Source organism: Bos javanicus, chromosome 2, assembly GCF_032452875.1.
Source record: "Bos javanicus breed banteng chromosome 2, ARS-OSU_banteng_1.0, whole genome shotgun sequence".
Taxonomy (NCBI): domain Eukaryota; kingdom Metazoa; phylum Chordata; class Mammalia; order Artiodactyla; family Bovidae; genus Bos; species Bos javanicus.
In genome coordinates this window covers 133,690,188-133,830,927 of record NC_083869.1, presented here as the reverse complement: position 1 = coordinate 133,830,927, position 140,740 = coordinate 133,690,188, and the positions used below count along the sequence as shown (strand labels likewise).

The window sequence follows — 140,740 nt, the reverse complement described above, 5'->3', positions numbered from 1 at the left end:
AGCAAGGTGTGGCCAGATGGCTACATTCTGGCCAACTTCATGTAGGAGAAAATTACGTTTGCCCCCTTCAGGTTGTTCCTGAAAAAGAGTGAGCATATAATCTTCCCACTTACCTTTTCACTGCTGGGTTGCAGATGTGATGATGGGAGCTGGAGCAGCCACTTTGGGCCCTGCGTTGGAGCCGCATGTAGAGTGTGGCAGAGTAGCCCACTACTTCTCAACTGCACACCCCCAGATTGTTACCTGGCAGAGGAACAGCTTCTGCCGTGCGTAAGCATCTGGGTGTCTCTGTTGTCGCCTGCTCTCGTTGACTGTAGCTGAGGAGCCGTCACTTACATCACTATCCTGACAACAGTGTGACCGCTGTGTTCATCACCAGCAACGCCAAGTGCGGCTCCAGCTTCAGCCCCGGGTCCGCTGCCCACTGGCTCTAAGACCCTGGACAAGTCACTACCCCTTTCTGAAAATACATAGTTTCCTCTTCAGAAAATGCATAGTTTGTAATAGATAATTTTTTGTGCGTTGCAAGGGTGTCATAAGGATGAAACGTATGCTGTACGTGGCAGGAGCCACGTGTGTTTATATGGAAGGTTTGCCCGCTTCCACATCTCCCCACCAGCTCTGAATCTAGAGCTGACTCCTCGGTGGCAACTATTGTTTGTACTGCACAGCATTAGTACAAAGGTCACACGATGTTATCCCTACCCTAACCACCAGAAGCACCACTTCCACTTTTGTTTTAGAGTCAGAAGACCGGGATTCGAATACCAACTCCATGTATTACCAGATGAGTGACTCAAGACTCCCCTGAGCCTCAATCCTCCCATCTGTAAAACGGGAATAATAACAACCCCCATGCAGAGACTATGAGAGTGAAACAGGAAGATGAGTGTAAAATGCTACACACAGCACCTGGGTCCCAGGTGACACTCATGAATGGCGCCTGTTGTCACTGTCACGGCTGCTGCTTACCTCCATCAAACACCTCCAGCTCACCAACACAAGAAAGCCATGAAGCAGATCCTCCCTGGGTCTGGAAATGTGCTGGGTGGGATGGGAGACCCCTCCCCTTGTGGGGGCTCATGATTCGTGTTCAAGGAAACGGCCCTGGCACTACAGCGGGCCACAACTCCAGGGCTGGGGGCAGGGACCAGGCAGAGCTCGCACAATCCAGAGTCCACAGGTGCGCAAGGCTGCCCGCCCTGAGACTGCAGGTCACAGGCAGAGGCGCTCCTGAACGCACAGGCACATTTCAGAGATCCCGACCAAAGGGAGGTCTTGCGGTCTCTGATCAAGACAGTCCGGGTAATGGTTCAAAGCAAAATCGTGGGCATTAACCTTCCACCAGGCCTCACCCTCGCTGACGGCTCAGCTCTGCGCTAAGGCACCAGGTGTGACCAAGCCCCACTGATCCTCTGCAGACCTGGGGGCTTCCCTGGCACTCAAGTGGCTGAGACTCCGAGCTCCCAATGCAGAGGGCCTGGGTTCGATCCCTGACCAGGGAACTAGATCCTGCGTGTTCCAACTAGGGTTCACATGCTGCAACTAAAATCCCGCACACCACAACTTTAAAAAACCAAAAACCCCACGAGCCATGGGGAGACCCCACGTGCCACAACTGAGACCCAGCGCAGCCAAATAAATAAAGAAGTATTTTTTAAAAAAATCAATCCTCTTCAGGAAGTACAGACCTGTACTTCCACCCACGTGCTAGGAAGCCTCCTTGGCAAAACTACCTTCTCATTTCAGTTCAGTTCACTCGCTCAGTTGTGTCCGACTCTTTGCGACCCCATGAATCGCAGCACGCCAGGCCTCCCTGTCCATCACCAACTCCCGGAGTTCACTCAGACTCACGTCCATCGAGTCGGTGATGCCATCCAGCCATCTCATCCTCTGTTGTCCCCTTCTCCTTCTGCCCCCAATCCCTCCCAGCATCAGGGTCTTTTCCAAAGAGTCAACTCTTCACATGAGGTGGCCAAAGTACTGGAGTTTCAGCTTTAGCATCATTCCTTCCAAAGAACACCCAGGACTGATCTCCTTTAGAATGGACTGGTTGGATCTCCTTGCAGTCCAAGAGACTCTCAAGAGTCTTCTCCAACACCACACTTCAAAAGCATCAATTCTTCAGGGCTCAGCTTTCTTCACAGTCCAACTCTCACATCCATACATGACCACTGGAAAAACCATAGCCTTGACTAGACGGACCTTAGCTGGCAAAGTAATGTCTTTGCTTTTCAATATGCTATCTAGGTTGGTCATAACTTTTCTTCCAAGGAGTAATATCTTTTAATTTCATGGCTACAATCACCATCTTGAGTGATTTTGGAGCCCCCAAAAATAAAGTCTGACACTGTTTCCACTGTTTCCGCATCTATTTGCCATGAAGTGATGGGACCAGATGCCATGATCTTCGTTTTCTGAATGTTGAGCTTTAAGCCAACTTTTTCACTCTCCTCTTTCACTTTCATCAAGAGACTTTTTAGTTCCTCTTCACTTTCTGCCATAAGGGTGGTGTTATCTGCATATCTGAGGTTATTGATATTTCTCCTGGCAATCTTGATTCCAGCTTGTGCTTCCTGTAGCCCAGCATTTCACATGATGTACTCTGCATGTAAGTTAAATAAGCAGGGTGACAATATACAGCCTTGACGTACTCCTTTCCCGATTTGGAACCAGTCTGTTGTTCCATGTCCAGTTCTAATTGTTGCCTCCTGACCTGCATATAGGTTTCTCAAGAGGCAGGTCAGATGGTCTGGTATTCCCATCTCTTGGAGAATTTTCCACAGTTGATTGTGATCCACACAGTCAAAGGCTTTGGCATAGTCAACAAAGCAGAAATAGATGTTTTTCTGGAACTCTCTTGCTTTTTCCATGATCCAGTGGATGTTGGCAATTTGATCTCTGATTCCTCTGCCTTTTCTAAAACCAGCTTGGACATCTGGAAGTTCACAGTTCACATATTGGTGAAGCCTGGCTTGGAGAATTTTGAGCATTACTTTACTAGCATGTGAGATGAGTGCAATTGTGCGGTAGTTTGAGCATTCTTTGGCATTGCCTTTCTTTGGGATTGGAATGAAAACTGACCTTTTCCAGACCTGTGGCCACTGCTGAGTTTTCCAAATTTGCTGGCATATTGAATGCAGCACTTTCACAGCATCATCTTTCAGGATTTGAAATAGCTCAACTGGAATTCCATCCCCTCCACTAGCTTTGTTCGTAGTGATGCTTTCTAAGGCCCACTGGACTTCACATTCCAGGATGTCTGGCTCTAGGTGAGTGATCACACCATCGTGATTATCTGGGATGTGAAGATCTTTTTTATACAGTTCTTCTGTGTATTCTTGGCACCTCTTCTTAATATCTTCTGCTTCTGTTAGGTCCATACCATTTCTGTCCTTTATCGAGCCCATCTTTGCATGAAATGTTCCCTTAGTATCTCTAATTTTCTTGAAGAGATCTCTAGTCTTTCCCATTCTGTTGTTTTCCTCTATTTCTTTGCACTGAAAACTGAGGAAGGCTTTCTTATCTCTTCTTGCTATTCTTTGGAACTCTGCATTCAGATGCTTATATCTTTCCTTTTCTCCTTTGCTTTTCACTTCTCTTCTTTTCACAGCTATTTGTAAGGCCTCCCCAGACAGCCATTTTTCTTTTTGCATTTCTTTTCCATGGGGATGGTCTTGATCCCTGTCTCCTGTACAATGTCATGAACCTCCGTCCATAGTTCATCAGGCACTTTGTCTATCAGATCTAGTCCCTTAAATCTATTTCTCAATTTCACTGTACAATCATAAGGGATTTGATTTAGGTCATACCTGAATGGTCTAGTGGTTTTCCCTACTTTCTTCAATTTAAGTCTGAATTTGGCAATAAGGAGCTCATGATCTGAGCCACAGTCAGCTCCTGGTCTTGTTTTTGCTGACTGTATAGAGCTTCTCCATCTTTGGCTGCAAAGAATATAATCAATCTGATTTCTGGCTGGCACCTAATTCCACCAGGTGCAGTGTGCCACCCATTACCCTCAGTGCTCCTTTCAGACAAAGAGTGACTTTTGCCTCTTATGAATTTATTCTGTGAGGTTTTCCCTACAGCAGGGTGGGTCAGGAGGGATCTGACAGATGATGAGGGTACCAAAAGGGGAAGGGAGCATACTAATGACAGTTTGAAAAGCTCACCGTTTTGCCACAATCTGAAAACAAACTGAGACAAGACATCTGGGTAATGACCAACCTAGACAGCATATTAGAAAGCAGAGACATTACTTTGCCAAGAAAGGTCCATCTAGTCAAGGCTATGGTTTTTCCAGTAGTAATGTATGGATGTGAGAGTTGGACTACAAAGAAAGCTAAACGCCGAAGAATTTATGCTTATGAACTGTGGTGTTGGAGAAGACTCTTGAGAGCCCCTTGGACTGCAAGGAGATCCAACGAGTCCATCGTAAAGGAAATCAGTCCTGAATATTCATTGGAAGGACTGATGCTGAAGCTCCAAAGCTTTGGCAACCTGATGCAAAGAGCTGACTCATCTGAAAAGACCCTGATGCTGGAAAAGATTGAAGGCGGGAGGAGAAGGGGAAGACAGAGGATGAGATGGTTGGACGGCATCACCGACTCAATGGACATGAGTTTGAGCAAACTCTGGGAGTTGGTGATGGATAGGGAGGCCTGGCGTGCTGCAGTCCGTGGGGTCATAAAGAGTCGGACGCGACTGAGTGACTGATGAACTGAACGACAGTTTCCGCCTCCACATCTCCTTGCCCGTCCATTGGCCATAATCATGGCCGTTATGTGATCCGTCAGTGTCAGGCCGGGTCATGTGACTTCCTCTGGCCAATGAAATGTGGCCACTGCAAACAGAGGCAGGCTGTGCCTTCTGCCTCCGCTGCTCCCTCTGCCGTGAGAGTTGCCTTTTTCAAAGCAGGCTTGCTCCTTCAGCCTGGATCCTGAAAATAAGATACCCGGAGAAGAGCTGAGACCAGCCCGCAGCTCCCTCGTAATGCGAGAAGGAAAGAAATCTTTGCTTTTGTAAACCATTTTGTAAATCTTTACAAATCACTTTGTAAATCTTGGCTTCTGTAAATCCAGAGAATGCTTGTCACGTAGCATAATCCAGCAAACACTGACTAATACAACAGCTAGCCTTTCTACAGCAATTACCATGGGTGAGGCACGGTCTGCATACATAAACTGTGTTATCTCATTTGACGCCCACAGCAACCTTGATAAGATGGTTCCTATTATTGTGTTGGCCAAAAAGTTCATTCATGTGGCTTTTTCCATCATGTCTTACAGAAAACCCAAATGAATGTTGTGGCCAACCCAGTGTATTAGCCTTGTCTCACAGATGAGGGTGGTAAAGCTCTGACACATTAAGTGTCACATCCAGGTTCGTAATGGGCAAAGCTGGGATCCAAACGGAATCCATCCACCTTGAATGACACAGGATGGCTTTTCTCCCATTTTACAGATGGTGAAGCTGAGGCTCTGAGGGGAGACCACACCTGCCCAAAGTCACATGACTGGAGCCAGTCCCTTTACATCATGGGGCCCACTGCAGCTCAGGCAGGGGGTGAGGACCAAGGTCTCCCCTCTTTGAGTCCGTAGCCTCCCACCGGGTGCCTTGCCAGGGCAGGACCGCTGGCTCTCGGATACCCCCAGTCACAGTGATGCTGGGATGCCACCCTCCATGAGCCCTTCCCTCCCCGTGAAGCCCACGCTGACGTTTCAGGAGCCCAGGCGCCCCTCCTGCGCACAGCGGCTGCGAACAGCGCATCTGCCCAGGCTCTTCAAAGCCTTTTGACACTTGCTAATATCCTGCCGCTTCTGTGCACCGCAGGTCTGGTTTGCATTAGCACCTCAGGCCCCGCGGTGGTCAACACAGGCCCTGGGCTCCATCCAGAAAGTGTCAGACCCTGCTGGGGCTCTTCTGACTACTTATCTGACGTGGAACATCGAATGGTTTGATCTGCCAATTAGGCACCCCCGGAGCTGCTAACTGGAAGCAGATGGGCCCGTGTATTACCATGTGGAAAACTCCGCACGCCTGTCTTCCCGGCAGAAGGGGCGTGTGGGGCCCGGCACTCCTCTCTGGCCCACCCCACAGCCCTCGACGGCGGCAGGCTGTGTGGCCTCCTGGGGGAGTCCCAGGGTGTGTGCCGGGAGTGTGAGCTTCAGGGAGAGTCAGTCTCATCCCCCGCTCCCAGAGAACCGGAGAGAGTCCGCTTCTGGTTACATGTGGAGCCAAGGGGTGGCCCACCCCAGTGCTCTCAACCCCAGAGCATCACAAGCCTCTGCCAGTGCCCTCCAGCAGTGCCCAGGAGACCTGCATGCAGCGGGTCAGCGCCGGGCACCGGGCTGGGCCCCGAGCCTGCCCAGAGCAAGCAGGGATATGAATGCCTTCTGGGGCCCCTTCTGACCCTTAGGTGGCCTGGACCCACCCACCCACAGCTTTCCCAGCCTGTGGCCGCCTGAACCAGGAGCCCCTCATGCCCCCGGGGCCAGGCCAGCCCCTAAAACCGGGAGCCCCTCATCCCCCCGGGCCAGGCCGGCCCCCAGGAGCCCTCGGACGGCCCCACGTCCCCGGCCGCCTCGGGCTCAGCCGCGTCTACGCTCACCAGGACACGCTTCTCGAAGGGCCTCCCTGCCTCCTCTCTCAGAGCATGGGGCCCGCTCCCTCCCTTCAGAAGCCCAGCAAGCCCCGCTCTTCGGTCCAAGCCCAGGTACCCTACACCCACTGGGCTCTGCCAGGCGTCCTGCTGAGAGCTCCATAGCACAGCACGCGTCACCCTCATGCGGCTCCAGGACCGGCCCCCCAGTCACAGGAGAGGACTGACCTGGGGCTCACTGCGGGGCAGGCTGCCTGCTCTGCCTCTCTAGGCCTGAGTCTCTGTCTCTCTCCCACCCCCTCCCCCTCCTCCCTCCTGTCTTCTGTCTTCTCAGTCTCTCTCTTCTCTCCCTGCCCTCAGCCCCTTCCCCCCCACCCCACAGCTCACCTCCCACTCTCAAGCCCGGCTCATCTCCCCTATCCCCATTTCGGGCCTGCCCGCCCTCCAAGCCTGCCTTGCCTGGCCGGCCGCAGAGAAAACTTGGCCCCTGGAGATGAAATTGGACAGGTGAGCAGGGTCCGGACTTTGAGGGGTCTGATTGGCACACAAAGCGGGTGGAGCATGACTGTACGTCACTCAGTCGGCCAGAGTGTGGATTTAGGGGAGGATTACAGGGGCCTCGGGCTTCCCTTGTAGCTCAATCAGTAAAGGATCTGCCTGCAGTGCAGGAGACCTGGGTTTGATCGCTGGGTTGGGAAGATCCCTGGAGAAGGAAATGGCAACCCACTCCAGTATCCTTGCCTGGAAAATCTCCTCCTGGGACAGAGGAGCCTGGTGGGCTGCAGTCCATGGGGTCGCAAAGAGTTGGACACGACTGAGTGACTAACACTGCAGGGGCCTCGGAGAGGGAAGTTGAAGAGGTCCTCACAGAGAGAGGGTCATGGGTCAGAGAGTAAGGAGGGGACCCAAGGAGAGGTCCGCTCGGTGGTCACAAGCAGGTCCTACGAGCCATCGGGAACCTTTGCCTATTTATCTGTTTCTCTTCATTCATTCGTTCATTCTTGGCTGTGACGGGTCTTCGTTGCCGCGTGCGGGCTCGCTCTGGTTGCAGCAAGCACGGACTCCTCTCCTTTGAGGTGTGTGTGCTTCTCACAGTGGGGCTTCTCTAGTCGGCGAGCACAGGCTCTAGGGTACTTGGGCTTCAGCGGTCACAGTGCATGGACTTAGCTACCCTGTGGCACGTGAGGTCTTCCTGGACCAGGGATTGAACCCATGTTCACAGCATCGGCAGGCAGATTCTTAACCACTGGACCCAGGGAAGTTCTAGTTAAGAAATTTTAGACCAAAAAAAAAAGAAAAAGAGACAATCCAGGGAGGACACAAGAGTTGTACCCCCTCAATTACTCCTTGAACCCAAACCCTAGCTCCCACACTTACGAGCTGGTGACCCTGAGCAATTTAAAACTCAACATCTCTGAGCTTCAGTTTCCTCTTCAGGAGGGTAAGGATGCTTTGGGTTACAAGGGGCAGAAACCCAACTCAGACCATCTTGAACAATAATGGACTTAAATGGACTCGTGAAATGGGAGATCTCAGAGGCAAGGCTGCCTGTAGGCAAGATCCACCATCTCAACAGTTTCCAAGGACCCAGTTTTTGCATCCTTCCACTTGGCCTCTAAGGCTGACTTGCCTTGCAGTCCTGCAAGAAATTCCCCCAGCTCCCAGGTCGACAGCCTTGCTGGCTCCTAAAGAAAGACTCTGTCCCAGCAAATGTCCTGAGGGTCATTCTGATTGGACCAACCCAGGTCACGCGTCCACCCCAGAGCCAATCCCTGCAGCCAAGGGAAGGGTGTGTGTGGATTGGTTGGCCTGAGTCACCCGCTCCGTCCTCCAGAGCCAGGACACAGAGTCAGCTTCCCTAGAACCACACAGAGCTCCCTTGGGAGTCCAGGGGCTGCCAGGGAGGGAGAGGGGGAGGGATGCTGGGAGGTATCCGAGGTGGCCAGTGAGGGTCACTGGTACCCATCAGGCAGGGTCATCATGGGGATTAGAGATAACACGTATGAAGCACATAACGCCCAGGAGGTGCTCCTTCAGAGGCCATTCTTTTTGCTATTATATACGAAAGACCTTCATGAGAAAAAAGAATGAGTCTAATGTGTGGTCCCAAAGGATAAAACTAGCAACCATTGATGTTTTGAAATCCCAGAGAGCTGGGTTTTCATTCACTCTAAGAAGAATTTTCTAACAACTAGCGTTGTCCTCAATGGGCCTCCCATCACTGGAGGGGAACAAGCAGGGATTAAGATCTCAGCTTGGGGTAGCTACAGAAGGCGGTGAGCAGCAGATGCCTCTGAGGTTGGGGTGATTCCAGGATTCTCTCTCTAATGGTGGTCTAGAAGGCAGAACCAGGAAAAATGAGGTCATTATCTCTTAGAAGAAGTGTTTAAAGCAAAGCGTCAGAAGCTTGTGAGAAAAGAGAATTAAGAGCTTAAAACTCCCTGAGCCCCTGACAAGCTGGTCCCCAGGGCGAGGAGGCCAAGACTTAGACACATCCGTGAACAGACTGTGCAGAGCTGCTCCCTGGAAGCTCAGGGCCCTAAGTGGGCTCAGCCGAGATGCTGGGCTCCCACTGGAGGCAAGTGGAGGGGACAGAGAAGGGATGGTCACGCTGACGGTCCATCCCTGGGTCTTCTCCCCACAGTCTCCAGCCCTCAAGCTGAGCCCCAGGAATGTGGGCAGAGAAGGCCGGTCACAGAGGTGAGGGGCAGCCCCAGGCAGCCTGAGGAGAGGGGAAGCCAGCCCACGCAGGGGACACAGCAGTGGCCAGCGGGGAAGACGAGGTCAGGGTCCCCCACACCTAGCCCCTTCCACACCTGGTCCTGACAACCAGCCACCTGTTCCCTTCACCCATCCTTCGCTCTGCAGCCTGCCCACCTCCCCCCCGATTCCTCCCCACCCCAACTCAAACTTCCTGCCTTCCCAAGCTTCTCTGTCCTTCAAAGCTCTTTTCAAATGTCAGCTTCCCCCAAGGTCTTCCCTGGTAACTACATTCACAAGCCATCTCCCTAAACTTTGAAGCCCCCACCCTCCAGCACACCAATGTGCCCCCCGACCCCAGCCTACATGATAAGGTTCCCCTCCACCAGCGTTCCAGGCAGGGCGCCCTGGGTCTCACTGCACAGAAGGTCACATTCCAGGGGTGAGCTGTGTGGGGTTGGGGACATTTCATAGTCTCTTTGAGTCTCCTTTTTTCCCATCTGGGACCCATCCCAACCCGCGGATCAAACTCCAGTCTCTTACATCCCTGCACTGGTAGTTGGGTTCTTTACCACTCGTGCCCCCTGGGAAGCCCGTACACCATGGGCACCAGGGTATAAAAAGGGAGCACAGCTTTATTTTGTCCCTGACGGTTCTGGTGACGTGGATTTGCAATGCTTGGCATTTACTGTGTGCCTAATATATGCATTGGGGCTTCCCAGGTGGCTTAGTGGTTAAGAATCTGCCTGCCAATGCAGAAGCCGCAGGAGATGCAGGTTCAATCTCTGGGTCGGGAAGATTCCCTGGAGGAGGGCATGGCAACCCACTCCAGTATTCTTGCCTGGAGAACCCCCATGGACAGAGGGGCCTGGTGGGCTAGCGACCATGGGGTCACAAAGAGTCAAACGAGACTGAAGCGACTTAGCACACACGCACACACCCACAGTAGCAACGCTGGGACTGAAACCAAGATCTCCGATTCCACGTCTCTGTTCTCAGGGGACCTCTGGAAAACAAGGAGGAAACTCATTTGTTTCACCCAAGTAAGGTTTATTCACAAGCATTTATGTGCTCAGCTGTACTCAGAGATAACAGAAAGGCTGGGCACTCAAGCTCCGGGAGAATCTGGGGGATGAGACTCGGACACACGGACAGCAAGTGAGCGAGGCCGGGTGGCATTTTCTGAGCTCCCATCCGCCCCTCGCTAACCCCAGCCCAGCCCACCAGCAGGCATCCCCTTCACCAGGAGTCAGCAGCCGGAACCTGCAGGAGCCCACCGTGACCACCAGATGGCGGCTGCAGGCTGCCAAGCTGGACTCCGTCCTTGGAAGCTGGTAGGTCACCTTGGGTGGTTTTCTAGGATGGAGTACAGCACCTGGCAAGCTAAACAGCTCGAGGGAAAGCAACAAAGGGTAATTGTATCCGGGCATCCATCACTGGGTGGGCAAAGATGGCCAGGACACACAGAAGCCTGGAGGGACGGCCCATCAGAGACCAGGCCCAGGCAGCAACAGGCGAGGGTGGCTCCCCTGCCACCACCTGGCTCCATCTGGAGTTGAGTGAGCCCCCTGGCCTCCGCCTCCTGACGCTGAGCCCCACGTCCCAGAGGGCAGACAGTGGAGCCCTAGTCCTTCCGCATGGTGTAACCCTGAATCACGCTGTTGAAGTAAGCCGGCGTGTTGCGCTCCGGGTAGAAGAGAATCATGTAACACTTGGGGCCGAAGTAGCCCAGGCTGATGCCCAGGAGGTTCAGCACGGTGACCAGGAGGTCTAGGATGGTGACCAGCACGCCATTGTAGACGGCCATGAAGGTGCAGAGGAAGACGGAGGAGGAGAAGTAGAAGGTCATGCAGAAGGTGATGAACTTGGCCTCGTTGTAGTTGGTGGGCAGCTCCTTGCCGGTGTAGGCGAAGCCGAAGCCCAGCACGGACAGGAGCAGGTCCAGGCTGGTGTTGACCAGCAGCCCCCGGTGGTAGTTGGGGTTGCAGGACAAGATCATGATCCTGGGGTCATCAGGGTCCACGCGAGTGGTGGGCATGGTGGTCGTGGCCAGGACGCTGCTGGCCACGATGACCAACTTGAGCATCACGACGCACGCCACGAAGACATAGGGCCCGTGGTAGCGGCCCCAGCAGCCGTAGGCGCGCGGGAGGCGCCGGGCCATCTTGAAGACGCAGACGATCTGGAAGGAGCGCACGGTGATGCAGGAGATGCAGATCGTGAAGCAGAGCGTGAAGAAGGCCTGGCGGAAGATGCAGGACCACACCGTGGGCGGCCCCACGTACACGGGCACCGCCATGTACGCCATCAGCAGCGGCGCCAGCATCAGGAAGCACATGGGCCCGCCCGCCGAGCGGACCACGGGCGTCCGAACGTGCCTCCAGAAGATGATCACGATGGCCAGGGTGCTGAGGAAGCCCAGGGCGGCCAGCATGACCACGACGATGGTGGGGGCCTCGTCCCATTCGAGGAAGGCCAGCTGCCGCTTGAAGCAGGAGGTGTCTTTCCTGTGGGACCACTCGGAGCTTGGGCAGGGCTGGCAATCAAATTCATCTGCAAGAGCCCAGGGCAGCTCCTGTCAGCTAAACACGCCTTCTCAGCGTGCACCTTCCCCAGGGCTGCACCAGGCCTGGTCCCCATCGGAGGGAGACAGAGCTACGGGCCACCAATGCTCACTGAGTCCCTGACACCCCCTGGCTCATCAACCCCTCACAGCAACCCCATTTCACAGATGAGGAAACTGAGGGTCAGCCAGTTAAAGTCACAAAGCCAGGAGAGTTACAGAGGCAGGATTTGAACTAAGGTCTCCTTGACTCACTCAGTTGGTAAAGAATCTGCCTGCAGTGCAGGAGACCCCAGTTCAATTTCTGGGTCGGGAAGATCTGCTGAAGAAGGGATAGGCTACCCACTCCAGTATTCTTGGGCTTCCCTGTTGGCTCAGCTGGTAAAGAATCTGCCGGCAATGCGGGAGACCCGGGTTCAATCCCTGGGTTGGGAAGATCCCCTGGAGAAGGGACAGGCCACCCACTCCAGTATTCTGGCCTGGAGAGTTCCATGGACTGTACAGTCCATGGGGTCGCAAGGAGTCGAACACGACTAGCGACTTTCACTGACTCCTGGACTCAGCCTAACAACTGTAATCTTTCTTTCCAAGATCTCATCCTCTGGTGGGAGATATACAGTCCTCAGTCCTTGGACACCTGTGTCCCCGGGGAGACTGCCAAGACTCTGCAAAGGGGAAAGGCCTGAGGGAGACCCCCTCAGGGCAGGGCAGGTGCAGGGCCCGTGTGTGGACCCTGGAGTCATACCTAAGGTTTGGTTGAGGAAGGTGCCCGGGAGGCAGTCAATACACTCGAAGCAGCAGGGGTGCAGGCCCACCGGCTTTTTCTTCTGCCCAGGTTGGCAGCTTCTGGAGCACATAGACACAGGGATCTGGGGGGCGGAGGGCAGAAGACCCTGAGTCCTCCTTCCCGCTCTCTGGGGGCCCCTCCTCTCCCATCTCATCCCCAGAAGGATGCTCCCAGGAGGGAAACTGGGCCCTGTTGAGGAGGGGCAGGTGCCAGGACTGCGGCTGGAACTGGACCATCATAGAGATGCTCTTAGCTTTGCCCAGCAAAGACCTAATCTACCTTCTTCAGGACACAGCACTCAGCTGCTGAGATGGAGACCTTCTGAGGTTGCTGAGTAAACAGTGTGTGACTCTGGAGCTCCTAGAAGTCCTCTTATTTCTGGGAGGGTGGTGGGGGGAGGTGGAGAACTTGCCTGAGGAAGGATCTGGGAGATGGAGAGAATGAGACCCTGGATCCAGCCTTGCCTGAAGCCTCACGGTCAACCCTGGAGTCTTCCATGATGCAAGGCAATAAGTTAACTTTTTATTTATATCACTTTCTGTCACTTGCCACCAGGAGTCCTACTTAATGCAGCTTTATGGAGGGGCAGGGTTGTCTGGAGAACAAGAGCCAGCAGGCAGTGGCCACGTCTATAGGTTTTACTGCTGTATTCCTTAGAACAGAGGAGGCCGCCAATGACTGTTCGTTAAGTGAATGAATTACAAGTAGAGGAAACAGTAAGAGCAAGGGGGTGGACGAGAGGCAGGGGTTGGCATTTTCAGAAAGAGGGTGTGTCTAAGCCTGGCTGAAGCCAGGATGCTCTGGGAGAGGGTGGGGAGAGTGGGAGGTTGGACTAAGACACTAAAAATGTAGGGTCAAGGGGCCTCAGCCATGCATGCTTCTTGAGTGGGGAGTGGCCTGATTAGATTCGGGTTGTATAAAAATTATCCTGGCTGCGCGGCACTGGAGCGGCAAGCGGCCAAGAGGAGCTACCCCATGTCCAAGGTCAGTTGCAGTGGCTGCGCTTTGCTGGAGCAGCCGTGGAGAGATACCCCACCTCCAAGGTAAGACAAACTCCAGTAAGACAGTAGGCACTGAGAGAGGGCATCAGAGGGGCAGACAGACTGAAACCACAATCACAGAAAACTAGCCAATCTGACCACATGGACCACAGCCTTGTCTAACTCAATGAAACTCAGCCAGGCCATGTGGGGCCACCCAAGATGGACGGGTCATGGTGGAGAGGTCAGACAGAATGTGGTCCACTGGAGAAGAGAATGGCAAACCACTTCAGTATTCTTGCCTTGAGAACCCCATGAACAGTATGAAAAGGCAAAATGATAGGACACTGAAAGAGGAACTCCCCAGGTCAGTAGGTGCCCAATATGCTACTGGAGATCAGTGGAGAAATAACTCCAGAAAGAATGAAGGGATGGAGCCAAAGCAAAAACAATACCCAGTTGTGGATGGGACTGGTGATAGAAGCAAGGTCCGATGCTGTAAAGAGCAATATTGCATAGGAACCTGGAATGTTAGGTCCATGAATCAAGGCAAACTGGAAGTGGTCAAACAGGAGATGGCAAGAGTGAACGTCAACATTCTAGGAATCAGCGAACTAAAATGGACTGGAATGGGTGAATTTAACTCAGATGACCATTATATCTACTATTGTGGGCAGGAGCCCTTAGAAGAAATGGAGTAGCCATCATAGACTACAAAAGAGTCCAAAATGCAGTACTTGGATGCAATCTCAAAAACGACAGAATGATCTCTGTTTGTTTCCAAGGCAAACCATTCAATATCACAGTAATCCAAGTCTATGCGCCAATCAGTAACGCTGAAGAAGTTGAAGCTGAATGGTTCTATGAAGACCTACAAGACCTTTTAGAACTAACACCCAAAAAAGACATCTTTTTCATTATAGGGGACTGGAATGCAAAAGTAGGAAGTCAAGAAATACCTGGAGTAACAGGCAATGGCCTTGGAGTACAGAATGAAGCAGGGCAAAGGCTAATAGAGTTTTGCCAAGAGAATGCACTGGTCACAGCAAACACCCTCTTCCAACAACACAAGAGAAGACTCTACACATGGACATCACCAGGTGGCCAACACTGAAATCAGATTGATTATATTCTTTGCAGCCAAAGATGGAGAAGCTCTATACAGTCAGCAAAAACAAGACCGGGAGCTGACTGTGGCTCAGATCATGAACTCCTTATTGCCAAATTCAGACTTAAATTGAAGAAAGTAGGGTAGACCACTAGACTATTCAGGTATGACCTAAATCAAATCCCTTATGATTATACAGTGGAAGTGAGAAATAGATTTAAGGGACTAGATCTGATAGACAGAGTGCCTGATGAACTATGGAATGAGGTTCGTGACATTGTACAGGAGACAGGGAGCAAGACCATCCCCAAGAAAAAGAAATGCATAAAAGCAAAATGGCTGTCTGAGGAGGCCTTACAAATAGCTGTGAAAAGAAGAGAAGCAAAAAGCAAAGGAGAAAAGGAAAGATATGAGCATCTGAATGCAGAGTTCCAAAGAATAGCAAGAAGAGATAAGAAAGCCTTCCTCAGTTTTCAGTGCAAAGAAATAGAGGAAAATAATAGAATAGGAAAGACTGGATATCTCTTCAAGAAAATTAGAGATACCAAGGGAACATTTCATGCAAAGATGGGCAGAATAAAAGACAGAAATTGTATGGACCTAACAGAAGCAGAAGATATTAAGAAGAGGTGGCAAGAATACACAGAAGAACTATACAGAAAAGATCATGATCCAGATAATCATGATGGTGTGATCACTGACCTAGAGCCAGACATCCGGGAATGTGAAGTCAAGTGGGCCTTAGAAAGCATCACTACAAACAAAGCTAGTGGAGGTGATTGAATTTCAACTGAGCTATTTCAAATCCTAAACGATGATGCTGTGAAAGTACTTCACTCAATATGTCAGCAAATTTGGAAAACTCAGCAGTAGCCACAGGACTGGAAAAGGTCCGTTTTCATTCCAATCCCAAAGAAAGGCAATGCCAAAGAATGCTCAAACTACCGCACAATTGCACTCATCTAACATGCTAGCAAAGTAATGCTCAAAATTCTCCAAGCTAGGCTTCAACAGTACGTGAACCGTGAACTTCCAGATGTTCAAGCCAGATTTAGAAAAGGCAGAGGAACCAGAGATCAAATTGCCAACATCCACTGGATCATCGAAAAAGCAAGAAAGTTCCAGAAAAACATCTATTTCTACTTTGTTGACTATGCACTAACCCTTTGACTGTGTGGATCACAATAAACTGTGGAAAATTCTCCAACAGATGGGAATACCAGACCACCTGACCTGCCTCTTGAGAAATCTGTATGCAGGTCTGGAAGCAACAGTTAGAACTGGACATGGAACAACAGACTGGTTCCAAATAGGAAAAGGAGTACGTCAAGGCTGTATATTGTCACCCTGCTTATTTAACTTATATGCAGAGTACATCATGAGAAACGCTGGGGCTGGAAGAAGCACAAGCTGGAATCAAGATTGCCATGAGAAATATCAATAACCTCATATGCAGATGACATCACTCTTATGGCAGAAAGTGAAGAAGAACTAAAGCATCTCTTGATGAAAGTGAAAGAGGAGAGTGAAAAAGTTGGCTTAAAGCTCAACATTCAGAAACCTAAGGTCATGGCATCTGGTCCCATCACCTCATGGCAAATAGATGGGGAAATAGTGGCTGACTTTATTTTGGGGGGCTCCAAAATCACTGCAGATAGTGATTGCAGCCATGAAATTAAAAGACGCTTACTCATTGGAAGGAAATTTATGACCAACCTAGACAGTATATTAAAAAGCAGAGACATTACTTTGCCAACAAAGGTCCATCTAGTCAAAGCAATGGTTTTTCTAGTAGTCGTGGATGTGAGAGTTGGACTATAAAGAAAGCTGAGTGCCGAAGAACTGATGCTTTTGAACTGTGGTGTCGGAGAAGACTCTTGAGAGTCCCTTGGACTGCAAGGAGATCCAACCAGTCCATCCTAAAGGAGATCAGTCCTGGGTGTTCATTGGAAGGACTGATGTTGAAGCTGAAACTCCAATACTTTGGCCACCTGATGCGAAGAGCTGACTCATTTGAAAAGACCCTGATGCTGGGAAAGATTGAGGGCAGGAGGAGAAGGGGACAGCAGAGGATGAGATGTTTGGATGGCATCACTGACGCAACTGACGTGAGTTTGAGTAAACTCCGGGAGTTGGTGATGGACAGGGAGGCCTGGCGTGCTGCAGTCCATGGGGTCACGAAGAGTCGGGCATGACTGAGCGATTAAGCAACAACAGCATCTATTTTCCAGGATTAGCATGAGAGTTGAAGTCTTCAATCCACGCATGTCCTGAGCCCCTTGGCCCTGAGGAGCCAGAAAGCCCTGAACGTGGGCAGTTCTCCGTCAGGGAAGAAGGCCAGGACCCCAGACGATACACCCACTCATAGAGACGCCCCCACTTATCAATAATGAACCCGGGTCAAAGGGCCCTCCCACCCCAGCTCCAGCCCTGGGGCCCCGCCCCAGGCCCCGCCCCCAGGCCCCAGGCCCCTCACACCCCAGCTCCAGCCCTGGGGCCCCGCCCCAGGCCCCCTGAGGCTGACCGTGTTGTTGGGGGTGTTCCAGGAGATGTCATGGATGTGCTTCAGCTGCCGCTTGGATGGCTGGTAGGAGGCGACGCTCTGAAAAGGGTTCTGGCTCAGGTCCCATTGCCACTGGATGATCTCCAGGTGCAGGGACAGGTCCCCTTTCTTGTTGAAGAAGATTTGGTGGCCCAGGAGGGTGAAGTTGACCTTCCTGATCTCCAGAAGCAGCTAGAGGGGCCCGAGGGAAGGGAAGTAGAGCTGGCATCAGAGGTCAGGCCAGACCCCGGAAAAACTCTACCAGCCCATGGGCCTTGATTTCCATGTCTATAAAACGGGGCTGATAAAACTGCAAAAACGTGGCGGTCTGGAGGCAGTGGCTGAGAGATCTGACTTAGAGCCAGATACGCCGGGGTTTTCGCAGCCCATCTACCTCCTGCTGTGAGGCCCTGGACCTGTCACTTAACCTCTATAAACCCGATTCCTCTTCGGCAAAGCGGGAGTCAAAAAAGCCTGATCTTCTGGGCTCTGAAGCAATCAGTGAGTGAATCTCCACTAGAGGCTCAGAACAGTGCCTGGAAAATAGTCAGCACTCACCTCCTAGGAGACGCCAATATGATTCCTTTTCCCTGCAAGTCATTTTGGTCATCCCTCTGTGACCCAATACCTGGGGTTTAGAGTCCATTGCCTCTTCCACCTGCCTCGATCTTCCCTGCCCCCCTGGGTCCTGCCTGCCACCCCACACTTTGGAGCTAACTCTCGTTAGGAGAGGATAAAGATGGGGGTGGGAGGTGGCTGAGCAACAGAGTGGGCAGAGTTTCCAAACTGTGAGAAAGCCAGTGAACTGTTTAAGCAGAGATGTCTGACAGTGGGCAGAAAGTGTACATCTCTGGTCTGCATCTCCTCTGCCCGGCTAGGTCCTCAGTGAACCCTTCTCTGCTTTCCGAAGGCGCATGGCAGAATGCGCCTATGCACACGCGTAAACCAGGAACGCACAGCTTTCAATTCCAGGTCTGAATCAAGGCGAGGTAGAACTGGAACAAGACGATCAATAAACCTGAGAGCTGACGGGACGCTACAAGCCCAGCCTCAGCGCCTTCACCCTGGTGAGGCTGTGTGGGGAACTGGGGCTCCCACTGCCTGCGGAGATTCCTGCTAGAGAATGTCACCCAAATCTTGGTCCCAGAACAGATTCTCGTGGATGGGGATGATTAATTTTTAACAAAGGTATTCTGTTTTGTCACCACGAAGGACTCCTACGTGCCTGGAGGCAGGGCGTGCGCCCTGGTCTCTTCCACTCACTTGCCCAGAACCTCACCAGAAGGTGAGGCCGGAGCTGAGCGCTCGGTGGTCTCCATGACAACCACGGACTCTGCGCCTGCTCCCTGAGGCCCCTGGTACCCAGCGGCGGACCTCACCTGCCAAGGGTAGACCACATCCCTGCGGCAGCCGCTCTGGTTGCAGCCCAGGAGACTGTGCAGCGCGTGCGCCACGGCGTAGACGGAGGAGTACACGCTGTAGACCACGCGCTCGCCGGAGAGCGTGAGGATGCTGTTGAAGGACTCGGTGGTGTTCAGACAGGTGTCGCACTCCTGGTTGCAGTTGGCACTGCTCCTGTTGAGCGCGGGCCGGCCCACCTGGGAGCGGCGCACGCGGAACTCGCTGAAGCCCGGGATGGGCACGCTTTGGGTGGTGATACCCAGGAAGGTGCCGGCGCGCTGCAGCTCGGTGAGGTTGTGCAGCACCGGGTCGATGGCCCAGGACTCGGAGGCGATCCACACGGCGCCCGTTAAGTTCTGGCGCAGCACCTCGCGGAAGAAGTTGTGCAGGGCAAGCTCTGGCGAAAACACCACCACGACGCGCGCCGTGCTCTGCTGCAGCTTGCCCACAATGGCCTCCAGACGCTCCTGGTCCTGCGGCGTCATGGTCTGGTTGGGCTGCGGCGTAGGCAGCGTCTCCTGGAAGGCGATGCAGATGTCACCGTGCGCCAGGCGCTGGCTGAGCAGGTGGCTGTTCTCGCGGCCGTAGTCGTCGCCGCTGGCCAGCACGACAATCCAATTCCAGCGGAAGTGCAGCAGCATCTGCACTATGGCCTCCGTCTGGTGATCCGCGCCCGGCACGGTGCGTAGCACCGCGGGGAACCTGCCCTTGTTGCCCAGCTCGTCGTTGATGGCGCTGTACGTGATCTGCAGAGCGGAGGGTCCTCGGGCATTAGCAGGGGCTTCCTCCTTCACCTCCCTTAAGCCTCCATCCAGGTTCCCCCTCCCCCCGCTTCACCTGCCACCCCCACCCCCGCCCCCGCAACGTGGCCCACCTCCCTTAACTTTGACTTGACTTTCCCTGAAGTCCCTGGTGGCTCAGATAGTAAAGCGTCTCCCTACAATGCGGGAGACCCGGGTATCTCTGGGTCGGGAAGATCCCCTGGAGAAGGAAATGCAACCCACTCCAGGACTCTTGCCTGGAGAATCCCATGGGATGGAGGAGCCTGGTAGGCTACATACAGTCCATGGTTTGCAAAGAGCCGGACTCGACTGAGCGACTTCACTTTCCTTTTCCTTTTTCCCTTTCCTCCACTGCTCACTTCCTGTCACCCTGTATCACATCCTGATTTGCACTGGTCCCTCCGTCTGTCCCCCCAGAAGGTCAGCTCTATGAGGACAGACTTCTGTGCCTCCACAGCTCATCACCAACACCTGCAATGGTGCCTGGCTCGGCACGTGCTCAATACACACTCATTACATGAATGAAAGAGTGAGTTCAGTCCTGACTGGATGTTTCAGGTAAGACTGTCAACATTTATTGAGCACCTACAATGAGTCAGAACCTTGGTGCTTGATGTCATAAAAACAACAGTAACAATTACAGTATTTGTAACTGCCCACTGTTGGCCGAGTCCTGTGCTAGTGGCTCTTTAACAAGCAGATATTTTATGCCATTTATGCCTTTCTGATCATGATGAGGAAACTAGAATAGCAGCAGTAGTTGTGGCCACCAACTCCGCTCCTCTTGCTTGGAAAAGCTCATGGACAGAGGAGCCTGGTGAGCTACAGTCCATGGGGTCGCAAAGAGTCGGACACGACTGAGCGACTAACACACACACACACAGTAATTCTACAGCATTTTTGTGAGGACCTGCCATGGGCAGACTCCATGCTAGGAAGCTATGCAGAGTGGTACAGGACGCTTTCTGAGCTTTCATTCTCGTGCAAGATGCTTTACATAACAAGGGCAACATTACTGACTACCTACTGTGTGCTAGAAATTCTTAGCTAGGGTGAATGCTTTAATCTGCAGACAGTCCAAAGATAGGACTCTTATCTCTCCACTTTAGAGATGCAGAAACTGAGGCTTGGGAGAGTTGAGAGATTGGCTCGAGGTCTCACAACGGCCAAGATTCAGAGGCAAGGTGCACACCAGGTCTGTCTGCCTCCAGAGCCTGAACTCTCAACCAACAGGCTGGCTGCCTGCCAGGGCTGGGGGGGATGTCCTGACCTTGCTTCTGCTCCCCCAGGCATCCCCTGTAGGTACTGGTCAGGGTGGTAAGCCCTCTGGACAAGCCCTCCTCCGCAGCCCCAGGGCCTCACCTGTGGAAGGAGGAAGAGGGAGAGGAAGTTGGCCACAGTCTTGGTGGACTCGGAGTTGTCGGGACCTATGATGGCCACCACGCGGGGCACATAGTGGCTGTAGTCCTCCTGGATGGGCAGGAAGTAGTCATCCTGTGACAGGAAGTAGAGCGCGGGCTGGACGTTGTTGGACATGTAGCAGGAGTCCACCATCTCGTAGCCCAGCAGCACGTCGGGCAGCAGGCTGCTGTCATTGTTGATCTCCTCCACCGCGAAGCGCATGGCCTGCATGAGGTTGTAGCCCAGCACCTTCATCTCATACCTGGAAGGGCCGCCGTGGGCGGGGTGGGCAACAGGTCCAGGGTGGGAAGGGGAGGGGAGGGGGGGCGGGTGAGCCAGCCTGTCCCTCATGCCTGCAGTAGAAAAACCAAGGCATCGCCCAAGAGGGAACCACTCCAAAGGGTGCTGGCGTCATTATATCATTTTCACCACCCCACAGCTCTGGGACCACCATCGTCCCTGTGACCACCTCTGACACCAGGACCTCTGTGGCCATCAGTCACTTACCACTTCTACCAGCACCAACATCCCTATGGCCTATATCATCACTCAATCAACGTCCATCAATGTGACCATCATCCTACCATGGCCTCCACCATCACCATCACCACCATGACCATCATCACCTGTTATTTCTATTGTGGATATCATCACCATTGCCATCATGGGCACCATGTCTGAAACCATGATTATCAATACCACTATCATCACCACCACCATCATCACCATCATGACCACCACCATCACCACCACCACCATCACCACCACTACCACCACCATCACCACCACCACCATTATCACCATCATGACCACCACCTTCACCACCACCACCATCACCACCGCCACCATCACCACCACCATCATCACCATCATGACCACCACCACCACCACCACCAATACCATCATCACCATCACCACCACCATCACCATCACCACCATGACCATCATCACCTGCTATTTCTGTTGTGGATATCATCACCATTGCCATCATGGGCACCATGTCCGAAACCATCATTATCAATACCACCATCATCACCACCACCATCACCACCACCACCACCACCACCATCACCACCACCATCCCCACCACCACCATCACCACCACCACCACCACCATCCCCACCACCACCACCATCACCACCACCATCCCCACCACCACCACCATCACCACCACCACCACCACCATCCCCACCACCATCCCCACCACCATCACCACCACCACCACCACCACCACCATCACCACCATCACCATCACCACCACCATCCCCACCACCACCATCCCCATCACCACCATAATAATCACCACCATCACCATCACCACCACCATCACCATCACCACCACCACCACCACCACCACCAACACCATCATCACCTGCTATTTCTATTGTGGATATCATCACCATTGCCATCATGGGCACCATGTCCAAAACCATCATTATCAATACCACCATCATCACCACCACCATCACCACCACCACCACCACCACCACCATCACCACCACCATCCCCACCACCACCACCACCACCATCCCCACCACCACCACCATCACCACCACCATCCCCACCACCCCCACCACCACCATCCCCACCACCATCCCCACCACCACCACCATCACCACCACCATCACCACCATCACCACCACCACCATCCCCACCACCATCCCCACCACCACCACCATCCCCATCACCACCATAATAATCACCACCATCACCATCACCACCACCACCACCATCACCACCACCACCACCACCAACACCATCATCACCTGCTATTTCTATTGTGGATATCATCACCATTGCCATCATGGGCACCATGTCCGAAACCATCATTATCAATACCACTATCATCACCACCACCATCACCACCACCACCACCTCCATCATCACCATCATGATCACCACCAGGACCACCACCACCACCATCACAACCATCACCATCGTCACTACTACCACCACCTCTACAATCACCATCACCACCACCACCACCACCACCACCATCCCCACCACCACCATCACCACCACCATAACCACCACCACCACCACCACATCATCACCATCACCACCACCACCACATCATCACCATCACCACCACCACCATCACCACCACCATCCCCACCACCACATCATCACCATCACCACCACCATCATCACCACCACCACCATCACCACCACCATCCCCACCACCACCACCATCACCACCATCACCACCACCACCACCACCATCCCCACCACCATCACCACCACCACCATCACCACCACCACCATCACCACCACCACCACCACCACCACATCATCACCATCACCATCACCACCATGACCATCATCACCTGTTATTTCTATTGTGGATATCATCACCATTGCCATCATGGGCACCATGTCCGAAACCATCATTATCAATACCACCATCATCACCACCACCACCACCACCCTCACCACCACCACCATTGTCACTACCACCACCACCTCTACAATCACCATCACCACCATCACCACCACTTCCATCATCACCATCATGATCACCACCAGGACCACCACCACCACCATCACAACCATCACATCATCACCACCACCACCATCACTATCATCACCATCAGCACCATCACCACCTCTATAATCACCATCAGCACCTCCTCCTCCATTACCACCACCACATCACCACCGCCCACCATCACCACCCTGCCACCACCGCTTCCGGCCTTATCCTGGAGACTCACTCCTTGCACTTGGGCACCTTCAGGTAGTTGAGGTGGACAATGCCCTTCACATTGGCATGGAGGGTGAAGAGGCCACCGAGGAGGTAATCACCAGGCAGGAAGAACTCTGAATTCTCCGCTGGCTCAGCCAGGGTTTGCAGCAGGAAGAGCAGGGAGCAGGCTGCCCTGCCCTGGGGTCCCATGGCTGGGAAATGGAGGTCTCAGAGGTGGCTCTGCCTCCTGGAGAGCTGACAGCCTGACCCAGGGGATTTGCACAGACATTTACATACTGCTCCTGTTGCTGTCCACGGGGCAGGAAAGCACCTGGGACAGGTAGAGAGGTTAGTGGGCTCTGGGGAAAGAGGAGGCTGGGATTAGGATGAGCCTTCTGTCACTTGGATGAGATCACATCTTCCTAATGTTTCAAACATTTGGGAGCAAAGGACAATCAGTTCAGTTCATTCGCTCAGTCATGCCCGACTCTTTGTGACCCCATGGACTGCAGCACGCCAGGCCTCCCTGTCCATCACCAACTCCCGGAGTCTACCCAAACTCATGTCCATTGAGTCGGTGATGCCATCCAGCCATCTCATCCTCTGTCATCCCCTTCTCCTCCCCGCTTCAATCTTTCCCAGCATCAGGGTCTTTTCTAATGAGTCAGCCCTTCGCATTGGGTGGCCAAAGTATTGGAGTTTCAGCTTAAGCATCAGTTCTTCCAATGAATATTCAAGACTGATTTCCTTTAGGATGGACTGGTCGGATCTTGCAAGTTGCAAGGGACTCTGAAGAGTCTTCTCCAACACCACAGTTCCACAGCTGTGAAGGACATAGATGCTCCCGTTAGGAGACAGAGTAGGGGACAAATGGAGCCCGCACTTGAGCCTGGCCCAGCTGGGGCTGGCACGCGGTCCTGTGTCCCACGCCTGGCCCATCGTAGTTGTTCTAAAACAGCAGCCCCAATACTAAGAGTCAGGCATCAGCCTGAGAGCTTGTCATCCACCTCTCGTTCACTGCTCACAATAACTGGGACTGTTGCCAACCCCATTTCACAGATGAGGAGACTGAGGCAGAGAAGCTAAGAAACTCACTGTCAGTTGTACAACCAAGAGAGCTGGGGTTCAAAACCTCAAGGCCTGGCTCTTAACCTCCATGCCATGTTACATCGAAAGGGCCTTGCTTTAAATATATATATATGTATATATATTCATTTATTTGGTTGCGTTGGGTCTTGGTTGCAGCAGGCAGGACCGTCACTGAGCCAGGTGGGAGCTTTGGATCTTTCCTTGCAGCGCCAGACTCTCTGGTTGCGGTGCGGGGGCCCAGTTATGGCACTCCAGATTAGCTGCTCTGTGGCATGTGGGATCTGAGATCTGCAACTAGGAATCAAACCCACATCCCCTGCACTGCAAGGTGGATTCTTAACCACTGACCACCAGGGAAGTCCTGAGGGCCTGGCTTTTGATAAAAGCAGCACAACAGCAGGCAAGAGATTGGGAGGTTGGGGGCAGGGACCGAGGGGCGGGCCTCTGTCATCCCGACAGTCCATCGGTCAGCTCTGCAGAGGGACGCTGCTGGGTGTCCCGTCGATCCAGCACCCAGGGGCAGGCGTTGTGGCAGAAAGGAAAGTTAAAAATTCCTAACGTTGATGGTGATTCCCCCCAAGGAATAAGATGGAGGGAGACGGCTCCAGCAAACCAGGAACCTGCCTGGATCAGAGATCCTTGTCCACAGAGTGCTGCTTTGGTCCTTTCTGGTCCCAACAACACACACGTTCCTTAAGGGCCTGCTCTGTAATGCCCAGACGGGACGGGTCTGTCACAGGCCCGAGCCCTGCTCGTGGGGCCCAGGGTCGTGGGGGGAGGAGGCTCTAAGGGACACAGAGGGGATTGGAAACCCAGCACTGTCCCCCTGCGCACCCTGCCGAGTCCTGCCGCTCCTTCCACAGTCCGCTGGAGCCTCGCCTCCTCCTAGAAGCCTCGTGTGGCCCCAGTTCACAGACACTGCTTCGGCTCTGCCCTGCAGTGCCCCTCCTGTCCGGACCAGCGCTGGGCCCCCGGGAGCAGACCTATGTCCTTGACCGGCTCCTGCTGAAGCATGAGTCTACACTCCGGGAACCTCGGGGTAATCTGACTCCAGCCGGCCTGGACGGGACATCTGCTCTGTGCGCTGTGCGACTGTGGGCAGGTTACTCAACCTCTCTGAGCCTCTTTTTCCTACCGAAACAGGCCTGATAACTCCAGCCTCATGAGATCAGTGTGGGAATCAGGTAAAACAGCGTATGTGACCTGCAGGGCGCACAGCAAACCCTGGGGAAAGGTGAACTGGCCAGAAGTGCGAGATTGTCCTTTCTTGTGATGAAGTGAGTGGGCACTGAGCCCAGCTGAAGGAGCCCGAAGCGTCCCGAAGTTACCCTGAAAGGTGCTGGCTGTGCCTGTAGCAGTTCCAGAGGGACCACCCCCTCCTGCACCCCTGAACACCCCTGGGCTAGAGTCAACCACAGACACTGAAAACAAAAGGAAGAGGCCCCTGGTGCTGTGGAAAGATGCGGGATTTGCTGTGTGACTCAGGAGGCTGTCCGTCACCCTCTCCGGTAAACCAGTGGGCGGAGGGGGAGACCTGACCCACAGGATGAAAGGAAGAGTCTGGAGGCGTGGGCTCTGGGCCTGGCGCTGCCCCCCTTCTGGCCTCAGTGTCCTCATCTGTACAATGTGGAGGCCCTCTTTGGAGAGCCCACACCCACCCTGCGTGTCAGCAGTCAAAGCCCAGCACTCACGCACCTGTATCCTGCTGGCTCTCTCCAGGCCCCTCCCCTTTTGCCTCATCCCAAACTCACAGCCTCACCACCTCCTGTCCGGACCTCTCCGTCTGCCTCACCCTGACACTTTCAGCCCCTGCAGGACAGCTCTGAGTCTCTCCTTCCTCGGCTCCAGCAGCCCCGGGACTCCGTCCTGATGCAGGACTATGGCTGAGCCCCTGGCCTTGGCGTCCAGGGCCTCCCCAGCCCGGCCCCAGCTCAGCTGCTCTTCCCCCTGCTCGCCTCTGTTCCACGCACCTCAAACCACACTGGCCTCCTTGGAATAGGGTCCGTGGTGGCCTTCTAGGAGCCACCGAGACCACGGCCCCTTGCCCTGCCAGACTCTTGGGAAATCAGGAGGATTATAACTAAATAGCACCCTTCCCGGGGTGTGTACGCCAGGCATGGTGCCAAGCACTTCATAGGTTCGGTATCATTTAGTTTGTGCAACTCCCAGCCAAGTAGTCATTTCACTCCCATTTTTTAAATGAGGAAACTGAGCTGAACAGTTAAGCACTTGCCAAAAATCACACATCTAATAAGTGCTGACGCTAGAAGTCATTCGCTGTGCTGCACAACTTGTGGGATCTTGGTTCCCCAACCGGGGACTCAACCCAGATCCACAGCAGTGAAAGCGCAGAGTCGTAACCACCGGCCGCTAGAAATCAGTCCCAGGCTGCCAAGCCTTCAGCTCTCTTGCTACCTGGTTTTTTGTGCTCTGCCCACAGGAGCTGTCACTGCCATGCCCACCATGAGGCTGGGGGGAGCTGGTGCCAACCTCCCCCAGTGCAGGTCGCACCTCAAGGCCGAGGTGTTGGGAAGGACACGTCCAGGCACAGCGAGTGTGTGCGTCAGTTTGAAGAGGGGAAGTAAACGAGCTGGTTGCTGGGTGGCCCTCGAATGTTCCAGAGTCTCCCAACCAAGTCAGGTTATTTAGCAAAGCTTGGGGGTAAGGGGATGGTAGGGTAAGAGAGTATCAAAGTTAACTGGAGCCCTCCAGATGTGGGGTTGTGGCAGACAAGAGTGGCTGAGAAAGCCGTTCGTCCAGAGGTCACTAGCTGAGCCCCCTACGTGGCAGGGCTGGGTAGGGTACAAGGGCCATAGTTGGGACACACAGAGGACATGACTCCTGGTCTGCAGACAGAAATCAGGCCCCTTGTGAGGGCAGCACTCATTGGTAGGTGCCAGGGGTACCAGGGCCACCCATAGCGTGGCGTATGGTGTCAGAGCTAAGAGGGCTTGCAGAGCTCCAAAACCTACCCATTATACAGATGCAGAAACTGAGGCCTGGAGCGGGCCAGTTGCCAAAGGGCCAGAAAAGCAAGTTGATTTCCCCTGGACTCCAATCAAGTCAAAAGCATGTCAGGACAGCTCTGCAATGCCTTACGCTGTGCCGGCCACCAAGATGGGGAAAGGAGAAGGGGCGGTGTGGGCCGGCCAAGCGCTCCGTGGGGGCAGCAGCCAGGGAGCCTGGGAGGAGGATGGCAAAACGAACCCAGGTTATTTCTGTGGTAAACACGCTTGGAGGGCTCGCCCCACCCCAGGGACAGTGTGGGCACCGCCATGCTGGAGGGCTCACCCCACCCCAGGGACAGTGTGGGCACCCACCACGCTGGAGGGCTCGCCCCACCCCAGGGACAGTGTGGGCACCCGCCATGCTGGAGGGCTCGCCCCACCCCAGGGACAGTGTGGGCACCGCCATGCTGCCGTTCTGTTTTACTCTCACCACCGTTCGAGGGGCTGCTGTGAGCTCTCCAGTTTTCAGAGGTGTCTGAGGTTTGGAGAGGAACAGTGACTGATTCAAAGCCACATGGCAACCATGCGGACTGGAGGAATCCAGGACCCTGACAGGGGCTCCCGGGAGGAAGGAGCAATGGGGTCCCCTTGCTTAGTGTGGTCAGTGCTGTGGTCCGTGCTGTCAGTCTGCACGGACGATCCTCTCTGAAGAGCGAAACCTGCAGAAGGAAGGAGCTCCGGACGGAGAGTCAGAAGTCCTGGCTCCGGGTTAGCTCTGCCCCCATCGGAAGGCTACCCTTGGACCGGTGGCTTCCACTCTCTGGACCTCAGCCTCCCCATCTGTAAAATGGACTCAGTGCGTCTTACAATTTCAGAGGCAAGGATCCTTTTGAGATCCTGACAGAGTCCTGGACACTAATGCATATACCCACAAATGCAGCCATGCACCCAGGTCCAGAATGTCACGTGGCTCAGGCCGTGACTCATGAGATGCCCTGGGCTAGATGATCTCCAAGGTCCCCTCTGATCTTGATGTCACCTAAGAGGGGCGAGTGGGTGAGGCTTGGGCACTGGCTGTCCCAAGGACAAATGCCAGGGGAACCCTGAGGCTGCGGCTCTCCTTCAGGACTGCACATACCGCCCATGCACACTGCGTGGGGACCCAGGCGACCCTCATGGGCCGGTCCGGGGCCTGAGTTCCCCATGCTCACACCTGTGTGGGCGCTGGTTGCCTAAGTGATGGAGAACCGTGACCGACTTATGCCAAGTCCATGGGGCAGGGGCCGGCCGTGGAAATGGGGGCCCAGAGAGGATGCCCATTTGCCTTGCATCTGCTTCCCAGGATGCTTGCGGAAAGGAACTGGCTGTGCTCGCTCTGGGCTGGAGGGGGCTTCCCTGAACCTCCCTCCTCCCCCATCATGGGGGTTGGAGAGGGGCTGGAGCATGGGGGGCCCACGAGGGGCCTGACCCCAGGGGCCTGGGGGGCCGCACCGGCTGCTCTCCCCGACCCCATTCTTGCATACCCTCTGCTGGCTTCCCTGCCCACCTCCCCTCCCTTTCCCTCTGTCTCTCTCCTATCAGTTCTACCTCCTCCAGGACCCAGTGGGGCAGCTGGAAGCCTGGCTCCAGTTCAGCTGCCCAGGCAGGGGTTGGCAGGCAGGGATTTCCCAAGGAGCCCCTGAGCATCTGTTTGGTTCAGAAACACCCTGGAACAGGGCACAGGGGGGCCTCAGAGCTGGTTCTCAAAGCAGCCAGCCTCGCCAGTCACGCCTCCGAGAGTTCAGATGTCGAAAGTGGAGTGGGCACGATGATCCCTAGAAGCTGGGCGCCAAGGAGTCAGCGAAGGCCTGAGGAAGGACTCTGCTTGGTGGGGACACCTTCTCGAGTACAGAGATCCACTCAAGCCCCCTTTCCGAACTTTGTTGGGTGACCTCAAGCAGGCTCGGTCTCATCCAGAAAACGATCTGAAGATCCCAAATGACCACAAGTCCAATGAGAGCCAGAAAGGTGATCGTCACTAAAGAGAGCGTGAAGGGCTGGGGTGGAAAAGAGCGCTGGTCTTGCTCTGTGGGCTCCGGAGTGCCCGGCCTGCGGCAGTGGCCAGTAACCACCCAGCAGGCTCTGACTCCACTCAGCTTCACCTGTGAAGTGGGCACAGCCGCCCTCATGGAGGCTGATTAAATGAGATGAATATGTGAAGCCCCTGCTTGATAAATGATAGTGAATATTACACTTGCAGCATCGATGGCTTTGCTCCTAGCATGGAACTGGCATTCTAGACATTCTCGATTCTAGGCCCGATGAAGGCCTGGGGTCTGTGACTCTGTAGGACTCTCCTTCCTGAGACTCAGATCTCACCGACCTGGGTTTCAGTCCTGGCTCTGCCACTCACTGGCAGTGTAACCTCTTCTGAGCATTTATCTCCCCACGACTCTCCTTCTGACGACGTCTGCCCGGGTGCATGTGAACCCCAGCAGAACATCAGCTCCCTCGCTTCACCCCAGCCTCTGTGCCCCAATGCTTGCGAGGCTGAGGGGTGCCTGCCGGCCACCTGGGGCCTGGAGAGAGGGCATAGCAGAGCTCCGGGAGAGAATGCTGAGGTGCCCCGGGCACCTGAGGGTCGTGTGGCATCTGCTCCACCACCCAGGGTGGCCGTCATCAACCTCGGAGAAGGGGCACAAGGCTGGCTGCCTGTCTCTGGAGCCACTGTCTGCCATGCCTCCTCCTACTCCCTGGCTGGATGGCTCCTGCCCAGAAGCCACTGGATTCCTGTGAGAGGCCAGGACAAGCAGGTGCTGGTATAGCCGGTGGGAACAAGTTCTGCTCTAGCCTCTGCCCCTGCCCCTTACTGAGCAGGTCTCCCTGAGCCTCAGTTTCCTCATCTGTGAAATGGGGCCAAAATAACACCTCCTTCCTCCCAGGCTGGTGTGGTCCAAGGTAATTAGCAGGAGCACCAGCCCATGGGATAAGGAAGCCCAGCTTCAACTTCTTTCTGACCGCAGGCACCCAGGCCGATGGTGTTGAGAGAGTGAGTGAGGGTACGTTCTCCTTCACTGAGCATCTCATCCTGCGCAGGTCATGGGGCCCGGCGTGCACGCAGGCTCAGTCGCTTCAGGCTGGTCTGACGCTGCGACCCCATGGACTGTAGCCCCCCAGGCGCCTCTGTCCATGGAATTCTCCAGGCAAGAATACTGGAGCAGGTTGCCATGCCTGCCTCCAGGGGATCTTCCCGACCCAGGGGTTGAACCCTCATCTCCTGTGTTTTCTGCATTACAGGCAGGTTCTTTACCTGCTGAGCCGTCGGGGAAGGCCATGGGACCTGGCACTTGGTTCTAAACTTGTCATTTGATCCTCAGGTCCTGGAGAAGCGTCAGATCTGCAGCTGGAGGGGCCACGGCACAGGCAGGGGGGCTGAGGTGGGCATTCGCACTGTGCTCGGTGGCCAGGCAGGCAGAGGTAGGGACAGAAACGCAGACGGCCGCCTCCTCCGGTGTGTTAGCTACCTCACCCATCCGTTCCTCAGTCCCCCATCTGTAAAACAGGCCCAACGGAACACACCTTCGGGGTCCCAGTGAGGATCTGAGGGTCTGACGTCTAGAGCACAACACCTGCGTTCAGTGATGGCGGCTCTCACTATTTCCTGCGCTGCCTCTAGACAGAGAACATACAGGAGCTGTGATGATGGGTGCGAGGGCGGGTGAACTGATAAAAATGAAGACGTGGCTCTGTGGAGAGGGTGGGTCTGCAGCCTGCTGCTTCCCCCCAGAGCCCCGCTCCCCGCAGGAGCTTCAGGTCTGCCCGGCAACTGGGGCACAGGTGGCCCCTAATTTCCTTAGCGTGCACGCCCCACTGGTAGCCCGTGGGCAGTGGTGTTTGGGACATCCGGCCTCAGTCAAATGGTTCACGCTCCAGCCCAGACCTGCGGCTGGGCTCCGGCCGCAGCAGGGAAATGAAGAGGCTCTTTGGGCCACTGTGGACACGGGGACTTAACTGTGGTGAGCATGCAAAGAGGCCTCGGGCACGTGGGTGGGCACTGGGCCCCAAGCCTGGGAGACAAGGAGAGTAGAGAAAATGGAGTGAGCAACGAGCCACCCCCTGCCCTCATCCGGTGGAGTCAGAGGCACTGGGCTGGGAGGAGACAGCACAAAACATCCTTACAGGCACAGCTGGGAGTCAGGGAGGGTGACGAGGGGATGGGTGTGGCATCCATAGCCTGGGTTCACACTCAGCCCTTGACCAACCCGCTGTGTGACCTCATTCAACGTGAGTGCCACGGGCCTTCCGTAAAATGTCGTTAACAGTTCCCTGGTGAGGTCAACATCAACGTCAAGGCTCTACTGAGGCTAGAGGGGGAAGCACATGGCCAGCGGTCAGCCAGCTGTCTCAGTGCGCCCGTGAATAAGTCACTCCATTCGTTCAGAAACGATAACAGGGCCTCAGTATCCCTTTCTACAAAATACAGTTGCCTCCTTTCCCTGAGCTCCCACTATGTCCCTGACTGAAGTCTCCCCACTCTCTCCTGACCCCATCCCCCACTCTCTCCTAACCCCATCCCCCACTCTCTCCTGACCCCATCCTCCACTCTCTCCTGACCCCATCCCCCCAGTCCCTCCCTGACCCATCCCCCACTCTCCTGACCACATCCCCCCACTCCTGACCCCATCCCCCACTCTCTCCTGACTCCATCCCCCACTCTCTCCTGACCCCATCCTCCACTCTCTCCTGACTCCATCCCCCAACTCTCTCCCTGACCCCATCCCCCTCTCCTGACTCCATCCCCCACTCTCCTGACTCCATCCCCCACTCTCCTGACTCCATCCCCCACACTCTCCTGACTCCATCCCCCACACTCTCCTGACTCCATCCCCCACTCTCTCCTGACTCCATCCTCCACTCTCTCCTGACTCCATCCCCCAACTCTCTCCCTGACCCCATCCCCCTCTCTCCTGACACCATCCCCAACTCTATCCCAGACTCCATCCCCCTAGTCTCTCCTGACCCCATCCCCCAACTCTATCCCTGACTCCATCCTACTTTCCCTGACCCGATCCACCCCCCACCACGTCTCTCCCTGACTCCATCCCCCCATTCTCTCTCTGATCCAGCTCCCCTGGCACACGTCAGTGGCAGCCCTGAGTGAGCCCGGGTGGGGGCTTTGCCCAGGGTAGAGTCCCTTCCCCTCCCTCCAGGTCTAAGATCCTCACCTCGGACAGGGGTGGGAGATGTCTATGAGGTTCAGGAATACCTCCTTTTACACTACTAGGGGTGAAGGCAGGCCAGGACGCACCTGTCCTCCCCTGCAAGTCAGCTGGCTCAGGTGGAGTTTGGACCTGTGGATTCTGGGCTCAAGCTAACTGACCATGGTCGCACCCCGTCACATCACCTGGCCAGCAGGCAGATTCTTTACCTGCTGAGCCATCCGGGAAGCCCATGGGACCTGGCACTTGGTTCTAAAACTTGTCCTTTGATCCTCAGCTCCTGCAGAAGCCTCAGACCTGAGGCTGGAGAGGCCACGGCACAGGTAGGGGGTCGAAGTGGGACGTTAGCGCCGTGCTCGGGGCGCCTGCAGCCTTGTGTGGACATCTGGGTGGAGGAGAGAGGGTGGGTTTTGGAATCAGACAGAGCTGGGTTTCCAGCCTGGCAATGCCACACCTTGCCAAGTCCCTTCACTCAGCACCTGTGTTCTCATCTGCAAAATGCGGGCAAGGCAACACTCCTCCATAAGACGGCTGTGCATTAAAGAAAATAGATGCAAAGTCTTCGGCACATGTATGAGTCAGGGTTCTGAAGAAAAGCAGAACCTCTAGGAAGGCACTAGAGACAGACGCGGAGAAAGCTTGATCCTAAGGAAGGAGCCCGTATGATCATGGAGGCTGCAAAGTCCACAGCGCAGAGTGCTGAAATGCGGGCCAGAAATGCAGGGAGGAGCCGCTGAGTCCAAGGCAGCCACTGGCAGAGGTCCTTCCTGCTCAGGGGAACACATGCCCGGGAGGGGGCGGCGGGGCGGGGCGGGGGGGGCGGTGGTCAGTCTTTGTTCTCTTCAGGCCTTCAACTAATTGGATACGGCCCACTCACTTACGGACAGTAATCTGCTTTCCTCAAAGTCCACAGATTTAAATGTTGTGTGTGTGTGCTGAGTTGCCTCAGTCGTGTCTGACTGTGTGACCCCGTGGACTGTAGCCCGCCAGGCTCTTCTGTCCATGGTATTCTCCAGGCAAGAATACTGGAGTGGGTTACCATGCTCTCCTCCAGAGGATCTTCCTGACCCAGGGATAGAACCCATGCCTCTTATGTCTCCTGCTGCTGCTGCTAAGTCGCTTCAGTTGTGTCTGACTGTGTGACCCCATGGACTGTAGCCCGCCAGGCTCTTCTGTCCATGGGATTATCCAGGCAAGAATACTGGAGTGGGTCACCATGCTCTCCTCCAGGGGATCTTCCTGACCCAGGGATAAAACCCATGCCTCTTATGTCTCCAGCTGCTGCTGCTAAGTCGCTTCAGTCATGTCTGACTCTGTGCGACCCCATAGACAGCAGCCCACCAGGCTCCCCCGTCCCTGGGATTCTCCAGGCAAGAACACTGGAGCGGGTTGCCATTTCCTTCTCCAATGCATGAAAGTAAGAAGTGAAAGTGTCCGACTCCTAGCAACCTCATGGACTGCAGCCCACCAGGCTCCTCTGTCCGTGGGGTTTTCCAGGCAAGAGCACTGGAGTGGGGTGCCATCACCATCTCCAATGTCTCCTGCTAATCTCATCCAAAAAACACCTCCATGGAAACATCCAGAATAATGCTTAAGTAGACCCCTGGGCATCATAACCCAGCCAAGCTGACCCACGAACTTAACTATCACAGCACTTAATGGTGGTTGTTTTAACAATGGGTAAACAGGTTAACATTGTTGAATCATTAATTCCATATCTGGCATTGCTCTGAGCACTTATGTGAATTAACTCATTGAATTCTCAAGACTCTGTGTGTGTGTGTGTGTGTGTACCCAGGCCCTCAGGCTCTAGAGTTCCTGCCACTCACATAGGACTTTCTGCCATCAGGGCTCACCCTTCCTTCCATCACATCACGGGCACTGTGCCCCTGACACCCGTGACATGTTGGCAATCTCACCGGACTTAGAAGGTGACCAGCCCCCACCGCTCCCACCAGAAAGACCACCAGTTTGGTTAAGGAAGAGGCATTTTATTAGGTGGCATCAGGGCAAATCCCACGGCCGCCTCACAGTGCAGAACTAGCAGAGCCAGGACCGCCTCCGGCCTGCCCGCCGCCCATCCTGGCCCCCATGAGAAACAAGCCTGTTGGCACCAGGCCCGGCCCAGACTGCGGGCCACGGCGTGACCGTGCACTGGGGGAACAGCCACTCCAGCCCCACGGGGGCCCCACGCCAGCCCTCGGAGGTGCCTGGAGGGCCCCCTAAAAACTCTCCTCAGAGTCGCCTCTTACCTGACCACCCAGAACCCACCCAGGATGCATCTGAGTGTCCCCCGATCAGCTGCATCGAGGAACAGGCCTCCGAGGGGCCAGTCCACACACAGAGCCACGAACATGCCAAGGAGGAACGATTCTACAGGTGAGCCTCAGCCAGGCCAGATGGGGACCCGAGGTGAGGTCTTGGGGCACTGGGGAAGGTAGGGGCAACATCTACCTGGGCCAGTGGGCACTGAGCTCCTGCAGGAAGCCCCAGGCCACAGGAGGCTCTCGAGGCAGAACCCAAGAGCTAAGGAAGTGGCAGGAAGGGCCCCCAAGGTCTGCCAACCTCACAGGCCCAACAGGAAGGACTGGCACCTTGGCAGGTGGACTGCAGAAGCCCCCCAGCCCCATCGCCTGGAGACCGCCAGCAATCTGAGGGCCTCCGAGAGCTCCGGCACTCGGGAGCAAGGCACACTCGGTCTAAGGCGTTTGGTTGGGCGCAGGTACCTGCTGGCACAGGCGGGTACCTGCTGGCACAGGTGCGTCTGGGCAAAGAGCTAGTGAGCAGCACGAACCAAACAGGGCAAGGCCAGCTGGTGCCCCCACGACCTGTGACCACAACGTGGCAGCCTGCAGGCCTCCCTGGTCACCCCTAACCCTGGAGACCCGGAGAAGCCAGGGGCCTCGGTGGGTGCGGCGTGCCAGGGCGCCCAGAGCTGCCTCCTCCTCCTGCAGATCCACGCGCTTCTCCACTGCCACGCCCCAGGCCCCTGAGACCCTGGACACAGCAGAGAGGAGCAAGAAGGGGACTGATGGAGAACCAGTTAGGCGCCAAGGTCACACTCACCAGGCGGAATTTCTAGGATACTCTTTGGGGGCAGGGGTGGCAGCCCTACACCTCCCCACAGCGTGATCTCAACCCAGAGCCCACAGCTGACTCTAAGGGGTGGTACAGGCCAGGACGCAGGCCGATGCGGGGCAGGGGGCAGGACTTGGGCCTAGAAAGTCGCCCCATGGGGGCAGGGTGGAAGCACGGGGCGTGGTCAGTGCACTGAGGTCAGTCGTCTGGACGGACGGACGGCGGAGGCGCCAAGCGGGCTCACTGCATGTACGGGTAGCGCCAGTCCCCCAGAGGCCCGTGCGTCTCCTTGATGACCTGGGGCGACGTCCACCGCAGGACATAGTGGGGGCCGCCTGGCTTGTCATTGGTTCCTGTGGAAAGACAGCTCTGTTTGTCCCCCGACAGATACAGCAGCTCTGGGGAGAAGGGAGAAGGGGCGGGGACGAGCAGACAGAAGGAACGGGCAGCAGACAACTAAGCCAACCCTGACACGGTGGCCAGGGCTCCTCGAGTGCCTCTGGGCAGAGGGCACGCAGCCGGCGGTCGGGGGGCAGGCGCCGGCGAGCAGACAGGACGCCCAGGCTCCCCAGGTCCCCGCACCCCACCTGCACAGCGTGTCCGAGAGGCAGGAAAGCACAGTGGAGGGCGCTGGACAGGGAGCGGGGAGGCCCAGGTTCTGGCCCCGGCTCTGCCACCAGGCACCGTGACCTCTGGCAAGTCCCTGCCCCTCGCCAAGCCTCAGTTTCCCCATTTGTAGACAGGAGGGGGTTGGACTGCAATGGCCTGGAAGACGGTAAGTTGTGTTTACTTGCTAAGTCGTGTCCGACTCTTTCTGACCCCATGGACTAGGAGCCAGGCTCCTCTGTCTATGGGATTTCCCAGGCAAGAACACTGAAGAGTTGCCGTTTCCGCCTCCAGGGGACCTTCCTGGCCCAGGGATCAAACCCGCATCTCCTGCGCTGGCAGGTGGGTTCTTTACCACTGAGCCACCTGGGAAGCCGAGATGCGGGTGCTGGACCCAAATCCTGGCTCCACCACTTCTTAGCCACGCGCCCCCCTGGCCTCAGTTCTCCCCTCTGTAAAATGGGAAGAGCACGGGCAGCACAACAGGGGGCTGTCGGGAGGACTCAGTTCGCACAGGGCCTGGCCCTCCGTGCTCAGCCGCCGGAGCTCCTCCTGTGCCTCTTAACACCCTCGAGATGAAGCAGCAAGGGTCTCCCCCAGGACCTCACCCCCTGCTAGAAAGGAGGACCCGCTCACCCGAGGCTCGGGCGCCCCCAAAGGGCTGCTGGCCCACCACTGAGCCGGTGGACTTGTCGTTGATGTAGAAGTTGCCCGCGGCGTTCCTCAGCAGCTCTGTGGCCTCCCGGAGAACGTCCCTACAAGGCAGGGCGGCGCTAAGAGGGCGGTTGCCAGCGCTGGGCCCCTGCCCTCGGCAGCTCGGGAACCCCCCAAGCCCCAGCCTGCCCCCACAGGTTCCAACCCCGCCTTCCCCTCTTAGAGGCAGACGCAGGGAGGCAACCAGTGCCACGGAGAGAAGACGGGGCGAAGCCTCAGCCCAGCATCACGGTGCCCAGGGGGCCCTCCACCAGGACCTCCACCAGACGAGGGCAACGCCTGGGCCCAAGCCCCGCCTTCCGCCCTGAGCCCCGCCAGACCGGGCGGCGCGCCACAGGCACTGACTGCCCGGCCCCGGCCCTAGAGGGGCCCTAGAGGGCAGCAGCCAACAGTGCGGCCCCAGCACCAACGCTTTACCAAGGAGCCTGCGGCCTCTGTCTACCTGCCGGCCGGGGCGGAGTGAGGGGCATGGAGAGCAGCAAGGGCACGTTGCTGCTGGGATCTGCGTCCGGGGTGGGCTGTCTCCGGGGACAGGAGGACGTCAGGACTGGCGCCGAGGGGCCGCGGCCACTCACTTATCCTGGGCGAACACTGCCCCCGTGAGGCCGTAGCTGGTGGTGCTGTCGACCAGCCGCAGCGTCTCCTTGTATTCCTCGTCCGGGTAGACGTACACGGCCAGCACGGGACCGAAGATCTCCTGGAGAGAAGCCCCAGGGTCGGGCCCCGCCTGGACCCGTCCCCGAGGCTTCCGCCGCATCCCCCTGCCCCCGATCCCCTTCTCAGCCCAGCAGCCTGGGCCAGGCCTTGCCTCCTGGAGGGTTCTCTCCAGGACGGCTCCTACCCTGCCCACCCCACCCAGCCTGGCAGAAGATCCAGAGACCCTCTGTCCTCCCTGCCAGCCAGACCCACCCCCAGAGCCAAGAGTCCAGGCCCTTGGGAGGGGGACACTTCTGGCAACAGGCGGCCAGGGGACTGCCCTGTGATGTCACCTGGGGGCTGGGGACACTGTCATCCTGAGCAACTGCCTAACTTCTCAGAAGCTCAGTTTCTCATCTGTAAAATGGGAACAACACACCAATTTCCTGGCCCACACTGACGACTCCACAGATGTTAGAAGCTGAGACAGCTGTAGGGGCCTCTGGGGCAGCAGGCAGTCGGTGCTGTGACCTCAGCCCGGCCAGCAGCGTCAGGGATCTGGGGTCAGGAGGCCTGAGCCCAGGGCCTGGCTCTGCTCTCCCCGGGGGTGAGGCAGGCCCCTGGCAGGGCCGTGCCACGCTCAGCTGTGAGACGGGACGACGCCCAGAGACGCTGCCCTCCCAGCCCCTCCCTCCCCGTCACCTCCTTCATGATGGGGTCCTGGGGGTCCTTGGTCTCGACAATGCACGGCTCCACAAAGTAGCCCACGGAGTCGTCACACTGGCCCCCAGCCAGGATGGTGAGGCTGGGCGAGGAGCGGGCGTGCTCCAGCCACTTCCGGATGCGGCCGAAGGACTGCGGGATCGGGGCAGGGCGTATCAAGGGCCGGCTGGAGGCCGCTCCCAGCAGGAGCCCCCAACACATCGGCCCGATTCTGAAGGGGGCGAAGGCAGGGTGCGGGGGTGGCCGCGGGCAAACAGGGCCTGGCTAAGCAGGGCAGAAACAGGACTGGACGCGCAGGCTCGTGTGCATGTGTGTGTTAGAACACGTACAGAAAGAAAAAGAAAGAGTCCGGCTCTGCGGCCCCGTGGACTGTGTCCACCCGGCTCCTCCAGCCACGGGGTTTTCCAGGCAAGAGTATGGGAGTGGGTTGCCATTTCCTTCTCCAGGGGATCTTCCCGACCCAGGGATTGAACTCTGGTCTCCCACATTGTAGGCAGATGCTTTACCGTCTGAGCCACCAGGGAAGTCCAAGAACATGTACACTTACATATAAACATCATGCAAACATACATACATACAAATGAGTCTTTAGGTTTAGGTGTGCAGGCACACGTACGCCGGCATCATGTTTCTGCAATGCAGACCACACACGTGCCTATCCACGTGTCCACACGCGTTGCCGGATTCGTCTGTGTGTGGAGACGTGTGTGCGTGCAGCTGTGCATGTGTTTACACGGGTGGACCTACGTGCGTGACCCCACACAGAGGTCTACGTGACTGTGTTCACGGCTGTGCGTGTACCTGTGTTCACGGGTGTGCGTGCAGGTGTGCAGGCGAACACGGGCACTTTAAGGGGGCCTGGAGGCAGGGTGTGCAGGAGGCGAGCTCCTCTCTGGGCAGGGATGCCTCTATTCCTTCCAGGGCTGGCGGGGGCGGCAGGGGCTGTGTGCATGGATCTCAGGCTACCCTGCTCTAAGCAGCAGATCTGGGTCACTCTTCCCGCCCCCCACCCAGCACAGGCCTGGCACCCCCCCTGTACCTTGGCATCAATCACGGCAGAGAAGAAGGTCCCAAAATCCTCTGCAGGCTGGAGGCAAGGGAGACACGGATGGAGAGGAGGTGGCCGTCGGCGTGAGACAAGAGGAGTGCCCCCCTCGCACACGGCGCCCCCCCAGCGGCCAATCCCATCAGCCCCCCGCTGGGCCGCGGCAGGAGGCTGAGCCACTCACATTGCCCACTTTGATCCCACCGAGCTCCTCCAGCAGCCGCCCTTTGATCTGCGGCCACAGCGAGCGGGGCGCGTAGAGGCGGGAGCACGCTGAGCACTTCTGGCCGCCGTACTCAAAGGCCGAGCGCAGGGTCCCACTCACCACGCTGTCCACGTCGGCCGAGCGGTGCACAAAGTGGAAGTTCTTGCCCCCGCACTCTAGGGGGCGGGAAGGGAGGGGCGCGCGTGGGGCAGTGGGCCTTGGGGCCGGCCCCGGGGCCCAACATGCTGCCTGCTCCTGTGCACAGGGGCCCGCGAGCAGCCCCCAGGACGGGCGGAGGAGACCGTGAGAAGCCATACGCCCTGGACACTGACCAGCCAGGCCTGTCCTCCCACCCTACAGACGGGAAGATGGAGGCCCAGGCACGGGCGAAGGGCACCAGGAGGCGTCGGGACCAGCTTTCCCATTTCACAGACGAGAAAGCTGAGCCTGGGGATGGGAATGCTGCCCAACACAGATAAGGCAGAGGAAGGGCCAGAACCCAGGGCTCCCGGCAGCAGGCACAGCTTCCTTTGAGCCTTCGCCTGATCCCCAGCCGGGTCCACGGCCAGGGCTGGCTCCTCTCCCCTCCGCGTGGCGGGGACACCCCTCCCTGGTCCCCTTGGTGTGAGAGAGCCCAGGGAATCACGCTACCATCCGGGCCTTACTACTTTCTTCCTTCAGTTAAACATCAGCCGACAGCAGCTGGTGTTGCAAAGCACTCACTACCCGCCAGACTCAGTTTCAAAGCACTCTGCGCCCCTTTCACTGAAGCCTCGCAGCAACCTCCCGTCATCATCCCATTTTAAAGACAAGAAAACTGAGGCACAGAGAGACCAAGTCGTGTACTCATGGTTGGGAAGTGGTGGAGTGAGCAGCTGTCTTTCTCCTTCAGGGAGATGGTGGGAAGGAGACTGAACTGAAAACCATGCACAGCTGACCCAAGGGACTCACAGTTTTCCGGCTTACGAAGGTTGGACGGGGGTGTGCTGAGAGGCTGGAAGTTAGAGATGCTACCGCTGGCCCTGAGCAGAGTCACCTGCCCTGACACCCCTAACAAAGCCCCACCAGCTTAAGAGGCAAACGATTACATACAGGATGGATGAGCAGCAAGGCCCCTAGCACAGGGAAGTATACTCAATGTCCTGTAATAAGCCATGATGGAAAAGAACACGACAAAGAATATACAGATGCATAACTGAACCGTTCTGCTGTACAGCTGAAACTAACCCGATACTGTGAATCATCCCAATTTGTAAATACCGCAGCCTAAGACTAAATCAACCATACTTCACCAAAACTTCTTTTAAAAGCTCCCACCAGCTCAGGAGTGGGGTCCAGTCTCCCTGTGGGTCCCACTTCACTTCCAGGAGCAAGAAGACTAGACCGGCAGCCCCAGCTCTGCCCTTACGGCACTGTGACCCACTGGGGCCCCTGTCAAAACAGGGTTCTGTACCCCAAAGAGCTTCAGAGACACTACACACCAACCCTGGCTCTTGCACATTAGCGAGTTAAAGGCTCTGAGAAGTCCTGCAGGTAAGGAATCCGTTTCGCTTTAAACACAGTGCATGCCAAATGTCCTTGGCCACAAAGCTGTGGGAACATTATTACTTCAACAAGACCCATCCCTGCCGAGCTCTCAGCCCCGTCTCCTGCCCCACCCCACCCCCTCTCCCAGCTACACTGGCCACGTCTCTTCACACACAAGCTCATTCCCACCTCGTGGTCTCTCCACTACCTGTTTCCTTGGCCTAGATCTGGGTGATGCAACCTAATGCAACATGGGAGTCCCAAGCCCCGTGCGGCCATTTAAATTCAAACTGATTAAAACTGAACGTAACTTTCACTTCCTCAGTCACACGAGTCCCGTTTCCAGAGCGCTGCGGCCACACGCGGTGAGCGGCTACCCTACAGGACCGCACGGTGAAGCCCATGTCCATCGTTGCAGGAAGGTCCACTGGACGGCGGTCCAGCGTCCGCACCCGTGACGGTCTGCTCTCCAGACCTCGGCGAGGCTCTTTTCTCTTCACTGTTCAGGTTTCCGCTCAAATGCTCCCTCCTTGAAGAGGCTCCCCACCCTGGAGTCACAGCCGCCTGCCACACCCAGCCTCCAGGCGGCTCTGCCTGTCACCTCTTTGCTCTCCTTTAATGAGCCCTTCTCACGGCAGCTGTTTACTGCCGCCTCCCACGGCTGGAACAGAAGCTGGTGACGGCTGGGTCTCTGGCTCTCATCACCCTTGCATCCCCACCTCCAAAAAGCACCCCTGCACAAACAGCAATTCCCTTGCTGCATGAGGAATGGACGAGAAGTGCGCGCTCTGAGCCAGAAGTTCTCGGAACAACCCCCGGGCCTGCCAGGGTGGGGGCTCCAGGCTGGAGTGCTCCGCCCCTGCAGAGCCCCCCAGCTCCTCCTCTCCCACGACAGCCGCGGCTGGGGAGGGGGCCCTTACCTCCAGCCAGGCGGGGGAAGGTTCGGAACCGGTCCAGGTTCTGGGCCACCTGCTTCCACAGGTGTTTGAAGGTGCTGAAATCAGAGGACAGAGTGGGGATCAGGGCGCCGGGCTCAGGCACCTGCGCAGGTGAGGGGCCTGCTCCCCGCCCGCCTGACCAGAGGGCGGGGTACAGGGTCAGCAGCCCGCTGGAGGCTGGCGGAGGTGACAGCTGGCCATGGGCTGCGTGCAGGGCCTACGAGGAGGCAGCAAGGGGAAGCTTGGCAGCAAGGCAGGGCAGAGAGGGGCCCCGCCCCCAGGCCAAGGGGCTCCTGTCCCGACCCGGGCGCACACAGCTGTGTGATCTTGTGCCCAACACTTCACTTCTCTGGGCCTCAAGTTCATGCCACATCTGGAATCGGACAAGAACAATTTCGCTTGGCGGGGCCGTTTTGGGATGGCTCTGATGTGAGTCAAGTGCTGAGGACAGTGCCGGGCATGCCGCGGGTGCCTGACGGGGCACACACACCACCAGGGTCTGCGAGGAGCACCTCGAGCTCACACCCGGGTCCGGGGACCAGGGAGCATCCTGGGAGAGGCGGCTCAGGCCCCCGCCTCCTCCCGGGGCTCCAAGTGTGACCAACCTCAGCACCACAAAACAATAAAAATGCTAATCACCAGGGAGCTGGCGACACAGTAGCTGATACTAATTTATGACTTTCCCACCTTGGAGCCCGCTGCTCACCAGAGCATGGCAAATGGGGGCCAGGCCCGCTCCGCCCGCTAATAGGCAGGGACCCGTGGGGCCCGTGGCTGGCGGAGAGGGCCTTTTGGAAAACCGCCCTCCTCAGCAATTCTAACGCGGCCGTCGCCACCCGGCAAACCTTGGACGGGGCGGGTGGGACCCTGAGGTCAGCAGAGAGGGCGAGAAGCCACTGCGGCGAACCCAGGATACCTGGGAGACCCAGAGCAGAGGCCCCGACCTCTCCGCCCACACGACCCGTGGGGACCTCAAACTCACGGTGACCAGCTTCTGGTCCATCTCCTTCCCGAGGCTCCCGGGTGCCCAGCCGTCTGGGGAGCCCACCTTGGTGAACAGTGCCCCCTCCAGCCTCGAGCCTGGATGTCCCAACTGACCCCCGACCCCATAGACAGGCGATCGAGTCTCCCTGCCACCTCCTCAGCCCATCTCTCCCGGCTCCCACCTCTCTACCCGGGTTCAGGTGTCGCTCTCCCTCTCCAGATCCTCCTAACCTGTCTCCTGCTCCCAGCTGTGAGAGACGTGTGCTCAGGGCAGCCAGAGCCATCATCTAGGTCAGAGGCTGCACACGCAGGCCCCAGAGGGGCTGAGGTTGTCCAGGCATGCGGAGACGCAGGGCCTGTCGGGATGGCGGGGAACCAGAGACCACCCACCCGTCTCCAGCCCGTGGTGCCACACGGAAATGCAGGCCCCGGGGGACCGGGTTCGTAAGTGAAGCCCCATTTGGATTTTCACATGAAAGTATCCCGGGGGTACACGGCTGTCCACCTCCATTAGGAGTCAAAGAACACAGAGCCACTGGCCAGGTCCACCTGGAGAGCGAGCACTGTACTCGCTTAAGTCTGACTGATTCAGCCAGTCCCTCTAAAGAATCTGCTTGCAATGTGGGAGGCCTGGGTTCCATCCCTGGGTCAGGAAGATCCCCTGGAGAAGGACATGGCAGCCCGCCCCAGCACTCTTGCCTGGAGAGTCCCATGGACAAGGAGCCTGGGGGGCCACAGTCCAAGGGGTCGCAAAGAGGCAGGCACGACTGAGCGACTGACACGGTCGCGCTCCCTGTCCTGCAGGTAACCTTCCACGGCTCCTACCATCTTCAGGATAAAGTCCAAACACCTTCACGGGTCCTGCAGTCACAAGTCTAATCCCTCCAGAGGCATTTCCCTGATGGTCCGTGGTTGAGACTCCACACTCCCAATGCAGGGGGCCCGGGCTTGATCCCTGGCCAGGGGGACTAGATCCCACATGCCTCAGCTAAGACCCAGTGAGTCACAACAAAACAAAAACAAGCCCCAGAGGCAGGACCTGACCCTCCCCGCGCTCACTGCCCAGCTTTGGCGTCAGCAGAGCCCAGCAAGCACAGGGCTCAGTGAACATCAGCTGAGTGCACGAAAACACGGCTGTGACCAAACCACGTGCCGCCCCCACCCTCTGACCCTCAACCCCAAGCTGCCCACTCCAGCCTCACGGGACTGCGTCCACCTCCCAGAGCACAAGAGCCTCAGCCTTACGCCTCTGCACGTGCTTCTCCCGCCTAGACTGCTCTCCTCCACCTCTGCCTGGCCCACTCCTCTGCTTAGACGCCACCTTCTCCAAGAAGCCTTCCTGACTTCTCCTCCAATTCATTCCAAGCTCCCCTTTGTCCTTTCTAGGGTCAGAGGTGGCATCAAAATCCGTGTCGCCAAATACCTGTAGGCTGCTCCTGGCCTGTTGGCCTGTAACCCTCTTTCCTGTCCACTGAACAGTCTGACCCTCACAACGACTCTGCAAGGTAGGAGTCAGCACATATGCAGGCTCAGAGAGGTGAAGGGGCTTACCCAAGGCCACCGAGCGAGCAGGCGGGGCACAGTCAGTGCCTGGCCCCTGAGTCACAGCCCCGGTTCTCAGACAGAGGTTGGGAGGCCTGGGGAGCATCCCCAGGCTACCCTGCCCAGCCCTCCTCGGGGACTTACGGCACACTGCCTGTGAAGTTGATGCCACACAGGTGCTCTGAGCTGGTGACAGTGTCCCCGAAGGTGGGCCCATCGGCTGGCACAAACTGGATGATGTTGGGGGGCAGCCCGGCCTCCCTGAGGATGCGGTAGACGGCATAGCTGGCCAGCATGGCAGTGTCGCTGGGCTTCCACAGGACCACGTTGCCCTGCCCGGGAGGCAAGTGATGACTCACAAGGCCAAGGGCGGCCAGCAGCCCCGACCCCCACCCTACCCCAAGGTACAGCCATCCCTCAGCTGCAGCCACCAGGTAGGTCCCAGTGCAGGCCAGGATGTCCCCAACCCAGCCCCAATCCCCCAGGTGCTGGGCACTGGGCCCTCAAAGTCCTTGCGAATGAGCTGACGCCCTGCCCTGCCTGCTCCCACGCTCTGGCCAAGGCTCCCTTCCTCTAGAAGTTTGCGCCAACTGATCCTGCCAGCACCCTTCAGGCAGGTCTGTTCTGGGTGTTTCCAAGTTGCCGGGCGCCCACGGGGTGAGGTTGGGACAGCACGCACAGGCCTCTGTCTGCACGTGTTCTGGAGGAGGGCACGTGGGTGCTGGGTGTGTGCACGTTTGTCTGAGCACAGACGCATGAAGACGGGCCCGTGCATGAGCACCTCCCAGATCACCCGCCGCCCCGACTGCTCAGCCCTCCTGCTGCTCCCTGGGTGACCCAGGCCCCCCCAAGGTGGTGAGAGAGCTCCCCCACCAACTCAAGGGAGCTCACAGCCACCTTCATCCTGACCACGGCAGTGGAGCCCTCTGACTTCAAGACCACTGAGACAAACCAAGCCCAAACCTCTACCTGTTTCATCATCTATTAGCCGTGCAACCCTGACGAATAAGTCCCCGGGCACAGAGCAAGCATTCAGAGGTGAGCTGTAATTATCGTTAGCAGCCCCTGCGTAACACTAATCCTGCACTGGGCCAGACCTGCCTGCTGTTAAGACGAGTCAAAACACAGTCTCACTTGCTCTTCCCAACCCTGTAACGTAAGCTTTTCTGTTATTTCTATCTTGCAGATGAGGAAACGGCCTCAGAGGAGGGCAGGGGCTGGCCTGGGGCCACCCAGGGAGAGTGGGGCAATGGGGACCCAGATCAGCCTCCGACCCTAGAAGCCTCTCCAGGCGGCCAGCTGCCTCCACGTTTTGTGCCTCTCCCCACAAGGGCGGGGCCCCAGGGCTTCGACGTGGCCTCCTGACTGTTGAGGGGGAAGCGATGACTCGGTCCTGCCACCCCCCAGTCCGCTGTCCACATCTCACCATCAAGGCCGGAGCCCCTGCCAGGTTGCCGCCGATCGCAGTGAAGTTGAAGGGGGAGATGGCCGCCACGAAGCCCTGGGGAAGAAGAGGCGGTGAGGCCAGGCCCAGGGCTTCCGGCGGCTCCCCGCCCACGCCACCCCCGGGCGGTACCTCCAGCCCCCGGTACAGCATGCTGTTGGTGCTGGGCGGCACGCTGAGGGGCTGCTCGCCTTCCAGCTCCATGGCGAACTTGGCATTGAAGCGGAAGAAGTCGATGAGTTCAGCCGCAGCGTCGATCTCCGCCTGGATCACCGTCTTCCCCTGCCAGGCGGGAGGGCCCCAGGGTCAGCAGTGCAGGACCTGCCTCTGGAGAGCCCTCTCCCGACCCTGGACCCTGTGCCCGCAGTCACTTGATGCGCATGTGTGTTTGGGAGAAAGAACCAGGGGACCTGAGGACTGCAAACATCAGGCCTCTGGGCGGCCGGAGTCGGGCTCTCCAGGATCTGGCACACCCTCGCTGCACACGCGGTCGCTGGTGGCTGCTTGCCCTGCCCCGGACGCCCCGCCGGGGAAGGGAAACTGCTCCTGTCTGCCTCTCTGCGCCTGCCCACTTTCCGCGCGGCCACCGTACTTCCTACGAGCTGCTGAGTCTTAGGTCAAATAAACAGGCATCTTCCTTTGGTCCTGGAGTGTGTGTGCCTCTTCCTGCCCAGGCATGGCTCACCTGGGACCCTCTGGAGACCCAACGTCCACCCGAGGGGGCTCGGCTCTATCGGGAGACACTGGGCTGGTGGTGGGGGTGTTGTAGCAGCTCTGTGCAGCAGAGGGCGCTCTCGCTACAGGCTGGCGACCTGGCAGGGCTGTGGGCGCAGCCTGAGCCGTGGGCGGAGCCAAGATCCTTACTGTGAAATGAACCCTCTCCCTCTGCTCCTTCCCCGCACTCTGTGCTCCAAGTGCTACCTGCCAGCTCAATAAGCACTCACTACAAAAGCGCTTATCAGGAGCTTCCGTGACTCCACGCAGACACAGAGCAAGACCCAGAAAGAAAGACAGAAAACACTAACGTGATTGCTAAGCCCAAAAAAGCTTGTAAAGACGCAGCAAACACATATGAGGTCATCATCACACCCCGATGCGGCCTGAGCTGTAACCAAGGAAGGAGCAGCATGTCGCGAGGGGCACAAAGGTGGAACCCAGTCCTTGTGGACTGGTGAGGTCCTAGAAGTCTCACAGAGGGGGTGTTCCTGGGCTAGACCTTGACAGTTAAAGAGTTCACAAAGTAGGGGAGTATTCCTTGGCGGCTCAGTGGTAAAGAATCCGCCTGCCAATGCAGGAGACACGGGTTCGAGCCCTGGTCCCGGAAGATCCCACATGCCTCGGAGCAACTAAGCCCGTGAGCCACGATGACTGAGCCTGTGCTCTGGAGCCCAGGCGCCCCAACTACTGAGCCCATGGCCCCGAGCCTGTGCAGAACAAGAGAAGCCACTGCAATGGGAAGCCTGCATCCCACAATGAGAGAGTAGCCCCTGATCGCTGCAACTGGAGAAAAAGCCCGTGCGGCAACAAGACCCAGCACAGCCAACTAAAAAAAAAAGTTCACAGGGCAGAGAGGACAGGGAGCATTCTAGCCGGGGGACCTAGGCCAGAGACTGGGGTCGGGATGTCTGTGGTGTCCAGGAGCCTGGCTAGGTCCAGACTGGTGATGTCGTGGGTGGGATGGTCTGGCAGGAAAGGGCACAGCAGCTAGCCAGCTGGACAGAGGTGGGGATGGAAGGGCCGTGGGGGCCGGGCTCGGGACTTGGGACATGACTTGCAGCCAGACAGCGAGAGCTCGGTGGTTCATATGCCTGGAGTGACCTGCGGGGGGTGTCACAGAGACCGCTGTGAGGCCTGCAGGGGCCTGAGAGAGCCTGGAGGGCTGTGTGGGGCCACTGTCAGTCCAGGCAAAGCACGAGGGCCTGGCCCAGGGCAGGGACAGATGGACACGAGGGGCTGCTTACAGAGGAGGGCATGCAAGCGTAGTCCAAGTCACCTGGCCTGTAATATATATGGGTCTGTCAAGGCTATGGCTTTTCCAGTGGTCATGTATGGATGTGAGAGTTGGACCATAAAGAAAGCTGAGCACTGAAGAATTGATGCCTTTGAACTGTGGTGTTGGAGAAGACTCTTGAGTCCCTTGGACTGCAAGGAGATCCAAGCAGTCCATCCCAAAGGAGATCAGTCCTGGGTGTTCATTGGAAGGACTGATGCTGAAGCTGAAACTCCAATACTCTGGACACCTGATGCAAAGAACTGACTCACTGGAAAAGACCCTGATGCTGGGAAAGATTGAAGGCAGGAAAAGGGGACGACAGAGGATGAGATGGTTGGATGGCATCACTGACTCAATGGACATGAGTTCTGAGCAAGCTCCAGGAGTTGGTGATGGACAGGGAGGCCTGGCGTGCTGCAGTCCACGGGGTCGCAAAGAGTTGGACACGACTGAGCACCTGAACTAAACTGAACTGTCCTCTTTCCTAGGCCTGGTGGGTCCTGGTGACCCATGCAGCGATGTCTGCCGAACTGGACAAGGTGCGACCCCCACAGCCCCCACAGCCCCGCGGGTGCCTCACCTGCCCCACCATGGTCTTGGCCAGGACCTCGGCCCTGCGTGGCCCGCTCAGCAGGTCGGCTGCCTTCAGGAAGACTTGCGCCCGGTCCGCCACAGGCTTCAGGTCCCACTCCTTCCTGGCAGCCAAGGCGGCCCCGATGGCTCTGTGGAGCAGGGCCTGATGAAGAGGGAGAGGTTGGGGGCTTCCTCCCACGGCAGCAAGGGAGCAAGAGGAGCGATCCGGAGAGATCACTATCCACCCAGGGAGGACCCCTATCTCCCTCCCCCTGACAGTGGCATATGCTGGGTCCCACAGCCAGCTGGGCTGCCCCAGGCTCGGAGCCTGCCCCCCTCCAGTCAGGAGGAGCCCAAGGCGCCTACCAGTGGGTCCCATGCCAAGGACTCGCTCCATTTCCCCTCGTGGCCTCCCCCAGCTCCCGGAGCCTGGTACTCCCACACCCGCGGTTCGGGGCCTGCAGCCCATGAGGTCAGGACCTGACCTTGTCCTTGTCGGGCCAGAGCTGCAGCCAGAGACAGGCCCCTGCTGGCATCCCAGCTGCCAACCGCCTCATCGGCATGTGATGCCAGTGCCTCGACCCCGCGCCCTCGCTGGCCTTCCCTGATGCCAGGTCTCTGCCCCTTTCTCTCCGCGATGCCTCCCGTTTCCCAGGCTCAGCCTTCCAGAATCCCCTCCCCCAATCAGGGCATGCCCCAGCCCTGGCCCAGGCAGCTCTCATTAGGCCCACGTGAGCCCTGGCACACCTGGCCTGGCCAAAGACACCTGCCCAGGGACACCCTCAGTGCCAGCCCTCCTACCCCAACCATGGCCCGAGAGGGAGGCTGTAACTGACCTCCACCCCCACGGCAGCAGAGGTCAACTCACCAGGCAGGCCGCCAGGGACTCACCTTGTCTGCGTAGCAAAACTTGGCCACCTTGTGTCCATGGTTGAAGGGCTGCAAGGAGAGAGCAGGGTGAGGCTGCTGTCCACGAGGGAGGAGCCCTCCCCAGGCGGGTGGGGACGGAGCCGGGCTCAGAGCTTGCTGCCAGGCCAGAGTCCTCCACACGCTCGCTCTCCCCGCTCCAATCCCCAGGAGTTGCGTGGGGGCAAATGAGGAGCTCTTAGATTTAGGCAGACCACCCCCACACACACGCCCCTCGGATGCCCACTGAGCCTCGTGTGGAATCCTCAGGGCTTTGTTCCAAGTGTTCCCGTGGGGTCCTACACAAGACCTTCCCTGGCCTCCCTGGACACCCACCTGCTGCAGACTCCTCATCATAGCCCCCTACCCACCTTCCCATCCCAGCTCCCCAGCTGCCTATGGGCACCTGGCCCTCCAAACATCTCTGTCTGAACTCACTTCTGCCAAGCCCACACTCTTAACCCCTCCACCAGCCTAAAATCAGGAAGCATTCTAATGAGCCATGGGCTTTTTCTCACCCTCCTTCACCCTCTCCAATGGTTCGTTCCCCAGGCTCTTGGAAGAGGCTCTGAACCACAGCCAACAAGAATTGCACCGAATGCTCCGACCCCACCAGCTTCCTCCCTGCTCTGCAGCTCCCCCAGCCTCCTCCTGACTCTGCACCTGTGACCCCTCAGCTGGCAGTGAGTCCCCAGCCCATCTCATCCCTGCGGTTCAACTCAGATGCCACCTCAGAGGCCCGTGGACCGCCCCACCGTAAGTGGCCTTCACATCCCCAGCCCTCACCTGCGCTTTCCACAGCTCCTCTCACATCTGGAAATCTCTCGTTTGTCTCTCTGCTGACACGTACCCAACCTCACTCTCCCCAATGTCGGCTCCGTGAGCACAGAGCCATCTACTGTGTTCATCTGTGTCCCGGCAGCCAGCCCCCCTGGGTGTGGGCTGAGGGCACTTGGATGGATGAATGGGTTTTATTATCATGATTTATAAGTACCTCCTGACTCTTTGTGACCCCATGGACTGTAGCCCACCAGGCTCCTCTGTCCGTGGAGTTCTCCACCCAAGAATCCTGGAGTGGGCAGCTGTTCTCTTCCCCAGGGGATTTTCCCGACCTAGGGATCGAACCTGGGTCTCTTGCCCTGCAGGCAGATTCTTTACCTAATCTGAGCCATCAGGGAAGCCCCATAAGTACCCCCCTACCCCCGCTAGAAAGAGCTAAAGTCACCCTTTTGGAAATTGTCTTCCAACTTTAAACAGGTTTCTCGCTAATAATGCCAAGGAGTAAATTGCTTCATTTACGCACCGTGGCACTTACTTTGCAACTGGTTGCGCCGCACAAAGCTGGGAACCCCACGTACAGCCCTGACATCAGAACGCAGACACACGTGCGCTCACACAAACACACATTCCACTTCTGCGCGTAGCCAAGCTGGCTGTTTGCTCTAAGCCTTTCTGGGCTACAACTGTCCCTGCCGTGACAAGGGATAAAAAGACTGGAATGGGGCCTCTGCCTGCAGTTGAAGTCGACCCAGGGTTCACCCTTAGGTGGATGCAGACCTCCATTCAGCCGTGAATCCTGGGCAAGATCCCAGCTGCCACCAGGGTGTCACTCTCGCCCTTGAACAGACGGACAGCTGGGGGCACAAGTGCGGATGCTATTTCTTAACCATCAAGCCCAGGGACTTGTTAGGGAGAACAGGCTGTCTATCGCGGCCCCATTTCTAGCAAAATCCCCGCTGAGAGGAAGGCTGAAGGAGGGTGCTGGAGGGATATGCAGACGCGCTCCGGCTCCGGCTGGAGCTCCGAGAGGCCTGCACGGCCCAGAGAGGAGAGAGGGCTGAGCGCAGAGGGCTGGGGCTGTAGGGACCGGGGCGCTGGCGGCCGGACCCGCACAGGGGCTCACGGGGGGGCCGCTCGTGTGGCCACACCTTCCTTCTCCCAACAGAAGCTGGATGTTTGGATTTATACATGAAATGGCCCCGTCTTTAGGTTTCGGAGATGAAGCTCCCAGTGGCTGACTTGCAGCAGGAGCTCCAGATGGAAAGCCCAGCCCAGCAGTGGACGTGGGGCCTGCAGGGTGACCTGTGGGCATCCTCGGGCGATGGGCTTTGATATCGTACCCAGACGCCAGTGGGCGAGAAGCAGCCCCACGGAACATCTGTGTGGGAGATGAGGATGCTCGTGGGGATGCTGCTTATCACATCACTGCGTCCTTCTGACTCCTCCACAAGAACTTTCTCTCCAGGCCCAGCCCCAGGAATGGCTGCGTTCCTCCAACTACACAGGTGGGATGTATCTCAGGAACATTCTGGCTAGGGTCAGTGATGTGGTCTCCTCTCCCCTACAAACCAGGAGGCCTAAAAGTAAGTTTGTGGCCATCTCCAGCAAGGGCCCAAGGCTTCACAATGTTGTGGCCATCAGGTCAGAGCAAGAAGACTATCTTGCTGCCATATGTTAATTAGCACGCTGCTTCTAAAGCCCCTTTAGAAACAGTCAGGGTGTGAATGGATTCACATGAATCGAAATCAAGGGGTTCCGACGGCAGCCCACTGGATAAGACTCTGCGCTTCCACTGCAGGGGACATGGGCTCGATCCCTGGTCGGGGAAATAAGATCCTGCATGCTGTACAGGCATGGCCAAAGGTTTTTAATAAAAAGTGAGTCAAATCAAGGGACTATGGTTCCGGGGAACCTGGATCCCTCATCCCTGTTCCATGTCTAACTGTGCCACCCCAGGGGGGCCACTGGCGCCTCGGAGCCTTTCCCGATCTGTAAAATGGGCGGCTAACCTCCTGCTCTTCCAGCCTCCGGGGGAGTGGCAGGGACTGCAGAAGTTTGCGCAAAGGGGCCAGGGCCTCACAGCTGTGTCTGCGGATGGAGCCTGGGCTCCACCAGGAGGCCTTCCAGAAGGAAGCGCCACTTGCCACGCCCAGAGAGCTCACCTCTGCTGAGCTCATGGTCACTTAGACCACTGGTTCCCAAAACACAGCAGGGCTTTGGTGACTGCCTTTCTTTGGAAGAATATCTTCTCTTTTATTCAAGTATACTGTTTCAGGTGTGTAGCAAAGTGATTCAGTTAAATATATATGTATATGTAACTGAATATATATATACATTTTCAGATTATTTTCCATTACAGTTTATTACAAGATGCTGAATATTGTTCCGTGTGATACGGTGAATCCTTGTTGCTTACCTGTTGTGTATATAGTAGCGTATGCCTGTTGTAGAGAGTAGCATGTGCCTGTTGTGTAAAGAGCAGCGTGTCTGTTGTGTAGAGAGTGTGTTGTGTATAGAGCAGTGTGTGTCTGTTCTGTAGAGAGCAGTGTGTGTCTGTTGTGTAGAGAGTATATAGAGTAGTGTGTGTCTGTGAAGGGCAGGATCTGCTTTGACTCTGACTGTGCCCTTGCTTCCTGCTCTCTAGGTGGTTAGGGGGTCAGCTTTGTAAAGCGAAGGCGAAGCTGGGGGCACTTGCTGTTTCTAACCTCCCCATGGCAGGCGTGATGCCGGCACCTTTTATGAGTGTCCCCCAAGGTTGCCTTTGGAAGTTTTCCACCGGTCCTCGGAATTCAAAAGCCCGCGGTGGACTCGAAGCCCCTGTGGAGGCAGAACCCCCGAAGAGCGTGTTTATGTGCCCTGGGATTCCGGGGAGCGGCCAAGCCCCAAGGCCCGCTGGACTTACCGACGCCTGGTACCGCACATCCGAGGTCCAGACCTCCTCGTCCCCCACCACGCACGGGATGGCCTCCGTCCGGCCCTTCAGCTCCTTCAGGGCCTGGGGAGAGGACAAGAGGCCATGCGAGCCCTTCCTTCCCTCCTGCTGCCCACCAAAACCCCGAGGCAGGGTCTGCAAAGCAGCCCCGGAGAGAAGGGAGGGGGGTCAGGGGGCAGAGACACATCCTCCCGATCGGCCCCGCCCCGTTATCTCCTGGCCTGCGACAAGCCAAGGCCGGTGTTGCCAGCTTGTCCCATTAGAGAGGAGATTTTAAAAACTGGGTCTGAAATTTACGTGAAATCTCACAATTTTAAAACCCTGGTATTAAGGGGAGAAACTCTTTTGGCTGTGCCATGTGGCTGGTGGGATCTTACCCAACCAGGGACGGAACCCCACCTTCAGCAGTGAAAGCACGTCCTAACCACAGTCCAGGGGATTCCCCGGAGGATGTTTCCAAGCACAAACTATCTGCAGACTCATGACCCCTGACCTGGGACCCCAAAGAGGCCCAGGTGGCCACCCTGCCGCTCCCAGGTACCCCCGTCCCCAGCGCACGGCTCTGCCGATTCCCGGGTGCTCCCAGGGCTGGGGGCAGGGGCACGAGGGGGTGGGTGGCTGCGGGCGCAGACAGGTCTCGTGGGAGCTGCTGAAGGCTGTCTCCACCAAGCCCTCCAGGCACTACTGGGTGCCCCTCACTGTCCCCATTACCTTCTGCAGCGCATCTCGCTCAGGACTGCCCTGCATGAACGCCAGCACGGGCTCGTTGGCCACCTGGAGGGAGGAGACGCACCTCCGACACAGCCTGGCGGGGAACAGAGGCGCGCAGGTCAGCAGCGCCAGCCCCGACACCCCGTCACCTTCAGGGGGACCTGGGCTGCCCAGAACCTTGAAATGCAAACCCATTATAGAACTGGGGGATGAGAACCGGCCTTGGAGTCCAAAACCAAAGTTCAAGCCCAGGTCCTGCTACTGTGAGTCCTCAGACACCTGACCTGCCTCCTCCGAGCCTATGTCTCCATCTCCTAAATGAGAACCGCCACAGAGACTCACACGGTTGCTTGAAGTTGGAATTCACAGGTACAGAACCATGCCTGGGTGTTTTTCACATAAAGCAGGCTTAATCTGCACTTCCCCACAAGGTGGACTTTCTCCCAAACAGACCTAAGTTACTCCTTTCTCTAAGTAGCAAAGTCAGCACATACCACAGCTCAGTCTCATCCGGATGGGAACCAGCTGAGAGCTCCTTGGCACAAGGACGTGAGTTCCGGGTGGGCAAGAACGCCCAAGGGGAGGGCCGTGAACTCGGAGGGGTGCCCTGAGCTCGGCTCACAGCCGCAGGGAGGGCTGCTGTGGGCGTTCAGGGTCTGATTCCTGGGGACTGAATGCCAAGGACCCCTTGTTCTGGGGACCCTATTCACTCTTGACCCCATGGCCTCACTGATCGGTGACCACCAGTGGTGCCATCCCTAATGTGTTTGGGGGCCCCAGGGTGGGTCGGTCACCCCCTTCATGGACTGGGACAGGGGGCTGGGGGGGGGGCTGGGGGAGGGCTGAAGAGGGAGCCGGGTCAGCAGATGGAAGCTGCCACGTGTGCGTGCTCAGTCATCCAGTCGTGTCCGACTCTTTGTGACCCTGTGGACCGCAGCCCACCAGCCTCCTCTAGCCATGGAGTTTTCCAGACAAGAATACTGGAGTGGGGTGCCATTTCCTCCTCCAGGGGATCTTCCCCACCCAGGGATTGACCTAGCATCTCCTGCAGAGGCAGGAGGATTCTCTACCACTGAGCCACCAGGTAAGTCCAAGCTATTACCTACAGAATGGATAAACAAGGTCTTACTATGCAGCATGGGAAACTATATTTAGTAATCTCTGGTAAATCATAATGGAAGAGAATATTAAAAAATGGGTATATATAATCTTATATTGGTGAAAATGGTATATAAAAAATACCATTTTATATAACATACTTAGATGAAAAAAATATATATAAAATACATATACAAAACGTTATACAAAATAACACACACTTAAATGAAAACACTTGTTAATAAATGCAGCCTTAAAATTTTCCAAAAAGAGTCCGTCATTCCAGCGCTGGAGGAGCCTCAGCAGTAGGCCTTCCCCTCCAGGCCTCAGTTTCCCCAGCTGTAAACGAGGGCAAGAGCGATGACAAAGGCCCTGGAGGACACACAGGGAGCATCAGCTTTGGTAAAACCATGGTGGCGCCGGAAGGGCCTCACAGGCGGCCTGCGACAGAAATACGGTGATTTAGGTCCTAAATGGAAGGGGACTCGTTCAAGGCCAAGATCAAGAGAAACCTAGATTCAAGTCCAGAAAAGCCCAGCTCTGTCTCCCTCCGGTCAACGCCCCATGGGCAGAGCCTGGGAGGAACACGTCTGCAGGTGGACCAGTTGGTTCCCGGTCACGCACACCGCAGGGACCGCAGGCCTCCGGGGGTGGGGTGTGAGGGGGAGCCCGTTTCAGGACCGGGGTGACGGCAGCTGATTTGGGGAGGGATAAGGACGCGGGGGCTGGCTCTGGTCAGCAAGTGCGGCAATTCCACGGTGGGGTGAGAGGCAGCAGCTCCTCCCTGGGCAAGCGGGCGCTGCCTGGTATCGGGGGTGGGGGGCACAGAGACCTCTGCTGGGCAGTCTGAAGCAGCCTGGCCCGCCCACCTCATCACAGCCCCTGGGGAGGGCGTCTGAGGCTGAGGGCTTACGCACGAGAGAACCAAACAGTCTGGCTGTGAATGTCGGGCACTTTTTTACCTTTCTCACTGAGAAGGCCTCTGGGCTCAGACACCCGGCCTGGAGGCCTAAAGGAAGGACATCACACCAGGCTGTACGCGCAGATCGCCGCTGACCCAACCAGGATGCAAGGCAGCTTGCTCATCTGGAGGGACAGCAGTGACCAAGACAGTGACCCTGTGACTGCACGCAGCCGGCCTCCAGTGCGGGACCCAGGCAAGAAGGGAACACTCGGGCTTCCCTGGAGGCCCAGTGGCTAAGACTCTAAGCTCCCACGGCAGAGGGCGCGGCTTCAGTCCGGGCTTGGAGAACCAAGACTCCACGTGCCGCCTCGGGGTGCAGCCAAAGTAAGAATAAAAATTAAAAAAAAGAAGAAACACAACTGTGACTGAAAAAGCGAGTGTCGGTCGCTCAGTCACGTCCGACTCTTGTGACCCCGTGGACTGCAGCCCGCCAGGCTCCTCTGTCCACGGGATTCTCCAGGCAAGAATACTGGAGGGGGTCACCATGCCCTTCTCCAGGGGATCTTGATCCCCTGGGTGGGGATCAAACCCAGGTCTCCTGCGTGGTGGGCAGATTCTTTACAGTCTGAGCCACCAGGGAAGCCCGAGACTGAAAGGACAAGAACATAACTAAGGAGGGAGGAGGGCGGGGCTACTTCAGCTGGGGTGGCCAGGGAGGGCCTCACGGAGGAGGTGACCTCTGCCGGCCACCTGCAGGAGGTCTGAGAAGAGCTGGGAAGAGTGTTCCAGGCAGGGGGAAGAGCAAAGGCCCAGAGCAGGGAGGACAAGTCAGGAAGAGCAAGAGGAGGCCTGTGCAGTGGAGGTTGGGGGGGTGGGGGGAGGGCCGGTCTCCTAGGACCCCACCCCCACCCGCCCATGAGCTCTGGGGCTTTCTCCTCCCTCTCCTCCCCGTGAGCCCCAGCTGCACCCACCACACCCAAGGAAGCGAGCATTCCTCAGGCCCCACCCTGCCCCAACATAGGAAGAAACGCAACGCGGGGCCAGCTGGGCCTCTGGTGAGCTGTGCGGCCTGGTGCCCGCGTCCTCAGTGTCACAGGGGGACCTGCATCTCCTGGGGTCGCCCTACAGATCTGAAGAGAGACCGGTGCAGAGCTTCAGGTCTGCGCAACGAAGGAAAATCCACTGCTACGGTGGGGAAGACTGCAGAGGCCGGAAAACTCCAGCAGCCACAGGCCTCAACATCCTGGCAGGAAAGAGGAGGGCACTGTCTTCCCCCTTCCCCACCCTCCACCATCTGGAAGGTTCCAGATGCCTCTCTCTGGGCCTGAGTAGCAGTGTGTGTGTGTTAGTCTATCAGCTGTGTCTGACTCTTTGACCCCGTGGACTGTAGCCCACCAGGCTCCTCTGTCCATGGGATTCTCCAGGCCAGAATACTGGAGTGGGTAGCCTTTCCCTCCTCCAGGGGATCTTCCAACCCAGGAATGGAACCGGGGTCTCCTGCACTGCAGGCGGATTCTTCACCAGCTGAGCCACTGGGCACTCAGCAGTAGCAGTGACTCAGCCACCACCTTGTCCCCCTCAAGCCAGGAGAGCGCCGCCACACGCTGGACCGGGCCCCGGGAGGTGGGCAGCCCAAGCCCTCTCTGGAGCCCAGGGCCTGGCCGGTGCGAAAAGCACAGGCTCCACCGGAAGCAGACATCTTGGGCGAACCCCCACAACTGCTGGAGGCCTCACTGCATTCCCACACTGCACTGTAAAAATGCCGCAGGCCTCTGTTTCCTCATCTGAAGAACGGGGGACCCATGCTCCCTGCAGGGTCACTGTGAGGATGACAAGCCTTGCTCACTCGTCTTGCTCTTAGGTTTTCCTAAGAAACTGCAAAGGTCTTCCAGAATGCTTACTCCACCAGGCCAGGCTTTCTAAGGCAAACTGGTTCCCAGACCCTCCCAAGGCGTCCAGGGGCTCAGCAAACACTGCTGGAATAAATGTAGCCCTGGGTCCCACCCGGGGCTACTAGCATGGTTCCCTCCCCGCTCTCCCACCCCAGGCCACATCAGAAGCGGGGCAAGTCTTCCCCAGGGCAGACGGCCACTGTGACCTCAGGATCACATGCCTACGTGGCTGGCTGGCTGTTTGGAAAGTGTCCAGGCCCTGGCCCCACTGTCCACTGGACTGTCCATCTGTCTGAATGTAACAGAGGGACCAGACATTAGTTCAAAGATCAGCCTCAGAGCCTGAGTCAACTAAGAGCCAAAAATAATCTAGGAATGCCTGACAAGCCTTTTTTTTTTTCCCCTTGGCTCACGGGCCCTTAGGGATAACACGAGCACCCTTCCACTGGCTCAGGGGAAGGCAGAATGAAGCACTTGTAGGAGCCGGGGCTTTTATGAGGATCTGCAAGGCCCTTCCAGGCAAGACTGTGTTCCTCACTTACTCACTCATTCATGCCGTCAGCATACACCTTTCCCACAAGGCAAGAATGCAGAGATAGCTCAGATGAGGTCAAAGGTCTCACCCACCCACGTGTTCATCACACCTGGCAGGTGCCTGGCTCAGGGATGCAAAGGCGAGTCCATCCCGACCATCTTAGAGCAGCTCTCAGCCCTCCCGCTTCAGGAAAGAAACATAAGGCAGAGTCGGGATTTGACTCAGTTTCCCCTAACCACCTGGGGTGCCGCTTCTCACCTGGTGACTTCACCGCCTGAGTCTGAGACCCCAGCTACCCTGACCCACCCTCTGCATGGGATGACTCACCCATCCTTTTAGGATCTGAGCTAAAAAGGCTGCAAGACCAAAACATCTCCTGCAGCAGGGAATGCTGAGCTCTGAAGTGTACAAAGGGGAAAACTGACAGGAAGCGGAGGCGCCTGGGCTCCCAGGCCACCCCCAGGCCTCCACCCTGGCCACCCCAGGCCTCCACCCTGGCCACCCCAGGCCTCCACCCTGGTCACCCCAGGCCTCCACCCTGGTCACCCCAGGCCTCCACCCTGGCCACCCCAGGCCTCCACCCTGGCCACCCCAGGCCTCCACCCTGGTCCAAGGCACCACAGGCTCCCACCCGCACGACTGCAATAGCCACTCCAGCTGCACTGACTCCAAGCTCCTCTTGAAACCACTGGAACAAAGCCCCATGGCCCACCCAGAGCAGGAGCTCACAAGGTGAAAACGGCTGTGAAAGCCAAGGTTGCTCCGTGTGCCCGACTCTTTGCGACCCCAGGGACTACACAGCCCATAGTATTCTCCAGGCAAGAATACTGGAGTGCGTAGCCTTTCCCTTGTCCAAGGGATCTTCCCAACCCAGGGATCAAACCCAGGTCTCCTGCACTGCAGGCGGATTCTTTACCAGCTGAGCCACCACGGAAGCCCAACCAGCCCCTGTCCCACCCAGGGCAGGAGCTGAAAAGGTAGCAGCTACCAGTTTCCATAGTTTTAACATGAAAATCAGAGAAGGCAATGGCGCCCCACTCCAGTACTCCTGCCTGGAAAATCCCATGGGTGGAGGAGCCTGGAAGGCTGCAGTCCATGGGGTCGCTGAGGGTTGGATACGACTGAGCGACTTCACTTTCACTTCTCACTTTCATGCATTGGAGGAGGAAATGGCAACCCACTCCAGTGTTCTTGCCTGGAGAATCCCAGGGATCGGGGAGCCTAGCGGGCTGCCGTCTATGGGGTCACACAGAATCGGACACGACTGAAGCGACTTAGCAGCAGCAGCAACATGAAAACGTCATCAACACAGAGAGAGAAAGGGTAAGTAAGTGCTCAGCTCAAAACTACCCAGTGGCTTCTTGTTTCTTCTGCAATAAAGAATCCGAATCCCCACTGAGGCCTCCAGGCTCGTTTCCCATCCCCACCCCACCTCCCACCCTGTCAGCAGCAATCCTGACATTCTGGCCTTCCCGCCCCTTCCCTCACCCCCTCTGCAGGGGATACTAGCCTTGCTCAGCCTGGATGGGGCCCCTATCAGATCACCTCACAGACGACACCCCTCATCACACAACTCGGACTGTCTGTGTTCCTACACTGCAGCGAGCATCCAAGGAACACCCTGAAAACAGCACACAGCTGGACACCAGGCTCCCAGGACCGGGCTCCTGGAGGCAGGTCCCCAGGAGCTGGAGTGGGGGCAGCCAAGGCCAAGCAGAGGACTGGAAAGGAATTCGCCCTTCCTTCCTTCAGCTTCTGGGCTTTTCAGCTGTTATCTGAGACCTGATAAGACCAATCCTCCTAATCACTGAGATAAGGGGCTGGGGGTGGAGGAAAGCTGAGAGAAAGTGCAGAGCCGTGCCTGAAGCTCAGGATAAGCTGCCCTGGAAAACTTCAAGGAACTTTTCTGAAGCATTTATGGCATGCCTCGTGTGGTGCTAAGTGATCACCCTACAGATACGTCACCCTGCAAACTATTACTACATCCATTTGATGGACAGGGTTGGGGGAGGAAGCTGAGGTTCAGAGAGTAACGGCTCGTGGTCACAGCTCTCGGAGTGACAGGATGCGGCCTGGGAGATGCGCTCTGGCAGAAGCGCCTAGAGGGCTTCCCTGGTGGCTCAGTGGTAAAGAACCCTCCGCCTGCAATGCAGGTTTGATTCCTGGGTTGGGAAGATCACCCAATCCAGTACTCTTGGGCTTCCCTGGTGGCTCAGACGGTAAAGAATCTGCCTCAATGCGGGAGACCTGGGTTTGATCCCTGGGTTGGGAAGATCCCCTGGAGGAGGACATGGCAACCCACTCCATTATTCTGGCCTGGAGAATCCCATGGACTGAGGAGCCTGGCGGGCTGCAGTCCACGGGGTCACAAAAGAGTCAGACAGGACTGAGCGAGTAAACGACGACAACAAGGTGGAGACCCTCGGCCAGCTGATGGGACGGGTTCCTCCTCTCTTCTCCCTTCAGGAAAGAGGCCGCCCCGAGGTGGGAGTGACCTAAGGTGCCTACCAGCCCTGCCATCTCAGCTCTGTTTTCGGCTGTGCCATGCAGCATGTAGGATCTTAGTTCCCCAACCAGGAAGGTCCCAGTGCTGGCCACTCTTCAAAGTGGGTTTAGCACACGAATTCATTTACTCTCTAGGACAATTTTCAAGGTAGCTCCTATTAATCTTTCTTTTCTACATGAGGACAAGAGACAGCACAGAGAGGTCAAGGAACCCGCCCAGGGCCACACAGCAGCTAACAGGTGGAGCCAGGACCCACCCCGGCTGTCGCTGGGCCACTCCAACAGCAACTGTTGAGCACCAGCTGTGTGCCGAGCCAGCTGCAGGGCACCAGAAGCCGGGTCCCCCCAGGTCTGAGTGCCGGTGCTGACTGCGGCCTGAGTGGGGATCTTCACAAGTTTAGAACCAAGTATTCCAATCACTGGAGGTTCTACTTATTCCTTTACTCAATTTATTCACAGAAAACACACTGGGTCCCAGGCCCCCCGCAAGCCATCTGTCACTTCCTCTCTAATCCTTGGGCTTTCTTGTTGCTGCTCAATTGCTAAGTCACGTCCAACTCTTTGCGACCCCACGGGCTGCAGCACGCCAGACTTCCCTGTCCTTCACTGTCTTCCGGAGTTTGCTCAAGCTCACATCCTTTGAGCCTGGTGCGGCACGGCTGTGGATAGGATCACTCCCGTTCCACAGGCAGGGCACTGGGCCCAAGGACAGCAGGGCCACCAAGCGCTGAGTGAGCACAGGTTCACCGGAGGAGGACACTCAGGCAGGAAGCACCGACCTGGGCACTGCTTGAGAAACCAAAGGGCAGAGCATGGCCAGGGAACGAAGGGACGTACCAGGCTCCTGGCCGGCACAGCATCAGGCGGCTGGGACAAGCCGTAGGTGGTTTTGAAGTTAGGAAGACTAGGCAGGCGGAGAGGCTGATTGGCAGCCAAAGGCACCAGGATTCCTGCAGGCGAACTCCAGCCCACGAGCCCCCTAACGTCGGAGGGCCAGGCTCGAGTCATCGCTGGACCGCGGCACCCAGTGAGGTCTGATACGAGAGTATATAAGGGACGAGTATTGCCAGGAGCCAGCGTGAGGAGCTCCGCCCGTGGCAAAGGTCATGAGGAAGGAGGCTCGGCATACACAAAGGCGGATCGAGCCTCAGGAGTCCCCCTGGAAATTCTCGAGCATCTACCCCCCAAACCAGAGTCTGCCTACTTTCTGCTTTGTGCTCTCACGTACATCTCTGACTTTACGGGGGGCTGTCCCCCACCACCTCTCTCTGAAAAAAAGAGTTAACTTACAGCTCCAGTTAATAAAGTTCCTGGGCGTGACAAGGGTGCTTAAACTGTCTAAACACAGATTCCTTTGAGCAGTTAAAAGGTTGACTAGAAATTGTATTGGTGAAGGGTTTTCACTTGTTGGGCCAATGTTTGCTGCTAAGTTTCCATATCCCTTACCTGCTGTGTCCCTGGCAGTGTATTGATTAATATAATTGGTGTAAGTAGTAGCTTTAATGTTTGTAACCTTGGACCCTTGAGTTAATTCTTTTTCTTGTTATAGCCCACCACACCTTTGCCCTATAGGAATGCAACTTTATCTAATGCTTTTGGAGGGTGGCGCCTGACTAATCACCTTTAGAGAAAAATAAGTTTTCTGAAGAAAGGGTCTTAAAATGTTAACATGCCTCTGGGCCAGAAGATGATGCAAATTACCTAAACTTTTGCATATGATAAGTCTGCAGGAAGAAAGCCTGGCTTACTGCATGACTCTACCCCTTCCCCCATTATCCTCTATGCATAACTTAAGGTATAAAAACTACTTTGGAAAATAAAGTGCGGGCCTTGTTCACCGAAACTTGGTCTCCCCATGTCGTTCTTTCTCTCATCTTCTGGCTGAATTATTCAGCCTCTTTTCTCCACTGAATTTCCTCACTGAGTTATCCTTATTTAACCACTCTTTATATCCTTAATTAACGCTTAATTAAGCAATTGTTTCCTGATCCTCGTCGACGCCGTCCCACTTCGCCGTCCCACTTCGCCGTCCCACTTCGAATTCCCTGGATCCACCGGGGCTGGACCCCAGCACTTACTCTAAGGTTCCTAGGTGCCCAGTTTAATTCTTTTATTTATCAAATGTATATACAAGTAGAAATATGTACCTTGGCTCTTTCCAAAGAGAATTTGCAAAGACTTCCCTAGTGGTCCAGTGGTTAAGAACTTGCCTTCTAATTCAGCAGACCTGGGTTCCATCCCTGGTCAGGGAACTAAGATCCCACATGGCAGAGGGCAACCAAGCCTGAGTACCACAACTAGGAAAGCCAGAGTCCCAAACGAACACCCAACACAGCCAAAACCAGAAACAAAACATTCAGAAAAAAAAACAAAAAACAAAGATGTTGCAGAGGACGCCCATGACAAAGCTAATGAAAGAGAGAAAGGCAGAGAGAAAGGCAGTCAGTTGGAGCGCTGGCGTTCACCAGCTTAACACCTTGGACAAGTTTTCCTTAACTGCACAGGCCTCAGTTGTTTAGTCTGTGAGATGGGGACAGTAACACGTACATCATGGGGCTTCCCTGGTGGCTCAGTCAGTAAAGAACCTGCCTGCCAATTCGGGAGACCTGGGTTCAATTCCTGGGTTGGGAAAATCCCCTGGTGGGGGTCATGGCAACCTACTGCAGTATTCTTGCCTGGAGCATCCCCACAGGCAGAGGAGCCTGGCGGGCTACAGTCCATGGGGCCACAAAGAGTTGGACGAAAGAGTTGGACACGACTGAGTGACGACGCCTAACACCTACATCACAGGTTGCTGAGGAGCTAAATGAAATCATCCGCATAAAAGGTAAATGGTAGCCCTGAGTGACCATCGCTGGCCCATCCGTAAAGGCCAGCTGTTCATTGTGATCGTCTCCCAGACTGGTTGTGATAAGTTTCTGTTGACAAGGAAGGAATCACCTGATCATTCTTTCATTCACCAAATGTTTGCTGAGGGCTGACCAGGTGCCAGTCACAGTTCTAGGGCCTGGGGACATATAAGGGAGGCAAGCTACAAAAAAGCATCTGCAGAGGAGCCCATTTTTATGTTGTTTTTCTAAAGCATATGTATTCCTGGGCCACGAAAAGGCTAGTCGTCAAAGTAACAGCGTGGTCGCCTCTGTGTGGCGAGCTGCCAGATTACCTTCATCAGCTTTTCTTGCTTTATCTGTACTTTGTACAGTGGACTCATACTAATTAAATAAAAGAAAACCCACAGTCAAGAGTGTGTTTAGGGACTTCCCTGGTGGTCCAGTGGTTAAGAATCTGCCTTGCAATCTACGGGTCAAAGGTTCAATGCCTGGTCAGGAAACTAAGACCCCACACGCCAAAGAGCAACTACGCCAGCACACGGCACCTAGAGAGTCCGTGAGCTGCGATGAAAGACCCCGCGCGACACAACTCAGACCTGACGCAGCCCGATAAATAAATATTGTAAAATAACGAGAATAACTGACCAACACTTCAGAAGTCCCTTGGACAGCAAGGAGATCAAACCAGTCCATCCTAAAGGAAATCAGTCCTGAATATTCATTGGAAGGACTGATGCTGAAGCTCAAGCTCCAGTACTTGGCTGCCTGATGTGAGGAGCTGACACACTGGAAAACACCCTGACACTGGGAAAGACTGAAGGCAGGAGGAGGTGGCAACAGAGGACAAGATGGTTGGATGGCGTCACCGACTCAATGCACGTGAATCTGATGTCCAGGAGACAGCAAAGGACAGGGAAGCCTGGCATGCTGCAGTCCATGGGGTTGCAAAGAGTCGGACATGACTAGGCGACGGAACAAATCACTTAAAAAAAAAAAGTATGTTTAACACTTTTGAGATTCCGGGCACTCCAGGCAAAAAGGGAAACACTACAGAACATCACCCACCCCAGGTTCCCAAGAGATGGTTTTTGTCAGCACTAGAATTTCACGTATAGGACACCGAGAGTTATCACTAAAAACGTTCTAAAACTGCTTCTCCATAAATGCAGACACAGCATGCCACAGGTATACGCTAAGAAAGAAAGAAAGCGAAGTCGCTCAGTCGTGTCCGACTCTGCGACCCCATGGGCTGTAGCCTACCAGGCTCCTCCGTCTGTGGGATTTTCCAGGCAACAGTCCTGGAGTGGACTGTCATTTCCTTTCTGTCAAATAATTAAACAAGTGGCCAAACACCAAAACTATTCTAGAACCGTGGTTCTCAACCAGGAGCGACTGTGCCCCTCAGGTGACACTTGGCGATGTCTAGAGACTTTTCTTGTTGTCATGACTGGGGGTGCTATGGCATCTAGGGAGTAGACGCCAGGGATTCTGCTAAACATTCTACAGCACACAGGCAGCCCCCACAACAAAGGATTATCAGACTCAAACGTTAATACTGCTGAGGTTGGAAACCCTGTCTTGGGGCATCAAGCCAGCTGCTATATCCAAAGAGGTAACCTGAGCCAGCAGATCTGGTTGCAAAATGCTTTTTCTCCACTCAGGAGGCATGAGCCTGGAGTCAGACAGAGGGTAATTTTATTGCTGTTGTTTAGTTGCCAAGTCATGTCCAACTCTTTGCGACCCCCATGGACTGTAAGCCCACCAGGCTCTTCCGTCCCTGGGATTTCCGGGGCAAGAACACTAGAGTGGGTTGCCATGTCCTCCTCCAGGGGATCTTCCCCACCAAGGGATGGAACCCACATCTCCTGTTTTGGCAGGCAGATTCTTTAACTGCTGAGCCACTAGGGTAGCCCTTAGTCTCAACATTTTTAACAGGCAGATAAGTTTCCCATCAGTAAAAACGGTAATAATACAGGGCTTATCTGCACAGGGCCAGGCCTATGGTACTTGATTGCTTGATAACTACTGCTGTTATGAGCTTTCCATCCAACCCGCCCACCCCGCCCCAGCCCCCATCTCCCCCAGAATAGAGGTGTTTTTATACCAGACATTAGAGGGCTTTTTAGTTTTTTTGTTTTTTTTTTTTATGTCTAAGGCTTTCTTCCATTAAACTGAAAACTCTTGGGAGGCTCCCATCCTGGGTGCCCCTTCCCTACAGCGTTTAGCACAGCACAGAGATACTCAGTAAACACGTGGACCTATGTGGCTTCCATCAGCGTCTGAGAGGGGTGGTCTCAGAATGCAGAGAAAGGCCTGCAGATGAGGCCGCGCTGAGGATGCAGCGAGCAGGGCCCCCAACCTCAGTTTGGAAAAAGAGTCCTCGTCCTTGTCCTCTTCCCTATTCCCCCAGCCACCACCACAGAGCACACACAGCTGCATTGAAACGCATCCGCGCCCAGGGCACCCCGTCCCGTTCCTCGGGACACTGATTAACTCGGGACAGGTACAGCTGAGCAGGGGAGACGTAACTGATCGGTCCTAGGGGTTAGGCAAACAAAGCCCAAACTGGGGCCAGAGCTGCCCACTCTGAGAGGGAGGTGGACACATGGGTCCGTAGAAGCGCAGCTCACCCAACCGTGAGCCCCTCTGGGGCAGGATCTGTGTCCAGCCCGCCTCCTCCACCAAGCCCAGGGGGTGCAAAAGAGGGCTCTGAGGACAGGTGTCACTGAGAGGGCGAAGGTCCAGGAATCCCACTCCACACTGGAGGGGTCTGCAAATCTGGGTTTGCAGGGCAGCTCCACTCGGACTACTACACCTCAGTTTCTTCGTCTGAATTTCGGAATACCAGCTATCCGCCAGTGAAGTTTAGAACCGGGTGATAGTGACGATCATGATCAACAGCAACAGGCACTGCCTCCATGCCAGGCACTCTCCAAAGCACTTCATGTGTCGTAACTTACAAATCGTCACAATAAGGCACGTAGGCCAAGTGTGCAACTCAGGCTTGGCATGTCACACGTACTCCACAAATATTACTCCACCTATCAGAAGAAAGGAGTCCAGTTTTCTGACCAACTGCTGCTGCTGCTGCTGCTAAGTCGCTTCAGTCCTGTCGGACTCTATGCGACCCCATAGCCAGCAGCCCACCAGGCCCCCCCCCCGTCCCTGGGATTCTCCAGGCAAAAATACTGGAGTGGGCTACCATTTCCTTCTCCAATGCATGAAAGTGAAAAGTGAAAGTGAAGTCGCTCAGTCGAGTCGGACTCCTAACGACCCCACGGACTGCAGCCTACAAGGCTCCTCCGTCCACAGGATTTTCCAGGCAAGAGTACCGGAGTGGGTTGCCATTGCCTTCTCCGACCAACACTAGACTTGAAAAAAGGGGAAGGAGAAAAGAGAGAAACAGAAATGCCAGTCCAGAGGAGAGAGGGAACCCCAGGGAGGGTCCTGAATGTGAAACCAAGGGTGGGGAGGAGAGAAACGAAATGTGCTTTTAAAAAAAGAAAAAAAGAGGTGCCCTCAGAGGAGGAGGCTGTACTCTGGCGGCGGGCAAATGTCTTTATCCACCGGAGAAAGACGAGGTGATCAAGTGGCTCCTTTCTCAGCGTGGGGGAGCCAAGAGGGCACCGAACCACCCCACCCCACCCGCCGGTGGGCAGGACCCCTTAGCTATAAAAGACCTTTGGGAGATGGACACATCGCAGGAGGTGGGTGTCGGGCGGCATCAGAGGAAGCGACCCCCGGCGGAGAGGAGCCTCTGGGAAACCGGAGGGGGTCCGGCCCGGAGGGAGCCCGGTTCGGGGGTCCGGCCCGGTGGGAGCCCGGTTCGGGGTCGGGGGTGGAGCCCTGTTCGGGGGTCCGGCGCGGAGGGAGCCCAGTTCGGGGGCGGGGGTGGAGCCCGGTTCGGGGGTCCGGCCCGGAGGGAGCCCGGTTCGGGGCCGGGGGTGGAGCCCGGTTCGGGGGTCCGGCCCGGAGGGAGCCCGGTTCGGGGCCGGGGGTGGAGCCCTGTTCGGGGGTCCGGCGCGGAGGGAGCCCAGTTCGGGGGCGGGGGTGGAGCCCGGTTCGGGGTCGGGGGCGGGGACGGGGGGCGCCCAGAGACTCCCGGGGCCCCGGGGCCAGCAGGCCCCCCTTGGCCTGCCCGGCGCTCACTCACCCGGCCGCCCTCCCCCGGCGGGCCAGTAGGGCGCGGCAGAGCGCGGCCGAACGCAGCAGCATCCCGGGATCCCCGCGCGGCCTCTCGCTGGACCGTCCCGGCTTGGAGCCACCAGAGGGCACCGCCTCGCCTGGAGCGCACCATCTCGGCGGGCTGCGGGGGGGGGTGCTGCCGCCTCGGCCGCCCTCCAAGTCGGGTCCGGCCTAAACGCCTCTGTTTGCCTCCTGCTAGTAGAAGAATTCTACCCCGAGGGCCTGACGAAGGACACTATCATGTGACGCAAGGCAAAGCAGCCCAAGAGCGAAGCCCCGAAGCGTACGCGTTTCCCCCTTTCTTCCTGTATGGTATGACCCAGTCGCCCTCCGTCGGGGGCCGGGGGCAGGAGGGCGTGAGCTCCATCCACCAATCACAGTGAGCCATGAGAGCTCCCAGACCAATCAGAGGAGCGGTCAAGTTGCAACCTGCTTAGGCCGGGATTAGAGGGGCAGAAGCAGCCAATGAGAGAGCGGGGATGGGGCACGTGTGAGGCGGGGCGGAAGGCCCGGGGTCTACGGGTCAGGTGTCGCTGGAGGCCCTACCCGGAGGCTCTCGCTGCCCTTGGCTGGGGGCTGCCAGACTCTTCCACCTTGCAGAGGGCCTCGTCGTGGCCGGCCCCCTGCCTCACCTCGGGGGCTGCAGCCTGGCTTTAGCCTCCTGGTAGGGACGCAGCCGCCCTCCACTCCCGACCTGGAGCGGAGCCACCCAGCTTCCTAAGGCAGAGCGCTTGGACAAATCGGTCTACTTCCTTGCAGATTACGATCAATGTAAGATAAAACCCGAGCCAGTCTGCGCTCGGACTTCCCTTCAAAAGCTCTGGACGCGGAATCCGTTTTATTCCTCTGCTTTAGTTTGGCGCCCCGGACCAAAATTTGAATTTTCTCTCCGGGAAGCTGTTTGCACGAACACATGAACCTTATTAACAACTCAGATTCTGAAGTTCTGAGGATGGAATCTTAGGGGCCCGTTCTATTCCTGAGGTACTGTTAACAACTTTCCCAACGCTCTCTTCTAATGTATCTGTATTTTCTCCAGCGGTGTGTACCGAGAACCTGCTTAGGAGTCAGAGTTCCGATGCTGATCGTGGTTTCTCCCTGTGACGTTGACGAAATATGTAACTTTCCTGGGCCTCAGTTCTGTGTCTGTAAAATGGGGGTAATAATACCCACCTTAGAACTTCCTCATTATTTCATCATTACTCCTCTTTATCTGGGAGGCCACACTCTTTAAGGCATTTTGGAGAATTTAAACAAAAGAGTGGGGAGTGGGAAAGCAAACTTCAGTCCTCCTCTGGTGGGAGATTGGTTCCCAGAGCCCCTGCAGATACCAAAATCCACGGATAATAGTCACTTAAATAAGATGGCACAAGTTAGCTTGCTCCATCGGAGAATGGAAAATTTGCAGATTCAGAGGGCAATATGATTAATAGGCCCTCAGTTCCAAACCAGGCTATGCTAGTTCTCTAGTCTGTGATCTCTCTGGCTCTCTTCCCCTTCTATGGAATCTGTATAATTCCTGCTTTAACTACGTCCAAAGATTTTATTGTGAGATGTGAGGTGATGTAAATTTTCCCTATTTGATTGCGGGGAGCCGGTGAGGCATTCCACTCATGACAAAGGTCATGAGGAAGGAGGCTCGGCATACGCAAAGGCGGGATCGAGCCTCAGAAGTCCCCCCGGATATTCTCGAGCATTTTCCCCCAAAAAACCAGAGTCTGCCTACTTTATTGCTTTGTGCTCTCACCTCTGACTTTACTGGGGGCTGTCCCCTACCACCATCTCGCTCTCTCTCTCTGTCAAAGAGTTAACTTACAGCTCCAATTAATAAAGTTCCTGGGCAATTAGGAGTGTTTAAATCCAAACCCCTCTGATGGCTCTTTAACTCGCCTGACAAGTTTACCCAGACTCCTGCAGCTATGCATACGATTGTTTACAGTCTCCCAGCCTCGAGAGGCATGGGAAGCTTAAGATATTCAAATAGCTTAGAGCCTCTCAGAGAGTTAAAAACTGTCAGAATAAACTAGTAAAGGATTTCATTGATGAGTCAATGCTTGTTGCCAAGTTTTCACATCCCCTGAATTGTATCCTTGAATATGTATCAATTAATAGTGGGTATGTAGAAAAAATAAGTAGTGGCCTTGGTGTTAGTAACTTTAGACCCTTATGGTAATAAATTCTTTCTTTGTTGTAAACCCATTACACATCCGCCCTATAGGAATGCAATTTTATCTTTGGAAGATGGTGCCAAACCTTGAAATAATTACTCTTAGAGAAAGTAAGTCTTTGTTGATAAGTCCTTGTCAAGAGAAGATGATGTAAATCACCTAAACCATTTGTATACGATACATTTGCAGGAAAGAAACCTTGGTTTTTGATAAGAATCAAAGACTGCTGACTTTGCATCCCCTATTATCCTCTATGTGTAACTTAGGGTATAAAAGCCCCTGTTAAAAATAAAGCTACGGGCCTTGCTCACCAACGCTTGGTCTCCCCATGTCATTCTTCCTTTTAACTTCCAGCTGAGTCTCCATCTGGAGCGCGGAACCCACCACGCTTACTAATCATGCCTGGGCTTCTAAGACCCACTCGAGAAGGTGTCTAGGGTGAGACACCTTCCGCTATTCGAGAGGGCGCCTGCGGCCTACGTAAGTGGTGCAAACTTCTTGTCTTGAAGTTTTATTGGTCTCCCGCGTAAACCAAGCTACTCAGCTTCTTTTCTCCACTGAATTTTCCTACTGAGCTATCCTCATTCTATTGTTCTCTATATCTCTAATTAGCATATAAATAGTCGCCGACGCCGTCTCCCCTTCGAATACCCTGGATCAGCCGGGGCTGGTCCTCGGAATTTGATCACTAATCAGCCAATGACTTTTAGTGTTTATGTGGCCCGTGTCCTCTTTGCCCCTCCCCCATCACTTTATCCTTAATTAAAAAAAAAAAAAAGGCATCAATTCTAAGACATTTCACTTTATTTAAAAGAAGCCAATATACAGGATATAAAGGGCATGATATTTACAACAATACAGTAAACAGGTTGGTTTCCGGTAGGGTCAGTAGTCTTTCAGTGAGTATAAACCCCCCCTTCCCCTTGACGCTAAACCCAGCTGGCAGACAAAGAGCAGCAGTGGGGTGGGATGGGACTTCAGGACAGAAAGTCCGCCCGGATGGGGCTAAAAATAATGTAGATGTGAAAATGTCCACGAAGGAGTCTATGGGCGGAGGGTGCCTTTTCCTCGTTGCTTTGATGGCTTGGCAGGAGGAATGGTGAGGGGTTTGCCCGAGACTAACACACAGCCCACCCCGAGCCTGGAAGTCTTCCACTCATTTCTCAGCTCTCTCCCAAATACAGCTGACTTGGCAATGGATCTTGGCAGACCAGAGTCGGAGCAACTAGTCGGAGCAACTAATCAGATCCCACCCTCTGAAGCAGACCTTGTCCCCCACCCAGCACCCCCTTTCCCTCCCACCACCCTACTCCGTTCTGAATTCCCCACTGCCCACCCACTACCACAAATGCCCATCCCCTGGCCTTCCAATGACCAAGGAGCTGGGGGATCAAGGGACAGAGAAATGGGGTGAGGGGTGACCTTTGCGCTGCTGAAGCCACCCATGGGTATGGATGAGCAGGTGGTGAGGATGAGGAGAAAAGGTGAGGGGTACTGATTATATTAAATCCAGCAGCAACATGCATCTCGTCCACAGAAAAATGCTGGGCTACCATAACTGCCTACCCTAGATTTTAAAAAAAACTTTCCTTTCATAAAAATAGATGAGAGTCTCTTGCTTTATAAATAGATTACATTTAGCTTAAGTTATACCTTATATGACCCCCTGCCCCACACCCTCTCCCCCATCCCAAGCCAAAGTGGTTTGATTCGCCAGGTCATCTGAGCTCCATCCATGGAGCTAAGTCCATGATGGACAGGCCAGTCAGAGACCTCTAGACATATTGCCACAAGAAAACAAAATGTGTTGACTTGTCAATCATTTTTTTCCCTGTTCAGAAGCTCAGAAATGTGTGTGTATGTGTGTGTGTGTGTGTGTGTGTTCCACAATCAGGGAGCCCAAAGGAAGCTACTCTCCCTGCCCCTCCCCAATCCTCTCTTTTTATAAAACCCCCCAAAATAGGAGAGCAAAAGAGGGCAGCACAGGAGAACCCATCTGAGAACAATTCTGAAATACCAATGTCAATATGACACTGGGCTAAGACATAGAAAACCAAAATAAAGTATTTACATCTTTACAAAGGACGGGCCAGTTGGTCCCAACTGGACCTGGTGCTGCCCCAGCGAGCGTTGGGGTCTTTCTTGGCAAGCTGTGAGCCCATGGCAAAGGGGGCAAGCGGGGCCCACTGGCAACGAACTCAAAAAAGAACTTGGTGGGGAGGGAGGCAGCCAGGCCAAAGCCCAGGACCACACCCGCGAGGCAGGTCACTAACACTCTTGCTGTCCCCACATCCACCAGCCCCAAATCCTTGCTCCCCAGGGAGAGCAGCGATTGAAAACCAGCAGGACGGATCTTTCTGGCCAGCATCTGACCCTGGCTCCTGCCACTTCCATACTTCCTAGATAAATTCAGAGTACCCTAGTCCCCAAAGACAAATATCCTATGTATACAAGGGGGGAAGGAAAAATAACACCACTGGACAGCGATCCCCACAGTAACCTTAGTTACCCCTAAATACTTCTATTGTTGCCTTACTGTCGTAACTCTAACCGTCACCCTCCCACCACCCCGAGGCAGGCTTCCATTCTGCCCACCTGCCCACAGCACTCCTCAATGCCTCCCTCACCCTGGGCAGAGGAGGCCCGGGGGCGGGGGGCCGGTTTCCCACCCTCCCAGAAACGGAAAATCTTTTCAGCAGCTGAGGTCCAAGCCCAACTGGGTCTGATAACCTTTGGTTAAAATAAAAATAAAACAACAATAACAATAACGACAATAATAATCTGTTTGAACCCTGTAACCTTTAGAACAAGGGTCAGTGAGAAGGAGAGGAAGTGGGTGATCTCTCCTCCGAAACCTCGTCCCTTCACGTACCTAACGAGGGACTATCTGGCTGAGAGATGCTGGGAATGGAAGACGTTCAGCCAGACTTTTACAGGGAACCAGCAGGGGGTTCCCCCACGAAAACAAAACAAAGCAAAAAAAAAAAAAAGAAAAAACTCACAATAAAGGCCACCAAGTTCTCATAAATAAAAATACACACCATCACTAACACTCTCCTCTCTCTCCATATATATATATATATATTTATATAATATGAATATTATATACAATGGTTTTAAGACTGCAAAACAGGTGGGGAAACGGAAGAGAGAGGAGGCCCTTACAGGTCACTGGTCCTCTGGGGAGGAAAGACGGGAGTCCTTATCTCAGAGCCCCTCCGCTGCCTGCAGACACAGGCCGTGGGGTAGTAAGGAGCTCTGGTCCTTGGGCACATTTTGCTCCTCTGACCTCCAGGGGGAGCTCCTGAGCCAACAAAACCAAAAATCCCCAATCATACAAGGGGATTGGTAGTAGTGAGTAGCGGGTCCAAAAAGATACTTAAAAAAAAAAAAAAGCCTGCTCTGCGGGCTCCCAGCTGAGATTTGAGGGTGGCCTCCACACAATGCCCTCTGACTCAGGTCCACTCAAGTCTGGAGAGATACTGGCTCAGATTAACTCTCCAACGGATCAATCAAGCAGTGAATTACGGTAGAGGTGAGCGTGTGTCCATGAGCGTGGCTCTCAGGTGAGCTCCCGCTCCGGCCACCTCCTCTCTGCCAGCAGTCCCTGCTGCCTCCCTCCGCTTCCCTTTCCAGTGCCCGCCGGTGGCCAAACAGTGGGCAGCTAGGGCACAGTGGAGAACCAAGATGCTGGCAGGCAGTACTGACCCAGCTCCCTGGAGGAGGCGGTGGCTACCAGGCCTGGCCCCCTCCAGACTTTCTCACAGAGAAATTTCAGATCTATAACCCCTTATTGTTGGCTGGGGAAAAAAAAAAAAACATCAGGGCAATAAAAGACATTCCCCACCCCCACCCCCGGCCTATCTCCCCAACCCACAGAAGTCCCAAGAAAGCAAGCAGTCAGGTGGCTGAGGTCCTCGGGACCCCCACCTCGCTATCAACCTTGACCAAACCCCCTCCCAAGTCAGTGCTCACCCGCAGAGGCTGCGAGAGAGAGAGATCACCCTAGCTTCCGCCTCCTTCCCAGCTCCAGGGGAAAACCAAGGAGCTAGTTGGGAGAGGGCCCGCCTCCCACAATGGTATAAGGCAAGCTGCTTTTTTTTGTTTTTTTGTGTTTTTTTGCATAGTAGTTTAAACACAGTGAGGCTCCACCTTCCCCCACAGTGCCTTCTCCCTCTGCTTTGCCACTCGATCCAAAACGAAAAGAAAAATTTGTCCTTCCCTCCCTCCTTCTAGCCTTCTCCCCACTTCAGTAAATGACGTGCCCTCGGGAAGTCCCCACCCAGGCCTGGAAAGGTGAAGGTAGACAGCGCCTTCCTGGGGGGCAGGTGGACCATCCCAAGTTCAACTCCAGCAGGGGCGGGAAGGCAGAGCTCATGGCCAATCAGAGGAGCAGGTGGGAGGGTAGAAAAAGGCATTGACCACACCCGGGGAGGCCCCCGGCCCTCACCTTAGAGTTTTGTATAAAAACACCTGCTAGGAATAATTCTTTGGAGCTCAAAGTGGCTCAGCTGAAGGGAAAAGGCACAGTTAGCGCTGCATCGTCGGACGGAAGTCGCACTTGTAACGTGGAGAACGATAGAAATCGACAGCACCATTCCTCGGGTGGGTGGGCGGAGGGGGCACTGGGTGGGTGGGGGGGCACTGGGTGGTGGTGGGCCGAGAAAGGAAGGAAGGAAGCAGCGGTCCCTGGGGGCCTCCAGAGAAGGGAGGGCGCAGGAAGTCTGCGTGGTCAGGGCTGGGAGCCCCACTTCCTGGCCCCGTGGGGAGAGGCGTGCAGAGGCCCCATTGCCAAGACCACCAGGCACGGGCTGGGGGGGTGGGGGGGCGTGCCTCAGTCATCAGCTGACCATGGGCTCCACGTCCGCCTCCCGCTCAAAGTCGTCCTGGATCTCGTCTGTACTTCCTGAGTCGCTGCTGGCCACGGAGCTTGGGGATGGTGAATTCCTGGAAGGGCACAACAGAACATGCGACCTCAGAGGGCAGCCTGGGGCAGACAGCAGGAAGGATGGAGCAGCCCCTCCTGGAAAACCTAGCCTCCACGGGGGATCCTTGCCGAGACCCACCCTCTCTGCTTCCCTTAGAATCTTCGAAGTTCAGGGCTTAAACAAGGCTCTTGAGACCTCGTGCGATGCCCCGGTGCTGAGCACTCCACGGGAGCAGGAACCATGGGTCCAGTTCAACTTCTACATTCCCATCATCTGGGCAATGAACTCAGAGCCCAAAGGGAGGCCACAGAGAAGAGCGGTTAACAGCGCTGGGTTCGGATTCTCAGCTTATCACTGCTGAGCTGGGGGACCTAGTGCAAGCTCTTTACCCTGCCTACACGCACACTCCTCGATCCAAACAACGGAAACACCAGAAGTGGGCTCTTGGAATCAGTGAGCTGAAGGTAACATGCGAACCCCCTCACACACACACACAAAGCTTCCCCCCGCTTCTCCGTCTCTTACGGCCCAAACAGTGCAAGAACACAGTCACAATGAGAGAAACAATTATAATTAACATATTTGTGCTTCAGGCCAAGCACTGTATTTGTCATTTTATCACTAACATGTCTGTCTCCCCTGAAAAGGGGCTCCCCAGGTGGTTCCGTGGTAAAGAACCCACCTGCCAATGCCAGAGATGCGGGTTTGATCCCTGGGTCAGGCAGATCCCCTAGAGAAGGAAATGGCAACCCACTCCAGGATTCTTGCTGGGAAAATTCCAGGGACAGGGGAGCCTGGTGGGCTATAGTCCGTGGAGTCACAAAGAGTCGGACACAAGAGCAACTGCACACACGCACACACACTCCCCCGAAAAGCTGCGTGTTCCCTAAGGGCAGGAGCTGTCCTGTGCTGGCAAGGAAAGAGGCCTGGTGCGTGCTGGTCTCCTGGGGACAGACTCATGTGCCAGTGGGTTAGAAGATGGGAGAGGAAGGAAAATTGCTTCCTCGGGACCCTGTAAGCCCCGCCCACCTCCCCCACCCACCAGCTCAGCAGGAAGTGGGCCTTGCACAGAGCAAGCCTTCTCAAAGTAGCCTTCCACAGTCCCACAACAATGGGAACAGGGTGGTTGTGCGAGTCACGTGAGAGTAGATGTGTAAGGCACACAGTAGGTGGCTAACGGTCATTGGACGCACAGACAGATGGGCTGGCAGATGGAATCTCCAGGCTGCAAGCTGCAGCCCAACACCCCCCCCACCCACGCCAGGACACCAGCCCTGCGTCAGCAGGGAAGACGAGCGCGGGGCGGCACCTGTCCGCGGAGCCTTTGATGAGCCGGCGGCAGGTCTCCATCTGCACGTCCAGGCCCCGCTTCATGCTGCACATCTCCATGTACTCGTGCAGGTGGCGGTTCATGTCGCTCTTGGCTGTGGCCAGCTCCAGCTGAGAAGAGCCAACAGGGGAGAGAGGGCAGGCCCCGTCACCCTCACAGCAAGCCTCGTGGCGACCTCATACCCTCGGCGCCGGTGGCACTGGGGCCATCGCAGGGCACCACACCCTCCGCTGGGGTAGCCCTAGCAACTCTGGCCTTGGCACTCCTTCATGCGGACTGCGTTAGAAAAGGGTGCTCACGTTTCTGACCCTTCTCCTCAACCGAGGGCTCCATCCCTTGGGGAGGAGCCGGACTTCCCTTTCTCCCGCCTGACAATGACTGACTCTCACAGACAGGTGTGCCAGGCACACACACATAGGCTCTGGAGCAGGGAGAACCGGGCTTGCAGGCCACTTCCTGGCTGGGGGTCTCAGGCAAGTCACTTGGTCTCTTTGACCTCATCCCCTCCTCTGTAAAATGGGCACACAGTGCCCACTGCACAGGGTGGAGGCACCCAGGCCCCCTCGGGTACACACACAGGGTATGAGAATGCCGACGGAGGCGTATTTTTAAAGGGCTCGGGGCCCAGTGTCACTTGATATCATTCAAATGTCAGTTCCCATTATTTTGAGATCACCATGTCAGTCAAATAACTTAAGAAAAAACCTCTCTGGGGCAGACAGGTATCACCACCCTCATTTTACAGATTAGGAAACTGAGGCCCTACCCAAGAGAGGGGTGACCTGCCCAGCACCAGGCCAGGAAAATCAGTGGGTGTCCTGACTCCCAATCCTGGTGCCTGCGTTGCTATCCCAGCCCCTGTTCACACGGGCACTTGATCACTGGGGGCCTTGGGCTCACGACTGGGGGACATGAGCGAGTGGGCGCCTCACCTCAATCTGGCCGATGGTCTCCTGGTACTCCTTGTCCCTCGTCTTGAAGAAGGACTCGGTCTCGTGGATCAGATTGCCCAGGTTTTCCTCTTGCTGGGGAAACGGAACAGAGCGGACAGCTTAACCGGGTGGTGGGGGCTGCCGGGAAAGAGCGAGGGACGGGGGGGCAGGGAGCGAGGCGCCCGGGCCGCCTGCCGGCTCACCTCGCCCTGTAGGTCGAGGCTCGGGTTGCAGTTGGTGAAGTCCTCCCAGAGCAGCAGCGTGTCTTCGTTCTCTTCCCACGTCAGGCTGTCACAGTCATCGTCGAAGTCAAAGGTCTCCCGCCTGTGGGGGGCACGGGTGGGCATGAGTGAACAGGCAGGCTCCAGGGGCCCAGGCGGGGGGGGGGGGAGCACGGGGCACGGGGAGGGGCCTGCCAGGTGGCTGTCCAAAAACATGGGAGCAGTAGCCAGAGGGGCACGCGCCTTCTCCATGGAGCGCAGCTCTTCAAATGCAGAATGTATTTATGTATTATGGATACAAGTTAAAATGCATATTCCTAACAACGCCAGTCTTTCATTAATGAAGACTAAAGATAGCATCTTGTGAATGGTTTCCATTCATTTAACAACTCATTTCTGGAGCCCCTACTATACCTGAGATGATTCATATAATCTTCTCTGCAACTTAGAAAGGTGGGTATTATTATTCCCATTTTACAGATGAGGAAACTGCAGCTCAGAAAGAATAAACTAGGGCTGAAAGCCAGATCTTTCTGTTTTCTATGGCTTTTTACTCTCCATCAAAACACAACCACAGGACGGATGACTAGGCATATATTAAAGTGTGATTCATTCCATCCTCACAACAGTCCTAAGAGGTCAGTATGATTGCTAGTCCCATTTCACAGGTAAGGAAATTGAGGCTCAGAGGGATTAGGTGGAAACTTCTAGAATAACACATGCTGGAAATCGGATTTGAATGCAAATGCTGAGTGATTTCTGGGTTTCCCTATTCACTAGAACTGGCAATAGGGTGACGGACCATGCAGGTGCATCTGGGACCGAGGGAGTTCTGCAGATGTACTGGTTACCCCAACTGCAGGGGAGTTCCGCCCAATACACCCATTATTCAGATGGGAAGGCTGAGGTCTGCAGGACTAAGTCACTTGACCCAGTGAATCAGCTGGAGAGGCAGACGTGGGTCCCAAGTCCTGATTCCCATCCCAGGGCTCTCCCCGCTGCCCACACTCACTCCTTCAACAACTTTCTGGATCCTATAGTGCACCGTTCCCAACCTGCTGGGGCCACTGGGCAGGGCCCAAGAACCTCAGGAAAAGCGCTGTCCAGAGCGCCCCCTCGAGCCCAGCTCCCCACCAAAAAGCAGTTCCTGTGGGAGCCTGTAGGTGGCTCCTGGCGTCCGGCGACCAGAGCTGGGACCCGGCTGCCCTGGGAGGCATTGCCCGCCCCTTGGCCAGACAGCTCCGGGCAGGCCCCTGGGTCAAGGGTCGACCCATCACCACATCGCATACTGGACTGCTGATTTCACTTCCTTCCCGGCGGCTGGGACCAGAGGACAACCCTGGCTGAGTAATGGAGAAGGAGAAAGGACAGGAAGCTGGACAAGAGGAAGGACTCAGAAGAGGCGCCTCCATCCCCCCAGATGTGGGGGGCGGGACGAGGAAGAGGCGTGGCCATGGTGCAGAGAAAGGAGCAGATTCCTCCCCTTCTTCTGGATCTGAAGCCCAAGCAATTGATTTTGACTGAAACAAAACAGCCCTGACTCGGGCGCAGCTATTCAAAGACTTCAGAGGAACTGGCCGGTGGCAGCTTCTGGCTGGGTCTCAGCCCAGAGCCAGCAGAGAGGTCGGTGGGAGGGGGCCAGGGCCCCGCCCAGGGTGCGGTGTGATGGCTTTGGCGAGAACTGCCAGGGTGGAGGGGTGATCAGAGAATTTTGTTTTGCTTTAACTTAGGCAGCTTGACCACCAGATCAATTTAACTGATAGGTTTAATACTAAACCCAGTTCAGACCTGTCAACACTCAGGTGCCCGTTTTTGCAGCATGGCAAAGAGCACACGTGGACCCAGGAGCACAGCCTTTTAGCTCACTCCACTTGCTCCCCTACCCGGCCCGCCCGCTTTCTGGGCAGGCTGTGGATTCCTGGTGACCTGATGAAAACCTGGGAAACAATTTCTTCAAAACAGCCCTTTAATTCAACTGAATGAGCCCAGCCAGGGTTTCTGGGGCCTAAACCCAGCTGGACACTTAAGAATGCCCACAGCAACCTTCGGAAAACCTAGACCTGCCCAAGGGTTCTCTCCCAAAGCCCCTCTCCTCAGTGAAAGACAAGAATGTGCAAAGGGAGGGGTGCGTGTCTGCACACTAAGCAGCTTCAGTCGTGTCCGACTCCTCTGTCCATGGGACTCTCCAGGCAAGAACACTGGAGTGGGTTGCCATGCCCTTCTCCAGGGGAGCTTCCTGACCCAGGGATCAAACCCGCGTATCTTACATCTCCTGCATTGGCAGGCGGGTTCTTGACCACTTGCGCCACCTGGGAAGCCCATGAGAAGGGGTAGGGGTCGGGGGGTGTTGAAAGATGAATCAAGAGCCTAGGAGTCTCCTTGTTACCCTCAAAATAGCAACCCCTGCTCTCCGCAAACACAGCGCCATCCCAGTTCCATTTCAAGGGAACAGGAACCACAGGGAAGTGTCACGCAAACCCATCCCGCCCGGGTCCGACTCCTGTCTTCCTGCCGAGTCACCAGGGTGGGGATGGCGTGGCAGGAGAGACAGAAAGAGGACACAGACAGCACTGGACCGAGATCCAGGCTCTGTCCCGACCCGCCTGCTCTCTCTGAGCTGTTTCCTCATCTGTGATGAAGGGCTGGGCGGAGTGAGCATTGGACTCTACTACCCTCGGCCAGCCCCAAGCATGGCAGGAAGGGTCTGGAGAGGCCCGGGCCCCTGGCTTCTAAAATGAGCATGATGGCAGGGGCACCGGCGACGGGAGAGGCCCTCCTGGAGGGGCACCGTGAGGGTGGCGACGGCTCATCTGAGTCAAGCACTCAAATCCAGCCCTGCTGTTGGGACACCCAGTTGGGACACCCAGGACTCCCGGGGAGGAACAGCAGGCCAGGAAGCATGCTCGGCCGTGAGGCTCAGAGACCAGGGGGTCGGGGGAGAAGGAAGTGGGAGGGAAGATGGAGCCCGGGGCCAGGGCTCAGGGGACCCACGGCAGGGGACTCTGGGGAGAGGGCCGGCAAGGGCAGGCCCGTGGGGCGGGGAAAGTAGACTCAGAGATGCAGCCCCAGCCTGCTGTCTGACCACAGCCCTGAGCTGAATCAGCCCCTGCCTGCAGCCGCTCCCCTCCCCACCCCGCGCAGGACACCACGTGGATGCGAGCCAGAGGAGGGTCAGGACTGCAAGTGTGGCATGGACTCACCAGGGCTGCAGTGGATCCCTGCCCCAGACAGCCGTGCCCAGCTAGTTCCCAGCAAACCAGCTGTCTGCAGAGGCCAGAGCGGGCTGCCCAGGTGCTGGTACTCATTGTTCTTTAGTCACTAAGTCATATCCGGCTCTTTTGTGACCCCATGGACTGCAGCCCGTCCAGCTCCTCTGTCCATGGGATTTCCCAGGCAAGAATACTAGAGTGGGCTGCCATTTCCTTCTCCAGAGGATCATCCCAACCCAGGGATCGAACGCGAGTCTCCTGCACTGGCAGGCAGGTTCGCGAGCCACCAGGGAAGCCCAGGTGGGCAGCATGTGACAGTTTCCCATCGTGGCAAATTTAAGCTTTCAGTGTGCCCCTGCTGAACCTGAGTGGGCAGACATCAGCTTTCACGAACTGGTACAAACCGGCTCCAGCCCACCACTGGCCACACGAGAGCCCAGACTCTGCCACTGACCCAGGCCGCCGCTTAACCCAAGGGAAAAAACATTGTTTTTACTTTGTATGGTGATAAATGTTAGGCTTACTGTGGTGAGCATTTCACAATATACACAAATACTGAATCACAAGGTTGCATATCTGAAACTAAAATAAACTTACATGTCAGTTATATCGCAATTTAAGGAAGAAAAAAAAACTGTCCACAAATATGACCACTATTTGGCTTCCCCAGTGGCTCAGCAGGAAAAAATCTGCCTGCCAAGCAGGAGATGTGGGTTCAACCCCTGGGTCGGGAAGATCCCCTGGAGAGGGCAATGGCAACCCACTGCAGTTATTCTTGCCTGAAAAATCCCACGGACAGAGGAGCCCGGTGGGCTACAGTCTATGGGGTCGCAAAGAGTCAGACGCAGCTTAGCGACTAAACAACAGAAATGAGCACTATTACCAGTTTGGCCTTTTCTGAAAATGTGAAACTCCCCAAATTCTAAATGTTGAAAATGAATCCAGATTCTCTCAGAACACCACGCTGGCCAACAAAACATGTGGAGGCTACTCGTCAGCCAGCCCAGGGCACCGGTTTGCGCCCCTTGCCCTCGCAATCTGGGGAGACAGAGAGGAGCCCCGGGCGCCAGGGCAGCCAGGATACTCACAGCTGGTTAAACATGCGCTTCATCTCGTCTGTGATGTTCATGGAGCCGACCTCGTCATCTGAGAACCGGTTCACCTCCCCATCCTGCTCGGAGATGTCGTCGTCAGAAGCCACCTTACGCTCTTTCTTTTTGGGGACCACCTGACCCGGGAAGAGAAAGATAAACGTCACTCGGCAGCCCTGCGGGAATGGGGGGCGGGGTGGACTGGGAAGGGAGGCGGTGTCCCGAGGCACGGATGGAGCGCGGCTGGGGCGGCCACTGCCAGGAAGGATGCAGGTCCTCTAAGAAGCAGGTGGCGTTAGCAGGAAGCGTGAGGTGGGGAGGCATGCGGGACGGAGGAACAGACGGCCTGGCCCCTTCCCTGCCCTGGGAGGCCTGGAGATTCGGCCGGCCGGACGTCTCAGAGCTCCCCGGAGAGACAGAGAAGCCCTTACACAGGTCAGATGGCTCCATGCTTCCCAGAGCCCTCCTGCTCCCATGCAAAGGCGACAGGTAGGCAGCCCCGGGTTCAACGAGCTTCCTCCACTCCAAGCAGACAAGACGCAACCAACCAGAGGGGCAGCAAGAAGGCACCCAGGGGAACCCAGACCTCATCCCACTACATCCAGAGTCACACACTTAAAGCCAACAACACACTGCTCTGCCCTGGGCTCAGGCAAAAGCCAAACCACAACCCCAAACTCAAGAAGCAGCGTTTGGAGAATGACAGATGCCCTTCAGGCAGCTGGACCAGACCCCAAGCCCTCCCTGGAGGACACTCGCCAGTGCTAACCCATCGCCTTCACTCTGGACACAGACGCCTGCTCGCTGTGGGGTAGGGAAGTGGGGGACTGAATGAGTCTCAATGTGGGAATGAAAAAAGAGTCAACAGGTCAACAGTTCCCCTTCTGAATTCTGAGGCTTGAGGGCTAGGGCTCAGGCCGGCTTGCCTAGGGCTCCCACAGTCTGGCCAGGGCTCCCCGACCATGGCCCTGGTGCCCGGGCTCCTGCTCCCAGGAGAGACAGGAGGCAGGGCAAGCGGCCCAAGGTGGATAGGCAGACTGAGCCCTGGAGGGTCCGGAGACCTGAGTCCTCGTCCCAGCTCTGCGGCCACGTTCTTCCAGGAGCCCGTCACGTCGCCCCCCCTACCCCCCCGGTGAGTGGTGTCCTCAGACGTAGGATGAAACAAGCGGTCAGCCTCAATGATGGAGTCATACATGCCTGTGAGCCTATGCAGTCCCTGATTCTACACTTCCCTGGGAGGCCGGAGCGTTGGGCAAAGGCTACCTGGGGGTGGGTTGGGGAGGCGGGGAGGGACGTGGGCGGGGTGTGAGGGGCCCGGGGCAGGGTGGCCGGGGCGGGTGGCGGGCAGTGCCGGCTGGTGAGTGGGGCGGCCCTCGTCACCTGGAAGATCTTGGACACGTCTTCCGAGTTCCGCTGCTGTGCGACATCGCACAGCTTGGCCGTGATATCGATCCGGCGGCAGATGTCCATGTCCACCTTCATGGCCTTTTCTTGGATCTTTGTGTCCAGGTCTGTCATGGGCTGCAGGGAGGACAGCAGGGGGTTACGTGAGCTGGGGGGGGCCCCAAGCAAGGGGTGGGGGGGAGGCACCCCCAGGCTCCGGCTGGATGGAGGGGTGGGGAGACCCCCCAGATGCTGGGCAGGAGGTCCCCGCAGTCCGAGGGGGGTCCTGCAGCCTTTGCTGGGCGTGAAGGGTCGGGCCAGTGGCTCGGGGTCGGGGCAAGGGGCGGGGGGACGTGGGCACCGTGGGGACCAAGGAAGACTGCGTTTGCCAGTCTCCCTAAGGGCCAGAAGGCACCCTCTCAGCAGACACGGTGTCAGGGTTGGTTTTGTCCGAACAAGGGAAAAGAAAGACGCGTCCCAGCGCTGAAAGGCCGCCCTGCTCCCGCGGCGGGTTTGCCCCACCTCTCCCCAGCAAAGATTCCTCCTAGGCTGACAGTGGGGGCTACCTCGGATGGGTGGGGATCACCCAGACCCCGGTAAGGGGGGCCTGCTGCCCTCTTCCAGCCACCCCAGCCTCACACCGCCCAGGGCAGAAGCCACGGCCGGCGGAGGCACACATCCTGGGCTCTGTCTCCCTCCTTCAGTCTTTCTCTACATACTAACCGCGGCCCGAAGGTGGCAGGAAACCAGGTCCCCAGCAGGAAGGAGGCCCTTGCTGCTCTGCCAACAGCTGCCCCCCGCCCACAGTGACTCAGAGGAGCTCCGACTGTCCCAAGGACGCGCATACCGGCCAGTCCCGACTCAACAGAGCAACCTCAGGGAGGCCGCTGGCTCGGGTGGCCTTTTGGGCCGGCGCAGACCAGACCCGGGGTCCCCTTCAGCCTGCCATCGGCATCCCCCACTCCCAGACACAGAGGCCCCCGGCTGCCCCCGCCCCCCCACCCCCACGCTGGTGAGCCGGCGGAGTCGGAGCGAATGCACACAGGCTGTCAGAGGAGCCCGGGGCGGGCGGATGGGTTAAGCAGCTGATTAATGCATCTCTACTCAGACCACGGGAAGCAGAGGGTGGGGCGGGGAGGGGGGCCTGATCTCTGATGCATCCGTCATCCTCACAGGTCAAACACAGCCAGCCAGGACTCTAACTAGAAGCCGAGCTCTGGAGCCTCGGAGTGAATGAAGCATTCTGCATGATGGGTGGGGGAGTGGGGGGGGGGGTTCATGACACCTGGGGGGTGGCGGCCGGAGGCACTTACGTCACTCATGAGTCCCTTAAACACCACCAGCTCGGCCTTGAGACGCTCAATCTTCTCGTTCATCTCCTCCTGGATGGCTTCCGCCTCCTGCGCTGCCTACAAGGAACGGAGACCGGGGAGGGGTCAGGGGGGGCTGGGTGGGCTCCCTGATGCAGGGCGGAGAGGCCAGACACCGGGCTTTAGAGCCCCAGATGGATGCCTGACATCCAACCATGCCGGGTGCCTCTGTGCCCCAGGGGAGGGGAGCCAAGACCTTGACCCAGCCTGGCTCCCCGCTCAGCCCTCACTTCACCCCTCGGCCTAAAACAATTCTTTTCTGAGAACTGTAAATTGGATGGAAAAATCCATGGCAGACGTTGAGAGAAAAAGTAGATATAAAAGCGATTCCAGTAGGTCAAAATAGCAGGTCAATGTATGTCAAAGTGCCGATACGTGACCATCTCCGATCTCCAGAATGGCAACATCACACGTGTCAACCTCACTGAGCGTGCACACCCAGGGGCTGTACATGTACACACAAACGCCCAGAAGGTCACGCGCCAACTCAGCAACAGTGGGGCGGGGAGAACCGGAGGCTAAGTTTTGTTTTCTTCTCTGTGCTTCCCTGAACTTTCCAAGTGTTGGCCCGTGAACATGTTACGTTTGTAAAGTAAAAAGACCTTTTCTCACAAAAGAAAGCAGGGCTGGGGGGAGGGAACCTTCATGCTTTTCCTTCTACACGTTATTTTAACCATTCCTTGACGTTGACGTCTTTTAATGTCTCCTTGACATTATTTTAATCCCTAACTTCCTTAGAAGATCAACGCTTATCTTCTTTCTTTCTTCTTTGGTTATTTATGTAGGCGATCCATGCTTTAACTATCAGAAGGCGATGTTTTCAGTGTTAAAAACAGTCACCCATAGCTTCTCACGGGGTTGCCATATTTATGTAGGCGATCCATGCTCTAACTATCAGAAGGCGATGTTTTCAGTGTTAAAAACAGTCACCCATGGCTTCTCACGGGGTTGCCACTCTTGTGTCCATTTGGCAGAGCGGAAAACAAAGCTGAGAAGGTCAAGTCTGCTGCCCGGGGTGCACCGTCAGCCCATGTGAAGCAGGGCCCAGAACACAGAGCCACCAAGCCAGAAAAGCCAGAGGCCGTCCTCACACCTGCCGCGGAGCACCACTGGGGCTGGGAGCCCACCTGGCGACAAGCCCCCCAGCCCTTTCCGAGGCACTTGGTCCCAAGTCCCGTCCTGCGTGGCTGAGACAGCAACAGGGCTCTTGTGCCCAGGCTTTTCTGCAACTGTGTGCCGGGGGTGCCTTCCCAGCCCCCAAGCAGGGGCGATGGGAGAGGCTCCTGGCTCCACAGAGGAGAGGCTGAGCTGACACAGCCCAGAGGCTGTGCTGGGAACTGGCCCCCAGCCCCGCCCCTCGACCGCGTGGCTCGCCCCCAGCCTCTCCCGGCCGGGACCTCTTACCTCCTGCAGCGTGTCCACCATGCTCTGCAGGTTCACGCGCTTGGCGAGCTCCTCCTCCCACCTGCAACAGCCAAGAGGGACAGGCGGTCAGAGGGTGGCCTCTCCCGGGCAGCCCACCCCCAGGCACAGCGCCAGCACCCGCCCTGGGTCGCCCCCGCGCTGGCTGAGGAAGGTGCAGCAGGGACTCCAGCCCTGCCTGTGTCCCGGAGCTCCCAGGCAAGGGGGCGGTGGGTGGATGCACGATGCCAGGGGACGAGCGCCAGGCTCCGGGCGTGAGCACAGCCCCGAGGGAGACGTGGGGGAGGGGCCCCCGCCCCGCCCCTGTGCGCTCAGTGCAAGGTGCTGCCCAAATGCCGCTGCCCCTTCCCTTCCCGTGAGACGCGGTCCTGAGGCTGTTCTCAGGTGTCAGGATACACCCAACACCGCGTTCAGGCTCTCCTTTGCACCCACAAAAAACAAACTTTTTTCGTGCCAACCATTGCAATCTCAGTCAATCTGTCATGCCACCTACCCTAACCAACAAAGACATCTCCCACGTAGCTGTTATCATCCCTTTCTTACAGATGAGGAAACTGAGGCTCAGAGAGGTTACATATCTTGCCCAAAAACACACAGCTAGTTAGGGGATGGGGTTGGACTTCAAACCCAGGTCTGTTTTATTACATTAAAACAAAAAAGAGATATAAGTCTCACTTATTTAATGCCTGGGCTTCACTGCCGGCTCAGATGGTAAAGAATTGGCCTGCAAAGCGGGAGACCTGGGTTCGATCCCTGGGTAGGGAAGATCCCCTGGAAGAGGGCATGGCAACCCACTCCAATATTTGTGCCTGGAGAATCCCCACAGACAGAAGAGCCTGGTGGGCTATATAGTTCATGGGGTCGCGGAGTTGGACATAAGCACATTTCATGCCTAAGTGAGGGTGAGGGCAGGTGGGGCCAGGACTCAGACTCGCGGGGGACTCCAGATCGGGTGCTGGTGACCCTGCTGGGCTCCCCGTGGACCGTGGACCCCGGGGAGCCCTGACCCCCTCCCCACCTGCTGCCCCAGAGAGGTGGGCCCTTCTCCAACCGCGGGACAAACAGACGGGGGGCTTCTCTCTTTCTTCACCCTGGGGCTTCCTCCCTACATAGCCTCAGAACAGGCAGGTCTGAAGCCTTGAGGATGCTGTCGGGGCCAGCTAAAAATAGGCCAGAGGGGAGGGATGGCTGAAGAGCGGGTTACGTCACTGGCTTTTGGAAACAAGAGAAAACGGATACTGTTTGCACACACAGAGGAAAATTCCTCCCCTTTCCCACACGAGACACAGACGGCCCCGGGCAAGGCTCCCAGAGGACACACACACTCCCCCCTCCCTTTGGTCTTCACCAGCCCCCGGCGGTGGCAGCCGGGCCTCGATCGGCAGTGGGCGGCAGAGTTCAGAACCCCGTGGGCAGCGGGGCTGGGTGGGCGTCCTGGCGTAGATGAGAGATACAGAGGGACCCAAGGAGGGGCAGGGAGAGAGTCTAAGAGTCTGACCCGGGCAGGACTGTCTCATGGAACACTCCTGTGGCACAAATGGGGACACCGAGGCCCTGTGTGTGAGAGGAGCCTGCCCAAGGTCACCCAGCATGCCATGGGCAGGGCCAGGAGTCCAGGGAACAGCTGGGGAACGGGAAGCCCAGGTGGAGAGAAGCTCAAGGCTGCCCCCAGCTCGCCCAGCCGCACAGGGTGTCCAGGGCTGCCCTCGAGCGAGGCCGAGGCCCAGAATACAGGGCCCGAGCTGAATCATCCCTCCTGGCCACGCTGTCCTGAGGGGGGCAGGGGGCTGGCTTCCAAAGCTGCTGAGCAGAGCGGGGCCAAGGGAGGGCGCTGACCACAGCCTGGCCCCCAGGGCCGGCCTCGCTACTGCGTTCCTGCAGCAACAGCCAGATAAGGGGGGCGGCAGGGATGGGATGTGGGCACCCGGGGGCATCTCACCCCCACACACACACCAGCTTCTCAGAGGAGCCTCTGGGATGAGGCCAGCCCCCTCTCACTTTTCCTTTTCCTGGAAGCAACCTTCTCGTGAGGAAGGTGGGGCAGCGGGTCAACAGACCCATTGAACAGACAGGAAAAGTGAGGCCCAGCAAAGGAGAGCAATGTGTCTCAGGTCAACGCAGAGCGAAGACACAAGCCACGTCTTTGGATCCTCAGACACAGGAGTCGCAGTAGCAGCAGCCCACTGATTGGCGAGCACCACTCGAGTCCCCTGCACTGGGCTCAGTGCCCTGGACACATCTCATTGGCTTGCATCTGACCTCTTAACCCTCTCCTGTAAAGACATTTTCCCCAAACCCATTTTGCAGATGAGAGAGCTGAGGTTCAGAGAGGTGTGACCTGTCTAAGGCCACAAACAACCAGTCAGCAGGGATGGGACTTCAGCCAAGCTCACGCTCTTACTGGGACGAGCGTGGGCGTCACCCGGGGACCGCGCTCACGCGCAGAGTCGGCTCAGCAGGTCTGGGGCGGGGCTCGTTTCTCACGCGCTCCCCAGCGGAGGCGCTTTGGGGGCCCCCTCACCTCGCTAAGCTGCAGCCCAGGTGAGCCTGTACAAGCGATGTCCAGAGCTGGATGGGTGCACGGCCAGTGCCCCTGCCCCCAGGAGGCCCAGGAAGGACCCCTGTGTGTTGGCAGCAGCTGGCTTGACAGACCGAGCCCGCTGCCCACGCTGACCTCCCCTCCCAGCCCGCGGCGGGAAAGCTTGGCTCTGCCCGCTTCCACGTTGACAGTGCAGAATCGCTTTGCCCTTCAGCTGCTCTGGCTGACTGGGGTGAGAGGATGGGTGAGCGATGTTTCTTGAGGAGCCCCAGATGCCCTGCATTCACGGCAACTCAGCCGAGGGGGAGGGAGCGCCAAGCTGAGCCAGAAACTGGTCAACCAAGCTGTGGGCTCCAGGACATTCCAACACCTGCTTCCCAGGCCCGTCCCCTCCCCTGCCCTGGCTCTGCTCACGGGAGCCCGGTTTCAGCAGGAGGGGAGTTTTAGGCATCGGGAGCAACAGAAGCAAAGACAGGCCAGCAGGAGGCCAGGGACAAGCCAGCCGCCACCAGGAGGGACACACGCATGGGGGCCGGGGGCTGCTGAGCACACAGTGGGTGAGAGGCTGCAGAGGGACTGCCTCCCCGTGGGAAAGGTGGGAAAAGGAAGGCCCAGCGCACCCAGGCACCCAGGCAACGCCAGCCAAGGCAGGGCAGCCCGAATCATTTCCATCCACCTCTGCCTTTCCTGACCCACCAGCTCATAAAACTTCCCAACTCTTTTTTCTCTTGAAGGGAGTGGAGAGAGGGACAGGTATTGGTCACTTTCAGGGTGGTGAACACCATGCTGGGCCTTCATAGACACATAAAAGATAAACTATCACTTAATCCTGCCCTAAGGGTGGTCCCCATTTTACAGGCAGAGGAGACAGAATCAGAGGTAACCCGATTCCTTTTCCCACCCGCCACTTCAGCCTCCTGAAATCTATCCATTCTCCCAGGCCTGTCTCACATGTCATCTGTCCTCCAAACCAAGGCAGCCACTCCCCTGGCTTTCCCTCCTTGAGCCCAGGCTTGACCTGGCAGGCCACAGGATGCCATCGTCCCCGGGGCCACTTAGCAGCCGTGTCTTATCCACGGAGCCAGCCCACAATGCCAGGGACAGCAGCAGACCACCCTCCGTCTCCTCCACGCCGAGGTGTGCTCAGGCCCAGGTCTGGCTCACGCTCCCACCAGCCCACAGGGACTCTCTCTGGCCCCCAGCATCCTCCCACTCTCTCCCCACCTGCGGACGCCCTCAAGCCACAGCTCTCACAACGGTCTAGGCTGTGGATGCTCACGAAGCAGGCAGGATGGATGACGGCGGTGCTGATGCTGGCGTGACCGGGCAGCCCCCACAGACGGGGTGCTGACGGTGTGCCCGGCACCACCCACAGAGCCTGCCTTCAGCTTCACAGGAACCTCTAGGCCGGGTTAGATCATCTCCACGGGACTGATGAAAACACTGCAGTCCACAAGCATGAGGCACCTCCCCCAGAATCACACGGTGGGCCGGGGGGCTGGGGTAGGGGGAGGGTGCTACTCTACAGAAACAAGAGACACGGAATTTCCAGAAACGAAGGCTGAAAGGGCCCAGAGTCCACCTAGACCACACCTCTGAGTACACAGATAAGCAAAGTGAGGTGCAGGGGCGCCCAGGGCGTGGACAGCGGGGCGGGCGCCCTCCCCTGCCCCGGCCGAAGGGCTTCAGTCTGAACCCCGGCATCTGCTTCCACCGCTCAGAGCCTCAGTCTCTCCATCTATAAAGGAGACGGAGTGTGAGCCCAGCACCCCCCGGGGAAGCTCAAGAAGAGCCATTCTGCCCCTACACTCTGGGCCCAGACCGGGGAGCCCACAGGGGCAGACGTGCGTGCAGACAGCAGGGCCAGCTCCTCCAACACCCGCCTCCAGAGGTCTCGGGCACCTGCGCCTGGCTGGTCGGGGCCCAGAGCCGGGGAGACACCGGTTCTAGGTGGGGAAGCGGGTACAGAGGGGCGCTGCAGGGGCCGGGTCTAAAGCGGGGGTCTGGCCCCTCCCCAGCAGTTCCTGATGACTACTTCCATGCTCCCTGCACTAACCCCAGCCTCACTTGTAAGGAGTCACACAGTTGTTGAATGGATTTGCTGAATGAATGGATGGATGACCCAGGTGGCAAGCGCCCTCCCCAGCCGGGGACCCTTGGACGGCGTCCTCAGTCTGAGCCCCAGCCTGGGGGCCTCGCCACTTAGCTCCGACCGTCTGCTTGGCTCCAGAGCCTCCCCCGGGAGAGGCCCTGCGCTGCGGGGCGGGCTGGCCAGGCTGGAAGCGGGCTGGGAGAAGGAGAAAGCGTGTCTGTCCCGCTCTCCGCAGCTCCAGGCCGGGGCAGAAGAGCAGGGAGGTCAGGGCGGTGGGTTGGGGGAAGAGATGCCTCCCCGGCGTCCACACGGGCTCAGCCACTGTCTTAGCAGAAGGAGCGGAGGCAGCCGCCCACCCAGCCCCCCAGCCCCGGCCAGATGTGGTCGCCTGCATTCCTGCGGACCCGCCACTGGGCCACGTGACGGACGGGAAGTCTGGGCAGGCTGCTGGGGGGAGGGGAGGCACGGAGGGGCCAGCCCCCGACCCCCACCCCCAGCCAATGACAGGGCCAGGGTCTCCCTGCCCCCACGAGCTCGGGGTGACAGACTCGCAGGAAAGGGGCCACAAAGCCCGGCTTCAGAGGGGCGGAAGGCTGGGCTGAAGTCACTGGCAGAGGGACTGACTCACGGCTGCTTCACTTCCTGTGGGTCACAGAAAGAGGCTCCGGGGCTCCAGCTCCGGAGGAAAGCGAGTACAGCCCCGCAAAACCATTGCAGTCCCGGGGACGGCCCGGAGGCCTCTGGGGAGAAAGTCCTGGGGACCCCGGGGCGGGGGCAGTGGGAGACCGGGTCAGCATGCTGTCCCTGCTGCTGGCTGGCTGTGTGCTTCTGGGCGGGAAGCGCAGCCCCTGTGAGGCTGTGAGAACACACGGGGTCCAGTGGTGGGGTGCAAACGCCCAGCCCCTCCCCTGGCACAGACAGCACACTACAGACGCTCCGAGGCTCAATTCCGACTGCAGGATCCCACGGCTGGCTCCAGCGGCCAGGCCTCCGGGGGCTGGGAGGCGCCGCAGGAATGGTCCACACCTTGCCAGGGAGGGCGAGCCACCGGCACACCCAAGCCAGCTCACTCAGGTGATGGGAAGCAAGCTCAGGTGAGGCTGGGCCAGAGCCATGGGTGGAAAACTTCATTCGGGGCCAAGCGTGGGCCCTGCCTCCGGCGGCGGGCAGGTGGGCAGAGGACAGTTTGCACCCGGGGCCCGGGGAGCTCACCCCATGTCATGTGACTCCGGCCGGGGGCCTGCTGGAGCCATGCTGCCCACCTGCCTGCCTGCCTGTGGGCCTCTGCGCTGCCCAACCACCCACAGACGCAAAGAGGTGCCCCTGGCCAACCCACGCGGGCGTGCCTTGCCCCAGCCTCACGGCAGAACCAGAGCCCCGAGTGCCAGCTCCTCGTGTAGACTAATGTCTGAGCTGGAGGACCAGGCAGGCCAGGGCGACCCTTCCTCAAACGCAGTTTCGCGGAAGCCAGAGGGCTACAGATCAGAGCGGGCATTTGGCAGGCCCCTACCCGCTGACTTCTGCTGGGCCCCCTAGAGAGCTGGAAATTCACAGATGGGTCAACTGCCCCCTCCACGCCCCCTCCTTGCCCAACACCACAAACAGTTCACGGCAGAGGCAGAGAGAGAAACACAGGTGAGCAAGAGCGCGGCGGGAGCGGGTGGGCAGCCCAGCACGGACGCGCGTGGGCCTCCGTGGCCCGACTCCCCACTCTCGTCGGTACACCGCACCTTCTCTCTGCAGTCACTGGGGGGGCCGGGCCCCCAGCTTGTGCGTGGACAGGCCCCCGGCCCCCCGAGCCCCGCTCGCATGGGTACCTCCCAGCGCTGCCTCCCCCGCTCACCATCTCCTTCCCCGTGGACTCCGGCGCTCCCATCCGCACCCAGCCCCTGATCCGGGGAAAAGGGATGCCTCCCAGACGTGCCCATCAGAGGCCCAGCTGCCCAGCTGCACTCTGCTGCTCAGAGGGAAACACAAATTAAATGCCAACTGATTGTCTCCGCGGAGGAGGTATTAATTTAATGTGAACACTTAACCAGGGCAGCCGATTCCATTACAGCTGGTGGTAATGGCCCAGGCAGGCCGGAGCACAGGCTGGGAGCTGGTGATAGGCTGGGTGGAGCAGCCACGTTATCAAGTGTGCGCCTCTTCCCAGCAAGCGGGCACCGCACACACGCGCGTGTGCATACGCAGACACACACGCACAGGCGCGAACTCGCTCTCAACTTGAAATCGAAGCTGCCTCCAGGGCTTCCCGACAGAGGGTGTGTGCAAGGCTACTCAGGGTGGGTGGGGGTCTCAGGTCTGCTGGGGAGCACCCTGTGGAGGAGAGGGTTCTGGGCTAGAAGGGGCGGGGACCCTGGCTCGAGTCCAGCTCTGTCGCTAACTCACTGCACGAACCCGGCAAGCCCTTCCTCCGCTGGGGCCTCTGGTCCATAATACAATCTCTGAGTCCCTCTAGATAAGACCTGCACACCCTGGATGTGGCCCTTCCTCGGAGCCAGAAAGAGGAGACAGCCTCAGGGACATCACTGCTACCCAGAGTCACCCAGGGTGATGGCATCGAGCCACTGGCCCCTGCCCTCAGCACCCATGACCAGCAAGCCAGGACTGGGGTGGCAGCACGCGTTTCTAGAGTAGATTTTTACTGGAGAATAGCTGCCTCATGATGTCGTGTTGGTGTCTCCTACATGGCAGAGAGATCAGCTGTCTGTATACACAGGTGCCCCCTTGGGCCTCCTTCCCATTCAGGTCACCACAGTGCGTTAAGCAGAGCTCCCTGCGCTACACGGTACCTTCTCCTTAGTTATCTGTCTCATTCACAGCGTCAGCAGTGTATGGGCTTCCCTGGTGGCTCGGGGATAAAGAACCCGGGAGACCCAGGCTCAGTCCCTGGGCTGGGAAGATCCCCTGGAGGAGGAAGCGGCAGCCCACTCCAGGATTCTTGCCTGGAGAATCCCATGGGCAGAGGAGCCTGGAGGGCTACAGTCCACAGGGTCACAAAAGAGCCGGACACGACTGAGCATGCAGCACACGCACACATCGATCCTTCTCCAGTTCCTCCCACTCCCTTTTCCCCTTTGGTATCCACATATTTGTTCTACGTGGGTCTATTTCTGCTTGGCAAATAAGATCATTCATCCATGTTTCTAGAGTCCACACATAGGCGCCAATACACAATATTTGTTCCTCTTCCTGTGCATTGGTTCAGCCTTTGTCCACTCATCCATTCCATGCTTGGTTCTGGAGTGCGTGCCATGAGCTGCTCAGGCCCGACAGAATCAAAGGTGACGTGAGCCTCCACCAGGCCCTCTGAGCAGGGCAGCAAACCGAGAGGCCGCCCGCTGGTCCCCGGCCAGAAACCTCAGTTTCCCCCTCTGTGGAAAGGCGGCGGCAGCCCTACCTTGCAGGCTTCATGGACGTTAAAAGCACTCAAGGGAAGGTAAACAGGCACCCTTCTGGACGAGGGCCGTTCTCACCGTTGGCGTGGCCCAGCCTGGCCCTGTCTGGGAGAGGCAGCGACAGGTGGGTGTGCGAGGCCCGGACACCCAAGCAGGGACACGTCTTCACCCTGCCCCGACCCTCTGTGGATCTAGAAGCAACTGAGAGGGGCTGGCAAGTGAATTTTCCCAGCCAGGCGGTGAAAGCAAGCCCGGCCAATGGACAGCAGGGCTGAGCTGCATGGAGTCATTCCCACTCTCCCTGCCTGTTCCGGTGACCACGGCTGCCCTTTACCGGGCAGCTGGCAGGCCTCCGGGGCACTCCGCGGGTGGTCACCAGGCCTTGAGAGAGGCGGGGAGGAAAAGACTGGCAAGTGTGTCACTGGGCCGCAGCCCCCAGGCCCACACCCCCTCGGGCAACGAGGCAGCCAGCGTCAGTGCAAGCTACCCGGTACCGGGTCCTTTCTCTCTTTTAAAAAAAAAAAAATTATTTGGTCACACCAGGTCTTAGGTGCAGCATGCGGGATCTTTACTTGCAGCACATGAACTCTGAGCTGCAGCACATGAGATCTAGTTCCCCGACCAGGGATCGAACCCAGGCCCCCGCACTGGGAGCGTGGAGTCTTAGCCACTGGACCCCCAGGAAAGTCCCAGTGTATCGGCCCTGTCTCTGCCCAGACTTACTGTGTGATCTCGGGCAAGTCCCTTCTCCTCCTCTAGCCTCACTTTCCCGTTCTTGATGCAATGGTGTCAGACTGGGTAAGGTCAAAGGGCTCCCCCAGTCAGGCCAAGAAACAACTCCCACAGTGCCTAGACAGACACCCCATGCCATCAGGAAAGCCATCTGATGAACCACAGAGACTCAAAGCAGCCGGGACACCAGCCTTTGGGTTCAAACCAGTGTGTCTGCTGGAGAGGGGGGCAGGGGTTCTGAAGTCAGAGGTCCTGGGGTCAAACCCCAGCTACACACACTCCTTGCCCCTCTGTGACTGGCCAGAGACCGCCAACCCTCTCTGAGCTTTGCTAAGACCACCCACCTCGCAGGGCTGTTTGCAACTAGTCAACGGACCCATGATGACAGGTGCAGTCCGCGGCTTCACCCTCGTGACCTCCCAGCTGCTGGTGGTCAGAGCGACTGGGAGCGTGGGCCCAGGCCACACTGCAAGTGACGGGGCCGGACCTGAACCCAGGACTGGCTGACCCCACAGCCTCTGTGCACCGTAGTCATCACGTGGACGCGATGGGGAGAATGAGCCAGACGCCGCCGCCACCTGGCTGGGGACTGGGGCACATGGCGGGGGCGGGGGTCGGCCGAGGGAACGGAGCCAGATGCTGACACCGCGGCTTCCACGGCCAGCAAAACCCAGCCAGTGACCTGCTTCTGCCCTCCTCGCCCCTCGACAGGCCCCAGGAAGGAACGGGCACTGCTCAGGCTTAGAGGCCTGTCCGACGAGGGCCACCATGTCAGCAGGCAAGGCTAAGGCAGGAGGGGTCCCCTGGTCTTGTGGGGTCACCCCGGCAGGCACTGAGGTCATTCTCCCAGGTCCAGACGCCCCTGCTCACGTGCCCCCGTCCGTCCCAGGCTCCAGCTGTTTACACCAGCCTTCCGTTCCAGTTACCCAGCGTCCACATCTACCAGGTGGCCAGCGTCACTCCCGCTTCGGTGCCGTTTATTGAAAGCCCCTTTGGAGGCCCGGCAGCTCTGTGGATGCCAGTCACCCAGAGCTGACGGTTGGGGGGCAGTGTGCCCTCCTTCCAGTGCCTCTGTCTACAAACCACACCCAAGTGGCACTGACCCCCTCTCCCCAGGCAAGCTGGCCACTACGAGAAGTGGCTCAGTGACCACCTCCCGGGGAGGAGGAATCTGCTTCCCAGAGCGCAGGCCCCCGTCAAGTTTCTGGGACACCACTTCCAACCTCTTCCAGGCTTGCAACACCTTCATCACCTCCTCCAGGAAGCCCTTCAGGACTTCCCCAGAAGGAGGCACTCCACCCACCTAAGTGTCTCCAACCCTGGCACGTGCCTTCCTCACAACATCTGGGGTACTCTAAGTGTTCACTTCTCTGCCTCTCTCATCAGACTCTGCTCTCCTGGAGAAAGGGAGGACTTGCTCTCACTGTAAAATGCTTATTTCGTGCTAGACTATTCACTTACTCTCACCCTGGCTCTGTGAGGCAGGCGTTACCCTTCACACTTTACAGGTGAGTAAACCGAGGCCCAGGGGAACCGCCTTGCTCCAGGCCAGGCCCAGGTCCACCTGACTCCCATGTCTGAGCAGCCTGGCAGTGGTAAGAACGTTCCACTGGTTCTGTAAACCCCACTCCCTACCAGGTCTCCCCCAACACACTGCTCGGGAAACACCCCCAAATGACCCTGCCAGGGTCAGCACTGGTGTGCAGCCCTGGGTCATGGCCACTGACTTGGAAGCCGGCCGCTTAGTCTGTTGACTCACTTCCTGGGCCCCCGGGTGGAGAAAGGCCCTAGGGTTCCCCCTCCACCGGCCACGACGGACCTGCCCACAGCCTGCTGCCCATCCCGCCCCCAGAGCCGGCTGGAGCAAAGCCCCGAACCTGCCGTGCGCCTGGTTCCCGTCTCAAGGCAGGGGCTAGCGGGAGCACCTGCCTTGCGGAGCTGGTATATTAAATGAGTCAGCATCCGCCACACGCTCAGCCCAGAGCTTGGCTCCCAGTAAACAAGCCCTCAGCTCAATGGATGGGCACTGACGAGCCGCAGAAGGTGGGCTCTACGCTGTCTCTGCTGCCGTGAAGAACGGCCGGCTCAGCCCGGGGTGGCAGGTCTGCGGGGTGGGGGTGGCCAGGGCCCCAGGCACCAGGCAGGACCCCCAGGCACCAAACCAGAGTCCTCACTCCAACGCCCGGTGACACGCGGGACTGTCAAACGAGCCTCTGGGGGCTTGCCTCATCTCAGAAGGACGTCTCACTGCCCTCGTGCCCAAGCTAGTGCCACACCCTGGGGCTGGCACAAGTCAGGCGCCGAGGACGCCCCGGCGAGCGGGTGTGGGTGCTTCTGTGAAGCCCAGAGCAGCAGCCTCAGCATCTGCTGCAGCCCAACCCCTCCGGCTGTTGCTTTAGATTCCATCTCCTTTTCCCCACGACAGATTCAACAAACATTTCCCAAGTGCCCACTTAGGAGCACAGGACTGAATTAACAGGACTCTCCTCCCCCTGCAAGAGGAGTGATGAGTCTCGGGGCTCCCCCCAGGTGGGACCTCAGCCCCGCTCCCCAGTCGTGGTCCTCAGTCCCCCCAACCCATCAAGGGCCAGAAGATCAGGGCACCGCTGCCTCATGCCCTGAGACTGGGGACGGAAGAGGGTGCACACCCCAGGCTCTTGGAGAGGCACCTTCGCTCTGCCCGTGAGTGAAGGGGCCCCATCTGGGCGGTCCCTGCCCACTGGAACCCAGGGCGGGAGGGAGGAAGGCACGGCTCCACCAGCACACGGGGAACACTGGTGGTCTCCAGAGACAGGCTTGCGGCTGGGGACAGGGGTGGGGGAGACCTGTCCCTGTGCCCTTCTGTACCTTTTTCTTTAATGATAATAAATACTCAGAAAATTTACCATCCTGACCATTTTTTAAATTTTCTTTCTTTCTTTAGGCTGCTCTGGGTCTCTGCTGCGGCGTGCGCTCTTCTCTAGCAGCAGAGAGTGGGGACGACTCTCCAGCTGTGGTGCTCAGCCTGCTCGCTGCGGCGGCTTCTCTTGTGAAGCACGGGCTTACCTGCTTTGAGGCAGGTGGGGTCTTCCTGGACTAGGGATCAAACCCGCGTCTCTGGTATTGGTAGGCAGATTCTTTACCGCTGAGCCACCAGGGAAGCCCCATCGTAAGCACTGTTAAGTGAGCAGCTGAGTGGCATCCAGCACATTCCCACTGCTGTGCAGCCACCACCCCCGCCCCTCTCCAGAGCTCTTCATCTAGCAAAACCAAAACTCTGCCCCCATTAAACGATAACTCCCTGGTCCCCCTCCCCCAGCCCCTGGCAACCACCATTCTACTTCCTGTCTCCAGGAATCTGACTGCCCTTAGGTCCTTCACTTTAGTGGAATCATACAGTATTTGTCCTATCGAGACTGGCTTATTGCACTTAGCATAATGTCCTCAAGGTTCATCTCTGTTGTAGCATGGGTCTGAATTTCTTCTCCTGTATCTTTTAAATTTTCAATCATGTAATGCATCACTAGTCGAGAAAATCAAAGTCATTAAGACAAAAATACCCGCTTGTTTTGCCTTTGTTTTAAACTGCCCGTGTATTTTACAATGATTACACAAGAAACAGGAAAAAAAAAAAACAGGTAAGCCAACAAACAAACAAAGGAAAACCAAGAACCGTGTGCTTTTCCTACTTAACAACACACAGCAAGCACCCTTCCCAGCAGGTAATACAGTGGGTGACTGTGTATCTCCTGGGCCCTGCATCTTGGCACAGATTTGCATATTTGTCCAGTTATCTCCATGGAGTGGGTTGCTGGGTCAAGGCTTCCAGTGTAGAAAAGACTTCTCTGCCCCTCAAAAGTGCTGGGTGTGACAAGGCTGTTCTCTCACGGGGCTCAGCAGCTGCCCATGGAGCCGAGGAAAAAGCTGGGTCCTCACCCCAGCTCAGCTGTTGTGTGCCTCAGTTTCCCAATTAGTCAAAGAGTCCAAGGGTTGCCTCTCTGTTGGATGGAGGAAGACCCCATCGTAGATACTGTCCTTCTTCACCCTCACGGGGTGGTACTCTGCCTTCGCCAAGGAGCCAGGGCCGGGCAATCAGGCTTGCATGAGAAACAGGCCCCATCACCTCTCTTCCGAAAGGGCAGACGTGCCAACCTTGTGTGTGATAAGCCCCGGAGCAAGTGGCCACGTGCTAGGGTGGGGAAGCCATGCCCCCTGGTGCCTCCAGCCCCAGGCGTGCCATGCCGCATCACACCTCGAAGCCTTTGCCCGTGCCCGTCTACTCAGCCCGGGAGCCTCCCTCTACACGCCCGCTTCGTCATTTGCCAACTTCAGGACTCAGCTTGTATACCCCCTCCTCCAGAAAGCCTTCCTTGGCTCCTTGGTCAGGATCAAGTGCCCCTCGTCTGTGTTCCACAGACCCTGGTCACTCGCTACTGAGGCTGTCTCCACCTGTTGGTTTCCCCTACTTAACTCAGCCCTTGTAAGATGAGACTCTGGCTCCCAGCTGCAACCCCAGAGTGCAGCATGAGCCTGGCACACAGTAGGCACCAGATACATGTTCGCTGGGTAAAGGGCCCCTGGAAAGGTTGCCTCCAGGGCCTTCCCTAAGAGGCCCACTCTGGAGTCAGTGCAGCACCTGCTCAGTGGGGCCCTGGACACGACCGTCCTGCCCTCCCTCCACCCCCAGCCTCAGTTTCCCCACGTGACTCTGCAGTCCCCACCAGCTCTCCTGCTCTCCCCCAGCGGTCCTGCTCCCTCGACGGAACGCCGGGCCCACCTCTCCCGGGGCAGACGGCCGGCAGGTTAGTGCTCACAGCTCTCCAACCCTAGCACTCGGCCTCTCTGCCTGGGCCTGGCAGAGCGGACCCCCACCCACCCCCCACCCCTAGGGTCAGCAGCTCTCGGCCTCAGGGACTCCATCTCTTGTCCAAGTCCAGGAGCCAGGAGGGGATCCAGCCACCCAGACCAAGGAGCGGGAGGCCCCAGGGGTCTGTGACCCGGGAGGCCAGGAGAGCCCCACCCGAGGACGTGTTTATAGCTTGGAGGAAAAGCAGCAACTCCCAAGGCTATTTTGGAAACCTAATGTGCACGTTGGGTCTCTGTGTTTATGTCGACTGCGCGTGCCGCCCTGCAGGTAAACGCATGGCCCTGCGGGTCTGCAGCTCAGTCGCCCCGCCAGGCCCGCATCACTACTCACTCCACGCCGAGCACACTCCGGCCAGCGAGCGGCGGGCAGCCAAGAGGAGCCCAGGAGGCAGCACTTGGCACACACCCCATTCTGGGTTCAAACCAAGGCCCTGCAGCCTTGAGCAAGTTGCCTCTCCGGGCCTCAGTGTTCTCTTCTGTGAAATGGGAAGGGATGACCCCCTCTTGGATTAAATGAGGACTGGATAGCATAAACAGGCTCCAGGTGTAACAATTAAAAAAAACAAAAAACGCAGAACACGGGTCCCCAGCACCTCAGAATGGGAACATACAGAAGCCCAGGCCTTTGCACACGAGGAGCCCGGAGCTCAGGGGAGTGAAGCGGCATGCCAAGGTCACACAGCCAGGGTGCCGGGGTGCTGGAGCCCAGAACCCGCGCTTCCTGCCAAGCCCCTGCTGAGGGGAGCACAGCCCTGAGCAATCCCCGGGGACGGAGGAAGGAAGAGCAACAAGGACCCGGGAACCAGATACAGGCACACGCGAGGCTGTGCCACAGCGGGCGGAGCATGGCCCACCGCCTGGCCCTCCCTGCGGGGCGGTGTCCTTGTCACGGCCGCCCGGGAGGCTGCGGGCACCAGCGGGACAGGCAATGAGACCCGGTTCCCCGCGCCGAGCGGGATTAGTGACCACACACCGCTCAGGGGACGGACTCCTGGCTTAACGCCAGCCGCCAGCCACCTCGCAGCCTGACATTCAACTTTTTTTTTTTTTTTTTACTGCACTGCTCAGCATGAGGGATCTCAGCTCCCCGGACGGAGACTGAACCCCCTGCAGGAGGAGCACGGAGTCTTCACCACTGGACCACCAGGGACGTGCCCCTGACATTCAACTTGATGTGAACCAGTGGGCAGGACGCTGGGGCTCCCCCAACACACGCACACGCACGCGCACGCGCACACACACAGCATTCCTCCCACCCATCCACAAGGCTGGGGTATGCCTCTCAGAGGAGAGAGAGAGGTCAAAAAGAGCAGAGAAGCTTCTGCGACAGTAACACCCCAGCAGAGCACCTTATAGGAGCCGCTAGCCTCCTCATCCCCATTCTGCCGATGGGGACACTGAGGCTCGGAGAGGTAAGGTGACTTGTCCAGGTCTCATAATCATAATAGTTAACAATATGAAGAGTTAGGATGAGACGTGCACTATCAAGTCATTTAATTCTCACAGGAGCCTTATGAGGTAGATGCTACTAAGTATGCCCATTTTACAGATGAGGAAACTGAGGCACCGGGAAGTGAAGCCACGTGTGCAAGGCCACAGAGCTCAGAAGTGGTCCAGGCAGTCTGGCTCCAGAGCCCAAACTCATACCCACCAGACGCACCTGCCTCTGCCCTCTGTACAGAGCCGCAGATGCTGCGGGAGAACATGGGTCTCTCTGATCCAGGGTCCAGCTGCCCTTCTCTGGGCCACGTGGCCTCATGACAAGAAGGAGAAGGTCAGGGAGTGGGACCTCAATCTCCCAGGGGTCAGTGAGTGAGTGTGAGTGCTCGGTCATGGCCGACTCTTTGCTACCCCGCGGACTGTGGCCCACCAGGCTCCTCTGTCCATGGAATTCTCCATGCAAGAATACTGGAGTGCGTCGTCATGCCTTCCTCCAGGGGATCTTCCCAACCCAGGGATTGAACCCGCATCTCTTGTGTTTCCTTCATTGACAGGTGGATCCTTTACCACTAGTGGGAAGCCCCCCTCAGGGGTCAGAGTGGATCCAAATGGCATCCGCTCCAAACTGTAAGAGCAAAGCACAGAGACTCCCACCCTGGGCCCCGCTGGGTCCTGACAGAGTGGCCCCTGAAGCGAGGGTCTCCTAGGCCTGACCCAGCCCCCAGGACCCTCAGATGGGCAGGGTTAAAGAGTCTCCAGTCCCCCAAGCTGCCCAAATCCTGCCCGGTGCCCAGCCCGGGGGGAGGCAGAGGGTCACCAATCCCAGCCCTGCCAAGGTACCAGCAGAGATTCCCTTCTCAACTCAAACCCATCTGGGGCTTCTGTTCCCCCCAGACTTGGTCCTCCAGCCACACGGCACCTGGACTCAACAAGAAGCCAAGAAGGAGGTGGTCCAAGGCTGAAGGATGAGGAGCAAGAGCCGGGGGTGGGGGGGGGGGGGAGGAGACCCCTCACACAGCCACACTGCTACCCCTTATCTCCAACCCTGAGGTCAACAGACAGACTCAGCCACACCCCAGCGGGTGGCCTGGTAAAAGTGACTCTGCTTCTCGGAGCCTCAGTCCCTCATCCGTAAAATGGGGGAACAACAGTACCTGCCCCACTGGGCTGTGAACATATGCAAGATCACGAACACCGAGCATCTCACGTTAGTTCTCACTTTAGCGAGTAGACCTCAATTCCAGCGGCGGGGGCTGGGGTGGGGCCGGAGGGTTGTTGTTTCAGGGTCCAGGGTTCTGGGCTTGACTGAGATGCACCATTCTGCCCCTCAGAGGCTTCATTCTCTGGGTCCTTCTCCCCAGTGCTGGGGCTGGGGTGCTTGGTATCCAAGTAGCCAGCACATGCAGGCCCTTTACCCACTGGATGAATGAATGAGCTTGTGGGCTGGAGCCCCACGGGCAGCAGCAAGCAGGCCTGGGTGTATGTCCCACTCTGCCTGCATCCCAGATGGTCCCGGGACCCATTCACTCAAGGAAGCTCTGACCACCCCTGGGTGCTCAGGCTCTCCCTCTGCCAGCCACCCCCTCCAGCAGCCTGCCAGGGCTGGGCCCTTTCCCAACCTGCCGGCCTCCCAGGGACAGACGGCTGGTCCACGCCCACCCCAGCAGGCGCACAAAGGCAGCAGGCAGCCTCCTCCTGGTGACTTGGCCTTGGGACAGATGGATCCTGGTGTGACGTCTGCCAAGCCAGCTGGCCTGGCTGCTTTAAGGGGCCAGGATACCAGCTGGGAGTCCTGTCCCAGCAGGCAGGGCTCTTAACCCCTTCCTGACCCTGCCATGAGACTCGGCGTCCCCCTGACCCCTAATCACTGTCCATAACGGTCAGGCCTCCTGCCCTCCACCCTCGGAGGTGAGGGGCCTCCCAGGGAGAGGCTTGCTAAACGGGAGTCAAAAAGGCTGTGGAGTGAAAGGGAGCCGCAGGGCAGACAGGAGTGGAGGAGGTCCCACCACTCTGCTCTGAGGCAGGCCCGCCCGCCAGGAGTCTGCAAATCCAGAGGGCAGGCAGGAGGGTGCTGGATCCTGGCCGGGGAGCCCCATGGAGCCAGCTGCCTTGCTTCCAGGATGCCCATCCAGGCGGAGACTGCCAGGTCCAAAAGCCGTCAGCTACCTTTATCTGGCGGAAAAACCCACTCCCCAACCCAATCGCCTAGAAACAGCACTGGCCTGCGAAGGAGACCCAACCCCAGCAGCCTGACCGAAGGTGCCAGACACGCTGCTCAGCCTCTCTGGGCCTCAGTCTCCCCATCAGGAAAGCTAGGCCTGGGAGATCCCTGGGCTCCAGGGCCACTTTCCGTCAGAGGGCGGAATGACTCCAGGAGAAGGAATGTGCTTCCTCCCCGCCCCACCCCCAGGAACTCGTGGAATCCTAGAGGGACCAGTCAGATCCTTTCTCCACCAAGAGCATGTCCCAACCACGACTGGAGCGCAGGCATGAGTCAAGAGGACTTCAGACAGAAAGAAAGGAAGCTTCTGGGATTCAGAAGGGGACTGATGAGGCCTGCAGAAGGCAGGGAGGGTCTTCACCAGGCAATGCCCCACCCAACCCCCTACTGGACAGACTGCTAAACAAAGGGAAATGCAGCACGAGGATCGGGGCCAGAGACCAGGAAGGGTTTCCCAGCGGAAGAGGCTACAGAAGAATTACAGAGGATTACAGAAGATGCCTCGAGGGGAAAGCTCTGGAATGTCCTTCCCAGGCAGTAAAATCTCTAATGGGATTTGCAGAGGTCCTACCCTCAAGGCCAGAGAAGAACAGATGACCGCAAGAGACCCTCTGCAGACAGCAAGCCAGTCTCCACAGCAAAGCAGGGCCTCAGAGTCTCTGCACTTGGGTGTGCAGCCAATCTGATGTCCCAAATGGACAACGGAGTCATCTCAGGGCACAGCACAGCCAGGTTCAGCTGCGGCCTGGGCCCTGCATGCCAGTCCAACCAGCATCTCAGGACAGAAGCTGCAGAGGACTTGAGAAAAGCCCAAGAACACATCAAAACAACCAAGGAGGGAAGGACAGGGCCAGAGGGCTGCCAGCCAGGAGTGCAGCTGCCTGTCAGCCCAGCAGAGATGCAAGAACATGGGACTGGGGTCCACAGACGTGGCCCGAGTCCCAAGTCTGCCACCAACGCTGGGTATAACCTTCAGCAAGTGACTAAGCCTCTGAAAAGTGCGTGTTGGGGGAGAAATGAAGCATCTCTAAGGACTCTTGCAGCTCTGATTTAACAATAATTTGGCGAACTCCCTAGGGATAGGAGTCTGCCATCATCCCCAGAAGCCAAGCATAGGGCCAAGCACAAGCACTCTAAAAATGGTGGACGGATGGATGAAGGGATGGATAGAGAGGAGGGTGGATGGATGGAGGGAAGAAGGGATATATGGATGAATACAGGGATGGATGGATGGATGGATGAATAGAGAGACAGATGATGGATGGACGGATAAATGGATGGATAGATGGATGGATGAATAGATGATAGATGGATGGATGGATAAATGGATGATGGATGGATGGGTAAATGGAGGGATGGATGGATGAATAAATAGAGAGACAGATGATAGATGGATGAATGGATAAATGGATGATGGATGGATGGATGGGTAAATGGATGGATGGATGGAAGGGTAGATGGATGGATGGATGGATGGATAAATGGATGGTGGCTGGGTAAATGGATGGATGGATGGAAGGGTAGATGGATTGATAGATGGATGAATAGATGATGGATGGATGGATGGATGGATGGATAAATAGATGACAGATGGATGGATGGGTAAATGGATGGATGGATGGATGAAGATGAATGAATAAATAGATGATGGATAAATAAATGGATGGATGGATGAATAAATAGACAGATAATAGATGGATGGATAAATGGATGATGGATGGATGGATGGGTAAATGGATGGATAGATGGATGAATAAATAGATGATGGATGGATGGGTAAGTGGATGGATGGATGGATCAAAGGGTGGATGGAAGGGTGAATGGATGGATGAATAGAGAAGTGATGGAGAGATGGATAAATGGATGGATGGAAGGGCAGATGGAAGGGTGGATGGATGGATGATTAAGTGGAGGAGTTCCTGAAAAAGAAGAGCAGAAGGTCTTCAGCGTCTGCTGGAACGATTCCTTACTCTTGCCCTCAAGGCCTCCCTGGAACCACCTTCCCAGGATACAGACCTCCCAGCATCCAACCCCCCTTCTCTAATTTGTACACAGAGGTGTACACACCTACGCACACATACTTAAATATGCAACAGGCTCCAAGCACTGTGACCCAACTCTGAATCCTGAGAATGGAGGCTCTGGTTCCCAAAAACCGTGAGACCTATCTGCTCCAGTCTACCCCCGGGGTGCTTCCACCTCCTGAAGCACCCTCCCAAAGCTGGGTCTGGAACGAGGCTGGACAGTGGTGGAAGCCCAGTGACAATCCTCTAAGACCCAAATTCACACGCCAGCTCTGCCCCTTTTCAGGCCACGGCAAGTGACAAGTCGCTTCACCTGTGGAGACTCAGTTTCCCCGTCTGCACAGTGGGCACAACCACACCCACCCTTCAAGAGTCTTGTGAGGTTTAAGAATCTTGTGCAGTAACAAAAAATGGCTGTGAAGTTTTAAACTGTATCAGCCACACGGGATGCTCTCGGGGAACCATGAGGGGAATATTACGGGGTTCCAAGATCCTGGCTTCCTTCTGAGAGGAAGTGAGGGCGATCCGAGCCTCCCAGGGCTTCTCTGCTTGGGCCCTGTGATCCCTTCCACCTTGTTTCCCACCTTGGGGGTGGGTGATAGCCAGGACTTAAGCCCAGAAGCTACAAAGCAGCCTTTGTCTCGGAGACAAAACCCTAAACCGGCTGCCTTGACGTCAGCCCTGGGCAACCAGTGCCAGGACAGCCTTCAGCATCACCCCTCTGCCAAGGTCTGGGAGTGAGGGCTTCACCCACAAGCCCCAGCAGAGACAGCCTGTGGGCTCACAAGAACCTGGAAGCCACCTGCCCGTGGCTGTAAGAAGGAACAGCTGCCCCAGTGACCCCTGAGGTGCAAGACAGGACTTGACCCCCGTCCCCTGTATCTGAGGCCAAGGGCCGGGGCCAGGAACACATACCCATTCCTCAGCCTGGGAGACTGAGTCAGGGCTGAGGCTAGAAGAGTCCACCAGGTTCAGGTTCAAATTCGAGCTCTGCCCCTCCACACGATGAGACCTCAGGACAGGGCTACCTCCTGAGGCCGCCTCCGCATCAAGCTGCTGGGACTTGGGAGGCAGGGACAGAGAGAGACTCCCCGTTCAAGACCACCCTCCAACAAGGCCCCTGGGAGCCTCAGGGTCCAGGGGACACAGCGCGCTGGTCGCAGCCTTGGGGGCCAGGTCTTGCCCTACAGTGACCCTCTGCCGACAGCCTGCTGGGGAGGACGGGGGATGGGACCTCCTCTTGGCTGGTCAAGAGGGTGGCTGGGCTGGGGAAGGGAAGTGCTCTGAACACAAAGGCCACTCTGCAGCCGGAAGCGGAAGCGGGAGGGCCAAGTCTCTGCTCACTGTGTGGGGCCTGGGGGCTGGGGAGGCAGGGCCGGGCTGAGACAGGCACAGAGCAATAGCAGCTCAGGGGCCTGCACCACACTTGGCCCTCGGTGTGCCCCATCTCACTGAAGCCTCACTGCAACCACGAGCTAAGGCTGTCAGCCCCATTTTACAGATGAGAAAACTGAGGCCTGGGGTGGTGATGCGAAACCCAGGTAGTCCCACTCCAGGATCAGAGCTCCCACCCAAGTGAAAGTCCTGATCACAGGCAGACTGTATAACCAAGGAAGAGGGAACAAATCGTTTCTTTTTAAAGCCCCATGGATCAACCCTGAGTGTTCATTGGAAGGACTGATGCTGAAGCTGAAGCTCCAATACTTTGGTCGCCTGATAGGAAGAGCCGAGTCATTGGAAAAGACCCTGATGCTGGGAAAGACTGAAGGTGGGAGGAGAAGGGGACGACAGAGGTTGAGATGGTTGGATGCCACCACTGAGCAAACTCCAAGAGATTGTGAAGGACAGGGAAGCCTGGTATGCTGCAGTCCATGGGGTCACAAGGAGTCAGACATTACTTAACTACTGAACGACGACAACAACAATGGATGTATTATGCCTTAAGGCCCAGAAAGGAACAACCTATAAATTAGGGACCCCTGAACTCAGCCTCAGGTTAATCCTGGCTTGTCTGTAGCCTGGTGAGCGTCAGCCTGTCTCCCAACATGAACGAGTCCTAATGTTGTAAACGTCAGTATTTTATTTAAAGGCAAGTGTAAAACCAGTTGCAATGTAATATTAAGATTTTCCATAGCTAATTGTATAAACGTCCAAACATAGTACTTGCCAGGGCACAGCCCCAGACTGCGGACTCAAGAAACACGGTCGTTGTGGGGACTGGGGGATCAGCCTTTGTAGTTCACCCAGTTCCTCACTATGGGCAAAGTCCTCAGACCTCCAACTCCAGGGCTCACTCCAGAGAAGAGGGGATGGGAATGGCCCTCACTGGGCCAGGCTCATCAACAGTGCTGTGGGTCTTGCTGTCCCGTTTTATACCAGAGGAAACCAAGGCACAGAGAAACGCACAGCTGAGCACACAGCTGGCAGACAGGGTCAGCCGGTTGGCCAACATCCCAAGACGTGAGCATCAGGCTGAGTTTAGGGAGGTGCGTCCTGTGACAAGGAGACGAACCCAAGACAACCTCGGATATCTCCTGTGCAGCTCTGCAGCACCGGGGACCCAGCTGTCTGGCCAAGAGGCAGGGTTCACTCGGTCCCTGTGGGCGCCACCTCGACAGGCTCCAAGACTTCTTCACTCTAAGCTCTCTGACCTCTGGGAGTTTTCCAAGCCCCTCCTTAAAGGACCAGCAGCCTCCGGAAGGATCCCTTAGCTCAAGGGTTTCAAAGGAACCCTGTTTAGGGACTGGGCTCTAGCCCCTGCTGTGCTATGTGAGCTCAGGAGAGCTGCTCTCCTTCTCCGGGCCTCAGTTTTCTCATCTGTAAAATGGCCGTGGGTATTTAAGTGGGAGTAGAGAGCAAAAGATATAACTCTGAGGGATGAACTCGCAGAAGGTCTTCTTCAAAAGACAGCAGGCACATCTAGGTATCTGGGATGACAGGAGAACGATGTCTCCTGGAAGCAGGGGAGGGACTAGATGATCTCAGAGAAAGCCTCAAACCCTCTGGGCCCACCAGGAGGTCAGAGGAAGGTGTGCGGGAGGGCGGTCAGCTGGGAGAGTAATGGTGAGCCGCCTAGTCCCCGCAGCCCCGAACTGCGTCTAGAACCGCGTCGAATTCTAGGTCTGGACCTTGATGGTGGCCAGGGAAGCTGAGGCCCCCGGGACGGCACTGCCCTCTAACCCTGCAGGTACCTCTCTCACCAACCTCCTCTGCCCCCCACCACGATGTCAAGACCCTAGCCCCATAGTGCAAGGGGTGCGGGGTAAGCAGAGATGGGGTCCTGACCCCAGGGTGCTCCACGTCCAGAGGGGAGAGACATAGGCTCCTGGCCCCACGCTCACAGACACACGGGCTCATGGAGCCTCGCAGGAGGCAAAGAGCTCCCACCCAGGCCTGGCATCGAGCAGGGGTAAGAGACCAAAACAAGGAAGAAGAGAGAGGGAGAGAGGATGAGAGACAGCCAAACTGAAGACAGGGAGCCCAGAAGGGGAGGGAGGGGCGGAAGGGGGAGGGAAAGAACAGGCAGGCCTGGCGGTGTCCCGACGCCGGCGGCCGCCCGGGAGCCACCAGCCCGGCCCTCTCAGCTCCCGGCCTCTGCACAAACTGCTCTCTCCGCCTGCAGCACCCTGTGCCCCCTCTCTTCCACTCTTACTCGACCTTCCGAACAAAACTCAGCTGCTGTCTCCTCCAGGAAGCCTTCCTTGACTAGCCTTAAGCTGGCTCAGCTGCCTTCCAGAATCACTGGGTTTCAGGCACTACAGAGTCCCACCAGGGTCCTCTCTGGTCCAGCATTCTGACTTTGCAACGGGCTTTCCCTAAATCAATTCTGGTCTCAGTCTGCCCCTCTTCCCCGGATGGCCTTCTACCCATTACTACAGCTGGCCAGGGCAAGTCGGGGAGGTACCCACGGGTCCTGGGAAGATGTCCTGACCCTGCCCAGAGAGGAGCCTGTCTGCCGGAGAATTTCACAAGGTCCACTTAGACCAGCAGCTCTTCCCCTCCCCCCAGACGGCCAACAGGCGGCAGTGAGCCAGGAAGCTTCTTAAATAACCCAAGTAATAAAAGTGGCCAATTAAGAGGGTGGAAGGCAGTGTCTCCACTGCGGGGGTGTCTCTCCATTGAGCTGCAGACGCGCAGGGGGCTGTGTGCAGGAGCACATTCCGAAGTCGGAGCACGGAGGCCAGAGAGCGCTGAGCAAGCATCTCGGAGCCAGCCCCTGCCCGGCGCGGCCCAGGCCAGGGCCCCAGCGCCCCCCGCCCCTCCCCACAGAGCCCGCGGCCTCGCTGAGCTTCATCACGACAGCTGCCCGTGCCTCAGCGCAGTCCTCCCCTTTCTCTCGCCACTCATGCAATAGGGCTGGTGGTCCTCATGCCGCAGATAAGAAATCAAGGTCTCCCTCAAGGTCACGGGGCTGATTAAGCGGTGGAAACACTCCTGGACTCCTCTCTCCCTGACCTCCAAGTCACGCACAAAGGCTCTTCTCTGAGCTGTTTCTTTTCAAAGGTTTTGTCCAGCACCCCATCCCAGCTTGACTTGCGACCAAGGGAAGATGTGCTATTAAGGCAAGGTGAGGACAAGACCTTTCATGGAACTTCAAGTGGCCCCTGGTTGCCCAGGAAGCTGGAGAAGAAGCGTCTGCGTGGGTTTGGGCCCAGGGCCTCCGAGCATGGTCATCACAGGCACAGCACGTGACAATTTATAAAATGCTGCCACAGGGATCACTTGGTTTAATCTGCCAAACAGCCTCATGAAGCCAGGTTTATTACCCCCATTTCACAGCAGGGAAAACTGAGGCTCAAAGCAAGAAAGCTGCCTGCAATTGATATGCCCCTTCCTGGGTACCACAGAGTGTAAGAGGTTGGGTCTGGAGCCTGACTTCCTGGGTTTGAATCTTGGCTTGCTGCTTCCTGTCTTGGCCCTCAAGGTCTCAGTTTTAGCATCTCTAAAATGGGCCACTGACAGTTTGCAACTCATAGGGCTATTGTGAGGTTCCACGAATAAACTGCTTTGAATAGCACCTGGCAGAGTGTAAATGGTATAGAAACATTTTTTAGCTAATTAATTACTGTTTACCGTGCCCGTAGTCTGCACGGGTACTATTTGGGCAGGGATTGTAACGTGGTATTGTCCCATTTGCCTGGTTCCCCAGACCCTGGGCTGCTGAGGGCAGGCGCTGTGCATGCTTCACCCCAGTGCCCAGCACGGGGCCTGGCACAAGGTGGGTGCCCAGCCACTGTCCAGAGAACAGAACTCCAGCTTCTCGGACACCCATACCCAGCAGTCTCATCTTCCCCACCAAGAGACACAGGATGACTGTAACAAGTTCCCCATTCCCTGGCGAAGTTCACAGCACCCACCGAAAGCAGAAGTCAGACCTGAGCCCAGGGCGCAGGCCGGCTTCCCTCCAGCCACCGGAATGCCCGCTGCCCTCTCCTGCTTATCATCAGGCAGGGAGAGCCCCTGACCACTGCCCAGGGGGCCCTCGGTGCTGGGCATGACAAAGGAGCATTAACTTGGAGTGTGAGCCCCAGATCCTGCCCTGGGTCGGCAAGTGAATTCTCCTTTCTGATCTAAATCAGATCACATGGAAAGTGCTCGGCAGGTAATGATTCGTGTTCCCTGCTCACTCTCCCTCCCTCCTTCCCCACCCACCTGGATATGCCAACTAGGAACTCTCCCCTACCCAGAGCTCAGTCCTCAGCGAGCAGTGGGGCTGGACCGCCCTCCAAAGCCGCCCGGGAGGCTCATCTGCTTGCCCCTGGCACTGATTCATTGGCTTCACAAGAAAATAATTACTCTAAAGTCACAGCAGGAAGTCCTCCCCGCGTGGCAGCCACCTCCTGTTCTGCCACCCGCCGAAGCATTGCTGTGAGGCGGGGAGACCCACCCCTCAGCCTGCCTCCCGCCTGCCTCCCGCCCTTCACCAGCTTCAGGAGCCTTCAGCATCTTTCCGGGGAGGAGCCTGAACCTGGGGTCTGGAGACCCAGGCTGCCCTCCTTTGAGATCTGGGGCAGATGTCTTCACCCTTCTGAACCTCTCATCCGTAAAATGAACAGTAATCAATTCCCACTTCTCGGGATGGCTCTAATAAATAAATCTCACTTATTGAAAGATTTCCTCCCAAGGCCTAGCACATAGTAGGTACTCAATGATGGCGACTAACCCATTACGATTTATTTTAAACCTTTTGGCCAATGTTTCCACATCCCACGGTTTCAGTTGATTTTTATATCAACCCTGGGAAGCAGAACTCATAAGAAACTTTATCCCCATTTTACAGAGCAATTCATCAAGGTAAAAGAGATTAAACAGCATGCACAGAATCCAGGTCACTCTAGGAAAGTCACAGAGACACCAGTCTTTCCGTGGTCCCCACTGCCAGGTGGGCAACGGGAAGCTTAGCCCACAGCACAGGCAAACCAGGGCCATGACCAGGGTGCCCCCGGGGCCCCTGGGCAGCTCTAGCTGCCCCCTGCCACACCTGGGGGGCTCAGCCAGGCCACAGCCCCCGGAGGGAACCAGTGGCATTTGCCAGGCTTAAGTACTGAATGACAACTACTCTTGTACCAGGAACTAGGGTAAAAAACCACATCCTGCCCAGGAAGCCAAGCAGGGGTGCCCATTGGGGGTGGGAGGGCACTGCCCTGGCAGGCATCAGCAACCTTCACCAGCCTCGTTTCTGGCCTAGAATCTTCTAAGCACCTCACAGCCAGTCATGCCCAGAGGCTGCACCACCCCCAGATGCTGCCAGCAAGGTCAGGGACCACCCTCTCCCCAGGGCCCAGCCTGGTTCTTGACTTCTGCCCACCTCACAAAGCTGGCACTACCCAGCCCTTAGGGCACCCACCCTTCTGCCCTGTGAAATCTGGCCATGTAACTCTTAGAACTTCACGGTCTACAATGTGCTGTAGCCATGTGAGCCCATGGCCTGTCCTTCGGTGTCGGGACACAGATTTCAGCAACCCCCTTTTCCAGATGAGAAAACTGAGACTCAGGGAGACAAAGGGAAAGCCATCTGTATATCCCGTGCTGGGGGCCCAGCGTTTGGCATCAGTAGATGGGTTTTCATTCAAACTTGTTGGAATGATGTGTCAGGACCAGAGTCCTGGTCTCCCGACTCCAGATCCAGACCTTTCGCTCAACAAGCCGCAGGCCGGCCAGATGTAGAGTCCACGTGTGTTGGTCACCCATGGCCACGCAGGCCTACTGGGGCCTGCCAGCACGCAGCAGCCAGGCACACAGAGCCTCCCTCACTGCACAAGTACTTGCTCAGCTCGGACGCCGGCCAGAACCTGGCTTGGCTCTGTGTGTACAAGATGAAGAAGTCAGACCCGGAGCCGGCCCCCACAGAGCTTACAGTCGAAGGAAGGGTTAGGGTTAGGGTAGCTACGTTCAGGGTGGAGGGTGCTGTGCCAGGGGAGGCAGTGGGCGCTCAGGAATGCCCGACGGAAGGTCAGGGGAGAGCCCAGGGAACGACAGGGCTGCCTCCCTCCCTGCCGTGCGCCTGCAGCCATCTGTGACCTGGGAAATAACCCGAGCGCCCGGCCGCAGCGCATCGACAGGATCAAAAGCCAGGACTCCGCAGGCAACGCCCACAGCCTCCGCTATCACTGACTCGTGGCACGGTTCAGATGAATTCCCCTGGAAGTCCACGCATCTCCTGGCGGCAAAGGACATGTGCAAGCTCTCTGTCTACCCTTCTGTGTCCTTCAAATCCCGACACATGTGGAGATGCAGGCACGGGCTTGGAGAGAGAGCCTGACGGCGCATGTGTACATGAGCGTGTGCGCACGCGTGTGTGTGTGTGTGTGTGTGTGTGTGTGAGTGTGTGGCTCCGCATCCGGTGGCCAAGGAAAAAGCCCCGCCTCGAATTCCTGGGAGAAGGAATCTTTAGCGTCAGCTGTCTCCCTGCTTCCTGCTTCCTTTACTTTTCTGGGACCTCATTCCCTTCCTTCTAGCGTAAGGCTCTGAAAATCCCTCCCAAATTTGTCCCCAGAGAGCCTGTCAGCCAAACCAAGAGATGCTGGAAGACGAAGGAGCTAAATGGAGTGGGGTTTGTGTGTTTCTTTTAAAGGAGGCTGGCAGAAAGGGCAGGGGTTGACCGGAGATTTCCGGAGACACAAATCAACCAGTAAGAGTAGGAAGAACAGCCTCCTTAGATGCTGGACAAAGAAGCAGCCCTTTCTCCCTCCGCCCCCAGCACCATCTCTGGCGCCTTCCAGGGGACAGAGAGCGACGACGTGTCCTGAAATGGATGTGCCCGGCGTCCAGTGCCTTGCCGAGAAACCCTTGTAAAATGAAAGGAACAGATATCGCTGGGGGTGGGAGGCGGGGGTGCTCTGGGATGGGGGATGTTCCGGGAGCCTGCCTCATGTGCTTACCCCAGGCGCTGACTTACCCCCTTCTGACCTCTAGGGGAGTTAGTCTCCCTCTTTCACAGATAGCAGCGGGCCAGTCAGCTCAGAGAGGCCACGCAACTGCCCACAGTCACGCAGAGACTGGGAGAGCTGGGATTCGATCCATGCTTCCTCCAGCCAAAGCTGCCCCCTCCCCCACCGGGACAATCAGAAATAAAGAAGCTGTATCTGCAGCGGCTTCAGAAACAATGGAAGTGCGGGGAAAGAAGTCCTCTGAGCAGCTTTCTGGGGAAGTCTTGTGGCTTTGGGGCACTCGGGGGCCAACACCCTCCTGCCTGGGGCGTGATGGCAAAAAGACAAGGGACAGTCCAGCGGGCATCCCCCCAGCCCCTTTCTGGAGCTCTGCATTCGGGCTGACAGCCCGGCCCCTTCCGGCTCAAGATCAGAAATAGCTGTTACAAAAGTCCCTCCCATCCCCGAAAGTAGCTTTTTAAAAAATGCTTAAAGGCAGACACATAAAAAGGTGGAGAGCGTTCTGCCAAGTCCCGACAGAAGGCAAATGGTGCAGGCATCGCCTCGGGGCAGGAAACAAAACTTTCCATGACAGATGGAAGTTCTGCCTGTCTTTGTGGGTCAGCTCCCTCTGGGCCTCAGTTTCCCCGTCTCTAAAGTGAAAGTATTCCGCTGAATCAGCAATTCCTTTCTTTTCTGCTAAACTGTAAAATGCTTGGTTTCCAAACAACTCTCCCTCAGAATATCAATTTGAGAGCCACGAAAATGGAGCTGCTGTGGTTGATGGGGGCGAAATCCTAGGTGGTCTGCCCCTAGCTGTTCCCCAAATCACCTCACAGCACCCTGCTCCAGATCCCAGGGCTCCAAAGAGCCCACCTGAAAACCACCAGGCTGAAGGATCACCATGGTCCTCCAGGACCTCAAACAGAGCTCCAGTGAAAACAAACCTAGACCTCCAGGCAGACTGGAGTCGGGGCACAGACACTCAGCAACGTGCAAGGGCTGGGAACAAAACCAGCCCGGTCCAAACCATGCTGGGCCTGGGGCGGGAGAGGGGGCGGCCGGGGACAGAGAAAGGCCCCCCTGCCCTCCCAGGAGGCAGACAGAGCAGCCCTGACTTGGACCCTCCAAGTCACAGACAGAAACGCAGAGCGAGCTGGGAGGGAGGGCCTATAGGAAGCCTGTTGGGTATAGAAGACCTTCGGCTCAGAAAGAGCAGCGCCTGGCCCTAGGTTACACAGTGCCTCACAGCAGGGTGGGGTCTGGAGAACTCCAGGCACTGGAGTCTGGGTCCCTAGGATGCCCATTCTGAAAACACTCCGCCTGCCTAAAGTTCAGCTACATTAGGCAGGAATCTCCCAGGGAAAGGCCCCCAGCCTGCAAGCTCAGAACAGGATATTTCGGTGACACTATGTGGAGACAGGGTGCCGATGTTTGTTTTGGTTTCCAAATCAACACTTGACAACCTTGTCAGCTACGGTTTCAGTGACCACACTTCCCGCATGGTAAAGAGCTCAGAGCTGATTGGCCCAAGGGGAAATCAAAGCAGGAGTGAACAGGGTGAGCCCAGGCATCCCAGGCCAGGGGCTCTGGTTTGGGTAAGCGTTTCCAAAACATGGATCCTATACCAATGATGCACATGAGATGATGTGCGCTGGTACACAGAAGGTAACTTTTTAAATTTACATTTTATTGACTATGTGAGTGCGTAAACAAAATGTGGTCTACCCACATGGAAGAATATCATTCAGCATTACAAAGGGATGTACTGCTGGTATGAGCTACAGCCTGGATGAATCTCACAAACATCATCTGAGTGAAAGAAGCCAGGCAAAAGCGACAACATGCTGCCGGACCCCGTTTAAATGACGAGTCTACAGAGACAGGAAGCCGGTCTGTGGCTGCTGGGCTGGAGGAGAAGTGCGGATTCACTGCAGAGGTGCAAGAAAGATCTTTTGGAGATGATGTGAGTGTTCTAAAACTGGACTGTGCTGATAGTTGCACAGCTCGATGGATTGACTAAAAATCATTGAACTGTATGTGTAAAACGGGAGAATTTTGCGATATGCAAATTATACCTCAATAAAGCTGGCTGAGATGGCTGGATGGCATCACTGACTCGATGGACGTGAGTCTGAGTGAACTCCGGGAGCTGGTGATGGACAGGGAGGCCTGGCGTGCTGTGATTCATGGGGTCGCAAAGAGTTGAAAACAACTGAGCAACTGAACTGAACTGAACTGAACACTGGCTGAAAATTTAACGTTCAAAAAACTAAGATCACAGCATCTCTGGTCCCATCATTTCATGGCAAATAGAAGGGGAAAATGTGGAAGCAATGGCAGATTTTATTTTCCCAGGGTCCAAAATCACTGCAGACGGTGACTGCAGTCATGAAATTAAAAGACACTTGCTCCTTGGAAGAAAAGCTATGACAAACCTAGACAGCATATTAAAAAGCAGAGACATCACTTTGCTGACAAAGGTCCATCTAGTCAAAGCTATGGTTTTTCCAGTAGTCATGTATGGATATGAGAGTTGGACCATAAAGAAGGCCTGAGCACTGAAGAATTAACACTTTCAACTGCGGTGCTGGAGAAGACTCTTGCAGGTCCCTTGGAGAGCAAGATCAAACTAGTCAACCCTAAAAGAAATCAATTCTGAATATTCATTAGAAGGACTGAGACTGAAGATGGAGCACCAATATTTTGGCCACCCGGTGGGAAAAGCCAACTCATTGGAAAAGACCCTGATTCTGTGAAAGACTGAAGGGGCAAAAGGAGAAAGGGATGACAGAGGATGAGATTGTTGGATGGCATCACCGACTCAATGGACATGAATCTGAGCAAATGCCAGGAGATAGTGAAGGCCAGGGAAGCCTGGCATGCTGCAGTCCATGGGGTCGCAGAGTCAGAAACGACTTAGCAACTGAACAGCAACAACAGAGCTGTTTAAAACATTTTACAAAAATAATAATAGAGATGGTGATACGTGACTATGGCCGCGGTTCATGGAGGCAGAACCCCAAAAGTTCCCAGCTTGGAAAACACTGAGCTACACAACCAAGGTTGCCCTTTGGAGAGGCAGAAGAGCATCTCCAAGGCAGCGAGTTCCTCCAGGTGGACAGGGGAAACTCTGGAAACTTTCCTTCCCTAGGACAGGCTCTTTCTTTTGGTCACCTCTTGGGACCCCATGCTAGATATCCTGGAAGGATCTGAAGCCTTCAGTGGCCAAGAGCCCAGGTAAACACACTGGTCTCATTCTCTTATGAGCATAAGATCAGAAGCGGCCTAGGAGTTCAAACTCAGATTTACATATTGCCAAGGCTGGGAAGACTCTTTGAGATCATCTAGTCCAGTGCTTCTTACGCTTTTCAAAAAGGTTGATCATACGCCTGCCCTCTTCCCAAAAGAAAATCCTATGAGAAACCCAAATAAAGAAACAAATAAATACAGAATATTATTTGTATGAATCTATTGTAGGCTCAGTGAGAAAACAGTCACCAGTCCTTGAGGTTGACGAGCCCATTTTGGTCTGTTAACACTTAGAACTAGGATTATGGTTGACAGGTCCACCTTCAGTTTAATTCTATCTCTGGTTTGGGCCACAGAGTATCAGGAAAATCCTGACTCACACAGATTAGTAGCTACAAACGGGACCAGCTTTTAGCAGTTTGCTTTCTGATCTCAGAATATTCTTCCGACGAAGAGAAGGCGGGGGTGGCTCTAACTTGACTCTGAACCAACAAATCAACGTTAAGTCGACTTCCAAGAGTTAACAGTAAGAACTCAAAAGTGAGTGAGCATATTTTCATGACCATTTGATATTTTTTTAAACATCAGTTTTTATTTAACATTCAAGGAATGCCTACGGCATCTCTGAGGCAGCCTGGAGCTTCAGGGACACTTCTAGCCCACCCTCTTCTCTCCTTTACAGACAGGGCAACTGAGGCTTGCTCAAAGGAGGAGGCAGATGTGCTCTGGCAAAAATCCCACTTGAGCCCTGAATCAATTTCAGAAAAGATGCATCTCCCCAATTCACCAAAAAAAAAAAAAATGGGGGGAAGAGAAGGTGCACACGCCCCCTACAAGGGTGGGAAGAGACACACACTCACCCTCCACCTGTCTCAGCAGCGCCCATGTCATTCCAGGGCAGCACCAGAAGCTGACATCACACCCCACACCCTGGGTGCAACTTGAACTGGGCATTGCTCAATGCCAATCCATCTCCCTCTAGGACTGGGCACAGTGTTTCCATCTCCTTAGTAGCCAGGTCCGAAAAGTGCGCACACACACACACACAATAAAACAAACACCCCGCAAGCCTGGGGCATGACGACACCATCGGCAGTGGCAGACCAAAGGGCCCTCCCAGTTTCACCATCAAGAGCAAGCGCCTGTTTCCCTGCCCCACCCCAACAAAGCAGCCCACACAGGGCAGAGGGGTGGCCTCCCCATGGCGAGGCACCAGGCCATTCTCGAGTCCTGCAGAGAGACAACCAGCCCAGGAGAGTAGCTTGTCTCCCCCTGGGGTCCAAGACATTTCCCCAGGAAGCCAGGCTCTGCATGGGAGACTGGAGACTCTGGGCAAAACTGCCCCCTTACAGCTTGACAAAGAGTCTCTCATCTTTAATAACGTCAATCTGATTACTTCATACCTTCCAAAAGGCATCACCGGCCTACTCGCCCCTTATACAGCTGTGGGTGGATTTTATCATTCCCATTTCTCTGATGAGTAAACAGGCTTCCAAGTAGTTCAGTGACCACTCAGTTCAGCCAGAGGTTCTCACTGGCAGGTGCTGGAGGTAGCACTTGAATCCTGCCCAGTGGCCAGCCCGCCCAGGTGAGACGAAAAGGGAGGAGACCCATGGCCAGCTGTCTGTGCTCTCGTGAGCACTAGGACACAGGAGCGGAAGGAAAGATGCTTCTCAGGGCATCCTCCAAGCCCTGGGGATCAGAGCCACAGTTCCCAACGCAGAGATGCCCATGCCTGGGACAGCAAAGGGCCCTGCTCCCTTCCTGAGACGCTACAGACAAACCCCTCTCCTCTTATCAGTAGGTCGATTAGGTAAAACTGACGGCCAGGTTGCGGGAAGGAGACAATGTCAGTTTCCCAGCTGGGAATCCAGGCTGGGCAGAAACGTGCTAGCCAGTTCAGCAGGCAGTCTGCGCCGCACTCCAGCCAGACCTGGTGGTCTGGGTCCACTCACTGTCCAGGCTTCCAGCCTAAGGTTATCTTTGCTTGTGTAGATAACTCAGTCTTTAGGCCTGAGTTTCTTGGGGGTCCAAAAAAACCATGAGAATTCGGGGTAGGGAGAAGAGAGGTGAAGGGAGGTGTTTCTAAAACTCGTGGCCAGTCTGATGTAGGTCTTGTTATCCAGTCCAGCCAACCGGACACGAGAGAGCTGGAGCAAGACAGCGGACCCTGGCCTCAGGGCACAGACCCAAGCACTCTGAAACACTTGATTTTTTTTTTTAATTCAAGGAAAAATAGAAAGTTAGTGGATTACTTAAGAGTTGTTTCTTTTCACCCATTGACAGAGGGGAGCCCACTTTCTACATCCTTGGGGAAAACACCTAAGTTGGAAGACAGACTGGCCAGGAGTATCTCACATCTCAGCTTCACCACCTATTAGCCAAGACCCCTTAGGCAAGTCACTAGCATCCGTGCCTCGGTTTTCTCATCAACAAAGCTAGGATAAGAATGCCCCACACTTTGTGTTGCCATGAGGATTAGGTGACATCACATAAAACACCTACGGTCATTATGTCACCTAGAAAACAATGTGCCTGGTCCGGTGACGGAGCGGAGGTGTCCCCCACGGTAGTCAGCGCCGGTCCCCATCCTCGGAACTAGAAAACCGAGTTTTCCAAGTCTGCAAACACAGCTTCCAGCCCCACCTGCTAGGACCAGCTGGCCGCCCACCCCCTACCCCGGCCCCTCCGGAACGCACACATTCGGGGGCCGCCAGACCCGAACGACCCCCAACCCCCCACCAGGGAGTGCGGGGGGGCAGGGCGGGGTCCCACTCACCTCCGCTTGTACTCGTCGCGCTCGCGCTTCACCTTGGCGAGCACGTTGTAGAGCGCGCGTATCTCGGGCGTGATGGTGTCGATCTGCACGCCCACGCCGTCGGGATGCACCCACGACACTCCGGGGCCCTGCACGGTCTCCACGCCGCCGCCGCCCGTGCGCCGCACCTGCGTGTAGCTCCAGATGGTCCCGGGCAGGCGGCCGTAGTACTGCGGGTGCGAGCCGCCACCGGGAGGCAGGCCGCCCAGGGCCGCGGCGTGGTTGGCGTTGGCGCCGGCCGCCGCGCCGCTGCCCGGCCCGCCGCCGGGCGCGGGGGGCCGCAGCAGCTCCGGCCCGGTCTGCACGGCCTGCTCGCGGGAGAAGGTCTTGTAGCGCAGCCGCCGCTCGCGCTCGCTCTGCTGCTGCTCCAGCTGCTTCTCCAGCAGCCGGTTGCGCCGCTCCAGTTCGTGCACCTTGGCCAGGAAGCAGCGGAAGCGCACGTTGAGCCCCTTGAGTAGGTGGATGTTGGAGCCCAGGTCGTCCCGCAGCGCCGCCGTCACCGGCGACGGCCCGGGCCCGGCCCCGCCGCCGCTGCCGCCCCCGCTGGGGCAGCCCCCAGGTCCGCCGCCGCCGCCACCCGGCGGGCAGCCGAAGGCCAAGGCCATCTCTCCGAACAGCAGCGAGTTCACCATGCGCCGGCCGCGCGGCTCAGGGCCCAGGGCCCGCGGCTCTAGGTGCGGCTCCAGCTCCGGGCAGGGCTCCCGGCGCGGCCGGGACAGGGCGGACGCGGGATCCAGCGCGGCTGGCCGGGCGGTTCCAGATGCGCGCCAGACGCGGCCTCCGCGATGTCGGCGAGCCGGGCCGTCCCCGGGTGTGGGCGCCGCGGCGAGGAAAGGGACTCGGGCAGCAGTGGAGGCCGCGGCGGCTCGCAAGGGGCGGCGAGGGTCCAAGTCCCGGCGCCGGGGGCTGTCGGAGACACTGTGGAAGCGCCGCGGCAGCCGCGCTCAGAGGACTCTCCGCGGGCACTGCCCCTCTGCGGCGGGCCCCGCCCACTGCAGACCTAGGCCCCGCCCCCGGACGCGCCCCGCCCACCGCGCCTTCCTCTGCGGCGCTCCCGGAGCCAGAGGCCCTGCCCCCAGGTCTCGCCCCGCCCACCGCGCCTTCCTCTGCGGCGCTCCCGGAGCCGGAGGCCCCGCCCCAGGCCCCGCCCAGCCCACCACTGCGGCGCTCCCGGAGCTGGAGGCCCCGCCCACCCCGGTCTCGTCCCGCCCACCGCGCCTTCCACTGCGGCGCTCCGAGAACCGGAGGCCCCGCCCAGCTCCGAACTGGACCCCTCCCTCCCCTGCGCCGGGTCCTGTGGCCCGGCCCGGCTCCGATCCTTCTCCCGGGGACACGGCCAGCAGAACTGCACCAGGCATGCGGTCAGGTGGGATCGCCGCAGAGCCAGCCCGGCCTCTTAAAGGGACCGGCGGCCTCGGCAGCGCTCGCTTCCCCCTCCAGGGAGTCTCCTCCCCCGCGGTCTTTGCCAAGGAGGCTACCCTTTTCTTCCAACCACCCCAGATCCCGCGGTCCCCCATTCCTGCGGAGTGAGGGGGACCTCGGTCCAGAAGGGCTGGGGACCAAAGCATCCGAAGGTGCATTCGCACCCACCCCCAGTCCAGCGTGGCGCGGCCTCAGTCGACCTTCCCCGGATGAGGCGGCGCTTGCACCGGCACGTCGCCCACGCAGTGGACCCAGGAGGGCTCCTCCACCGCTTACCCCAGCCTCTCGTCCCGAGATAGGCCTAGGCTATACCGAGCCGGCTGGTCCTCGGGCCCAAAGACGGACCGCGCGGATGCTGGGGACCTGCGTAGGGAAACTGAGCTGAGATCCTCCGGCAAGTGATACCTGCAAGCTCAGCCTGGGCTGCTACCACTCCCCGGCCCCGAATGATCATCTCCCCACCACCGCACAGGCTGAGATGCAGCTGGCCCCAGAGTGGGGGTCCATTTCATCAACCGCGTGGGGGGCACTTGAGGGCAGAACAGATCTAGAGGGCGGCGCCGACCCAAAGACGCATTCATTTATTCACTCAAACCTGTTTTCAGATTTACCACCCTAAAAAGAAAAGTTCTCCAGTCTCCTGGTGTCTCTTAAGGTGTTGGTCGTTAAGTCGTCTCTGACTTTTTGCGACCCCACGGACTGTAGCCTGCCAGGCTCCTCTGTCCATGGGATTCTGCAGACAAGGATACCGGAATGGGTTGCCCCTCCCTCCTCCAGGGGATCTTCCCCTCCCAGGTATCGAACCCCTCTCCTGCACTGCAGGCAGATGCTTTACCACTGAGCCACCAGGGAAGCCTGGTGTCTCTTAAACCAGTTTGCACACATCTCTGATTATTTTTTGAATACTGATAATAGTTCCCATTATTGAATGCTAAGTATGTATCAGGTGCCATACTTGTTATCCCAGTATTACAGAGGTCGCTGAGACCAGTGGAGCAGTGATCCACCCCTAAACACACACTGTAACCTGCCTACACGATGCGGCTGGCCTCTTGTCCATTTCCCCAGTCGAAACCTCAGAGGGAGGTGACCCCCACATTTGAACGCCTGGGGCTGGCAGTGTATGCATTTAACCAGATACGTGGCATGTTCCACATTCTTTCGGCTGCATTTTTTGAATTGCAATTAAATTTTTGTCCTATTAACTTAATGTGTTTGTTCTCTCTCTTTGTGTGTAAGCTTGAGGGCAGGTACCCTTTCTCAGAGGGACAAAGGCTTTGTGTTCCCAGTGACAGAAGAGACATAAAGGAAACACGGGCATGCTCTGGGGTGAGGTCGTGGCTGTGATGTTAGTTGGCTATTTTTGATTCAGTCACAAGAGCAAACCCCAGGTTTCCTTCCCTCAACCCCAGCTCCTTGCTCCATTCCAAACATAGGCTCACCTTTCCAACACCCCCAGCAGAAACTCACCTGTCTTAAAATCTTTCTTTGCCTTACCCAACCAGATGTGATGACTGCTCTTTGGTCTTTGTTCTCTCCTCTCTTGGTAATTTTCTTGTTTATCTAACCTAAAGAATCAAAGCTGTTTGCCTTACAGCAGGAGTTCACGGATTCCCCAGGGTGGGGTGGGGATTGCTAAGGATAGAATTCTGCAAAGTCCATGATATAGACAAAAGTTACATTTTTATTTTCACTAGTACCTGAATCTGGTAAAGCATCTGCCTGCAATGTGGGAGACCCGGATTCGATCCCTGGCTTGGGAAGATCTCCTGGAGAAGGAAATGGCAACCCACTCCAGTGTTCTTGCCAGGAGAATCCCACAGATGGACGAGCATGATAGGCTATAGTCCATGGGGTCGCAAAAGTCGGACACGACTGAGCGAGCTTCACTTCACAGTACCTGAATCAGTTCAGTCGCTCAGTCATGTCCAACTCTTTGCCTGAATGCTATTTAGTATTTCCTTTGATCATGAATGCAGGCAACAAGAAGTCCCTGTGATGTTATTACTAATAGAAATCACAGGTATTTTCACATCACCTTCAGTTTTTATATATCTCAAAGTATCATTTAAGCTACCATACTCTTAATATCATATTCAATTCACCAGTAAATCTTACTTAATGTATTAATAAACATGTTACTATATCACAATTTCTTTAGTATTTTGATAGTTGTATTTTAGTAAAATTGTTACTGGTGTCTGAATGCAATATTTTTAAAATTATTATGAGATGGATTCACAGGCTTCCCCAGATGCCCAAAGGGCCTTAACCCACAGAAAGGGTTAAGAAGCCACACCTCAGGAGCAGTTCCCTGCCACCTTTTCTCAGACAGATCTGTCCTGCTAACCACAATGCCCTGGAATCAGGGTGTGAAGCCCTCCTGGAGGGGCTAGGTGGGGTGGGGGCACCTAACTCTGTTCTGGGCCTGGAGAGACCCAAACAGTCCAAGATCATTTACTGACCTCCTGCTTCAGCACAGACCTTGCGCTAATTCTGGGGAAACAGCCGAGAACAATGCAAGAGCTCCAGAAACCCTGGGGGAGCTCGTGGAGACAGACAACACCTCACCCCCAACAGTTGCTAGTCCATACCTTCCATCAGGCCAAGGGTCTTGCGCCAATACTAGGTCAAGTTCAGCACTGAACCTCCATATCCCAGCATGATGCCTGGCACGTGACAGGTGGTCAACAAGGATGAGTTTAGGTAAACAACTGGACGAGCTGTTGGCACTGGAAAAAAATCCCTGTAAAGTACCTAAGAGGTTTTCAATACATATTAGGGTTTCACATTTTAATTACATTTCTTTGTCTGATAACTTTATTGAGGCATTTTTTACATATCATGTAATCCACCCATTTCAATGGTTTTTAGTACATTAACCAAATTGTACAACCGCCACTATAAATCAGTTTCAGAAGATGTCGTCCCTCCCAGTAAGATCTCTTTTACTGTTACTGTTTCCGCCTCCCGCCCCAGGCAACCGTGATTGTCTCTCCCTCTCTGTAGATTCGCCTTTTATGGACATTTCCTATAGATGGAATCATACAATGTGTGATCCCTCTCGCCTGGCTTCTTTCACCAAGTATCATGTTTTTCAAATTCACATTATAGCATCCGTAGGACCTTCCTTTCTATTGCCAACCTCTTCTAAAATTTGGTAGTTTGAATTTTGCATTACCTTATTTACTTTCCTGCACATCAATTCCTCATCTGGAAATGGGCCTAATAAAAATATCTACCCGGGGACTTTCCTGGTGGCCCAGAGGTGAAGACTTCACCTTCCAGGGCAGGGGGTGCAGGCTCAGTCCCTAATAAGGGAGTTAAGATCCCACATGCCTTGGGCCACAAAAGCAAAACATAAAGTGAGCAATATTATAACAAAAATTCAATAAAGACTTAAAAAAAAAAAAGAATATCTCCCTGGGAGGGTGGTTAAGGGTTAAATGACTTAATGCATATAAAGCCAGCACGCAGTACATGCTCAGTAAAACGTTAGCTATTATCACCATTATTTCTTTTTCATTCTTTTTGCTTATGCCAGTGTGAAAAGCCCATAAATGTCTCAAGAAGCAGGGCAAAAAATAAGCCTCTCCCACGATCCCACACCCAGTGGCCCTCCCCGTCATCTGAGCCCAGTTCTGTTGCCAGGAAGAATGAACTGCCCTCTCCCTTGCATCCCCCATTCCCACCCCCAGGCTGCAGTTTCTAGAACATTCCCATCAGGTGTCTTCACAGCGAAATGAAAGACAGCAGTAAAACAGGGCTGCACGGAGAAAAGGGAGTGGCTATTAGTCCCACATGGAGCTCCAGGTGGAAATTAATCCTTTAAAAGGCACAGGCAAATTCTTGAGAGGGCCCATCTCTCCTCCCCCCAAACAATAATGACAATAACAACAGCCAGAAAAAAAAAAGAGCTGGCAGAAAGGGTGACTCTCGCCCATCCCAGCAGCCACGGCACGCTGCCCAGCCTCATCCCTCCTGGGCACCTCCAGGCTTACAGGCGGCTTAAGCTACCTGTTGGCTCAACAATTATTCTGGGTGGGTTTGCCTTCCTCGAAAAGGGCGTGGGTTTCACCGACGTCAGGGCGCCAGAGTGTCCCACTGGCTGCCCAGACAGCCCTCTTCTTGGTCAGCAGAACTCTGGTTGCTCCCAGGGCCTTCTCCAGGCCTCTCTCACGCAGGCCAGCCGGGCGGTATGGCAGTGTGGTTACAGGCAGGGCGTGCAGGGCCAGGCTCAGTCGATCACTGTGTGGCTGTGGGCAAGTTACTCACCTGTTCTGTGTCTCAGTTTCTCCCTCTGTAAAATGGGATGGTAGCAGTTTATGGGGTTACCGTGAGGACGAAACAAGTCCACATGGCTGAGAGCAGTGCCTGGCATGCTTTAAGTGCCAGTTATCATGAATCAACATTCCTCAACCCCCTGCCAGGAACCGTTCTGGGGGTGGGGGGTCTTTGAGCTCCATGTGACAGGAAGTAAAGGCTGAGGGTTGCAGAAGCCTAACCAGGGCCATGCTGGATCATTCTAGAGGGAGCCACAAATTTGGATAGGCCCTTGCTTTTAGGCCTTCTTCCATCATTTCCAAATGACTGCGCCTGTTAAACATCTTCTTTGCATGGGTGCCAAGTCGCTTCATTTGTGTCCGATTCTTTGCAACCACATGGACCGTAGCCTGCCAGGCTCCTCCATCCATGGGGATTCTCCAGGCAAGATTACTAGAGTGGGTTGCCTCACCCAGGGATCAAACTCATATCTCTTATGTCTCCTGTGTTGGCAGGTGGGTTCTTTACTACCTGGGAAGCCCAGTATCTTCTTTACCCTGACTCGATCACTAAACCTCTGCATGTTAAAGACCCTTCTTACAGATGGGGAGCCCAAGGCTCAGGGGGTAAAGAGCCTATCCCAAAACACACAATTCACAGCACAGTTGAACTCTGAACCCAACTTTGAACTCCAAGCCCCATCCATTCTGCTCCTGCTCTAGCCTCTTCCTCGACCACCCAAAGATGGAACATTCAAGCATTGATCTGAGAAGTGAGCCCCTGAAGTGATTTCTACCATCCTGTTCCATGGTGTTGGCCTTCATGTGAGTAGAACCGGGCACGGAGAAGCGACCAGCAGGGACATCGTCAGACGAGCCCAGAGCCGCGATGCGAAGCAACACCGCACGCTCCCACCTCCGGGTCTTTACACATGCTGGTCCCGCCTCCAAGGACACCAGTCCCCTTCTCGCGGGCTAGCTCTCACTTATCCTCCAGATCCTGGCTGTAGCAGCACTTCTTCATTTGCTGTCTTGTTTCGACCTTGCATTAAGGAATGATGTACATTCAACAAATATGTGTACAGCTCGACGAATTCCTACACATGCACACCCTAGGGTACTCCACACCCAGTTTATTTCCCGCAAACAGAAATCTCCCTGGTGACCCCTTCCAGTGACACCTCCCAAAGGTGATTGGGCTCTGACGTTTCTCACCATGGATTCCCTTCTAGCCTCATGGACAACAGAATCGGACAGTACGTTTTTTCACTTCTTTCGCTCAGTCTCATCTGTGGGAGACCCACCCACGCAGTTTGTGCTGCTTTGCTGGGTCACATCACGTGCTATCAACACATCACAGTGTATTTCTCCATTCTACCACGGTGGACATGTGGGTGCTTTCTAGTTTGGGGCTATTTGAAGTAAAGCTGCCAAGAGCCTTCTCATTTCTGTCTTTAGGTGAACATAAGCATTTGCTCTTGAGGAGAAACTGGGGAATGGGATTGCTGTGTGGCAGGGGTTGTGTATGTTTAGAGTTAGTAGATATAGCCAGACAGTTTTCCAAGTTGGCCATCTAAATGTATACCCCCAGCAGCAGCATATGAGAATTCAGATTGCTCCAAATCCCAGCTAATTGTCTTGTTGTTTGGTCACTAAGTTGTGTCCGACTCTCTGCATCCCCATGGACTGTAACCCGCCACGCTCCTCCATCCATGGGATTTCCCAGACAAGGATACTGCAGCGGGTTGCCATTTTCTTCTCCAGTGGATCTTCCCGACCCAGAGCTTGAACCCCATCTCCTGAGTCTCCTGCACTGGCGGGCGGGTTCTTTACCACTGGGCCACCAGCTGTTTCCTTGTTCAATCGTTCAGTCGTGTCTGACTCTTTGTGACCCCATGGACTGCAGTGCGCCAGGCTTCCCTGTCCTTCACTATCTCCCAGGGTTTGCTCAAACTCATGTCCATTGAGTTGATCATGCCATCCAACCATCTCATCTTCTGTCGCTCCCTCCTTCTCCTGCCCTCAATCTTTCCCAGCGTCAGGGTCTTTTCCAATTAGTCATTGGAGCTTCAGCTTCAGCACCAGTCCTTCCAATGAATATTCAGGTTGACCAGGCAAGTCCAATATTTAGTACAGTCAGAGATCAACACTAGGATTTACTGTATAACATAGGGAACTATATTCAATATCTTGTAAAAACCTACAATAGAAAATCATCTGAAAAAATATATCAAAAAAATCACTTTTCTGGATACCTGAAACTAACACAATCTTGACAATCAACTCTACTTCCATAAACATATTTAGCGTAATCAGTGCTTTTTTATTTTAAGGGTAGCACTTCCCCTAGAACCGCTCTGTACCCTCGAAAGCAGGGTAGGTAGGGACCTCTTCTCACTCTTCCCCACTGTAGATTCATTTGTCCGTAGCATTCCCACTAATTCCTTGTCTCCCTCACGGCAGGAAGTGAGGGCTCCTTAAGGAAGGGAAGGAAACCATCTATCTCCTTGGAAGGGAGAAGCCAGGCCCTGTCACCCCAGCCCCAGGCCACTTGCCCTCTGCCAGTGCAGCCGGAAGTCCAGCCCCGAGGATGCAGGGCCCTCTCTCTGATGCACCCTACGCAATTTCAAGCCCCGAGCTTAATGAGATGGCCCCTTCCTGGATGTGTGGTGCGGGCCCTCTGAGCCTCAGTTTCTCTGTCTATAAAGCAGCTACCATGCCTCTGCCCCATGGGGTCGCGTTGTGCGCTGTGCGTGCTCAGTCTGTCCGACTCTTTGCAACCCCATGGACTGTAACCCACCAGGCTCCTCCATCCACGGGATTTTTCCAAACAAGAATATTGAACTGGGTTGCCATTTCCTCCTCCAGGAGATCTTTCGAATCCAGGGATCGAACCCACATCTCCTGCAGCTCTGGCATTGAAGGTAGATTCTTTACCCACCGAGCCATTTGGAGGAGCCCCTATGAGGCTGTGGTAGGGGCTAAATGAAACACTATTACGTTCCTGGAAGGGAGCCTGACAGAGGTGGGTGGCTCTTTGCAGTCACTTGAAAGCCTGTCGCCCTCTGTCAGAGATGACCTCCCAGGCTTCCCTGTTCTGGTTGTCAGAAAGCTCTACAAAGTGCCCGGCTGCATGATGCAACACATCCATCTCTGCCCGAAGAGACAGGCCTCTGACCCCAAGAACCAACAGGTACTTCTCTCATTTCGCTCATTCCTCATGCTGTCCTTCTCAGATCCGTCCCAGTAGAACTAGTCTATGGGCCAGGCATCATTTCACATGGATCACCTCATTCTCTCCAAACCTCACCAATCTGAGGAAAGACTCTCATTCTGCTTTTACAGATGGAGAAACTGAGGCTTGGAGAGGAAAAGCTAGATTCTTTCCCTTGTCCCAGGGCCTGGCAATCTTAGGTCCGAAACCTTAAGCCAGGTCCTGCCTGGACACTGCAATGTCCACATCGACCTCAGGATGAGCAAGGACCCTGCAGCTGCAGGGTGTGGGTTGTTGCCAGGGAGGCCCTGGGAGTTCCAGGAGCAAGATGGGGCAGGACAGGGGCGTCTTCACCCCGTGGGGACCCTCCTGTCTCCTCCACTGGCTTGCTTTGCTCCCATTAAGAGATGAGCTGGGTAAATTCCCACATAACCCACCTCCGATTTCTGGTTTGCAAACAGCTTTTCACTTGCCAGGGAAAGCACTCAGAGGAGGCAGGTCCTCTGTGGCCTCGTGGTCCTGTTTCTCCTGAAACAGACACCCCAGTCATGGGGCTGCCTCGCGGGAGGTTAGCCAGCAAGGAATGAGTCAAAGCCCTTCTTCCCGGAGGCCTGCCTCTTCCAGGGCCATGAAAAGGAGGAATGCGTCTGAACTCATCCCAGACCCTGATGACAGGACCGGCTCCCTAATTGTCCTGAACTCAAGTTTGAAATGACTCGCCACAGAAGTCACCATGTCAGCCTTGGTGACTTCCCCGATGGCTATTTCGTAACTGCAGAGTTTTCAGCCAGCCAGAGGCTTCCTTGGTCCACAACCTGCCCTGCACCTTCCAGCATAGCTCAGATGAGAGGCGTCACCTCCGTGTCCAGCAACTGGGGATTGACTGCTTAAGTCATGACATGTCCATAAGAAGTCATACTCAAGAAATCCTGAGGATAACACACACATCTTTATTGGCACGAAGGAGGTCCTCCAGTTATCTCTGAAGGGAAAGGGCACCACTGTGAAACACTATAAAACCATATCATTTGTACGTGGGATCTAAAAACTGAGACTAGTGAATATAACAAAAAATAAACAGATTCACAGATACAGAGAACAAACTGGTGGCTACCAGTGGGGGAGAGAGCAGAGGGGAGGGACGAGACGCGGGCAGGGGGCCACAGGTGCCCTACTGTGTATATAAGGAGACATTGTACAGCCAGGGGATACAGCCAATATTGTGTAGGAACCATAAACTTTAAAAACTGTGAATCACTGTCTGTACATCTGTAACTTATGTAATACTGCACATCAACTATACTTCAATTAAAAATTAATACAACTATAAAATCCCACTTTTAAAGTATTCATCTTTGGTCTGTGGCTCTGTCCACACGTATATACATGGGGGAAAATTCTGTAAGAACATCCCAAAGGTCAGCTGACGGTTTTTGTTCTTTTACACGCCTTTCAGTGTTTTCTGAATAATAACATATACAGATAAAGAACTAAAGAATCTCTTGATGAAACTGAAAGAGGAGAGTGAAAAAGTTGGCTTAAAACTCAACATTCAGAAAACTAAGGTCATGGCATCTGGTCCCATCACTTCATGGCAAATAGATGGGGAAACAGTGGAAACAGTGACAGACTTTATTTTTGGGGGGCTCCAAAATCACTGCAGATGGTGACTGCAGCCATGAAATTAAAAGACGTTTGCTCCTTGGAAGAAAAGTTATGACCAACCTAGACAGCATATTGAAAAGTAGAGACATTACTTTGCCAACAAAGGTCCGTCTAGTCAAAGCTATAATTTTTCCAGTGGTCATGTATGGATGTGAGAGTTGGACTATAAAGAAAGCTGAGCACCAAAGAATTGAGGCTTTTGAACTATGGTGTTGGAGAAGACTCTTGAGAGTCCCTTGGACAGCAAGGAAATCAAACCAGTCCATCCTAAAGGAGATCAGTCCTGAATATTCATTGGAAGGACTGATGCTGAAGGTGAAACTCCTATACTTTGGCCACCTGATACAAAGAACTGACTCATTTGAAAAGACCCTGATGCTGGGAGAGATTGACAGCAGGAGGAAAAGGGGACAATAGAGGATGAGATGGTTGGATGGCATCACCGATTTGCTGGATATGAGTCTGAGCAAGATCCAGGAGCTGGTGATGGACAGGGAGGCCTGGTGTGCTGCTGTCCATGAGGTCGCAAAGAGTCGGACATGACTGAGCGACTGAACTGAATTGATATAAATATATATGTGCATGTGTGCGTGTGTAACACATACAAAAACAGTTGCAAGTCACCACAGTGGTAAGGATATCAACACCATTATCTCACTTAAACCTCACATATAAAAACACATATAAAAACAGTTGCAAGTCACCACAGTGGTAAGGATACCAACACCATTATCTCTTAAACCTCACGTCATTTGACAAAGCTGGTCAAATTCTACCTGAATTTTAAAATGAGCCCTTATTACATTTAAAAGGGAGCTTCTCAGGTGGTGGAAAGCAGTAAAGAAACTGCCTGCCAATGCAGGAGACGTGAGAGACAGGGGTTCGATCCCTGGGTCGGGAAGATCCCCTGGAGGAGGAAATGGCAACCCACTCCAGTATCCTTGCCTGAAAAGTCCCATGGGCAGAGGCTACAGGCAACAGGGTCACAAGAGTCGGACACGACTGAGCACAGCACAGGCTTTTCAAAGGAGAGAAATAGAAAAGCTGTTTTCACTTCAGGGGAAAAAAACCCAACATTATTGTGTAAAATAAAAAGCACTGGGCCAAGTGGGAGATCTAAAGATGCGTGGGATGCGGACTTTGACTTCAAGAACTTTGCAGCCCCAGGTCCTGGAAGAACTAGACACGAGCTCACCTCTAGTAAGCAAGACCAAGAGAGGCAGCTGGCAGAGTGTTATAAGGACACGGAGCAAAACATGTCACTTCAGGGGCAATGAAACAATTTACTGAGCACCTACTATGTGCCTTCTGCCCAGAGCATCTTCTATTTCAGGCTCACAGCAGCCCTTGCGATGGGCACAACTTCCACCACTGTACTCACGAGAACAGCCAGGCTCTACAAGGCTCTGGAATTTTCCCAGAGTTGCGAAGCTAGCAGCAGCACAGGTGGGAATCTGAAATTCTGTCTCCAAAGCCAATGCCTTCTCTCCCACTCCTCACACTCCCCACATCCCCAGGGGACTGGGGTCAGGACAAAACAGCTTCTGAGGGGATACTGCAACAGCAGAAGAGGCAACAGCAGCTATTCTCTCTCCAGGTCTCCGCTGTCTCACCTTTAAATTGGAGGGCAATATACCCCACAGGGCTCGTGTGAGGGTTAAAAGAGAAACCCAACATATTGCCAGGCAGAGACACCAGAGACAGTCATGCCTATAAAGCGTCTGGAACACATGCCTGATGCATGCTGAGTGCTCGGTTACATAGAGGCTGCAGTGGACTCTGGAGTCAGGTTGCCTGCGTTTGTGTCCCTTCTCTGCCACTTACCGTGTGATAGTTGGACAGGTTACCAATGGTCTGTGCCTCACTATCTCCATTTATAAAATGGGGTGACAATAAAAGTCCCAACCTCAGGCTTTTGTTAGGACAAGGAAGGGAAGGCATATAAGGGATTCAGACCAATGTCTGGCACGCAGTAGGTGGGTAATGAATGGTCGGTATCGTTATTCATATTACTTTGCGCTGCAAAGACTTCTGAAGCCAGCAGAGCCTGATCCTTGCTGGTAAGGGTTTTAAAGGACCGCCCCCAGCCTTGAAATGTAAACATCCCTGGGAAGAGCAGTAACGCCACTGGTTTCCGTCTGCCAACCCTTGGAAAGATGAAGGCGATGGTGTCATAGGTAACGATGAGAGATGGAGATCCAGGGGTCAGGCCTCAGAGGGAAGGGAAAGAACCTCTTCCAGAAAAACCTAAACTGGGAAGAAAGGTCACTTCGGACACAACCCTAACATTTAGCTTCTCACCCAGCCCAATGCTAGTAGCTCAAGATGAGGCAGAAAATGGCGAATAATTGTAGCTCATGTTGCTGAGTAGTTGTTATGGATCAGGCGCTTACCTGCCTCCGCTTTATTCACACAGGCAATCATTTGACCCTCAGGCGATGCTATGAGCACACGCTCACATCCCCATTTTACAGATGAGGAAACGGAGGCCCAGGAATCTCAACTGACTTGTGAACATCACACAACTAGTATGTGGTCCAGCCAGGGCTGCCCCTGTGACTTGCATGCCCCCCGGTTCAGTGGGTGGACAGACCCCTCCCTTTACTCCCTGGATCCCCACCTCCCAGGCAGCCAAGAAAAGCCTCTGCCACTGGGTTGGAATCCATCCTCGGGACCTTCTGGCCTCCTTTGGAGATGACCACCGAGGTTGTCTGGGGGAAGGAGCTTGTCTGGCCGGTGGTCAGGAGTCCTCAGACCTCAGCCCTCCTCTGGGGGTCCCATTCGAGGTTAGCCACCATCCTCACCTATCAGGGGAAAGTCAGGCCCCCCGGCCCACAGGCAGGGCTGACATCTGTTTTGGAGGAGGCTTTGGGGAGGCACAGGTCACCCCCTGTGACCTGGATGGACTCTGGTCCCCTGACCTGGAGTCCAGGCCTGCCTCCCAGTGCCCAGCCATGCCACGGCTCAGATAAGAGAGTGGCAAGCAACCGGAGAGGCAACCGGAGAGTGGCAACGCTGTGGGCCCAGGGTCGCGGCCCAGGGCCAGTGACGCCTGTCCCTGTCCTGCTGCTCACCCAGGCATGAGTCACCCTCTCAGAGCCTCAGACTTCCCAGCTAAAACATGGTGGGGGGCTCGGGAGAGACAGTCTCGCGGGGCCGTTCAGCTCCCCCCAGATTCGGTAGTTCTAGGATAGAGTTCTCTTCCTTCTTGGTGCTCATAAAGCAACAGGAAGACACGGTCCTTACCCTCAAGGAATTCGAGTGGGGCGGCGGGGACAGTCACCTCCCAACCCTGTCCACACCCCAGCGCCAAGTGTTACCAAGTCCAGGCTGGCACTGCCCACCACACGGCAGACCGATAAACCGAGAGACGAGTTAATAGGGCAAGGAATCGTGACTTTATTCAGCAAGCCAGCAGGCCGAGAAGATGGTAGACTCGTGCCCCAGAGACCATCAGGCCTCCTTTATGTAAAAAGGATGGGAGTAAAGTCAAACATTTCCTGGTCCCGGTCAGCCGCCAGAGTCATTCACAGGTGGGCCTGGTCAGGATGCAATCTGTGAGCTAAACAAAGGTATTTTAGCTTAATGTCATTACTTGGGAGGCAGGGTTCCCAGAGACAGACCATTAGGTATAATTTAAGCTTATGGGTAACATCCGTTTCGTGATTAACCTGTAATAGCATCCGAAGGGCCTTCCCTATTACACAAGTGTGTGACGTCGTTATTTTTCTCTGAGCCTCAGTTTCCCTCACTGTAAAGTGGGCCTATAAGAGCTACCCTTAAAATTATAGTGTTACCACATGAGACACACTTCATACCCACGAGGATGGCTATCATCCAAAAAAAAAAAAGGGGGGGGGCTGGAATTAACAAGTGTTGACCAGAATGTAGAGAATTTGGAATGCTCGTGCACCCCTTGTGAGAATATAAAAGGTGCAGACGTGATGGGAAACAGTTCAGCAATTTCTCAAGAAGTTAAACATAGAACTACCAGCAGTTCCGTTCCTAGGAGTATGTACTCAGGAATTGAAAGCAGGGACTAAAAGACATCCTCACCAGCGCTCAGAGCAGTGTTATTCACAGTAGCCAAGACCTGGAAACAAGCAAAGTGTCTGTCTACGGATGAATGAGTAAACAAAACGCGGCAAAGACGCCCAATGGGCTGTTACTCAGCCATAAAAAGAAGGGAGACTCTGACACATGCTGTCACACGGAGGAATCCAGAAGACATTATGCCAAGTGAAATAAGCCAGACACGAAAGGATAAACATTGCCCGATTCCACTTACGTAAGGTATCTAGAACAGGCTTCAGAGACAGAAAGTGGAAGAGCGAGTACCAGGGACTGGAGGCAGGGGGAGCAGGGAGTTAGTATTTAATGGGTCCAGGGTATCAGTTTGGGATGATGACAAATTCTGGAAACGGTTACTGGTAACAGGTGCACAGTACTATGAATGAATTAAATACCACTGAGCTGTACACTTAAAATGATTCAAACGGTAAATCACATGTTATGCATAGTTTACCAAAATAAAACTATACATCATTTTTTGTTTTTTTTTTTTACCATTAGGAAAAAAAAAACCTTGGGGGCTGTTAAACGAGACAGGTGCGCAACCCCCAGTTATGTTCTCTGGCAAAAGAGAAGTCATCCCCTTATATTTCCTTGCCAAGAAGGGACAAGAGACAGACCAAAGTCCACCACCAGCAAGCCATGCCCTCTGCTGAGCCCCGGAGCAGGCGTAGGGTGGGAGAGGGTCTGCAGGACCTGTAGACCCTACTGTCTACTCTCCCAGAACCCCGCCCCCAAGGAGGCTCCGCGGCCCAGCGATACCCACAGAGCATCAAAAGTGATGAATGACAAGGGGCAGAGTGCTCCCGGAGGCTGGGAGGAGCAGCAGCGGCAGGAGGGGATGCTGTCCATAAACCAAAGTCCTGGGGAACTCGAAAGCAAAGACAGGGACAGTGGGGCCAGGCTTCCTGAAGGAGATGGCCTTGAGCTTGGCTTTGAAGGAGGCAGAGATGGGACACCCCTGGTTTCTTGCAACCCCTCTGCTTAGGCTGGATGCAGCGACGAACCATTTATGGAGCTTCTACTCAGCACTTACTCAGTCCTAACAGTGACCCTGTGAGGCGGCAGTAATTCTGCCCAAGTTAGAGAGAGGGAACCTGAGGCCCGGAAGACTGCACTTGTCCGGGGTGGCGGCCTAAAGGTTGAAACCCAGGCTTATATGGCCCCCAGATCCGTGCCGCCCCCACAATACAAAGCTTCTCCCCCAGGATTCGAGCGGGTCCCACTCCCCTCATGACCCCACCCCACACATGTGTGACTTCCACCCTAAGGAGGAGGCTGTGGATTTAAACCCGTATTCATACCTGGTTGGGGAGAAGTGCAGGTGGGCCTGGAACTCGTGACTGTTCTCTGAAATGGGGGCAGTCTTGGGTGGTCCGTGCCCTGAACTTGTGCAGTCTGTGCTAATCCTAATGTCAGAACTGAACTGAATTGTGGGACGCTTAGCTGGTGTTGAAGAATTGTATAATGGGTATGGGAGAAAAGCACACAGTTTAGTGTCAGAAAAAAACAGTATCACACAGTCATTTAAAGAATTTTTTTAAATGGTGCCAAGCGATTGGAGGGGACCCAGGGGCGTCCAGGGCGCCTGCGGGGCTCTTGCTCTCGGCCTGGCCAGCGCTTGCAGCTGTCTGCTGTGTGACAGTTCATGAGCTATAAAGGTAAGTGCCATGTATGATTCTGTCTGGTATTGTTACTTCATAATATGTAATAAATCCCAAAGGTTGTTTTCTAAATTTTAACTTTACTGGTGAGAAAAAAACACATCTCAGGGCTAGATCTGGCCCCCAGGGAGCAAGTTCGCAACCCCTGAGTTAAGTGTTTTCTCCCAGGTGGAGAGCACCCGGCCAGCGAAATGACCAGGGTGCCAGGATCCGTCTCCCAGCTGAGAAGAGCTGGCAGCAGGGGATGAGGACTGTCAGGGCTCTTATGGTCCAGCCCCTCCTCCTACACATAGGTGTCGTTATCTGCATTACTCAGATGAGCCCCCGATGAGAGGCCCCGCATCAAGTCATCATCCTGGGACTTCCCCAGTGGCCCGGTGGTTAGGGATCTGCCTGCTAGTGCCATGGGCAGTGAGTTCAGTCCCTGGTCCAGGAAGATCCTACGTGCCACGGAGCAACGAAGTCTGCACCACAGCTACTGAGCCCGCATTGTAGACCACGTGCCACAACTACGGAAATTGTAAAGAGCCTGTTCTCCAGAACAAGGGAACAGGGCACCCTAGAGCCTATTCTCCGCAACAAGGGAAGCCCCTGAAATGCGAAGCCCAGACGTGGCATCAAGAGCAGCCCCTGCTCCCCGTAACTAGAGAGAGTCCAAGCACAGCAACGAAGACTGAGCACCACAGTTAATTAATCTTTAAAAGTCATCATCTCATTAGGGGCCTCAGCACCTCCAACAAATTTCCAACTCTGTTTATCTCATCTTCAAGAGCCTCCTGCAGGCCTCTGCCTGGAGCAGGGCAGGTGGGATCCCAAGACTTTCTCTGCGGCCTCCTCCACGGGGCCTCAGTTGCTTTCATGACCTTGACTCACTCTTGCTGCAATTTTAATTATTATTTTAACGATGCTTTTCAAAGATCCTTGGCGGCCTTCAGGCACTAAGGTCTCATCAGCCCAAATTCACCCCCATTACTGTGATTAGTATTTTATTAACGGTAATAATTCCCTGCACAAGCCATCAACTTGTCATTAGGCGATTTCAAAACACTTGTCGAGGCCGGCTCACAGCAGGTCAGAGGCAGCGTTTTGCCTCCGTGATTAGAACTCAGCACACGCCATGAGTGGTCTCCACGACCAGGGCCGGGCGCAGTGATGGCACTTCCGATGGCGCCTCCCACAAGAGGATGTTAGGCCGTGCAGGATGCGGCATTCAACAGTGAGATGACCTCTTATTCATTCTTTTCCCACGTGTTTTCTTTGCATTTGACCAGGAGAAAGTCTACCTCACTCTATTTGTCCCTGGAATTTTTCCGTGTGTCTTTAGTACAGACAGAACAGACCCCAGGCTTGGACCCTTGGGCTGGACCTGGTGAAAATTTAATGAAGCCAGTTTGCTTTTTAGGTTATTTTCACGTCATCTTCTATTAAGGGATGTAAAATTTCCTTTTCAAATGAATTTATTTAAGTCATACAAGGTGAATCTAAAGAAAAGATTTTTTTTTAGTTAGAGGAGAATTGCTTTATAATGCTGTGTTGGTTTCTGCCACACAACAGCTCAAAATCAGTCATAATTTTATATATATATATATATATATATATATATATATCCCCTTCCTCTTGAGCCTCCCTGCCCCCCTCCCAATTCCACCTCTCTAGGTCATCACAGAGCCCCAGACTGGGCGTCCTGTATTATATGGCAGCTACCCACTAGCTATCTATTACTGTATATGTGTCGATGATACTAAAGAAAATATTAAAGAAATAATAATCTGGGTCAGAGGTCAGCAAACTGGCCTGCATGCCAAATCTGTTGCACTGCCCGTCTTTGTATAGTTCATGAACTACAAATGTTTTTAATAAATGTAGAAGCTGCTCTGTAACACAGGGAGCCCAGGCTGGGGGAAGGGAGTGGAGAATAAAACATGAAGAATATTTGTGATACGTGACAAATACACGAAATTCAAACTGCAGGCTCCAGAAACCAACCCTTGAATTGCACACATCCGTGTTTATTGATTTACGTTTTACCTACAGCGGCCTCCTGCCACAGTGGCGGAGTTAAGTAGTTGCAACAGAGACCAAATAGCCCACAATGTTTAAAGTATTTATTACTTGATCCTTTACAGAAAAAGTTTTCTGACCCCTGGTTAAGGTGGTTGGCTGACATGGCCAAGATCTTGTGATGGTACCAGAGTGAGTCAATCCCTCGTCAGAACTCTAGGAGGTTCTCATCATTTGTTTCCACCAGTTTACAGGTGAGAAGGAAACCATGGCTCAGAGAGGTTTAGTGACTTGCACAAGGTCACACAGCCAGTCAGCAGAAAGTCAGAATTTGAACCAAGGTCAGACTCCAAAGGGGCATTTGGTGGGCAGGGTTGAACATCACGTATGCTTTGCTGATCTTTCTTGCCACCCATTCATTTTCTTCATGTGCCTCAAATACACCTAGTACTTTCTTTCAAACCTCTATACCTTTGTTCAGACGCCTCTTCTTCCTGTTAACTCCAGCAGGATAGCCCCTCCTCCAGGAAGTCTCTGCTATGGCCCATCCCTCCTGGACCCAGGGCAGACCTCCCTCCTCTCCCCTCCCAACGCTGGTACCTGCGTGTCGGTGGATTTTTCATCATTATTCTTTTTTCTTTTTTTCGCCTCATTGCACAGCATATGGGATCTTAGTTCCCCGACCAGGGATTGAATCTGTGCCTCCTGCATTGGAAGGTAGAGTTTTAATCACTGGGCTGCCAGAGAAGTTCCCATCGTCATTTCTTGATGACATGGCTCATCTGCACAGCTCAGGAAACGCCCTGGAGGGTGGGGATGGTGTCAAGCACAGAGTCCTAACAATTTAGCAGAACAAGACAGGCCTTCCTCGCCTTGCGCCTCGTCTCTGGTCACCTCACCTCTCCCCTGCTTCTGCTTTCTGCTCCTGCAGGACTGAACCACCTGTAATTCCCCAAACCCTTTGAGTTAGCTCAGGCCTCTCTGCCTTTGCACGGCTGTTCCTTCTGCTAGAACATCCTCCCTGCCCCTTCTGCACCTAACTCCTACACATCCTTCAAAGCCCCAACCAGGCATCAGTATGGAGACTGCCGCATACCCCACTCCCACCCCAACAGAGCATACCCTTCCCTCCCCTTGGCTCTCCCATGCCCCCCGGCACCGGTGAGGCCGCAGGAAGGGAGGCTTAGCCTGCAGGCTCCGGACAGTCTGGGGTCCAGTCTGGCTCTTCTCAGCTCTAGTTCTCTGTCATTGCCCCAGTGACTGACCTTGCTCTGCCTCAGCTGCTTTGCCTATAAAACAGGGGTGCTAACAGAAGGCTGCCCCTGGGATCACTGTGAGGCTTGGAGGCAAGGACGCCTGGGAAGCCCGTACCTGGAGAGGCTCCATTACTGCCCGCTGTTTCATTCTTTTCCTCACTTCTTTTCTTTTATCTGGCTGCGCCAGGCCTCAGTTGGGGCACACAGGATTTTCAGGCTTCACCGTGGCCTGTGGGATCTAGTTCCCTGACCAGGGATGGAACCTGGGCCCCGGAATTGGGGGCACGGAGTCTTAACCACTGGACCACCAGGGAAGTCCAGCCTCTCCTGTTACTACTGCACCGTGATTCTGATCGTCAGTTTCTGATTGTCAGCCCTCCAAGTGCTGGGGGCTCTGCGAGAGCCGGGAAATGGCTCTTGTCTCCACGACTCCCCGTGCCCCGTGCAGCAGATTGGGGTGAGATGCTCAGGAACGATTTCCCTCCCCTTCCTCCTCCTCAGCTCCACCCCCACCCCTACTGCCCTCTGGACAAAGCAAATGGGCCCCAGGGTGGCATCAGCCTGCCCAAGTACAAGCCTACTTTCTCACGGGGGTCCCCAGCACAAATCCAGGGCTGCAGGTTCCAGGCTCCCCAGGGCCACCCTGAGAGCTGCCTCCACAGCAGCCCTTCCAGCCTATTGCAAATCCGAAGAGAGTTCCCCATAAACTTGGTTTATGAGCCAGGAAAAAGATCAAGATGCCTGACTTGTTCCTGAGTCACTAAGACCTCAAAGAAGGCCACACCAGCGTCCTTGTTCCCTGTCCAGCCACCAGGCCCTCTCCTGAGAGTGGATCCCCCCCAACCCCATAAATCAGTAATAAAAAAAAAAAAAAAAAAACTGCCTAGCCAAAGACACACCTAAATGCTGTCCTTAACAGCTGGGCTCAGGGCCAGTATGGCAGCAGGCAGAGCAAACCAAAGCTTCCCCAAACCAGAGTCCCCATAAACCTAAAGCAAAGGAGGCAGGTCAGCTGCCTGGCTGATCTTAATGACCCAGATAACCATGATGGTGCGATCACTCACCTAGAGTCAGACATCCTGGAATGAGAAGTCAAGTGGGCCTTAGAAGCATCACTACGAACAAAGCTAGTGGAGGGGATGGAATTCCAGTTGAGCTATTTTCAAATCCTACAAGATGATGCTGTGAAAGTGCTGCACTCAATATGCCAGCAAATTTGGAAAACTCAGCAGTGGCCACAGGACTGGGAAAGGTCAGTTTTTATTCCAATCCCAAAGAAAGGCAATGCCAAAGAATGTTCAAACTACCACATAATTGTGCTCATC

General features: G+C 55.8%; 3 protein-coding genes across 5 annotated transcripts; all 3 read right to left on the bottom strand.

The window, feature by feature from the left end:
• Nucleotides 1–10,364: 10,364 nt before the first annotated feature.
• On the bottom strand, nucleotides 10,365–24,669 carry TAS1R2 (taste 1 receptor member 2). Its single transcript, XM_061395197.1, has 6 exons — nucleotides 23,580–24,669; nucleotides 20,827–21,127; nucleotides 18,661–19,428; nucleotides 17,264–17,473; nucleotides 12,610–12,733; nucleotides 10,365–11,854 (listed from the first exon to the last, which is right to left on the bottom strand). Exons 1-6 carry the CDS (start codon nucleotides 23,759–23,761, stop codon nucleotides 10,926–10,928), a joined length of 2,514 nt encoding a protein of 837 aa, XP_061251181.1. The 5' UTR covers nucleotides 23,762–24,669; the 3' UTR covers nucleotides 10,365–10,925.
• A 10,087-nt stretch (nucleotides 24,670–34,756) lies between these two features.
• On the bottom strand, nucleotides 34,757–68,243 carry ALDH4A1 (aldehyde dehydrogenase 4 family member A1). Of its 2 annotated transcripts, none has more exons than XM_061395184.1 (15): nucleotides 68,042–68,243; nucleotides 54,124–54,217; nucleotides 53,383–53,475; nucleotides 49,686–49,733; nucleotides 48,802–48,957; nucleotides 46,361–46,510; nucleotides 46,211–46,285; nucleotides 44,929–45,116; nucleotides 42,241–42,314; nucleotides 39,773–39,969; nucleotides 39,583–39,630; nucleotides 38,523–38,675; nucleotides 37,760–37,881; nucleotides 37,107–37,225; nucleotides 34,757–36,262 (listed from the first exon to the last, which is right to left on the bottom strand). In XM_061395184.1, exons 1-15 carry the CDS (start codon nucleotides 68,101–68,103, stop codon nucleotides 36,105–36,107), a joined length of 1,737 nt encoding a protein of 578 aa, XP_061251168.1. In that variant the 5' UTR covers nucleotides 68,104–68,243; the 3' UTR covers nucleotides 34,757–36,104. The 2 variants fall into 2 exon arrangements, with proteins under 2 accessions (XP_061251168.1, XP_061251158.1); XM_061395174.1 differs by having other exon boundaries at nucleotides 34,757–36,217; nucleotides 68,042–68,150.
• Nucleotides 68,244–71,027: 2,784 nt separating this feature from the next.
• On the bottom strand, nucleotides 71,028–120,849 carry IFFO2 (intermediate filament family orphan 2). Of its 2 annotated transcripts, XM_061395151.1 has the most exons (9): nucleotides 119,822–120,844; nucleotides 86,110–86,170; nucleotides 84,649–84,744; nucleotides 83,333–83,473; nucleotides 81,950–82,089; nucleotides 77,635–77,755; nucleotides 77,432–77,524; nucleotides 76,479–76,609; nucleotides 71,028–75,188 (listed from the first exon to the last, which is right to left on the bottom strand). In XM_061395151.1, the coding sequence occupies exons 1-9, from the start codon at nucleotides 120,490–120,492 to the stop codon at nucleotides 75,083–75,085; spliced, it is 1,560 nt and encodes a 519-aa protein (XP_061251135.1). In that variant the 5' UTR covers nucleotides 120,493–120,844; the 3' UTR covers nucleotides 71,028–75,082. The 2 variants fall into 2 exon arrangements, with proteins under 2 accessions (XP_061251135.1, XP_061251145.1); XM_061395161.1 differs by lacking the exon at nucleotides 83,333–83,473 and having other exon boundaries at nucleotides 119,822–120,849.
• Nucleotides 120,850–140,740: the final 19,891 nt, after the last annotated feature.

Coding starts and splice junctions, on each gene's coding strand:
- TAS1R2 (XM_061395197.1), bottom strand. CDS start 23,761: ATGGGACCCCAGGGCAGGGCAGCCTGCTCCCTGCTCTTCCTGCTGCAA. Junction 19,429..20,826: donor CCCTCTTCCTCCTTCCACAG/GTGAGGCCCTGG, acceptor TCCGCTCTGCAG/ATCACGTACAGCGCCATCAA. Junction 17,474..18,660: donor ATGTGGTCTACCCTTGGCAG/GTGAGGTCCGCC, acceptor GGGCCCCTCTAG/CTGCTTCTGGAGATCAGGAA.
- ALDH4A1 (XM_061395184.1), bottom strand. CDS start 68,103: ATGCTGCTGCGTTCGGCCGCGCTCTGCCGCGCCCTACTGGCCCGCCGG. Junction 46,286..46,360: donor TGCTGTACCGGGGGCTGGAG/GTACCGCCCGGG, acceptor CTTCTTCCCCAG/GGCTTCGTGGCGGCCATCTC. Junction 42,315..44,928: donor AACTTCACAGGCAGTGTGCC/GTAAGTCCCCGA, acceptor CTCTGATTTCAG/CACCTTCAAACACCTGTGGA.
- IFFO2 (XM_061395151.1), bottom strand. CDS start 120,492: ATGGTGAACTCGCTGCTGTTCGGAGAGATGGCCTTGGCCTTCGGCTGC. Junction 84,745..86,109: donor TGGTGGACACGCTGCAGGAG/GTAAGAGGTCCC, acceptor CGTTCCTTGTAG/GCAGCGCAGGAGGCGGAAGC. Junction 75,189..76,478: donor ATCAAAGGCTCCGCGGACAG/GTGCCGCCCCGC, acceptor GTGCCCTTCCAG/GAATTCACCATCCCCAAGCT.